Below are 113,465 nucleotides of genomic sequence, written 5' to 3' on the forward strand. Positions count from 1 at the left end.
AAGAGTGGCATAAACCATATTAACGTACTCACCACTTCCCATCAAAAGTTTAGATTCACTTGAAACAGTTCACTATATGTTCAGGGTATATTTATGGCTACAACAAAGACTGATTTCTCCATTTACTTTACTTTACAAACACTGACGAAATGCCCGACGATCATGCAACAAATGGCTGAAACGCATATGCAAATATCTTTGGTGGAAAGTTTTCGCCAATTTTCACTGATTATTATCATTTATTGAACTCATGACAATACTTTTTGCAACATAACAGAAATATGATTGCGGGGGACACCAAAAGTAGGCTTCAAATGTGAGGAATCGAACCCATTTCTTCGAACGGTTTAACCAGTACCCAAAGCGCATTAAGAAATTAGAGTGAGTGAGTATAGTTTTACGCCGCACTTAGCAATATTCCAGCTATTTGGCGGAGGTCTGTAAATAATGGAGTCTGGACCAGACAATCCAGTGATCAACAACGTGATCATCGATCTGCGCAATGGGAACCAATGACATGTGTCAACCAAGTCTGACCACCCGATCCCGTTAGTCGCCTTTTACAAGCACAGTCACCTTTTACGGCAAGCATGGGTTGCTGAAGGCCTATTCTACCCCAGACCTTCATGGGTCTAAGAAATTAGAAAGTATCGGTATATATTATATGCTGTTCACTGGTCACGAGGGGAACATAAACAAACATCGAGGGTACATCGGTACACGGGTCCCGAGGGATCAGTGAACAACGTATTTATCTTATCTCAATGTTACTTTCGAATTGTCTGAAGCATGGGTGCAAAACGTTTTGTAGCGACCGCTAAATTTTGCACATAGCAGGCAATACAGATTTAGAGTTATCTCCCCTTCATTGATTGGCATTTTCAAAACATCGGTAATGATACGTGATTCAGAGTTATTCGAGACTATGAATGACTACTACGAAGTGTCAAATGAGTTCGGCATTCCCAACAGGATACATGGACTGTAAGCAGGGTACATTGAACATAATGGGAGAACGCTCAGCCAATCAGAAAGCGACATTTATGAGCAGGCTGAGTGGACAAGGAAAACGTCACCACCCCACCGTGTAGTCAGTCAAGCGTTGTAGCTAATTTTCGACTTAACTGACTGTGCACCAATAATACCAACATTACCGTTCGAGATTGGCCGATTTCGCTCAATAAATAAACTCCATATATACCACAATACATATTGGGTAGCGAATGACACACCTTGAGGACAGAAAACTACATGAAATATGCAAGGTAATGACTTTAAAAATATAACGCATCCACGTCGTGGAACAATCAGTCTGTTTTATTTGCTGAAGCTGTTTCCACAGGGCGAGAACTGGAAATATAAGTGGTAAATATAACACAAAGGAATCTCGGAAAAAGTTCAAAAGAAACAAATAACGTGTCCTGGCTTATCCGGGAGATGATGCAACCCATCCAACAGAGAGGTGTTTCAGGTGTCGCCCCGCTGCAGAACTCCCACCAAACAGCATTGGTAACAATCAGGTTCGTTGAAGTACACAACTTTCAAGAAATGCGATAATGTTCATTATCTGAGGTTATCTCCACAAACTCTCAATTAAACCCAGTGTTATTTAAAAAATGCTTATAAATACACATGCATCCGTATTTCCAAATATAGTTAGGACCAGTTTGTCATAATTTAGGATATTTGCATTTGATTGAAAGACAACTTTGCGCAATATGTGACGAGAAATGACATCCTACAAATTCTTACCATGCTTAGATGATTGGTGAATACTTGATTTGGCTTTTTATATAATAAATATGTTATTTTATAAAATACTTATAGATAACACATGCATCCGTATTTGCAAATAAAGTTTATGACCAGTTTCTAATAATTTAGAATATTTGCATTTGGTTGGAAGACAATGATGGGTAATATCTGAATAGAAACGACGCCTACTAATTCTTACTAATGCCCCTATTCCATACCGACCACGGTTCCCACCGATCGCCACGAATTGACGAATCTGAGGATTCGTCGTTGAATCGTAGTCAGTTATTCGAGTTCGTAATAAATTCGTAATATAGTCGTAGTTAGTTCTTGCAATTCTTGAGCAATCGGGAATTCTTGGCAAAAATTGGCAAACATTTCAAAAGCAACGGTATTTAACCATTATATGAGGTTTTGAAACGTGTACTTCAAAACCTAGGGTTAGAAATCCCTAGTGCAAAATCACAGCAGGGGTCTACCTGATGCTGGAAGGAACCATATTTACTACAGACAAAATCGGAGGTTTATAGAGGGGTCTATTTGCGTGCTGATGTTTCGATGACGTTCTGCACATTGACGGTGGAGGCTCAGGGACGGGTGAGGTATGGCACTGTCGTCCATGAATGTCGGATGGGATGGTTATCAAATGGAGGCACAACGACGGTATCCTGTTCTGGAATATTGCTGATCGGGGTACTACAATGAGATCCTACTTGCAGTCATACGAAACGCAACCCTTCACCATCACGGAGCCACCACCAAAGGGTACATCTACATGGATCATCTTGTGGTGAGAGGGTGGAGGGGTAGCCTCGTGGTTAAAGCGTTCGCATGTCCCGCCGAAGACCGGGTTCAGTTCCCTACATGGATACAATGTTCGAAGCCCATTTGTGATGTCGTTCGTCGAGATATTGCTGGAATATTGCTAAAAGCGGCGAAAAACTGAGCTCAGTCACTCTTCTGGTGACATGTCTGTTTAACTCTCCATATGCAACAGCAGCCGTTGGTAACATGCAGAATATAGCACTCTCCATTCGTTCAGTTAACCCATGTCCTCAAGAAGCAGTTATTGCATGTCAATCTGTGCTCATCTGTGAGGATGGGACGCCTGATTGGACGGCGTTTTCCTCCTTGCAGAGAAATGTTGCACTTGTATGAGATTTGACCATGACTGCAGTGCATCTACACCAAATGTGCAACGTCATTTTCTACAGTGCTGGTTGTATTAGCTATACGGATAACGTGAAACTATACACACAGTGGAAACTGTATAAACCGGCACTCATTGGGGCTGAAGGATCAATCCGATGTAGACAATATGCTGGATTGTAGAGCCGATTATAAATGTACAAGACACGGATGAAAGTGCACTGTAAGTTTATTAAACATATTGTTTAGTCTAATGTAAAAAGTGTTGTAGACGATCAAGCATTTCGGAGACATTTCGGTTGCGCGTGCGGATCATGGTATCTATGGCCTGAATATGTTTTACGTACGTTTCATTGACAATGAGACCCATGAAAAATCTTGAAATAGTGTACATCCTCCTGGAGTTGATGATTACCAGCATTAGCTCACGACACAAGTCAACTCCCATCAGACCGTGAACAATAAGATGCCCACCCACGAGGGAAAAAAGACTCCTCAGGTCCATAGCGCCACAATCAAGTCAAAGCAGCGGAGCAGAATACGCCTGAAGGCGAACCCTCCGTCGCAAGAGATACACACAAGAAGTCCATCTCTGTTTTCAGCAGATCGTTATACACACAAAAAACAAACTCGCTTCAAAGATGAAATAAAGACATGAAAGACGCTTTAACTGAAATGGCTCAGGACAAAATTACATCTGTTGCACCAGAGACCATATATGGTCTCTGGTTGCACACACGTAAATTTTGCTTGATTATATAGTTTGTTCAGCTTTACCAAACTATACTAAACTCAGTCAGAAGAAACAATTAATGCTCTGTTATGATCTTTAAAACATTACATGTCATCCATTAAGGTTTATAAATCGGGAGTAGTTGATTATACTTGATGAACATATTCTGCCGATTTTTCCATTGCAAAACAGGTCGACCTTAACCTCTGCTTCTCCAATATTATCTACTGAGTTCTCAGACTATGGTCATACTGTTAATCACTGGTTTGTTATTGGTGTGTTTCTGTGAGCTTCACTGTAGGGAGTTTATGCTAAATAACCTTTAACACGACCCCCTGTGCAAGGACGACGTCTAGCACGCCAGGTTTGACATGACGTTACTCCCGGGATTGTACATGGACAAAACAATGTCACATTATTCGCTTATATGTTATCTGTAAACTGGCCCTTATATAAAACATGGTTTGATTTACAAACATGCCAACAAAATATCAAGATCGGTACACATATTATCAATCATACAAGGTTGTGTATGTAAAATAATGTTCTTCGACATTCGAAATTTCAATATTGAAACGTTCAAAGATCTAGTATGGTATGTTGTTGGTCAGATAAGCGTCTCACAATGTTGTGCCAGGAGACTGGTATTGGTTTCACCGACGATCCAATAAAGTGTATCAATCAGATCGGGTGTCATTTGTCTCGGATATTATGCTCTTGTTGGCGTGTTCCTGTGAGCTTCACTACCAAATCTATGTGGGAGGTTCAGGTATGGTTCGTAGACTATGAAGACACAAGGCGTTAGGTATTGAATATGGGCATTACAACACAAGCATGGTGTCGGATTAATGTAACCCTACTGGTAGATGCGTGTGAGGTCGATCATTGTTGCACCTTTAAACCCGCGGGTTCGAGGAGACGTTCAATGTAGTCTGTATACAAGTCAGATTTGAATGTTGACGCTGTTGTAATTTTAACTCACGTTTTCCGAAGTTTTGGATTGATAAAGATCTTCTCTGCAGTGACTGCTTTTTCCATACATGCATACTTACATACATAATACATTCACAGAGAGAGAGAGAGAGAGTACATACATACACACACAGTACATACATACATACACGCACGCACGCACACACACACGTATGTATGTATGTATGTATGTATAAATTACATATAAATTATTATTATTAATAATAATAATACATATGTACATACTGCATCACTGAATATTGTAACTGGAGCATATATGTATGTATGTGTATATACACAAAATGATAACATAACACGATACCGTCAGAGTGATGGGAATATATTTTAATATCTGTACCTTATACAGTGATGTATCAGTTGATGTATCATATTTACACAGGTAGGATGAGACGGACATGTGACGGTAAACAACTGAGGGGTCTCATGTACACCTTGCGTGTATGATAATCAGGAAGCTAGCGATATGTGAACACACACAAATCAAAGTAGTGAGAATATAGTACATCGATGAGATTTGTTTGGTAAATCAATCTGCCTTCCAACTGTTGTTTACTTTGGTTGCTAACGTCTTTAATTGCCTCCACGCACTGTAGAGAATATTGGATGTAAAGGAAAACCGTTCCAAAAACAGAACATTATACATTTATATTCAATATGCTCTCCAATGTGTGATGCCCAGTTCTGGTGTCCCCACTTTGATAGTACTGGAATATTGCTAATAGCGACATAAAACCATACTCATTCACTCAATATGCTCTTAACAATGCCGAATTGACGCACAACACAACCACTTTTCCCTTTCATAATAAATGACGGATTAAGTAAGGAACATTGTGTGACAAACCATGATGTATACTTGTATAAACGAACAGACTCTAAGCACAAATGACAGACAGACATCACCTGTGTCTACGCTTACAGAGGTAATACGTTTATACTTACGGTTCTTATATTCTTGAGCATGCAACGACTTAGCGACCTAACCCACCTAAATACACCATGACTAATTCAACACTGCATAACACAGTCATGTGTAATCCACAATGTTTTCATTCACTTTCCAATTTACATAACCACGCGTACATTTGCAATCGTGAATTCGGTCATTGTCAGTGTGCGTCCAGGTATGTGTTTCCTAGTGTCTATATACCTACGTTTAACTGTTTAACGCCCAGCTTATGAATTACCACACGTCAACATGACTCGGCGAGTTAAAACATAAATCCGAATGTTAACCGTGGTCGTGAGAAATAAGTCTAACATGATACCCATTCACACTTGACTACGTCGGAAGTGCTCTCGGACTGACATGTCCTATCTCTTCCAGTCAACTAATCTGAACCCCCGGCATGCACGCACAAAGCTCCCTGGGGGACGGAATACTGATATGTGATTGTCAGAATGAGGGGTAGAGACCATGGGCGTTCACTTAGGAAAGGCTAGTCCCATCGACCTAACAACCAGACACTGTTAAAGTACAAAGGCAGACTTCGATTATCTGTTGTGTTGGTGGTATGGATTACGGGTTAGCCTCAACGCTAAAGGAACAGGTTCCGGAGTGATTGTGGATAGCCTTTCTATACATTGTGCAGGGGTTGTAGTGGCTTGAGGAGAGGACACTAGGAACATTACAAGTAATGTGTATAGGACAGGTATTGGATTCGGGACACTTCGACACTGGCTCTACTACAAGGTTGTGACCTGAGACCTCTTTGATTCATGGTGTCGTGCATTTTAAGGCGTATGAACGGGTGTATACATACATTGCACGTGGCTGTAGCCTCAACGTCACAGCGGTGGCTCGGTGTTTGTGAAGCCCGAGATAACACACATGAACGTGTTTAGCTTACGTTTTCATGCTCCGTGTCCTATGAAGATCAAACTGGAGACATTCTGACAAGAGAATATGCGGCATACCTTCCACAATGACAGCACACAATGGGAACAATGACAGCAGAACATAGGCATTGTGATTCCAGGAGGTCTATTACAGTGGTATAACACACGGCGATCGAGATCATGACAGTTAACAGCATATCAGTGGACGTTTCTCAGTGTGTCATGAATTGCAATATGGACATACGTTGTAAATCCCGCGGATCTAACTAACCACAATATTCACAAGAATATTAATCCAATCATTCAGCTCAGTAAATATGGTTTCACGGAATCAACAAAAGCGCCCAGTTCTTATCGTAATCCTGAATGTGTGTTGACATTCTTATATTGGATTTCATGAAAACCAGGACCGGAGGAAATGCGCTAGAGTATATACCAACTGTGTAATATTGAAAGTGGAAGGAAAGGCGACGTTTCTTTTCGGTAAACCTTGTTCGTTCAAGAAATCGCGAGGAACATCAACGTAAACACGATGATTATGGCATTTATACTGCAACAAATTCACTGTTTGCATTAATGGACTCTAGCATGACTTGATTTATGTCTGATAGCCGGAAGATATGTCAAATGATGTTCAAATCGGGTAGTGTGGCTAATACCTGAGTCATATCTACAATCAAACCAAAGGACTACCTCCGATCTTTATTTATTGATCTTCCCTCTTTACTGCCCAATTCTAGCGTAAAATAGGCTCACGCGAAGTTTCAATAAAACAAATCAAGCTCTATACTGAGGTCTAGGCTTGTGGTTGTGGCCCGTGACATTACCTGTGGGGCACTGAGAGATTATAGGATTACGGCGTAAATCCCGGATATGACATGCCGCCGAAAGTCGGAGACAAGCTGGTGGGTCTGAGGAGGGAACGCACCCAAAATGGCACAAACGTTACAAGGTAATAATACGCAAGAAATAGTTCACATAGGATTAGCAGTACTTGTTTCTAATATTCACTAAAGTTCTTATCGAAAATGCGTCCCAGGTGCGCTATCTGTCGGTGGGGTATAAAATGTGGTTAAATGGTAGGCTTGTCGTGTCGAAGACTGGTTCGATTCCCGATATGGTTTAATGCTCAAAGTGGCGAACAATCATACATTTATTAACCACTCACACAATAACTGTGTATTAAAAGACTATCAACGCTGTCATTCTTGACCCTGCCGTTGGTCGGTCCTCGTGTCTCCAAGGGGCGGGGCGGTGGTCTAGTGGTTAAAGCATGTGGACCCGGGTTCGATTCCCCACATGAATACAACGTTTGAAACCCATTTCTGGTGCCCCCGTCGTGATACTGGTTGAATATTGCCAAGAGCGGCGTGATGCCATACTCACGAAGCGTTCGCCGCCTTATAACTGGAATATTGCTGGGTGCGGCGTAAAGTAAAACTCCCTCACTCCTCACTCCTCACTCAGCGTGCCCCCAAACAACGGATTGTCTACTTTGGAGTTGGTTAAAGTTTTATCGATGTTTAACTTTTCATGCAATTCCAAAAATACCTGACACTAATTCCCACATAACAAATAGGAGGTGAAGTGCGATGAACTTGGGTGTAGCGTCGCATATAGCGTGCGAGTATGGGTGCGTTAGTGATTTCACTTTCCAAACCACTACTGATTTTCAACCACTTGCCCCATGAGGTAATTTGCTTCAGTATAACCTAGATTGTCTATTGTTTAACGCCGCACACTGCAATATTGGAGCTATATGACATCGGTCTGTAAATACCAGACTGTCCCGTGATCAACAGCATGAGCATCAAACTACGCAGTTGGGATACGATGACATGTTTCAACCAAGCCAGCGAGCCTGACCACCCGATCCAGGTAGTCGTTTCTTACTACATGCATGGGTTGCTAATGACCAATTTTAACCCGGATCTTCACGGGCCGCTTCAGTTTAACATGGATGCCCAACTCAAGCGAATTATGAAGACTATGAGTCGACCAGTACTTGTTGTATCCTCTCAATGCCAAGTTCAAGGCGGGGAAACAACAAGTGCCATTATTAACGTCTTCTAAACAAGCAGCCGGGTATATGCAGGGTCGGTTTCTGTGCCAGAATGAACAGTGTGGGTGAAATATTTTCCCATATTGATTGTCATCGAAAACGAGTATATTGTAGTTCTATTAAATACAATGTTAGGCACTTAATGCACGAAACTATGACACAATCTTGTTTTTTCCTAATTTGTCTCATATCAGACAGCGTTACCTTCTTAATGGACGCTGTCATGTGACACATGAGAGACTTCATCCAATATATGTCTTTGTCAACGATGTATAGACAGTGCCTATGTAACTGATAGCCCTGATGTCTAAACTATGCCTTTGTATACAGTTGGTGTCTCATATTACAACGTCAATATTGATGAAACGTTGCAGCGATTTGTCATTAACGATGTATTAAATGTCAGCTATACCCACCATACACATGACATATTGTGTTACATCTACCTGCACACACAGCATGCCACTCCGAAAACCCTGGTATCCACAGAAAGGCTGATCTGTCGCCCACAGCAGAGGAATAGATAAAATAATGATAATAATAACCCCAGTGTAGAATAATTAAGTCTAGACTGTCTCATTTCTATGACCCGAAATTAGGAAATGTTTTGGACTCCTTTAAGATTTAGAAAAAATTATTTTTTTTAAAGTATGGAAACTTTATTTCTTTGATTTTCTGCAGAAAATTTAACAGGCTGTAGTGCTTGGTATGCTAAGGTAAGTCCGATCCAGAAAGACCTCACGCAGCTGGGGTTAAACTGTAGATTGGTTTTAATACCCTAACATGCAGGGTGAGTCAAATGCATGGGAACATTCAATCCTGCTTGACAAAGTAAGGTTAGAATATTCTCGTCGTATTGACAATATGACATGGGCTTGTAACTGGCAAATCGATAGAGTGAGGGAGAAATCACCAAGGCCCTTATCTCGTTTCACATTACATTTTGTTTCACTGTCGTAAATGAAAATAGTATTGATCTCCAAACAATACGAAACATTTTATGCGCCGTTTGATGATTATTTGAACAGTTAGACGTTACATGAGGGCGTTTTAATCTCGTTTGGTACCAGTTCAGCGTTATTACCAAAGGAACAGAAGCAAAATAGATATGATAGTCTGTGCAATATTTTATATCATAACAGATGTGTAATTGCAGTATTTAATGCATTGTATGCGAACATAATTGTTCATGTTCTCAATGTTATTACCCGTTTAGGAAGAACGTTATTATCCGTTCAGAAAGAACGTTATCACTTGATTAGAAGAAATTCTACACTATTAACTGAAAATGTAAGGGCAATAACACTGGTATTTTATGTTGTACTAGTTGTGTTTAGTTTCAATTCTTTAACTTTGTTCCCTTACAAATGGTGTTGGTCCTTAGTCTTCGATCTGCAAATGAAATTTAAAACATATTTCTAATATTTTTGTTTGCTCAAAACAAAGGCATTTTTGAACATGACAATGTAATATAATGTATTATATAACGTTACGCCCTTTCATTCGCGACCTTTTATATTTCTTGTGCGTGATGGAGTAGCTTAACGGTTCAAGCGTTCGCTTGTTGAGTTAAATGTCTGGGTTCTATTACCCACATGGTTACTGTATATGAAACCCGTGATATTACTAAAAGCTGAGTAGTGATGTTACTAAAACTGGACTAAACCAATACTCACTCACTCACTCACTCACTCATATGCCCTTCCTGTTCATACCTCCACAAGCCCATTTTATCATTCGCAAGCCATGTGACTGCTCCTTGGTGTTTGTGAATCAGATACTTAGTCGCCATTGTGTCAGGTATTTAAATGGCCCGTCTCGAGTGTGGCATGTCCGATCTTTGACCCCTTAGTGTCTAGAGTCAACACTGAATGCCTGTACTCCGCAGATATCACTAATGCGTCTCATACAACCGTTCTTGTTAGATAAACCATTGATCGTTAACTGTTCAAACAGACACATCACTGTACTGACGAGAGAAAAGAAAACAACATTATAGGTTATCTAGTTATCAATTTAACATCAGTTTAATAGTTCCATCGTCATTTCGTATTTCAAATGCATAGCAAAATAACACAATATATATAATTAAAAACTTAATAATAGTCTTTCTGAAATGAAGACTTCCCTGTTTGAATTGAGCATAAAATGTCAATGATAATGTTCGATATAGTGAAATGTGTCAACACCGGATTTCTTTAAAAACAAACCATTATTACCACAGGTACAGTCCCGATTATTCTCCAGTATTCATCAAGTAAAATCCATCTAAACAGAATTTCAAAGGATTTCCGGAATTATCAGTGAAATGCAATGATACTCATTTCAAGTAAAGTTGTTTGTGTGTCTGTAGTTTTATGCCAGATAAGGCAATATTCCAGCCTTGTGCCTGTAACCAAATGAGTCTGGAACACACAGTATAGTGATCAATATTCTGGTAGCAACCCAGACCATCGGGGTATGTTGACAGAAATCGAGGTATGTCATTCAAGGTCCACATTATTACTGCAAGGTTAAAAATACATTGAAAAACTCTTTAACGAAAGTACCCGTGAAGATCTGTGTTAGAGATGATCTTCAGCAACCCATACTTGTCGCCAGAGGCGAGTAACGGCATTAAATAGATCAATGCCCATGATGTCTGGACAATATTTACGGTGACGTTAAATATTAACTCACTCACTCACTCGCTCTATTTATGGACCATAGACTTATGAGTTGAATACTGGTTAAAAACAAAGTTTAAATACTTCGTTTAACAGTCTTACTTATGAAGATAAATATATCCAGGTTTGATTTATATTTTTGTAACTTTAACAGACCTCTGAATATATTACCTTTTATGAAAAACTGAACAATCCTTCTATTTCGCTATTGGTGTCGCTAGTTTGAGTTAAGCAAGAAATATGTCATGTTTCTTCGGGAGTACCACATAGATTACTTCCAAACCATTTCTTGATAAAGTTGCACGCAAAACATTAACACCTTGATGTGCGTAGTCAATCGAACTGTTTCACTACAGCAATCCATTAGTATTGATTTCACGGCTCACGACACACCCCAGTACTGCTAGAAACAACATGTAGCTACTCATAGGGCGATAAACACAGCTTGATATCGACCAGGGAGTACAACATAGCACGTTGTTCATGTATTACATGTGTACATAGCCGTGATATTAGCAGTGTTTCTGGTGGAGTTACCTTTGGAACAAAACATGTGTTGTGAAAATATTGACCGCTTCCTGTTAGTAGTTGGTCTTTCTTCAGATGCGTAAAGCAGAATTTGAAAAGTAAATTGTCTGACAAAACGGCTCATCCTAACAGACTTGCCATATTTCAGTGCTGCCGTGGTCAATGCCGACATACTTATGTCAATAATCCGTCGTGTGTGTGAGCGGCCGTCACTTGTGAGTGTGTGCGTGCGTGCGTGCGTCCGCGTATGTGTGCCTGTGTTATGTCTAGTTTCAGATGTTGATAGACATATTAAGTCAATCCAATTTTATTTATGACCTGTTATTTAGTCCCGACAGTGTCGTCCTGACCTTTAGATACTGATAGAAATATTACCTGAATCCAGGTGTGACTCTAGGTAAATCTCGACAGTGTCGTCCGCACATTCAGATACTGATAGACATATTAAGTCAATCCAGTGTTATTTATGACGTTAATGTCTTTCCCAGTTTATTCTACCCTTTTAAAAAGTCGCAATGTCGATTAATTTTATGTAAAAAGTGGCGTTTTCGATAACATAGTCTGTCGTACAGACCCTGAAGTATATATATCCAAGAAAGCCCACGCAAGTCTAGAAAATGTGGCAAGTCTAGATTTCCTTAGCTTCTGAAAATGAGGAAAGTCTCGTGGCTCCATTTCATTACATTATATTTTTTTCACTATGAACGTTTTTTCAGTAAAATATGTTCATTTCTGAGAGTAGCTGTTAGTCTATCGATAATAATGCTTGTCTGGAATATGAGGACACACAGGGTAAACGTCTTCGAGCAGTGTTTGTTTCGACTCTGGTTTGCGTATTGAACTGTATATTATGTGCGAACATAGCTCAGAGTTGAGTTTGGTGGATTTTACATCAAAGGAAATTATTACAATTATTGAACGTTTATAGGTTTCACAGCCTAAAGTATTGTATAAGGGGTTCGCTGTTCAAGTAATATAGGAACAATCTACCTTTGTAGTGAACAAATAATCGCGACCTATGTTGACTGGAGGCTTACGGAAACAAAACTTTCATTCAGACTCATGAAATGAAATGTAATTGAAGTGATTTCAAGTTTGTAGTTTACAATTCAATCATTTGTGAATGTAGCTAAACTTGGTTACATTTTCAGTCAGTCCATACACATCACTCATCCGACATATTTACAGACGGATCTTATACACTTATGCCATTCTTTCCGACTGATATATAATAACAGAATGACGCCTTTATAACAGTTGATAACATATGTGTTCAAACGAGTTTGGACGCCATAAACAAAATCAGACTCACAACTGACCGTATCGACACTTATGTCGATTATTAATGGAATTCTTGTTTTCCTTTGAATACCTCATAAAAGCGAAGTTTAAACTTTCATCACTGCCAAGGGCACATGTTACAACCTGTATTATTGGTTATACACCTATCTGGTTATAAATCCTTCTGGTTATATATCAACTGTGCACGGTGGCGGAGCACAAAGTATTTAGAGTATGTGTCAGTGAGTGATTTGCCTTGAGGTTTTGTTGAAATGTTGTTTAGGGAAGCGTAAGGGTGTAATTCACCTACAGAAACCGCAGCAGTGGCCATTTATAGCCAGTCTAAACACCACAATGCGATATTACCATTTGCTTTTATAACCTTAACATTTTACCTTCTGTGCTATGACAGGACACAGAATGAATTATCGATTGGTTGTTATGAGTGTTTTCTTTTCAGTCAATGCAATGTCAATATGGAGATATGTTGTCTTTTGAATGCCGGATGACAGTTTTATTGCTATTAAGGCTTTTTGTATACAGGGGTGCCCCTCGTAACAATTGGCTGATTGTTTGCAGATGTGCTTAGATGGTGGACTCGGTATGTTTTGTGGCCATGGCCTTTAGAAAGGAGGACTGAATCAGCACATAAACGTTAAGGGCATCTACTCCAAAAATTTCCTTTCATGCCGTCTTCCACGAATCAGACACGTTTATGAATATTTGCCACAATGCACTGCCCTAAAACACTTGTTTGTTCGTTTGTTTGTTTAAAGCTGCATTCAGTAATAGTACAGCCGAGTGACATTTGTATGTAAATAAGTAAATAATTGTAAAGTTTTTGGCGTATCGTCAGGTTTTAGAATTAAATATTAAATATTATTATTAAATATTAAATATTAGTATTCATATGAATGGTGGTTTTACCTACTTTACACGTGTACCAAAATGGAATAAAACATCAAAACCTTTTCAGTCCCATAAAAAGTATGTCAACAAGAAATCTATTCTCAGTGCTTCTGATAAGGCATCCTAAAACGACAAAAAGTATGTCCACAAAACATCTATTGTCGGTGCTTCTGATTAAGGCAGTGTATGATATATACCAGTCATTGGTCTTTAAAAACAAAAGTAGACCACACCAGGGGATACTGAGAGTTCCTTTGTTACCTGCATGGGCCCCAGCAAGATATATATATGATGTGACATAGTCTTTCTTCCTGAAGTTTCATAACACGATTGAAATGTAGGCTGAATTCGAAATGCATTTTTAAGGAAAAAAATGCTAAAAAAACCCCGACAGACATAAACTGTCAAAAATTCAAAAATTGTGTCAGAAATACCTGCCAGGCAGACCAGTCTTCAAGAGAATGATTGTTTTGATAAAGGCTGCGTGGAACAGTCTGTCAACTTGATGTGGGAGGAATGCCCGCCAGTGTTTACTAATTGGTGAAACCCACGGGTACGGTTCTTGTGTACCTTTGAAGGATATGAACATACAAGATTTAAGCCTCATGAAATGACAAGCCATCAGTGATTAATGATATACACTGGATGTAATAGTGGTATTATACGCGCCGACTTAATCCTATTGGACAATGGTAAAATACTTTGTCTACGCTTCATTAGGTTAGATTAGGGAAAGCTAGCAAGTAGCAGAGTCCAATGAAAGTAAACTAGTTTATAACATTGTTGTTGGCCCTCGGTACGGATCAAACGCCTTCACTTCATTATGACCATGTAAAAATGGAGGTTCTCTATGGTGAGCATGTGAAAGTTGGAGATATTTCTGTTTCATGAAGACATGCCTACCAGTGATCGAGTATATAAGATACTACTGTTCATCGCACCGAATGCTGCTCTAAACATTTGGGAATATATGCCTGTGATTTATTATTCGCCCGTGTGATCTTTGTTCGTTGAGGAATCTCTGCTGCAGTTCATGGATTTATTAACGTTTTGACAGCATTCGGATATCGGTTTCTGGATATCAACTGTTTGACACTGGCTTGGATGCAAAATTATTATCACCAGATTCCATTAACACCACTCTTGGATAAGTATTTGACTTAACGATGTTCGATATCTACCTTCCTGGAGTATATATTGTGCCCAATAGTAGACGATGCCCTCTATTATGATGCTGCTATAATTGGATGGAGACAGGTTTTAGGTTGTTGATATTGTTCTATCTGTACAATATGCTGATCGGAGACTTAGATCTCAAGACTCCTCACATATGGTTTATTACAAACTTGTCGTCAGAATTACCAATTTCGAGGAAGAAGCCCAAACAACTAAAACCAATTAAAATAAGGAGGAAGAAGCGACGTGTGATTCGAAATGACAGGTTGGTATTGCAGTCATATCAGCTGACGCTGACTGACGACGTATATAAGTGAGAACATTTATAATGATAGGTAACTGGGGCATCATGCGGAAAGGGTGAGGAAAGTACACTACAGTACCTTTATATGAGATTGACAGCCCGCCATTTGAATCATTACAGATTATTCTCTCACTCATTAAGGGCAGTGTATATCTTGGGTGGCCGCTAACAGATTCTTTTAAAAATGAATTCATTACTCATTGCTTAATAGATATCCTGATAATAATGTTCATACATTTTCAAGAACAACAACAACAACAACAGCAGCATCAACAACCCACACGTACACACTCAAAAACCAAACCAAACCAAAACAAAACAAAAAGACACATTTAGTTCTGTTTAAGTAGCCTTTTGAAAATTCTTTACAAACTGACACGTAACCGTACTCTCTGTCTCTATGGATATGTGCGTGCGTGCGTGCGTGCGTGCGTGCGTGCGTGCGTGCATGATGTATGTATGTATGTATGTATGTATGTATGTATGTACGTATGTACGTATGTACGTATGTACGTATGTACGTATGTATGTATGTATGTATGTATGTATGTATGTATCCTCATCAGCGTATATCATGGATCAAATAATTAATTATCACATATAGCCGTTACCGTCTATGTTTACTGGTGAGGGTCAATAAACCAAGTACGTGGCAGCCCGTCAGAATACATGTGCATGCACAGCGGGAACATCTTACTTAAGTATGGTCATGCAGTATGTGCTACAGCAATATCTGTCATATTCATTCCTATTGCCATTGTCAATATCAGTCCAAACACCCTGAAGTGCCGTTGTCAGGTAGTCAAAACAGTGTCAACTGCATTGTGCGATATGTCAATCTCCCTTATTAGGATCGAAATCCGATTGCCCCACATACACGGCTCGTTGACTATAATCGATATCAGAGATAATGCTAATAAAGCTGTCTACGCAAGAATACGACCTACTCGGATTATATTTCACCCTTCAGGGCTTGGCATTTACATTTAATAACGTCTGAGTGTGTCTATAAGCCACACCGGGGTTACACACTCATTTACATGTAATCGTTGACAGTGCATTTGATAACTTATATAACCAACATGAGAATGTAAAATTAATGTGGAATTCTGTTACAATGTATTTGTGTTGAAAACTGATTTCTTGTAAAATTAATCACTTAAAATAGTCAGTAACCAGCACTGTAAACTGTTGGAAATCAATCCTGCAAACAGTACAATCAAATGTATGGAAATATTGAGCTGTTACAAATCCCTATGAAACCTAGTTCCTATCCATGTGTACACAATACATTCCACAGGTCAAAGGTGAGTGGTACCAAGTGCCTTCTGGCTAGCTATTCTCGAAGCATGTGTAGCCGTACGAACTTCTTAAGCCCATTCTTAACACATTGGCTACGATCAAAGTTAAGAATTGGGCTACGAACGTTTCGAGAATACGGGCCCTGAATCGTAATGTCAGAATCGTGAACTCATGTTTGCCATCGATTTGGTATTGTAACTGTCTGGGCAAAGAAAACACCAAGTTCATTCAGAATGATACAGACAAAGGCGTTTCCTAATCTACACACACAGTACACAGAACGCTCCTGTTGATTACGCTAAACAATGATCATTCTTATTCATTCCAGGAAACCAGAGAAATATAACTTTAGTGCCTGGGAGGCCCCAGTCCCTGATGATGACATGGGTAGGTGTACACGTTTACTACCATCTCTTCTGTAGCAAGGAAACGAACTGACACTCGTGGAAAATATGAACTGGCCACAATTCTGTAATATACACGGCTTGTATATGTATTGTGTAATTTTACGGGCGTTTCAAATCAAGTTTTGCGCAATATTTCCTTTTCATAAGTAGTCCAGCCTGAACTAGACAATCAGATGACCTTCGCAATTACGATACGATGACATGTATTAAGTTCCTGATCACGTTACTCTTACGGCAAGCATGGGTTGATGAAGATCATTTCTAACCCGGATCTTCGTATCTTAAATGACGAGGAAGACTTATTCGCATTTAAATCTCTCCATACAATTGCAGAACGAATTGTGTCCCCTATAATAGCATAATCAGAGATAATACATGACACGTTTTTTGTAGAACAACTTCCTTTTTTCTCCATATATTATCAGGGATAATTCTTGCTCCTCATCAGATGATGCTGACTTGTTGCATATGAAGGAAAAAGAGAAAATATTTAAATGCCTTTCAAGAACTTCATTGTAAAGTTTAGTTTCGTTACTTTTCAGGAATTGCATCCTGGATGAAATTCAGGGACTGCCATGGCGGGAAGACTGGTAAAGGTAACAAGAACCTCCTGAACATATCTTAGTCTATCTCGTTTGGAAATATTTTCTCTTGAACGTTTGATTCACATAAAGAGAGTATTCATATTAAACATCGTCTTGTGTTTTGCGTACCGGAAATATTTCATCCAGTGAGCATTCGTTGGCCTTAGGTGTAGTCCTCCGCCGATCCGTCATGGAAAGCTGTTTGCAATATTGGGTGAGTGAGTGAGTTTAATTTAGCAATATTCCAGCCATGTCACGGCTGGAATTCACACATTGTACCCATGTGGGAAATCGAACCCGAATCTTCTAAAGCGAACGCTTTAATCGCAAGACACCCACCTCCCCGATCTTTGAATTAACCTCCGTCATAACGTAATGTTCATTTGGTTTTCTACTTCAGGTAGTGTCGATGATGAGGATGACCTTTCTAGGATACGACAAAATGGATTTTCCAAGTGTCCATCAATTGATGATTCTAGAGTATTTGAACTACAAAGTCTCCATGATAGATTTAAGAAATCATCATGTCAGTTCACCATAAACGACAATCACGAACAAAAAGCCCCAAGGCCGCCCCAACCGCAAATCCCAGTTCCCCCAAAGACCACAGAGAATATCGCCGAGGTTTCGAAGCAGAAGCCTCACGTTGAAGGTGTCAGACGTGTCTGTAAGAGTGCCATACCTACACACCAATCACCTGTTCTGACGTCAGAGGAAAAGGAGGAGCTTGCTGCAGCTGACAATATGTCACTTCCGGCTCAAGGTTACAGTTCTGACTGCCAGTCCCAGTCAACATCAAACGCCGCTGATCTTGCAGAGAGTAAAACTAAAGTGAAAAAGCTGATGGGACTGGCTCAGAAATACATGAACAAAGATGATAAGGTTCGTGATGAAGGAGAGGACTTCAATGATGAAGGATATGACTCTAAAATATCAAACGAAGCGGAAGGAGTAGAGGAATGGAAGAATGAGGAAGGTGTGTTACTTGCGCAGGAAAAGTCTTTAGTAGATACGTGTGGGGAAGAGGAAGGTCCTAATCAGATGAACACATTTCAGTGGGTCAGGGATCCAGGCGGTATGTCCCCTGGAAGGATAGTTAAACTGTCTTACGCCCAAAGAGAAAAAACGTTCTATAGCTTAAATGGTGATAAATTTGAGTCTTTATGTAGAACTTTAAGCAAACACAATACTGGGAACAATTTCAGGGGCATTATGGCTGCAAGTCTTAGTAACCTGTCTCCAAGCTCACTGAACATGCGCCATTTTAGAGAGGCGGGCAATTTGCATCTTCTAAATTATGGCGTGCCAGGAACACCCAGATGGGGTTACGAAAATAACAGTCGGGGTAACTTTTTACCAACTCAAGGTGATGGTGATTCTAAACCCATGATTCTCAGGAAAGTGACAATACAGGATGCTAATGTTGAGGGTGCTGGAGGTGGCGATACCAGCTTATCACCAGAAGCACGAACGGCGGAAACACCCGAGTTGAAGCGAACAGACACGACGCTGCATAGGGAGAGATCTAAAGTTCAAGTTAATCACACGTCGCCTCAGCTGACAATAGACTCTACCAAAATCAACAGAAATGTGTCTATACCATCACCCCAGCAATATAGGCACATCAGCAGTAGAGTTTCTGCAAGAAGGGGCGATTTACGGACTCCAAAATATGACCCTCGGGATTACATGCTTACCGATAACGCCTCTAGTTCTCATATTCCTATCGGAGATTTGTTACCAGCGGTGGAAAGGAGCATCCAGCAGACTCAGTATCAGAGGGGTAGACGATGTCCTGCAGATGAAGCCTCACAAGCTTACCCTTCACTCTCGGAGGAGGAGAGAGCCATCCTCATCAAACGTGATGTTGATGCACTGGCTGCCTCATGTGATCCGGTATAATCGAGCAGAATTTTCACGTTAGAGGGATTTGTCGCTTTTGTTTAATATGAGTGTATTGTTGGGATATTGAACTGATTTGATTGATCAACTGAAGGAAAATTAATATCTCGATCTTTTCCCAAAAGGATATCTTAGTAAGATTCAGCATATTGTTGATTTCCCAATTAAAAGAGTAAACTCCCTTTCCAAAGATCTTCAAAGTTCTTCTGTAACCACAGATGACAGTACGATTCCGGTTTTGTTCGATACATGTCATAAATCATTATGTACGCTATGGTATGATCTCAATACCAGGCCAGACTGCCAGACTCATGAAATGCTGACACAATTTCGGAAAGGAAGCAGGAGAGAAAATATCAAAAGAACGTTGAACAGTTACCCGATTATTTCCTTTTGTACTTGTGTGTGTGTTAAACACACTCGAATACTTAGAGGCGTTGTAATAATATAATATCGCAAAAACCCGTATTTTGTTTTACCTTTTAGCCTCATGGTCCACCGGCGTTTCGACCCCTCCATACCAGATCTCCCCTACAACGTGCCAAAGAAATATCAAATAAGAGACTTCATGGACATGTTACACAGAACCCGGTAGGTAGAGGGCTTGGTTGACGCTGGAATATAAAAGATTTCTTAAATACTAGTGTACATATTCGTGATTAGCTGGGTACCTGACACAACTGCATTGTATGAAGTTTGGTCCCAACATTGCTGAAATCATGCTAAAGTCTCTCTCAGTAAGGCCTTTCTATCTAACTAAGTGACATTGTACTGTGATTAAGGCGTTCACTCGCCGATGACATGGGCTCGATTACCCACTCGGATACAATTTGTGGAGCCAATTTTTCCATCTTCGTGATATTGCTGGAATATTGCTGGCAGTGGTGTAAAACCATACTCAATCACTCTGTATTTCAGGATGGTACAGAAACAGTTCGTGTCGCCTCTCCTCGGTATCAAGCAAGACTGCCTCACAGACGAATAGGGTCTTCTACAGGGTAAGTGTCTACCTCCATTTTCATTTATACATATCTTACAATGCATTTAATAATCTTAATCTGAATCTTAATGTCCTTATGATCACCTCAGAAGTAATGTTTGCATCAGTAAACAAAGTTGTACCTCGTTTGGAAATCGAGAAAATTTTAAAGATAACGATACCAGAAATATATACTGAAAGGCAAAAGAAACGTGGTAATATTGATAATGACATTTAAGCACCAGTGGAGTATTTGAATCATATGTAAACCGAAATTCAGATTTGAGAAAATATGAATCTTGGTCGTACAGCCTATTTTGCCCAATAATTGTACTGTTTGAGATAGAGGATAGAAAGATGTTTATTTGTTATAAGTGAAGAGTTCGCACTCACACACAGCATAGGAGTCGAGATACATGTGCATCATGCATGCAATCGTTCACTTGTTTTCTGAACACAGCAATTAACACTACGTTAACGAGAGATCAACGACAACAAATCATTGGACATCTACACAACTTCCAGCGACGTTTCTTTTGTCTTTCAGGATATTTTAGTTTTGGTTTTGATAGCACACGTGGTTTTGTTGTATTTTCCTGAATGCCGACTGATGTGTAATAGCGTTTTGTTGAATGTCGTCAGGAAACTAAGAGTAAAACTGGCCCTATTTGGATCAGTAACAAAACTGCAGGACAGGATGTCCACCCGAAGCTCAGTGAGATTCTATACATATCTTTGTGGTTTTACTGTAGTCGCTTTTGGGAAGCATAAATTGCAAGTCTGTGCTGTGAAAATAGATAGTTGTATCAGTGAATATCTTGAATACAGACTGAGATTTTAGATGATGTCCTATTCTAGGCCTAAGAAATGAAATTTAAGCAAACTTTTAGAGGTATTGGCTTAGAGTATTTTTATCTTTAGCTTAATTTTTCTTCAGTTAAAGGAGTGTAGATTGTAGACTTTGCACTTCACTTATTGTAATGTAGAAATTGTAGACAATAATTTAGATTTTTATCTTATCTTTGGTATGGGTATACTGATATTCTATTTCCTCTGGTTTGCCATTTCTCAGGGTGGTCGGGTAACATAGTGGCTAAGGAGTTCGCCCGTCACGCCGAAGAAACGGGTTCGATTCCCAAAACGGATACAAAGTGTGAAACCCAGTTTTGACTCCCTTGCTGTGATATTGCTGGAGTATTAGCTAAAGTCACACTCAGTCACTGCTATTTTGTCAACTGCGAACGTAATTCTGAAAGCCAAATGTGGCCCCGTTGTCTAAGGCATTACGCGTAGATTATCTCCCTTTCCATACCACAATCCGCTAGTCGGGAATCCAAATCAGGTATCACCGTATTTTGTTCCTTTGTCATCAGCATAAGAACCATGTTTGGAGGATCAGAAGTTAGTGACAGGGGTTGTCCATTTTGTCAGCTTGGCGCAAATGTTATGCTTTTTTCTTTCAACAAGCTTGCGTCATGATTTTCGTTACAGCTTCATTCACTATATAGTCTGTGTCGCTGTCATCAATCCTTTCCCAGTGCCCTTTATGTGAACATGACAAACATTCCACAAATGCATGCTTGATGACCATTTCCATTGTAATGAATGCCAAGGCCTGTAAAACTTAAACAACTACAGTAACATCAAGTCGGGTTAAAACCGGTCTTCAGTAACCCATGCTTGTCGTAAGAGACAAATGGGATCGGGTGGTCAGGCTTTCTGACTTGGTCGACACATGTCATCGTATCCCAGTTGTACAGACTGATGGTCATGTTGTTGATCGCTGGACTGTCTGGTCCAGTCTCGACCATTTACAGAGAATGAGAAGGTATTAAGTATTAAGTCTTACATTTTGACACGACAAGGTAGCCTGGAATAGTAAAATAAGTGTCAGTCAAAACGTATACTCTGATAAAAAGCGCTTTTCCTTTACACGTTCTCGCCCGTCGCCCCATAGGGTATGAGTGATATTGCAAGATCCATTGTGCTATTCGTTTCTCTCGCCCTACTGCTTTGTTTGACAGCTCAGTGTGATGATATATCTTTATTACGCAGGTTCGAATAGAATGTATTTCTCAATCTACAATCCATTTAATCTTGACTGTTAAACACCCAGTATTCCATAGCTACAGAGTCGATAGTTATCCGTTATACGTATGACATGATGTTTGGATATCTATTGTTAATGGGACGTCTAGTTTGTTATTCTTCGTTTTATCACAGACACATTACTATCTTACCATATATGGAGTTATATGTGACTTGCCGTTTTTACTGTTCATTGATACAAAAGTTCATTTCTGAATTAAAACAGGCGTGGAAAGGAAGCCGTTGTTACTCCTCGTTCACCTAAACAGGATAGAGTTCCTAGACTCCTATTGTCAAAATCGAAAAATGTTCAAGGGGGTTAGTATCACTACGGGTTTTGTTGGTTTGTAGCGCACCTTGCATCAGTTTTTGCACATTCCTTGTAGTGGCCCTCGAGCTCCAGTCAATCAGCGTGTACGCCAGAACAAGCAAGATTACCTTCAAGAACATATGTCTGTCTATTATATATGAGATATTTGGGTTTGTTCGCTCAAACAGACATCAAAAAGGAAGTTGAGGTGTCACGTCCACAAACATCAAAGGAACTATTTATTTCCATAATTCCATTAATTTTGAAATGGGATACATGTTATTGACCGGAGTTTGAGATACGTGTTTGCATGTAGTAGCTAACTCGGGCTGAAGTCCTTTATAATCGGACAAAAGCGTTATAAAAATGAAGAAATCATTAAGTTGTTTCATGAAGTTACCGTACACTCATTTATGTTGTTTATGTGTAGAAACTGTACATGTTACATCACTATTGCACATTTTGTGAATTAATTGACTAATATTTTAACGTTCTCTTCGTATTCTATTGGAAGCACGAATGGTCCTTCGTAAAGGCGCTACAGTTACCACCCCTACCAGTATCAGGAAACTACGATTGGATTTGAATCCGAGTCGCGCGGAATGGTTTTCGTTTCTTTAGCACCATACCCTTGTGGCACTTTGGTTTTGTCCCATACTGATACTGTCGTGCCGTGAAATAACTGAATATCGGCTTCAGGCGGTGTTGGGTTTCAAAACGCTCACACATGTCCTTGAGAAAAGACTTTCACTTTCCGAAATGGAGTTAGTGAAAATACATATTTCTGTTATTTTTGCCATCTTTGTACCCATGCACCAATTCTATTTTGTCGTGAATTTGAAATTATGTGGAATAATAACCCAGTGCATGTATACATGTGAAGATAATTACTTCATCATCCCAGCATGCTTAGTTAGTCACATGTGGCTGAACTAGTAAACAATGCATGTATACATGTGAAGATAATCACTTGATCACCCCAGCATGCTTAGTTAGTCACGTGTGGCTGAACTAGTAAACATCATGAATAAGATATTAATTGGATATGTGCTTTATGAAACTGACATGTTCTTCATCGGTTACTGTTCTGTAATGTTAACTTGACCGTATTGATCTAGATGTAGCTGTACAAACAGGTCTTAGTGCAAAGGTAGCTCCCATACGTCACACAGACGTACGACAGTCGTAACATGCATGTTCCTTTGTACAACGACACCCAGATCGTATCATCCATGCACATGGTGTTCAAGATAACAATATATATATTGTTTCATTTTTCAACATTTTTATACCAACAGTTAACGATGATGATCCAGTATAAATGATGGACAACCCAATGGTTTTAGCAGATTAGATCATGGCATGACGACCGGAACCTGTTGACAGCATCAGTATTATAACTAACTGAAGAACACTTTGTTAGCATATACATGTAGTATGTTGTTAAACATGTTTTGAAAAACCAGTTCCTTGAAGAGAATCAAACTAATATTTATTGGATCGTTGTTTTTATTTGGATAGCCAAGCATTACACGTTTCTTTTCAATTTTGAGTTTTATTTGTTCTGTAACTTGTAGCCAGTTCTCATTTTTTCCACATAAGATTTACTTTACAGCAAGACCTGAATAGATGGGCAGTTGTTTCTGTATCTTCGGAGTTAAAACTACAATTACTAGTGTCTTTATGTCCTATTTTGTCTTAAGATAAGACGCCTTAATCAATGTACATGTATTCCTAAATATCCCATACGATTTATATATTTTTTTCATTAATTTTCAGCTTTCTAAACAGAATTATCAGCGGTCCTTTCAAGCGGAAGTTTTAGATGACTGAATCCCGGAACTAATTTAACAAGCCCCTATTCGACAGACGGGACATACAGTCATATGTACAGGATGTTTCGGTGAAATTTGGTAATTTGATGATCAGTATTATGATGTCATGATACCAAAAAATTTCGATCCCAAAAGGACGAGTGATCTGGACTACCTCTTAAAGATAAACTACACTTCGTTGTCTAAAATCAAGACGATTTTGCATTATATATCTGAGATACGCATTCACATTTTCCAGTCAGTGTTTCAAAGTTCCTCAAACAGGTTAATGTGAGTTATTTATTGGATATAGATAGATATGTTTATTTTTATAGATGGAGCTCATTGTTAAGTAAGGGCCATTACAATAAAAATACTTCAAGTGATTTAAATACTTTTGTTTATTTTGATATTTGATATTACCTTTATATTCAAATAAACATCTTATATTGTTGAAACATATGTACAATGTTGTTTTTTCCCTTTGTTCAAATATAATATCAAGTAATTAAGGCAATGAACATTGAGCTATATATATATAGTCAGTATCAGGATTTCCATGGAGACAGTGTGTATATATTGCGAACTTAATACAATGCAACGTTCCACGACCTCAATGGCAGAACTGAAGACACTCTGAAAAAAGAAAACGTCAAGAGAGCGGAAGGAAATCCAATCAACACTCCTGAGTATGCGAATAAGCTTGATGAGACAAAGGTAATAAAACTGTGAAGGATCATGAAGACACATCAACTATCCAAGTGTTTATCAATATCGCCGGCAGATTCAAGTGACACACTTCAACGATGATTACAGAATCAGAAGACATGCTTACATTCATTTTACACTGGTACACACATTTAAAAGCATTATCATGGATCTCTTTAGCATTCCCCCTATTTCCTGTAAGTAAATTATACCTTCTCTGTCTCCTCTGCTTAATACACACTGTCTCTCTCTTCAAGTCGATTCAAATGAAGAGGGATCTGCACTTGTGACAGTAGAACTGTCCGGTTCATCTACATGATTTTCAAAGTTTGTCTGTTTAGGATAAGCGGTTGCTAGTCTTAGCCTGTTTCGTGGCGTTCTGCCTTGTTTATCACATGTGTTCTGACCTGCACCTGTTTCCACCAGAATATCAAACAGATCATGGGATGCCCCTTTGGACTGCATAGTGAAGTGGAGTTCATCCCTGTTGATCGACAGAACTCAGATTAGCATCTTTTTTCCAAGAACAGCTTCACACAGCCGATTCCCCCATTTCCAGCTGCGATGTGAATAGAAGCCCTGCCCTGCAGATCCACAACACAAGGATCGGCTCCTTTCTCTAGAAACAGCTTAGCAGTTCCCGATGTCTTTCTTTCCCCAGCCACATGCAGCACAGTTCTGCCTTTGTCATATTGTATGTTCAACTCCGCACCATATTCCAAGAGTCGTGATATACACTCTCCATTGAAATCTGAAACTAAATCTGGATGTGCCTTCTTTTCATACATGGCCGATGTGGATACAGATGCGCTGAGGACTGACTCTCAGAATTAATTCCGTCTTCAGTCGTGGCATATATGTGAAGGGGCGTCATTCCTGCTGCATCCCGTGAACAAGGATTTGCCGCATTCTCTAGGAATAATTGCATTGTATAGCTTTGTCTGAATTCAGTTGCATAGTACAGTGGCGTCCTGCCATATTCATCCATCGCATTTACGTCAACACCACCTTTCAGGATAAACTTCACAAGTGTCTTACTGTAGCAATGTGACGGACTTTCCTCTTAATCTCCATGTCCCCACAAGCTGTAACCATCCTTTTGCTTTCCAAATCTTGGAGTCGTGGTTTGCAACTTGCGTGCAATAGAGTAGTACCTTGTTCATTGTGCTCCTGTAAGTCAAACCCCTATCAACACATCAGTTCCACAATATCAAAGTCACCAAATTCAACTGCAGGAAACAAAGCTGTCCTTCCTCTGTTGTCCAAACCACCACATTGAACATTCTGAAGTTGTAGGAGGTACAAAAACTTTTCAGCAGCATCGATTTCGGTCGAGACGGCTATATGAAACGCCGTCTCGCCAGTATTGTCTTCTTATGTCAAGTAATGCCCCCATCTCACACAACAGCTTCAGTATCTCTGGGGCGGTGGGGTAGCCTAGTGGTTAAAGCGTTCGGTCGTCACGCCGAAGACCCGGGTTTGATTCCCCACATGGGTACAATGTGTGAGGCCGAGTTTCATCAGCGTGATCAGTGATCTAACCCACTCAGCTACCGCGGCTTACACTGGTATTATTACAAGTACCATTTTCTAAATAGTATTGCGTGATCAGATGGTGTTTTCTTCCAAAAGCAATGAGTCAGATGTCATGTTTGTAACGCCGCTTCCCGCAGTATTCCACTCACATCTGACGTTTCTTGTGGTAAAGTGTTTGAAATTAAAAGGGGACAAGGGTCTCTAACCAGGTTAAATACAGCAACAAACGAAATCTATACATATTACTTTAATATCAATATTATCTGTATGACACAACCGGTGTCATAAGATCATATGTGCACATATGCAAATATTACTTTTGCCGTATATGACGTCATTAAATAATTGAACGTGACGCCAGTGAGTGCCAGTTTAGTTTTACGCCGCACTCAGCAATATGGTCTGTAAATAATCGAGTCTGAACAAGACAATCCAGTTATCAACGGCATGAGCATCGATCTGTGCAATTGAGAACCAATGACATGTGTCAATCGAGCCTGACCGTTAGTCGACTCTTACGAAAGCACAGTCGCCTTTTGTGGCATGCATAGGTTGCTGAAGACCTATTCTACTCCGGATCTTCACGGGTCGGTACGTCAATGAAGAGAGCCGCAATGCTTGCTTACCGCACTACACAAATGTTACATGGATAAAATGGGTAATAAAGAAATTATTACACCACAGGCATATACTCTCGCTCGAGCAAAACAAAATTTCTCGTTTCGTAAACGTCGGATGACACACTTGTTCGTATGATTTTCTCTACATATTGCTCTCCGAAAAATATTGCGCTTTGTCCAGCAAACAAACAGTTTGTGCAGTGTAATGGATGGTATGCTTTTGTTGAGTTATGCTGTTAAATGCAGCCAGTACTTTCTTCCTATGCATCGTCTAATATATAATGTATAAGTTATATCCGCATTCTATAGCACGAATAAAAACTAAGAACAAATGTACTCGACGCCGTGACTAAGATATTATAAGCCATAGGCCTCTGAACATTCTCTTTCCACAGAGGTTACTTGCCATATCTTCCTACGAACCTCTGTTCTAATACGGCCATATTTGCTGGTTCTCATAAAATCCCCTAGCGCCAAATAATCACAACTCGAAGTGTCTCCCTTCTTTTTATCCAATCAGAACGCGTGATACATCGACTTTCATGGAGTGCATAAGGAAATTACCGAGGCCTTACGAATGGTTACTTTTGAAAGAACGTCGCTGATTGCACAACTAAATCAGATGACAACCAATCACGAATCTGGAACACTCGCTCCATGAAAGAGCCGTATTAGAACAGAGGTTCGTAGGAAGGTATGAGAAGTAACCTCTGTGGAAAGAGAATGGCCTCTGAAAGGCCTAAACCTACACAATTACGGCCCAGACAGTAGGAAGTCTAGCAATTCACCCGTCTCAACCACGAAACGCTAATAAAACATACGAAAGAAATCATTCAATATGTCATGTACCTGTGAAAGATATAATGAATTACAGTGTAAGATTTGATTTCGTAAAGCTGTAAAGCTGTAAAGCTGTAAAGCTGTGAAAACTTGTAACACCGAAGTCTGCGAAGTCTACAGCTGCGGACAATATTCATGCTAAATTTAAGCTGGACAGTACTTTTTTCAGAAAGTACACATTCCTAGTGTCCCCGGCCCTGATACTGCTGGAATATTGCTAAAAGCGGTGCAAAACTATACTCACTCACTAGGAATGATGTAAACGTTTGTGCGACCTACTAGTCTGAGTCGCCGTATTGAAGGTAGGGTCAAAGGTCACTCGTTATGCACTTGATGACGCAGATCACAGACGCAAATGTCAAACGGTTGCGTTTCAGGAAGAGATTCGTTATACAGCCTGTTTTGGGGGAAATAAAATGCTTTGGTGTGAGTCATTCATTTATGTTAAAAATCGTTCTGAATAATACACACTGAAGAAAGCGTAAACCGCCATGTGTCTTATTTCATGACGGGTGACGTTATGAGAGCGCCCGTATTTCATGTCAAAGATTTGGGTTCCATTCTCAGTACACTTTCGTCGAAAAGCCATACTTTTGAGAAGTGGCACGCAAATCAAAACTCACTCAAGTTGTAACAATGTGCAAATTTGTGTTTTGAAACTCGCTCAGCAATATTCTAGCTATATTGGGGCTGTAGGGTAGCCAAATGGATAGAACGTTCGTTCGTCACGTCAACAACCCGAGTTACAACCGCAGTAAGTGCTGCCGTATTTCCAAGGGATCCGGTGTAAAAACATACTCGCACAACAAATTCTGGAATGGGGACAAGACAATCCAAAGGACTGGTGTTGTGAGCAACGGTCCATGGTGTGTTCCTAAGATGACACGCTCTCCCCGGGTCCATCATTTCTTAACATTGTTTCCTTGCAAACGAAGTACCTCTTCAGTCAATGCAGATACCCGCTGTTGGTGGTAACAAATGCCAGGATTGCCACAGTATGTTTATTGGTGGATCCAGAATTAGGTTTCGTGTTCACATATGCTGATCTAATGAATGGTGTATAGCATATACTGCATAACGAATAGACATAAAGACTTATGTAACACTCTTTGTAAAACTGCAATACGACCATATGATACAGATCACAATATGGAAATCAAATCACAAAAAAGGTCATATAAGTCAACGCCACTAAATAATCAGTCTCCATTTCAGATTCCAAGATACGCTTGAAGCAAAATGGCGATGAAGATAGCGGTGAAAAGAAAAAGAGAAATCTGCTCTATGAATTAATCGAAAACCAACAGATGACAGGATTCGTTGTTCGCTACACACGTGGTCGTATCGTATCCCGTAGGTGGGACCCGTCACACGTGTAGTAAGTGCATAAATATAGTTCATTTGATCAAACAGGAAAAGGATTCAAGTAAAAATTGGGATTGTGACATCGCTTTTGTCATCGAAGGTCAAACATTGATGTCCACCACGACTTTCTTAGAACGCAAGGACCTTTATCACATGTACAATTGTGTAGCAGTAGTTGACGCAGATAATGCACCTTCCGATTGAGCGTTCCTATTTGTTCCCGAACTGACCTGTAATTCGGGATTTGTTACACCTGAAAAATACTAGCATTATTTTATAGGCTTAGTCTGTTAAAAGGAAAACCACCTATTCTATTTATTTAAAAGTTTGAGGAAATTATGTTACACTAAACAGTTATATTATTATTATTATTATTACTATATTATTACACTATTATACATAAAACGATATAAATATACTAGTGTTGCTATAACAAGAGCAGATGAAAATATTTCTGCAAGAATACGTTTTCAATTTTTTCTTATTATCATTGCAAAGGTATTATGTCAAACAGGATTTATTCTGCACAAAAGAGCTCTATGCTAATACTTGCATAATGTTTTGGGGGGTTATTTTATTATTTTTTTGTTCGTTTTTTTTAGCTATTGGAATTAAACAAAAGGTGTTATCACGTTTAGCTTTTACACCAATACTTGTGAATACTTCCACGAGTCGCTATTCGGATTGACCCGAGTAGTATTAATAATACTACTACCTAAAGAACACGGTTTGGGTTACGAATGTGACAAGTGTGAAGGAGTTGCTTCCCTTCCATTGACAAACTGATCCCATAAAAGCGAATGCATGAAAACCAGAACACAAACAGTATGAAAGATAACATAATTAGAATTGAAAATAATACTTTATTACAAACAGTTAGTACATCGCTAACGCTGCTTGATACTTCAGAAAAGAGGGTCTCTACTGATAAAATAACAAAGGTAGTAAATGAAATGAAAAATATCAAAAGTCAAGATGTTGATGAAATTCCAGTATGGTAAACACACTGAGAAAGATAGTGGGATATGGGCGTACAAACATTATCCTGAAACATTTCGGAATGTGTATACCTAAAGACACTTAGGTCAAACAAAAAACTGACACTAATCAACACATCAAATCGCTTTCACAAAAACATGAGAGAAGAAGAAGAAAAACACCCGAACGTTGTTGTTATAATGAATATTTCAACGCGTTATTGATTTACTCGTGGTGTTGATTCATGTACTTTATTATCAGATGATCACTACAGAATATATCCAAGATGTCCTCGAAATATCTGGGACAACCTTGCATCATAAATCATAAATCCACAAACTATATCATAACAGTATGCAAAGAAATATACACATGTATAAACACAAACATATATGTCTCTTGAAATCATGAAGATTTTTACTTGTATACTGGTACTTGACAGTTATATAGAAAGTGGGCAAACTGACAAATGTACTTCTAGGTTGGACCTGTCTCTCTACAACCAGTAACTGCATCATACCTGTGCTGTAACGATACAGATGTTTTATGGAGTGTAACCAAGGGTATGCCGTAGATTGTTCATAGTCATGACAAATATATTAGTATAAAACATGAGATACTTTGATCGTGTCAGTAGACTCGAGTATATGCCAAAAAGACAACATATTGACATAGATTTGAATTATATTCTTATATTTACATTCCGTGCTTTCCTTTAAGAGACAGTACAACGCTATTGTGGCATTTGCTAATACTCGTTTAATACTGGTAACCATTCTTTTATTTCTATGCAATTCTATCCCTAAATAAACATGGCTATCAACGATTTCTACTTTTCATTTTCCATATTTAAATTCTAATCTTGATGTTTTAGCCGGCCCCGAACCGAAAGCGACTTTTGTTTTTGATAAATACGTATAAATTCCAGTTTCCTCAACAATCATTAAATGAGTCTAACGATTTTGAAGAATTTTTTTTGTTTTTACAAAAAGATCAGTATCATCAGTATACAATAGTACTAAAAGTTGTAAGAATTCTTGTAGTTCATTTTCACTGGACATCTCTAAGTTAACTCCAGGTGGTTTTCCAAATCGTTTAAAAAGATTGAAAATAACAGTGGGGACAAATTTTCTCCCAGGGAAAATAACAAGAGGAATCATTCTTGAATTTTACAACTGATTTAATGTTATCGTACATATTTGTAATAAGCGTAAGGAATTTACCGTGAAGTCTAATCTTCTTTATCTTCATCCACTGGTCAATTTCTAAACAGTGTCAAATGCTTTCGTGAACTAATAAACGCGCAACGTTTTTGTTTTTGAGTCGAGATTATGTTAGCAAGTATATGAAAAACAAAAATGTTATCTATTGTTGTAAAGTTCTTTCTGAAAGCCGCTTGTGCGGGGATATCAAGTTGTTCATTTCTAGAAATTTAGAAAGTCAGACATTTCAAATACATGTGAAAACTTTTCCCACACAACTCAAGATTGTTATTGGTCTGTATGAATTGGGGTCATTTTGATCACCTTTATTTCCGTGTTATAATACCGATTAGCCACGATTCGGGAAGTTTCCCAGTTGAAAGTATAAGATTGAAGAAGTCGACGTAAAACCTTGCTAGTACATCCACCGATGAGAGAGAGAGAGAGAGAGAGAGAGAGTGAGAGAGAGAGAGAGAGAGAGTTATCAGTTGATATGGGGCAGTGAACATCTGAGGTCAAAGGTGTATAATCCAAAACGCCAAATGTTGTAAATAGCGGGGAAGTAATAACATAATCTATTAAATTTTGTCATCGCTGGTGACTTTACCTACATTTCTATCTTTACCCATACTTCCGTCCAGTATATACAAATTAAGATTTATACAAATACCTAACAATTTATAAGCAAAGTTATTTACTTTTCCATAAATTATAATCCTGCGATGACCTTTGTAATGGGAGGTTCTTATTTAAATGTATTTCAGAAGAAATATCTTCAGTTTCGTCTAATTTAAACTCCTCAAAGAGGAACTTATCACATAACGTACAGCTGCGCTATGCTTCTTCTAGATTATTATACTTTGAAACGGGATGGGAATCTGAGAGAAGGGTTAAAAAATTATCGTTATTTTATAAGATACATACTGGCCTTTCTCCATGATTTACTCCCCACCCCAAGTCCTCCCCACCCCCTGCATTTCATGTGAAACTTCATGTGAAACATAAATGTGCCCCCGTATCCTTCTCCTATGGGAAAAAGAAGCTTAATGTTCTGATATGAGATTCTGAAAAAGAAGCTTAATGATTTGTATACAAGATTAAGATATATGAGAAGTAAACTTAATTATGATGTATTTAAATGCAGTTCCTAACATATGTTTAATATTTACTTGCTATTCTAAACTGACTGACGCTCACTGCAACCTGTTGTATCTAATATTTCAGTTGTCATACTATATTGTCAAGAGCCTTCAATCACTGCCACTGCCGATACTTTCATCTCTCTGGTACACAATTGTTTGGTCTCCATCTTCTTTGCTTTTCAGTTCGCTCCTATCGCCTCTCTCAGCTTCAGCTTCACGATGTGAAGGTCTGTATGTGGCACTGGAAAATGACTGGCCAAAACCAGATGTGTTTGCAAACGCTCCCAGTGGGTTTGGTTGTGAAAAGGGAAGCGGAAAACCCAAATTACCCATTATGGTAGAGAAGTTTGGAACATATGGTACTTTACTCTTGCGCTCTCTTTTTGTCATGATTTGTAGCGGTGTTCTACCGCTGTGGTCTCGTGCATACTCATCAGCTCCACTATCTACAAGAAGCCGATAAGCTTCAGGCTTTCCGCTCTCAGCAACAAAATGAAGAAGTGATCTCCCATCTGGGTCTGTAGTCGAAATATCACCTCCTGCTTCTAAAAGTATTTTAACTGAGGTTTCTGCACTTTGCTCAGTAGATGCAACGTAGAGAATACTCTTTCCTTCGTTATCAGATACATTGGGATTTGCACCAGCATCTAAAAGCATTTTCATGATGCAATGTCTTAATTGTGTGGTTGATTTCTCCACTGATTCTAATGGTATTCCATAAGGACCAATAAAAGGATACATCATTTTTCTTTTAAGTGCTTCCATAGCGATGTTAACTCCCACACAGATGTGAAGTGGTGTGAGTCCTTTATTATCCATTGCGCAAGGATCCGCACCTTCTTTTAAGAGCTCTTGAACACAATCTTTGTAAAGGTTCTCAGAAGCCAGGTGGATAGATGTTCTGCCATTTTCATTAACAGCATTTGGAGCTGCTCCATGTTTCAAAAGCAGCCTAACAATTTGACAATTTCCACTTTGAGAAGCAATGTGAAGGGGTGTCATGCCTGTTTCATCGGCTACACGTGAGTCTCCATCTCTTTGTAAAAGTAATTCAACAAGTTCAAACTTCTTTTTCTCCACAGCCACATGAAGAACTGTTCTACCATTTGCACTGGCTATGTTTGGGTTGGCACCTCCATCTAAAAGTTGCTTAAAGTCGCAGGAGATGTTACCATGAACCAAAAGGTAAAGGACCGTCTCACCATCATTGTTCTGCTGATTGATGTGTCCAAAGCTGTTTCCAAATAACGTATATATGGTGTCGAAGTCTTCAACACCTGCCTTGCACGCTGCATGCAAGGCATTGTTTCCATCTCGATCACACTTCAGCAAGTCAAACCCCTTGTCACGAATGATTTGTATCACTTCAACGTCCTCTGACTGCACCCCAGGAAACAAAGCTGTCCTCCCAGCATTGTCCTCTGTATCTACTGGGGCCCGTCGGAGCCCAAACAGGTACAACAGCTTCTCTGCGGCATCTATACTAGATATAGCGGCTTTATGCAACACTGTTTCTCCCTTTTCATCCCTTGACTCCAGTGTGGCTCCTTTCTCACATAGCAACTTCATCATGTGTATCTCTCCATGGAGCGCAGCCTTCATCAGCACAGTCACTCCCTCAGTTTCCACAGTATTGACATCAGCTCCGTGATCGCATAGTAGCCTGACTGTGTCTAAATCATCATTTTGTAATGCCAAATGTAGACATGTCCTTCCACTGCAGCCTGAAAAGTTTACGTCAGCGCCAGCATAGACAAGGGCCTTCACTATCTCATAATGAGTTTTGTCTGAACATGTTAGTGGCGTATTATTGTCAGCATCAATGACATTAACTGATGCATTGGCCCGTAGTAGTAACTTCACACATTCCACAGATCCTTTCTCCACCGCTATATGGAGTGATGTTGACTTTTGACTTGTCCGTGCATTGACATCGGCTCCTGCTTGCATTAAAACCCCTAGGCTGCCAGCATTGTCAGCACTACATGCTGAATGAACGGGCATTTTACCCTTGTATTGGGTATTCAGGAAGTACTCCAAAAGAGCATCATTTCCCTGTTCTCCCACATCTTCTTGCATCTCACTTGATTCATCACCTTGAGTGTCTCCATCTTCCTGATCTTGTGTATCTCTTTGATCTTCGTGATCCACCCACTCTCTTTGGTCATCGGGATTTTCTGAATCTCCCACGTCCTCAGGGTCATTTGAATGTTCTTGAGGCGATGTGATATCGCCCTGGAGAGATTCCAAATATGAACAAAGTATGTACGTTTTCTGTTCACTTTGAAAATTAGACTTTGCTGCCAAATGAAGCACTCTATTGTCTTTGGTCTTACTAATGTCAACGCCATGCTCCAAAAGAAGAGCCACATTATGGGCCACACCAAAGCTCAAAGCTTGATACAGAGGCTTACTATTGAAAAACTCCTCATTGACATCAAGATCCATCCTCAGTAGGTGTTTCATGATAACAGATACACGGTGAGTTGCTGCCATCCACAGCAGAAACTCGGGGTCAGGCATGCATGCAGTTTCAATCATTTTCTCTGTGATATCCTCCATTGTTCGATTAGAATGACTCATATCTATGATATTCTCGCCCATGTTGGAAAGCAAAAAACAAAGACGGTCTAACCATTTATTCAGTATGGTCATTTCCCTCTTTTTAAATTTGCTGTCAAAGAGATGTTGGACAACAAGACTGTTATCCTTGAAAACAGCAGCACAAAACATATCCTGTAATTCCATGTTCTCAGTGACAGCTGAAAGAATATGTTTAGCAACTCCATCAGTGCTGTTTGATGTGTATGGCGATCCACATAAAGCACGGAAGCAGCTTTCATCTGGAGTGACGCCCATATTCAAAAGCATGTTGGCTGAAGTAAAATCGTTCATATATACTGCGCATGCCAACAGCTCTGTGAGCATTACGGTCGGAGAATCGTCTTTCAGAACAGTAGTTAGTAAATCAGCAAGGTTTCCTATTTGCTTGAGTAACATACATGGTAGGATGAATTTGCATTCGAACAAGCATCCATCCACTCGTTGGCCAATCTCGATCTCAAGTTCATGAGGCATTACAAATGTCAAAATGTCCATCAGCTTTTTCTCGCCTTTCCACCTTTCAAACATGACATCTGTGAACTCTTCGTCATGCAGAGCAGGGTGGTCGAGGACTACCAAAGTGTCTTCAGATAGGAGCACCTCTGTGATTCTATCAGCAAGAACCCCATAACTGTCCTCAGGAACCATCACAACAACTTCATTTGACTTAGTCCCATGTATCTGAGTCTTTACCATTTCTACTAACAACTTTGCAGGGCATATTCCAAGAAACATGTGTGGGTATACCCTTGACACAAATGCAAACAGCGCATCAAATATTGACTGATGGTGAAACTGGAACTTGTTGTCGATGTTCTCCAAGTAAACATCACAAAGTGACTCTGCCTTGACCTGTATAGCTCTGGAGCTGGGCGGAGAAGTAGGGTTACATAACCCACTTTCAATGAGGGTTTCGATCTGCTGTGTCTTCTTCGGAGATCTCATTGGTGTATTTGGCAAGTGACCACCATTCATCATCACGAGAAGAAGTACCATATATCCAAGTGGATCACTTTCTTGGAGTATTTCAATTTCCTCTGTTATATATTCATATGGTTTGAAGAAAAACTGAATACCTTTAGCCTTCGCTTTACTACTGCTGGCGTAATACTTGCAGCACTGGGGGAAACCAAGAGCCCCGTCCACTTCAACTGCTTTTCTGATTTCCTCATCACTAATAGTTAATTTCCCACAATACATTCTCATCAGTTTCTTCTTTTCTCCGTGTCGGAGAGCATATGGCCCAGAGTCTAGAGTGATACACTTAATGTTGTTTATCAGTTTGTACTTCTTCACTTGACTTTCGCACTGGGCGCTTATTTCTGGTCTGGACGTTACTATGAGATATATGTGTCCAGATTCAACAGCAGGCCACATGATGTCAAACAGTCTGCTCCACTCGTCCACCCTAGTCTGCACAAGGCTGCTGCTTCCAAAGATGTTGTCAAGCATCACCACATACTTTCCCTCAGTTTGTGGGACCAGCTTCCATTCTGTGCATGACGTAAGTATAAGAGGCTGTACGCCTTTCTCCTTGGAGATGTCATCCAGAATCTTCAACCCTATCCTTGATTTACCTGAACCAGATTTCCCCTTAATGAAGACGCTTCCAAATGATTTTAGAATCTTGAGGGCTGATCTCTCAGCAAAAGTAGACACAAATCGTGACGGATCATCGTGATGTATGAGAAGCTGGGTGGATTCTAAAAGCAAAATACATTATATACTGCTTTTTAGTGTCCGGTGTGTTACTCACAGCTAAACACAAATAGAACTAATACGTTGATCTAAAGTATCAGTGACATCATACAGGAGTATTTACAATGTTCAAACTAATCGACGTATTATAGTTGACTCGCAAATTTGACGTATAGTTTACAAAGACAGAGTCCGGTTTAGAAAAGAAAGGTTAGACACGTATTCTTGAACTTTAAATCTGACGAAAACTCATATTCTTGTCAAAATTGAAAAATGGTATAAAAACTTACTGGCTATATTATCAAGCCGTGAACCAGGATTATCTGAAACAGAAACAGATTCCGGTTTCGTTTAACACTGGCCTCATCAAACACATACCCTTACACCTAGAGAGACTTCATAATATAAAGGAGCAGGTCGTTGGCCTTAAACTGTGATACTGTTGGAGCAGGATTCCACCCCTTTGGCAGGATAGAAACCTTTCCTCTCTGTTTGCACGTGAGACATAGGTACCTCCCAACCCTAATTTATTACTTATAGAAACATTAATTCATAGAGATTAGATATTCCATTCCATGTTAAAATGAAACCCCTTGAAAAATCTTATCCTGAAAGCTTTTTTAATTAAGAGATACATTAAGCTTTGAATAATACTTCAAGGTAACAATAAAATACAGTTTACATTAACATTCGGCTTGTTGTCAACTCTACATTCTATCGCTTATTTCATGTTCTCAATTTAAATCAGTGTACAGTGAAAGAATTATTCAAATAAAATCATCTTAGTCTAAAATTATAGTGTTGGCTCGGCAACTCACCTTCTGAGCTGTCTTGTCAAAAATACACATCATATGTATGTAAAAGATCCTAAAATATGGAGACCTTTAAGGCCCTTTTCCTTCAAATTTCAAGATAAGTTGACAGTTGAAGATAATGAAAAGGGAACGCACAAAATACTGTTCACACATAAATAGGAAGATGCTTTCTCTGTCGCTCTCTCTCTGACCCGTGAAGGTCCTGAGGCCTTCAACAACCCGTGCTTGCCATAAAAGGCGACTGTGATTGTCGTAGGAGGAGGCGACTAACGGGATCGAGTGGTCAGGCTCGCTGACTTGGTTGACACACGTCATCGGTCGCCAAATGCGCAGATCGATGCTCATGTTGTTGATCAGTGGATAGTCTGGTCCAGACCCGATTATACACAGACCGCCCCCATATAGCTGGGACATTGCTGAGTACGGCGTAAAAGTAAACTTCCTCACTCACTGTCTCTCTCTCTCTCTCAAAAAAAATATAAATAAATAAAGAAAGAAAGAAAAAGAAAAAGAAAAAAATGATAGAAAAGAATCCGATCCAAAACATTACAACAGTCACACAAATGCTTGTCTACCTGTTTGGGACGCCATGTCGCCTCTTAGATTACGTTTAGAGCACTTGCCAGTCGTTATACAGCTGTACTTGGCTCTACGGATAAACAATATAATATCAACATTACAACGTGTGACATTACAAAAGAGTGAGTGAGTGAGTGAGTGTGTGTGTGTGTGTGAGTGAGAGAGAGAGTGTGTGTGTGTGTGAGAGAGAGAGAGAGAGAGGGGGGGGGGGGCTTTTACAGGGCTCATTGAAGCGGTAAGCTAAATTTGCCACTGAAGACATAGTAGAACATCTTGAGTATAACTTTCTACAACACTACTGACTCTGGAGACAAGTGAAACTAATGTCAGCTTTTGTAACTGAACAAGACCGAAGTAACATTAAACATTATTCAGTGTGTAAGGTGGGTCAGCGCGACATGTTTTCCGGGTAAAGGAGATCGGGCTGACAAAGACTGTGTACATTCATGCCGGTGTTACATTCATATTAAGTGTGACCTATAACACTATTTTGAATGTTTTACTTATTCATACGACATGGGATTGGCACTTGATCAAATTCTTGTCGCCTGTATGTGGCTCTATACCTGTGTCTCGCTTCCAGAACTGCCCGGTTTCAGCCTCTCAGTCTCTTCGGGTCAGCATTGTCTGTAATGCAAACACTCCAAGTGAACCGAGTGTAGATTTCCGTCACGCTGAACCTTCACTTGGGCTCCTCTTCAATTTAGCTGCATTTTTCACGTCAAAGTAACAGATTTTCAAAGTGTAAGGCTAGTGCTGTCTGTTTGCTTTTTGCTAATGGAAACGCGTGTACACATAAATCATTATTCTGTATACGACGACATCAAAGTAGTTGGTGCATAGCATAGCTTTGGCATGTAATCATCATGCTATTAAGTATATAGAGGATACTAAACGACCTTCCGTGTAATAACATTTCTATTAAAACGAGTCAATGATTTGGTATCAAACGAGCGAAAGTGTATGACACTTTATTATGGATGTATGACACTTTATTATTCCCCGGCTACCTGATTGGTGTAGAGGCGGTCACGTGGTCGTAGACAGGAAAGCATAGTAACTCTAACGCAGGTCCGACTAAAACTGATATTGAGTTACAATGACGTCACGCTATGACGTCAATTTATTGTTTACATGTCACTGTACTGTTGACTTAACGTTATTAGTTTGTAGTGAAAATGAACAGAGGATATCATATTCGTGCCCATGTCATACTATGTTTACGACAAGAGTGCCTAAATGTTGGTATTTCCCGAGCGAAAACCAAATGTACTTTCAAATACAGGCTGGCTACCCGCCGTCTCCGCATATGGAGCGAAACGTCACAGAATAAACGTGACGTCATAACATTATTCATGACGTCACGTCACCATGACAAAATGATATTTTGCCCTAGGGCATCGTTTGAAACATATGAACCCTTAAGATGGTTTTGCCCTCGTAGGTAATAAAACATTATTATCCACGTTATTATTATTATATACTTCGTAAAGGTGTTTTATAACAAAGTGTTATGGCACATATGTGTCATAACACCTTCGAGTGATTTGATTGGCTAATACGTGAACTTTGACATTACTGATACTACTTTCATCACTCATTCCATTCATGATTTTCATTCACGTTTTCACACCTGAGAGCATGTAAAACGAAACCACTTCTATGGAATTAGATAAAATGTATTTCATTTATTGTGGTTACTAGCATTATTTTCAATTCTATGATAACTCAAGTTTCTGTAATAAAAACGAAAATAAAACAATCTATAAAAATACGTAAACAAATACATCTAGTAGGCCTCTCACGAGTGTAAACAAATATGGCGTCACCCTTAAAAGTTATTGATTTCGTCCAAATTGACGGACAACTGGTTGGAAGAGTTGTGAATGTTATCAAGAGATTGAATACCTTCTGCGTGTATGTTGTCAGGACTGCACAGCAACACACAACAGCAAAAGCCTCGCTAAAGCTCGTGACAAAACAAAAAGATTTCACTCGGGACATAAACTTGATATGAAAGGGGAAGCTCGTTTAATATCCTATAAGTACTTTTCTTGACTAAATGGACATGGTTTAGTTTTTAGAAGCATTTATGCAATTACATAATAAAACAAGTATGGACTGGTGAATTCGGTCAATGCCTGTTTTCATGGTCCCGCGAAAAGCAACATCGACATCAGACTTCGTCCTCGGTCACTATAACATTTTGCGGGGTCATATAAACAGGTATTGACCTCATCACCAGTCTACAATTGTGGATTGATTATACCATAGATGCTGAAAGGTGCTTAACCAGTTCATCCGCGACCGTGTAAGTTGAAACAAATAAAATTAATTATTCGATAAATACTAAATAATAAATAAGTAAGAAAACCGTTAATTTCGCGTTGGCACATTCTCTATTTCGTGTTGATAATTCATATTTGTAGATTTTGTTTTGCAGATTGCCGTCCTAAGTGGTCGAAGGGGCCTTTTGATAACAAATAATATGCTCATGTCTCGACAAGGATGATAATTGTGAGAATGCCCACAGCTAATAGAAACCACTTACAACAGGGGTCATTCCAAGCATTACGTCAGGGCTCTCTGCATTGACAATAATATAAATTCCTCTACCAGCAATGAGATATACCCAGTTTGTCAACCAGAAAGGAACGTATTTTGAATCGTCATGTACAGAAAGGTTAACCTACCTGCATCGGACGCCATATTGGTCCTGTAGGTCAAGGTGACCTGGCGATTCCTAGTTTCAGTTTGCGTTTATTCTTGGATATACGGAAAAGTCACATCTTAAACGCACGATTACATTTTGTATAAGGCCTTGACACAGGTCCTGTCAAAAAGTACCCTTCACATTAAAGATGAAAAGATAATAGAGTTCGGTACGAGCGGTAGGGTGTGCCAAGTATTCGCTGCGATTCTCTTTGTACAGTTAGTGTTCCCTTATGCTGGCGCGGATTCATTCATTCATTCATTCATTCATTGTGTCTGTCTCAACACATCCGCATCTGACCTCTTCCGGATCATAGTTAAAGGGAGGTCTTGTCTCCAAAGCATCAGATAAATCATTACAGATGGAATTCTCTGTTGCATTTTACCTCAGGAATTACAGGAAGGTAATATTATCACCCGAAAACATCTCAACATGTAAGAGTTTGTAAATTTTGTAGTAACAGCGGAATCGAAGGCGAGAATCACTTTTATTCAAATTGGAGGTACAATTTATGAAAAGAAATTCTCAGACATGGAGTTTTTTCCTCTACTTCTTTTACAATATTTACATGTGATGAATGGTCCTCATTTGAATTATTGGAACACGGAGGCCACTATGAACTTCTTTGTGTTTTCCCCAATCACTAGGCGCCACTCTTAGACGTTTGTGTTCACTCTTCGAAACGCAGCTTGTTTAAAACTTCACGCATACAAATACCATTCACTACTGTGTATACGTTGTGTCAGCGGCTTGCTAGGCCATCTGTCCAGCTTTGCCGGTCGCACCTACGAAACATTCGGAGGTAGGTCATCCAGATTCAGCACATTTTACACAAACTAAAACACCGGTATATCAAACGCCAGTCCCCCAGATGCCAGTCGATATAGGTTCGCTCCTAATTTCATCATTACCACGTGGTCAGTGACGTCATCAGACTCTGGTATCGTCTGATCCAAAACATTAGAGATCACGTGATCCTCAACCTCGTGCTCTTCGGGCAGAAGGGATAGGTCATAATTCAGATGAAACTCCTGAAAGATGCAGCCAATTCTTGAGATAAGGTCAATGTCATCCAGTTTTCGTCTTCTACGAGGTATTTCAGATTTTAAAATATGCCGGACAGATATTGGTTCTAAGTCTGTGGATCCTTGTGCATCATCTGCTTCTCTGGGTGAGCGTTCTTCGGCTAGAAAATGATCGTTTTCTTGACTGACGCTGGATTTGAGACCACCAACACTTCCACAAATAAGGCTGATATTCACTGGACTAATAAAATGTTTCTGTCCAAATGAATCAAAGTTATCTTTTAAAGTTTTGAACACCCTTTCGACGGAATCTTTAAAAAAATTCGCATCCAATGTTTCGCCAACCATGAATTCAGTTTCAAATTTACCCCTTTCTGGTGTATTTACAGTGCGTAACATAATTTTTTGTGGACTTACATCAAAATACCTTTTAAGCCCAACTTTTGAGTTAACAGAGCACTTATTTGGGGTAATGTCTGTGTTGGTATCCGTTTCCACTTTGGTACAGATTTGTGATGTTTCGTCGATGCCAGATTGATTTTGAACAAAAAGCGTATCAGAATCGTCATCAGACAAAATGCTGATGCTTAAAGGAGACATGGTCGTATCCGGTGACGACGTGGTGTCATCAGTGCAAAACAGCTTGCACGCAACACCGGGCATGCGCATAATCTTAACACCACTGGTGACTTCCGGGTCGCCTCTTACTTCAGTTTGATTTTCACTCCGAGGTTCAAACGTAGCTTTGACGTCAGTGGGTGTTTTCCTTGGACTGCACGAATGACGAAGCTTTAAGGACCTTGTTCTATGGCCTCTTATCCTGGGAGGTGTCCAGACGTGAACTGTGCTTTTCATTGGGGACACTAAACTCTCTGTAAGCCTCTCATTTGACGTCCGATCGGCTGTGTAGGGGGTTTGTAGGCAAGCGCGGTATGCAAGCTCGACATTGGCATTTGGTCCATGTGAAGACATCCCGGGGACTTTGGACACTGTGTGTTGGTTTCTTAGATTGCTCGAGGAAGACTGAAGATATATATATAAAGACATCAGTGAGTGAGTGAGTGAATGAGTTTAGTTTTACGCCGCTTTTAGCAATATTCCAGCGATATCACGGCGAGGGACACCAGAAAATGGGCTTCACACATTGTGCCCATGTGGGGAATCGAACCCGGGACTTAAGGGTGACGAGCGAACGCTTTATCCACGAGGCTACCCCACCGCCCCTATAAAGACATCAAATCTGAACATACTCACATGTTCTGACCCAAACAATCATCTCGGACAATAGCAGTATGTATCAATGCCACGTTCATGGTGAACGGGAAGAATACAACCACCGATGGAAATACAGAATTGAGACATCCCAGGACTGACTATAAACAACATGTCACCGCAGCATATAATTTTGGCTTACTCGCATTTCAGAAGACGCCACGCCTCATGGAACATCACACATACCTCGGGCCTAGAAAGATGCATGTTTGAATCTGTGGCAGAATCGCGTGGTTCAATATGTTCCATCTGAGAGGGCGGTACAGCTGCCTTCGGAGTATAGATGGTCCTGGCTCCCGTCGTCATTGGCTTCAACTATTGGTGATAGAATATATCATACAGTCTAAAATCAGCCGGTTTTATCTCATGACTGGATACAACCATAATGTTACATTAGTATCAGTCCTTTCTTATGTCTCAGCGATTGTGCCGTGTGTCCGTGTGTGTGTGTGCCTGTGCGCATGTATGTGTGTGTGTGTGTGTGTGTGAGAGAGAGGGAGAGAGAGAGAGAGGGGGGGGGGGGGGGGGAAGAGAGAGAGACACCACTCAGCCACAAAACGTGATAACTATTATTAATGCAGCTTAAAATAATGGTTTTGGTTACGGAAGCATGTCAAAAGTGCGCCACACTCAGCAGTATTCCAGCTATATGGATTTTCCTGTAAAGCCAGCTAGGGTCAATGCAGGCAGCTAAACCTGATCTGCCTAAGGTGATCTGCCCTCGGCTGCTGGTGATCTACAGCCCGTTTTCAGTTGTACTGTCCAAATTAGAAATCCGGTTTTAGAGATATATTCTAGTTTTATTTTTGTGTCTGTGATTGTCTAGTTGTTTTACTATCACTTGACAACTGATATAGTATGACCAGAAATTATTGAGAAGTTTAGGAATATGTTTACTTGGATTTCTAGTATGAACAACCTTGACCAACTCTCATGTGCTTGGTTTCATTCAAGACAGAGACAACTCCGTTAATCCTTTTTCATTAGTTTGTGAAGAGTTATCCCTCGTTGTTTACTTGCTAGCAGACGACATTTTCATTTTTCCTCGGTATAGGGTATGAGTGAGTGAGTGGGTTTAGTTTTACGCCGCTTTTAGCAATATTCCAGCAATATCACGGCGGGGGACACCAGAAAATGGGCTTCACACATTATACTCATGTGGGGAATCGAACGCGGGTCTTCGGCGTGACGAGCGAACGCTTTAAAAGCTAGGCTAACCCACCGCCCCTAGTGAAAAGGAAGTTGATTCTAGACTATTATAACAAGGACATCGGCTAAAGTGATTTAAAGTAGAACAGGCGCCCATTTGCCCACTGGTTTTCATGTTTTGAAACAAATTGCAAACGGATGTGAAGTTAAGCACCGGGGAGGTGCAGGATGGCCCTGAAAATTGATTGTCGGTGACAGGTGGCGGCTTGGTATTCTTGTTTCTAAACACAAACGATGGAGTTTAGAAACCTCAAGGCTGTATATGACTGATAGAGGAACCGTGGTTGTCTCTAAGCAGCCAATTAGAACTGAGCTGCATGCAGTGGTTTGGCAGTAAAGTCGAGGAATTCGGATTATTCCATCACCGACCATGAAACCTGAACAAAAGGAGCGAAGTCTGAACTAGTTCTTACATCACAGAAAATTTAACTGGGACAAGGTGATTTTCTCAGATGAATGTTCTGTGTGGCTGCTTCCTAATACACTAAAATTCTGGACCAAACAAACTGAAAAACCTTTGTATCAGCACCAAAACTACAGTCCGATAATTGACATGTGGGATGGCAAATCTCCTCGTCACAATATGGTTGAAAAATTGCCGATGTGGCGTTAATCTTAACTCACTCACACACTCCAGTTACATGGCGGCGGTCTGTAAATAATCGTGTCTGGACTAGTCAGTCCAGTGATCAACAGCATGAACATCGGTCTACACAAATGGGATACGATGACGTGTCAAGGAGCATGACCAGCCCATCCTGTTAGTCGCCTTTTGCGATAAGCACAGGTTGTTTAAGACTTGCTGAAACATGTCACTGTTATAACTGACGCTTCGAATACCTTTCTGTGTTGATGTCCAATTGGTTGTGAATATATTTTGAATTCTCGTATCTCGAGATTAAAATCACATTGAGTCATACCGATGAAAGTGGACAGTTATTTACTTTTTTAAATAAGTATCTGCCGCCATAAAACAGCGGCAGTTATTCGCCGGAGTAAACAAAAAATGGCGTTAGCTCGCTTCGATGTAAATATAGCTTCTGTGCATGCCTGTACACTTCCGGGGACCCGTAAAGTGCAGTTTACCCGTATCTAACAAGCATAGCAGTATGAGTGTGAGAAAATGGTTTAGGATTTTGAACAAGTACGGTTATCAGAACCACACAAACAACTAGTGTGAAATCGACGTTTGTCAACCTACCTTAATGAGTGCCCTAGGGAAACAAACAATCTTGATACACTGTTGCTTCACTGAAGTGATTGTGTCCTCTGTGATAACTCCCTGGTTGCCAAAGCATACAATGTTGCTTAGCACGGTGAGACACACAAGTCAAGGGGTGACGTCATAAAACCGGCGTCATAATCACTGGTGACGTCACAATTGGGCATTATTCATTCAGGATTGTTGCATGTTTTCCACTCTCCTAAAACGAGTTCCATCCGGTACGCCAACATAGTTATAGCATTTGTTATACCATAAGTCACAGCAGCGCATGAGTGTGCACTTTTTCGGTTCACGGGGGAATGAATCGAACAACCAACGTGCAAACCGTATGGATCCGCGTACGAAGCGCACGTGTAGCAGGATGAGCGGACATGGAGCTCAGTGTCTCGTTACGACCACGGAGAAGCAATGAGGGTGTCGCAGTGCTGACATGTATCAAAGCAAAATAAAGAAACCCTTGAAACCCTATGCCTCTTCGTTCTTCAAAATATGCTTTATTGTAAAAGGAATTAATAATTGTCATAACATAGATGCTGTAGTAAATATCAAAATACACACATTTTGTTCTTTGAGTGAGCTTAGTTTTACATCGCACTCAGCAATATTCCAGTCTTTAAATGAGCGGGCCTGTACCAGGCAGTCCAGTGATCAACAGCATGAGCATCGATGACTTCGTCATGGCGTCAACCAAGCCAGCGAGCCTGACCACCTAATCCCGTTAGTAGCCTCTTACGACAAGCATGGGTTACTGAAGACAAATTATAAACCGGATCATCACTGGTCGTTTGCTCTTAGACAAATCAACAATATCCCTGTGGTGATAACCTCCATCAAATATCAGTACTCATTCATTACAGATTTTGAAAGATAACAGGTTTGTTCATGAGATCAAATTATTGAAATTATTGAGAATTTGATTTATGATTTAAATTATACTGAGGCATACCGATGAATGGGGACAGATTTCTGCTTTTGTTAATAGTATGTAACAAGCATGGCAGTTTGAGTACGAGAAAATGGTTTGGGATTTTGAACATGTACGGATATCAGAACCAAAGTACAACCAACTAGTGTAAAATCGGCGTTTGTCAACCTACCTTAATAACTCCGTGGTTGTCAAAGCATACAATGTTGCTTGGCATGGTGAGACATAAAAGTGAGGGGGTGACGTCATAATACCGATGGTGATGATAGTCAGTAACCTCCATCAAATATCAGTACTCATTCATTACAGATTTTGAAAGATAACAGGTTTGTTCATGAGTTTATCAAATAACATATATTCATCTTGGATGAAATAGGCAAAAACAACTACATCAATCCTGTATTTAAAAATGACAAATAAGCTAACCTTGAATTATAGTGAAATGGAAGAAGAAAAGAAGAAACGAAACCAATATCTTATCAGAAATCGTATCGGATACATACTTTTCAAAAGATGTGTTACTGGTTTATGATTACAAGTCTGTATAGTGCAGGGCGATTGCAAATAAACGGATAAATCTCGTTTTATTAAGAGTCCCGTTCTATCACTGATAAGAAATTGTAATCATTGTTTCGAATATATTCTTTTCTATTTAGTACCAGATTTATATCACAATATAAATAATAGAGCATTGTAGTCATATACCTACAGTTAATATTTTACCACCTATCGAATGGATATAAAGTTTATCAAAATACAGTCTCGGCAGCGCCCATCACATTTAGGTCCTGTCGGAGTATAGGCCCTTTGAGGAAGAAAAGAACGCGCCACTAACGCATGCGCGCCGAACAAGTCTGTTCCGGTAAAACATCAACAATTTTGTTGCTATGCTTTGAGAACTGAATTTAAAAACACATTTTACAGTTATATCAATGCAGTTTGCCTCCTCGGTAAGATATATGCCTTGTTGATTTATTATTCACGCTTTTACTGATACACCCAAATGTCGATCAATACGATGTAAACATATGGTTTCTGTACTGGCTGACGATGTTAAACATGTCAAAATATTTACTCATTTTCACACAGGGCAGTCTGTATGCCTTTGCTTGGGTGCATCACATTATTTAAAGATGGGTAGTATGATTGAATGAAATCATTAAACATTGCTTAATAGACTGATATCCTGATGATTGCGTTAATTCATTTTCAAGGGAAACAAACAAAAAAACCCACCACCTGCTCTCCACTTGTAGTGCAAAGTGACATGAGGCACCATCTTGTCATCTTTTGGAAAGGAATTCATTATACCTGATTTGAGAATGAATGTTTTGTGGGATGTGCTAATAGTTGCACATTGAAGCCCCAGGGGGGTAGGGGGGTGTCTGCCCACCCACATTAGAAGGTATTTATTATTCCTCAGTAAGAAAAGTCAGCAAGTACTTACTATTACAACACAAAGTCATCCAAACGCATTTACATTTAATGGTGCAGTGACTAGTTAAATATGACAAGCAGCTATCCAGTATAAAGACTCTATGACATGACTCTTTAAGTTGTATATGGGTACAATCTGTGAAGCCCATTTTCTGGTGTTCCATATTGCTGGAATATTGCTAAAAGCGATGTAAAACTAAACTCACTCACTCACTCACTTTAATTTGCCTATGTCATTAGAATTAGGGGGCCACAAATGATAAGTACATTGTCATATTTGTAAGTTCTTGAAGAAAGTTGAGGCTATTATTTACCTCTATAACAGCAGGGTATACTGACTGAAAAAGCTGTTTCAGCTATAAAGTAAAGTAGAGATGTCTCGCCGACTCAGTCGTCCGTCTTCAGCTGCATCACACAGAAGCAGTGGATCAACCACCCATGACTCTGAGTTCAGAACAGAATGTAAAGCAGCCTACCTGTCTATCTATGATGACCTCAAGGATGTCATCTCATCTGAATATGATCTATCTGCAGGTACGTTTGAGGGAAAAACAGTTATTGTACTTGCAGAAATTTCTGCATTCATGGAATTAAGGCAGTTGTAGAATTTTCCCTTATCCTGACTCGTGCATTATTGCTTATTTCCCTATTCTTGCAAGGTGAGGAAGATACCTCTGTCCTATTGATTGCTAGCGAACAGCCTAAAACTTGCTCTCCCCAGGGCCAACTGGGGTGCTTCCTTTCCTGCGCCAACATCCCATGTGACCATAAGCTGCTTGTTACTCTCTCTGTTTCAGTAGAAATAGAGCATCTTGTCTAGTTCATTGAATATGTACTACTTTTGTAAGTCGTTTAGGCAGATAATATGTGTTCGTCTCATGTTCAAACCTGTCTTTGTAATTGTGTTTGTTAGTTGTACTTTTGTTATTTAGTTCTGCAGCAGTCTGGAAGAAATCCCACCAAAAAGACACTAGCGAAGTACTGGACAGATGAAACTGGTGAGTTTGAATTTACATCCATCAAGGGAGTTTTCTGCATCTGTTTACATGTCAGTATTCAGAGAAAAAAGTTGGTAAGATACCCAATGTTGAAGCAAAATGTATTCCGATTCAAGCTGTTATAGTTTAGACTCATTAAAGGGAAGACGTATCTGTGCTATTGAACTAAATATGGATATTAAATTTCAGACTGAATGCTGAATGCAATGCTTTAAAGATGACTATATGGAACATGATAGAATTTCTTAGCATAACATATTCAGTACCTATTATTGGATTTAAGGCATTAGTTTTCAAACTATAAATGAACTCTTTGAATCAGACATGTGTGAGCAATGGGGTTTGTGTAGTTTGTTTCTCTTATCTACATTTATTGATGTTTCCCAGATTATCTCACCTTTGATGATTTTGTCAACATCTGTCGCCGTGAACATGCCACAACTACAGATGAATTGATGAAAGCTTTTCGCAAGATTGACATCAATGGAGATGGTTATATATCCCTGGATGAGTTATTCAGAATGTTGACAACAGTTAGTGTTTTGCTGTCATCTATTATCACATAAAGTTTATCATCCTTATGTAACGACTGTTATACTTACGTCACTACTTGCACACAACAACTGACAAATGCCACTTAAAGATATTTAATTGCTCTCAAGCCAGACTGATTATACAGTTCGTAATACTATTTCTGTAACATCAACAGTGTAGATGTAGTTATTTTTCAGTTGTGGAATTGAATGCCCTGTAGCCTTTGCTTGTTTGCAAAGGTGACTAAATCAACTTTGAGGTTTGAGTCACTGAATTTTTGGGTTGGGGGTGATCAGACCTTCATGGTATCGGACATTGTTGATAATTGAGTGTGGTTTTGTGTTGCTTTTAACAATATTCCAACAATATCACAGAGGGGTACACCAGAAGTGGTCATCACACATTGTACTCATGTGGGAAATCGAACTCATGTCTTCGGCGTGACAAGTGAACACTTTAATCACTAGGCTACCTCACAACACCACGGCCCCACATTGCTGATAGAATTTGGTTTGTTTTTTGCACACTTGATTGTTTCACCCACGGTTTAACAAAGTCTGAAATCAAATTCGGACACCTTGTAATATATATTTGATAGACAGGAGATGATGCTAAGATTGGTCCTGGAACAGGAAGGATGACAATTGCATGACACCTTGTACAACCTGTATGGAATAATTCCGTTTCAGAGAGGTGAAAAGATGACACGAGATGAGGTTCAGCGTATGATTGATGAAGTTGATGAAAACAGAGATGGCAGGCTGGACTATGAAGAGGTGAGACAAACAAAGCTCTGTATCCACAGTTTATGTTTGCTGAATTACAGGGAAATCTTGTTCACTGTAAAGTTCTTTGGACAATATGTATTCATGTTTGAAATCATCTTTTCTTGGCATTAGAGTTCACTTACCTGTATTAAAGTCTAGTTCTACTCTTGCCAGAGATGCAGTGCTATTTATGACCATACAGAGCACAGTAAATTGCCATGATGTGCGTAGTTACCTGACACTATGATACCACAAGCCTCAGTACTTATAAGAGCGAAATATGGCACTACAGAATATCTTTACTGTGGTAGTCTGTCATTTTATTTCTCATTCGGGGATGAATCTTGAATCCTATCATTATCTGATCAAACAGGTGATCTGCTATGGTAGATTGTGAAACAATTCTGAATAAGAACAGTGATCTCATTTGAAATCAAGTTTTTCACACAAGGGCATTACTGATGTTCTGAAAGAGCTGTTGCGCAAAAAAGCGCAAAGAAAAGTAGGCTTAAAATGGCAAGAGTGAAAACAGGCTTTCATATAGATTGGTGGACAGGCTTGCCCTGTGAAGATGGTGTGAAACACAGTGCTGTTCTTTGACATGTACCGTATATTACCATGTATAAGCCAACCTCATAGATAAGCTGTCCCCACAACTTGACCCTTAAAATCAGTGTCAAAATGGTATGTTTCATACATAAGCCGACCCCTGGATTGGTCACACCACAATACATCTGCCTGCAAAACTTAAGTATGTTTGGTGATAATAGTATCTAATAAAGAATATACTGACCATTGTTCTAGAAACCCATGAAATTGTATCTCGTAGAAAAGCTGACCCCCTTCTACAGACTGTTTTTTTTGTCCTCAAAATTCAGCTAATACATGGTAATGTATGGTATATCTAATACATGATATAAATATCAAAACGTGAATTATATTCAGAATATTAGTGGTCACCTCTGCTTACAAAGATCACAGGATAACTTAAAACAGGTCACTCCTGAGCAATCTTTGTCTAGCAGTAGCAAGCATAAAATCTGAAATTAGCAGAAATCAGTAAGTAGATAGAAGCTACAACACTTCCATTTCGGCTGTAATGTAAAGTATGGATGGCAAAGACTTGCCAAAACATGGTGAAAGAGAGTCCAAAAACATGATCATCACATTATCAAATCCTGTGGGAATTAATTTCACATGCAGTTTATTTTTTGTTATTATGAATTTGGCTGGAGTATATGTTTCTATACATAGAATGATATCTGTAGTACATTTCTGAACTGCCCTGTAATACAACCTCTATCAGTATCAAGTTGAACAATGTCTGGGCATATTTGACTATTTAAATCTGTATTGTAAACTAATGTAAATTTGATCTTGAACCTTTAAAGTTCTTGTCATTTCGAATGCTGGAATTCGAAAATTGAGTCTGTAATGTGCCATACTAACTGTGACTCTGACAGTACACTGCACTGTGTATATTGTTCATCCTCTCTCTTCTAGAGAAAACTCTACTATTCGGAGGTATCCTTTTCTGTTGTAGACATTTTCATCCCATCAGTACCTTTTCCATGTCATATTTCACTGTCATGTTACCTGTTCTTTATCATGCATTTAGCTTGCATAGATTCTACAAATACATTTTATATTTCTTATATGTTGTATGGGTCGGAGTGGCTGTATGTGTTTGGTTTTCTTTGTCAAGTGCATTGTGTGTGGCTATGTTATGATGAACATGATAACAGTATGTGGATCGGTTATCCCGAAGCTTATTGTGGATTTTTCGTGTGTTGGTAAATTATGCTCAAATATGTGTCTGATAACATTAATCAGCATTATATTTCAACATGATAACCAGTTGGGAGAATAATATCATGAATGTATAATGAATATGTACTAAAGCTTAAAGCGATGTGATGTATTACTTTAATATAGGATAATCAAACACAAGCAAAGGAAATGATAGCCGATTTATAAAAAATATACAAGTGAAAGATTCTCTATAAAGATTAATTATCACTATAACTATCAGATCAAGTTGACTCAGGTTCATTCAAAGTCAGCCACCTAGCCCGCTCAGCCACATTGTGGAAGTCACGGTGGCTGAGTGGGCTAGGTGGCTGACTTTGTGTGCTGGCGATTAGGTGCCTGACTCTGAAGGTGCGGGTTCGAATCCTGGATGGGACTCAACCCAAAAAAGTACTAGAATTTGTACTTTACTGAGAAAGTGAAATCCCAAATATGACATATGTTCAGACGAAATGTTTGTGTAAAATGAATATCAATGATATGGGAAATATCTGTAAGACATGTCCACACTCATAAAACTGACTGATACATAGATCCATGCTGATTTCGTGGGCTAGTCAAATAATGTGTGCGTATTTGTCATTGTATTTCCTCACTTCAAAGACAGTGTGATAGCTTTCAGTGCACATTGTAGAATAAACATGGTTGTACTAGAAGTGTCATGATTCTAAGATACTGTAAGTATGTTGTGGTACAGAACAAGTAACATGATGCTCTAGCCGTGCCCAGCTGAGTGAGAACAGTACAAAAATCAAGGGAGAATTATCAGTGCATTTTGCATGCAAATGTTAATTGTCAGTGTTTTATATACAATGAGAAATATCAGTACTTATTGAGTACAAAGTGAATTATTAGTCCATATTGAATAAAATAATTAATCATCATTGAGAGTTAAATACAAGATGATGTATTAGTTCATATTGGATAAAAGGGTTAATTGTTAGTGCTTAGGAGGGATGGTTATCACTGATTTTCAATTCAAGGGGAACTATCAGTGAATATTAAATGCCAAAGGCTGTTATAAGTGAGTACTACACACAAAAGCAAATGGTACCAGAATAGGAATAAATAGTGAATTGTAACTGACATGAAAAATGGTATTGTATGACTAACCCATTTGTACCATGTATTCATCCTGTAAGGTTTGATTTGACTGTCATACTGAACCTTCATTATAAATCCCCTAGTTCCTCTACCTCCCACAAAGCCAGGCCTAAAGATTTACTCAACCACTGAGTATTTGACATAGTGATCTTTGGCTGTGTTTGAATGCAGTTGGTCCTCATCGTGTACAGCTCATAGGGACCTGGTAAGATAAGTGTCATATTCCCAGAATTTCTGAAACATTCTAAAGCAATTAAGTAACTGAAGACAACCTGCAGTGGATGAGGGATCAAATAGGCCTGGAAAACCCTGCCCAAAGTATAGGAACCTCCACCGACTTGTGTTTGAATGCATTTGTATTCATTGTTACCATGATTAAGCACAATAGATAATGTTTCTTTGAAGACTTTTTTTTCAAAGCATGAGGCAGTTTTAAAGCCTGCACCAAATCATTGAAAGACCTAAAGCCTGTAATTGCCTGCCTGAGGAATGATAAATGTTATTAGCATGGACTTGGGCTTATGGTTTCAGGTGCTGACTGTAAGAGTTGTCTGATATAGAATGGTTCATGCATGTCACGTCTCAAGGCATGCAGCATATGCATGTGTCTTTATCTAAATATATTTCTGTGACATCTGAAAAGGCATATTTAGTAGTCAAGAAATGGTACATATATCATCTGCCAACAACTGGCTAATGCTGTAGATTCTTTATTAATAATGTTCAATAAAATAATGAATCGAGGTTCTTTGTATGCAACTATTTTGTGGTAATTGTAATCTGCATCACATTGAGAACTTGTTTATATTTATCTGAGGACAACTTAAGCATATTTCAGAACAGTTACTTTAAACAATGACTTTGCTTTGTTGAGAAATACTGGAGTCATTCTGTACGATTAAGTTGGTGTATTCATCTGTATGGCTCTGGAATTCCATGGTTACCCCTATATCAGTGTCTGATATTGGCTCTCAGACCGAGAATATGGCAGGTGTTAAAATAGTTTCAACCTGGGAAACCTGGGAATCTGGGACAGAATACGACAGCTTGTCTACCCTGGGATGAACACATGTCCAGCATCTCATGCTTGTCTCTTCTGGAGGAGATAGATTACCCTGGGAAGAACAAGATCCCAGTATCTCCTGTGTGTTTCCCTGAGAAAGGATATTTTATTGTATTTCTATCTATTCTGCCTGTTTGGCAAGATAGAGACTACAGTGATAGTGTAAAATTGCTGACTACAATTTGATAGCTGACTGCGACATTGCATTCATAAGATTTGATAGCTGACTGCAGTCATTGCATTTATAAGAGAGGAAATTCCACCCAGTGCTACATATCATAAAGTGAGTGAGTGAGTGAGTTTCATTTTACCACGCTTTTAGCAATGTTCCAGCAATATCACAACTGGGGACACCAGATGTGGGCTACACACATTGTACCCACGTGGCAAATCAAACCCAGGTTTTTGGCAAATGCTTTAATCGCTAGGCTACCCCATTGCCCCAATCAAAATGAAGTGATGAAAAGGAGGTACTGACTTGTCGTTACTTGACATATCAGCAGCTTTTTCCTTGCTGAGCCCTTGAATAGAGCTGAAACTGTCACACTCCATCTTAGATGATGTCACAGATCACTCACTCACACAGTAGATGCTGTCAGCTCACATGGGGAAGGAGCCTGTGCCACTTGTCACGTCAGCAGATTCACAATCTTGAACATGCAACATGTAAACTGTGTAGGCTGTGTGTTAGAGTGGTTGTGTGTAGTTTCAACATATTTCATACTTTTATCAAACTTTTAGTGTGTGGTGAATATAGATGTACTGTTCTGTGATTTGACAGCCTAATTCATCCAATACTTGAATGCATGTCCTGTTAGTTGTATCTACATCATTATCCAAGTCAAACAAGGACATAATTTAAAAAAAATGATTTTTTTGGCAAAACCATAAAACCTTAGTATGTGGTTTATTATACTTATACATACTGGTAATAAATAAACATCATTGTAAATTTAATTTTAAATACCCAGGGAATCTAATGATGAAACCTTTGAAAGTTTGATATTACAGATAATTTTCATATTGGTAATGATTAGCTATGTAATGTAAAACCCTTTAAAAGTGGAATTTTAATATCATAAATTTTCTTTTACATAGATCCATGTTTAGTCAGAATAAGTATTTTAGGTTGCCATGGTTACTGATATGCCTGGTGCGATATGATTTCAGTTCTGCAACATGATGATGACCACGGCTGATGAATGCAAGAAGATGTCAATAAAGTTGATGGAAAAGAAAGAGAGAAAGAAGAGGCGGATGAGTAATACTCCAAGGAGAGGTAAATCTTTTCAAGCGGCAAGTTCTTTTTATATGAAAAAATGGCAGTTAGTAAAATGTCCAAAAGCCATTTTAAGAAATCAGAAATAAAATATTGGAAGAATTCAAAATTTGGGGTTCTTTGTCTAGTCATATATATAAAAATTATAGCTTTCTTTAAAAGTTATGACTCCTTTCAATCCTTTCTTTTCTGAAAAAGAATGTAAAAGGGAATTACTTTACAACCACAACAAATTAATTATTTGTTTTTTGGATATATTTTTTTTCTAATCAAGGATACATTTTGTAATGTTTGAATAACAATGGTGACTGCTATCAAAGACTTATCAACACTGAAATATTTTGGGACAAATGGAAAGATTGGAAACTGGTCATTTAAAGGAAATACATAACTAGTCCCATTGGCAGTAATGGCACGTGAATGGTGTTGCCAAGATATTAAGCTTTAGAGCTTTTTCTTTCCTCTGGCTTAGGTTGTTATAAGAGTCTTTCCTTGCCACATATCTTGGGTTGAGGGATTAATTAAATGACTGATGAACTTGTATGTTGAAGGCCTGAATCCTCTCCAGGCTGTCAAAAATAACTGTTGAATAATGGATGTGGAAATTTGAAAAACAAATAATTAATTTGTTGTGACTTATAGAGTGCATGTGATAGATTAGATTGAATTTATGCAATGAATGGCCTCCATGTGCATATTGATCTAGGTGATGACGAAAATATTCTTGGGTCAAGGACATCACTGAGGTCAAACTCATCAGTAAAACGTAAGACTGTGTGTGACACAATGTTGCCGATGTTATATAGCTTGCTTTGTTGGATGAATACTTGGACGATTGTTTGTTGGTAACTGACAACATTGAATTATGCATGCTGTTAGTTACATACTAACCACGCTTGTTGCAGTTATAAGTGCACGATTAGGATTTGAGCACACTGATTATGGTACATGTGAGGTTATATCAGGATGAATGATAAGTTCAGTGTTAGAAGTAATTGGGACACTTCCCTTTCGTATGTTTTATTATTTTGGAAAATTGACAAAATATAGATTGAATTGTGACGTTTCATTCACATAATTATTCCTCAACCATCATCTGGGGTTTGTGATAATGATGTTTCTTTCAGATAAAGCTGTCATCATTCTTTATCCTCATTTGAAGTTTTTGTGTGTTAACACCATGATTTAGTAGGTGTTCACTAAGAAATATTTTGCTTATAAGGAAAATGATTATGTTTTGATGGTTTATTTTAATTGACCATGACTACTTAAAGGAAGAATGTGAGCTAGTTGTGACAAGTGGTCATGATAATCAGTTGGTACCCTATCAAAAGAAATTGAGGCTGCATGGGATTATATTGTCATTATTCATTATCATCATTATTTTGTCAACCTTCATCATGTCAAGAGATTAAACAATGGCCTGTATATGGTGGCACCCTGTTAATCTGGATGTAGTGTTTGGGTTGAAATCACCCTGATTAATGCTCTCTGGAAAAAGGGTTTCCAAATGGTATCCAGGTTATCAAGGTCCAGATTAACAATGTGTCACTGTATTCAGGATCTTTACAATACTGACAGAAGTAAAAACTTTTCCATGCCAGTTTAACGATGAACAAGAAATTCATTACAGGGATATTCAGCATGAAAGTGTTGATTGATTACTAACTGCATGGCATGGACTAACTAGATGTATATTCCAGCACGGTATGTTGACGTGACAATAGCCGTGAGGTTTGTACATTGATAATAGTGCAATGGTCAGAGTGCTCCCGTCAGTGTTTGGTGTATGTAGTCACTTTGTGTCACAACACTGGCGACCACTGACAAGTCTGTAAAATATGACAATAATGTAAACTCACAGTAATAAGGAAGGACATAGATAGTGGGATGAAGTCAGCTTGCTGTGGTTCTAGTCAATGGAATTATTGTGTTTGTTTCTTTTGACCTTTATTACAGTGTGGTTAACTGAAATTTATTGAAGGCAATAAACTTCAGTTAAAAAGAACTGGAACAGACCACTAATTTTAGTTTGTTAGTTCATTACCTTTACACACTTTTTGACTAAAATACATGGCGTTTACCCAAAATATATTTTGATGTATCCGTTGTATTCGTTATGTGCTGGTTGTACCTAAGTATGAAATCAAGTGTGGAAAGTACAAATAGCCAAACACAGCCATAAAGGCTAACAGTGCAATAATATAAAGTGTTCCTAATGCAAAATCCATATTAATATTTTGATTTAAAGATTATTTTCAGTTTGGAAAGGTCACAACAGCTACAGCTACGCTGGTGTTTCCTATTCTCACAGAACTAACATATATCAGCTGAAAAAATAATAGAAACAGTTCTTATTGTATGAGTGCTTGTTTTTAAATGAGACCGAAGTCTCCCCCTCTAACATCTGCCTTTATCAACTTCTTGATCCATCAGGTGTATTACTATTCTTGAGCTCGGTGAAAAACAAGGTCTGCCACTTCTGACTTAATGAGACATCTCCCATTGTCTTTGCATACCGAGGAAGTAATGTTATGAAGTGTAAGAAAGAGGAATCCCGTCGGAAAGGGTGGGGAAAAGTTGGTAAAACTCACCAGTATTCGTTGCATTGCAAAATTTGATCATTTGCAGACTTAGGACACTTCCTAGTTACCGGTCAGTGATGTAAACAACCACTAAGCATTCCACATCAGTGATCTCGGCAGAAAATGTGTTTACCGCGAGAATAGGAGACACACCTATAAATTTCTTCAGGTGTATGAAAGTTACTTAATATTGATTTATGTAGTGCCGCATTCCAACATAAAGAAGGGTAGGGGAAGCGATGAACCAGCATTTGAATTAGTGGGACCTTGAATTTTCAATTTCTAACATTTTGCACATGTCAAAGACCTCTTAACTTTCATGCATAACTTTTGACACTGGCATTGAAAGTTTATCACTGTCACAACTAACAGCATGCTGATATCACAGGGTCGTCAACATCACGGAGGTCAAGCTCCATATCACTTCTGTCACATGAAGCATTTACAGAAGGTATACTTGTACTGATGTATGGAGTGTTTTGTGTGGGACGTTATCTGTCTTCACTCAGGGATATCAAATTGTCTGTAATGTGGATTGCAGTGTTTTGTGTGGAAGATGTTTTGTCTAATTTGCAGTCAACATGTTGACAATATTTAGGAAACTGTTCTCCACTGTTGCTTATGGTTCGGGGATCTTGCTTACTGGGTTGTCGTTTGTCCAAAGGGGAGCTAACTGTGTTTGTGTGAGGTATGCTCTGTCTCGTCTACAGAATCATGGTGTACTGAATGGACATTGTGGTGTCTTTAAGGGTGTCTTTTTCTAACAGAAAGTAGCAAGGAATGAATACATGTAGGGTAGTGGAGGGGAACCAAGCCATATAACTTCAACATTATGGTCAACTTTGGTAGGAGATCTTCTTTTAGAAATTGGGTAGGATGATTTTTTATTTTGCACCATTTGATACAGGATGACATATGTACAACTTTTGGCATCATGACACATTTTTACCATTTGATGCAAGATAATGTATTATGTACAACTTCAGGTATTATGACACTAGATGTACAATTTGAAGCAATATGCCACATTGTGTATCATTTGAGGCAGAAGATACATGATATACAATCTGTGGCAGGATGACACAGTTTGTTTGAAGCATGATGTATCGCTATGAGAAGTGTTGTGAGGAAGTCTCATGAACGGGGCAGTGGGGTACTGTTCGCTTGTCACACCAAAGATGCATGTTTGATGCCTCACGTGGTTCCAATTTGTGAAGCCCATTTCTGGTGCTCTCACCATAATAGTGCTAAAAATGGAGTAAAACCAGACTCACTCACTCATGCTCATGTGGAACTTTCTTTCGGAACCTCTTTGCATGCAGAAGCACACAGCTCATGGCACCATTTTGTGTTAAGTAATACACCACATTATGTGGATATGTAGTTGGAATTTTTTTGGAATTCATAGTTTAATCTGGGACACCAATTGTTCCAATGGGTGTTTTCTTTGCACTACTAAGGAGCAGGGAAGCCAATCCTGTATGTGCTTTTCTTGGCTAACATCCATCTGGAGTCCATATATAGTCTGGCAGAAAATGTTTCAGGACTGTGTTTGGTAACTTTACTTTAAAAGCTTTAAAAGATACTTTAATGCTATCTGTTTCCAATTTGGTATGAGGCTTTATAATTCTTCTACCATTAAGGATTTTAATTTTCATATTTTATCACTCGATAATAAGAAAGTTGTCTATAAGAGCTGTCATTATTTTAAGTAACAACAACACCTCACATGTCAAGGGTGTTGAGCTACTTACCGGAACAGCGACCCAGTCATGTAAATAGGCAGGTCACAGGTCACATCCTTACATTATGCTTAGCAGGTGTACCAAATTGGAAATATATAGCTCTTATAGTTTTAAAGTAAAGTTACCAAACACAGTCCTGAAACATTTTCTGCCAGACTATAGTTTCTTTGTATTCAGACAAGCTAGAAAGATATCGAATTAACTACAAGTGCTTTTTTGTTTTAATTGCCCGTCTGTGTACAACCTGTTGTAATTATGTTTTACCAGCCTTGATGTTTGCATACTTAATACAACAATATGTAATAATCACTCTTCTTTTCTGTCAGTATTTTACTTTGAGCTTGTTCAATTTTTGTATTGAATTGCCCCCCTATATGAAATAGTACAGTGTTCTCAGGTTTTGTACGAGTGCATGCAGAAATAAAATTATAAATATGCAGTCCAAATCTTTTGTGCATGAATTTCATTACAATCCTTAATCATGTTAAAATGTATTGTTTGTCTATATGTTGCAGTTTTAGGTACTTTTTTTTTTAAGTTTTTGTGTGAAAAATGCAGTTTTCTGCATTAACACGAACACTGTAGTTAAGTTAAGATCCAATTTGGTATTGGCTGAAGTGAATTCTGTGTATTATCTGCTGAATGTAGACATCATTGGCTTAATAGTCCTCCATGAAAATATACTAGGCAACTAAACACTTGTACACTTTATTTCTTTAATACTATTATAATTTATCAATGTGAAATTTATTAAAATTGCTTTGACCCTTTATCCCCAGCTGATATATTTGGCTTTTTCCCATTTGCTGCCTGTCTTTGTGTAACAATATAAATGTGTGACATCAATCACTTCTCTACATCAGCCCCTACATCAAAAACTGACTCGCAGTTGTCTGTGAGGTCCAACAGAACAGGCAGAAGTAAAGATGGTAACAAAGTCTGCTGTGAGCTAACTCTGTATTTGTGTGTGTTATGGTCTGTGCATTACCGTGAACTGACTCTCTCACTTTGTGTGAGGTAGTGATAAATATAAGGGGAAATTTCTATCCTGTCAGATATTTCCTCCTAATGAAAAGATCTGTTTTCTTCAAATGGTGATTGGCATCCAATTAGAAATGCATGTTATGATATGGGGAGAACAACTGATCGCTAAGACAAGAATACAAAATAGGTTTTAATTTTTTTTGAGAACATTTTTAATAAAAATTCAATACAAAAATTGATGTGAACTAAATATTGCAAAGGATTGTTTTAGAGCCCATTGTCATTTTACATGGTGATGGTTTTTGATAGAAATTTCCCTTTGGTATGTGTGAGAAAATACATGTATGCAGAACAAGGTGAGACTTTGGGGTGCAGTGTCCTTGTGTTTATCAGTGTTTATCATTCCGTTACCTTGACTACTTTAAGATGGCCAGATACTGAGTTTATCAAATCTCTGAATCAGCATGGTTAAAAGTTTCCTGTTTGTAATAGACACATTTTCTGTAGAGAATCAGCAAGATCAGTTTGAAGAGTCGTAGGACAAATTCTGATACATTAAAGTGCCAGCTGCTTTGATTTGTACATACTGTTGGTTACCAGATTCTAGATTGGACAAAATAAGCTAGAGATATTGGTATTTTTAGGATCGATATTTTATTATTGTGTCAATGAACAAATAGATGTTTTTTCAGAATTTCAAAATTTCCATATATCCTTAACTATTTTTGTCCAGTAAATGTGTTTCATCGTATACTTAGTATTATTCACAGTACTTCATGACATCTCTTAACAGACTCTGTAAGAAATGATTTCACTCATGAAGCATGTGTGGATGGGTATCTCTTGCTTACCTATGTGTATCAGTTACTTTCTTTTATAAAATGTACATGGGAGTTTAGTAACATGAAATATGCAAAGTAATCAGTTTACAGTTCAATTGTATGATAGATTTGGAGGTTGGTTTGTAGATGTTAATCAACATTGTTTGTGTAATATTGATCACGTAGTTCCTAAACTAAAAGTGAGTAGTTTACTAAGCCAACACAATTTTGTACACCTGTATATGCTGAACTGGCATGTTTTCATCATCTCAGATGAAATTGAGGAGGATATACAGGACGACCTTGACATTAAAGAAGACATGCTCAGTTCAAGGTCATCTGTGACTAGGTCACCTCGTAAACTGCGTAAGACAATCACGATTTAATTCTTAATACATGTCAGCATAAAAGATTGAACAACAAGAATTACCTGTTTCTGTATCAAAGCTTTAATGTTATGAATGAATGTCAAATTAATTAACTTCTTAACTACACTGAATTTTCTTGGTAAATCGATTGTGTACAGCATCAACCGTGTAACTGCAATGAGCATCCTGTTAATGCACAGCTGATGTAGCCTTTCAAATTCAAGTATTTTTAGTGAAATAGTAATTTTCTTATAAGTATTATGGGTGATATAAATGACCCTTCATTTCAGAAACTGGCTCTAGTTTTTGAAATTACTTCCTTAAAACTACAGTAAACTTTGATCATAATGAACTCATTGGGACAACTGTTTTGGTTGCTTATAAATACCAAGCTGTGGGGAATAAAAAGTTTGTTAAATCCGATACTTTGTTATAAGCATGCTTATTATAAACATCTATTTCTGTCCTCTTTTAGTGAGGAGGAGTGGTGCTCAGTCAAATATGTGGTGCTGTAAACAACTTTTCCCAATGTACTTGTAATCATCTACAAGTCTGTAAACCATGTATGGACTTCGGCCATCTGTTGGAGATTATTCACATGTATTTTGGTTATCCCAGAACCGCAAGAGAAACCTGGATCTCTTCTGTCGTTAAGATCCAATCGTAATCCACACCCAGAGGAAGGTAACCACGTGTTTTGCTCCTAGCTTGTCGCTTCCTGTAGCCTGTGCGATGTTACAGCAGGGGGTCTCAATTCCTGTAGGAGAATGTACTGTCTGAATTGAGCATCGGAAATACATGTATCACTGCAGGCAGTTCATTATTGAATAGGCTTCTGTTAATACTTCTTTTTAGTCATCAAGACTTGAGAAGGATGTGTATGGGACACTCAATGTACATGGAAATACTGCATTCTGTAAACTTTGAGGATTCATGAGACAAGACCTGGAGACAGAGTAACCTCCCTTGAGGTGTCAAACATCCTGGTTTGGATTAAAATATGCTGCTAAAACAATGGGTATGTTTTTGGAATTGTCACTGAGGAAGCTTTGAAAGTTTGCATATATGCCAGATACATTTTTGTTAAATTGTGGAAATTTATTCGCATCGCAAATGATAAAATATGTTGATGAAGGCTTATCTTGACAATGATAAAGATCTTGCTGAAACACTGCATTAGGTGAAGTGGGGAATCAGAGGTACATTGTGTTCAGCCTTAGGTTTTGTAGATCTTGTGCTATTGGAGAACATCACTGAAAATAATCTATGTTAAATCAGTTCATCTGTTTTACCTTTATGTTCTTTTGTGCAAAGTAAAATGAAATTGTCATACTGTTTGTAACCAAAAGCTAAAAAAGTTCATTTCCTTCAGAAACTAAGATGTCATTTTAATCCATGTGAAGCTGGAAGTAAGAAACCAAAATGCTTTAAAATAATATTATCAGATAATGAAGATGAGATAGATGAAGATATACAACCAGAGGAAGAAGAAGATATCCGCCATATATTTTCTCGCTCTCCTTATGGTTCTCCTAAAAAGCATTGTAAGATCCCTGTTTTGTGTCTCAGCGGTGTCATGTCATGTTGTGTATTGGCTTTGTATATGTGACATCCCTCAGCTTTCTATAGACCAGAATGCTGGACAATAGCTGCAAGCTTCTAAGTGGCTTGTTGCATGTCCTATGAGTGAAAATATACCTAATATATGTGTCAAATGAAAGAATACTTACAAAAATGAACTTCAGTAAATTCATAACATAAATTCAAAACAAGAAACAAATTAATTGCATTAATACTTCCCTGTGATATTTGAAACTTGTTTTTTTTTCAGTTTTTGTTGTTGTTTTTTATGTGTTTCCTGTTGTTATGTATATAGTACTTCTGTATTTTGAATAATTTGTGCTGTGATAGTTTTCATTTTCAATAATTGATTCTTGTAATGCTATTTGTGAAAATAATTTTTAAATGTTTTACTCTTAGTTCATTACAGTACATTACATTTCTTCCATTTTGTGTTTTTGATGTTTGTTTTTAATTAGTTTTACTTTCTATTGTATCATTTTTATGCTTATTTCCGTATTTGTTGCTCTTTTGTTTGCAGTCTTCAGTTGTAGCTATTACTGTAATTTTTAATTGATTGTGTTTCATGCATTTTTTCTTTTCTGAACTACAATAACTAGTAATGAAAGTCATAGTTTTCTGATATATCACATTTATTTTCCCATAAAGATAAAAAAATGTAGCATTATTTTATGATGTCCATAGAAAGAAACCAAGAAACAGGAAAGGTTAAAAAAGTTTCTTATTTTAGGACAAATGTATTATCGTATTCAGTAACATATTTACAATCAAGATTTTCAGATAGTCAGATTTTTAGATATGCCCTCAAGGTTCAATGGGGATATTCCTTAATATTCCACATATGGTGTATAAATATATGTAAATTGTTTGAAATATCTGTTTCCTAATGATTATGATTTGTGGTAATCATGCTTGTAAATAAATATCCTGTATTTGGATAAACGTAGAAAACCTAAATAAATATTGTTGTTTTGTGATAGATATTTGCCAAGTATTGTATAAATGTCATTTTAAAATACTCTGCTGTTGAAAAACTTCACTCAGTCGCAGTGCCTAAACTTTGCAGGTATTCTGAATTTGAATATGTTAATTACAAGGTCAGTGATTAGTCAGAGACTAATAATTCAAACTGACTGTTGTGTTTCCAAAAATAATTTAACTGCCATTTAAGCAAATGGACAATTGCAGACTAGTCTTTTCAAGGTAACCATTTAATGCCAACAAATGTGTTTAGTGGCCTTCATCAGTGATTCCTGCTTTAGTAGTTGCCCTTTAGTAAAGGGAAGCTACTCTCATGGATGCAGCATCATATGTGTTTCCACTGGTTTATCATACAGTCGTGGCATTAAGAAACACCCCATAGAGCAACAAAATGAAAGTATTATTCTGGACATATTTTCAACTGTTTGATGGCAGTGGTATTAACTGCCGTATCTCTACATGCTGGTGGGTTGATTTTATAGTTTGAGCAGCATTTCTTTTGTTCAAAATTTTTGATTTGATATAAATACATGGGTCTGCAGTCTCACCTTTAACATTACTAGATCTGAGTGATCAGAGAAAATGCTTCTTTATTAGTGTTAGCGAATTCAGAAGGTCATGAAAATGCATTGATCTTAAAATGTTGTATGTCCATCAGTTTCACAGTCATATCATCTGCCTCTTATCCCAAGAGAAATGCTGTATATAGTGTAAACTTCATATGGACAAAATATTACCCTGGGAAACCTTAGAATGGGAAGTTTTCTGTGAGATCATGTTACAGGCAGGCGTGGCCCTTAGCTTGCATAGAGTGGGATAGTGTTTTCCCTGGTTTGGCTGCTTCTGGCCAATGCATCATCAGTATTGGATATTTATCCTGCAACTTTAGTAGCCTTTGCAAAACCTTACTGGATATTATGCCAGCCAATCATATGTTTTTAAGAACTGTAATGAGAGCAGACGTAATGGTTACTAGACAAGACCACCGAATTTGTGTACCATGATTAGGTGCCTGACTCTGGGAGTTTAAATCCTGGATGGAACCTGAGGTGTAACCTTTGGAAAGTTTAACCCCAAATTTAACATCTATTATTATATTGACATAGTTGCTTTCATTATGCCTATTATTTGCTCTTATGGAGGTTGTGGTTGTCTTCATGTGTACCTTGAATTACACTGTCCATAGAATCTGTGACTATTGGTAGACGGTGTGTATGACCATGGTTTGTATACACTGAGGCTTCATTGTATAGTTTGTATGTATAGTTTGAAACTGATGGCTCTGTGCTGTGTATATTTGTATATTCGAGGTTGTAGCCTGTACCGCTGACATTTGAAGAGGGTTTTTTTGCACCTAATTGATGGCAAATGTAAATCTATTTCTGTGATATTTAAGAGTGCTCTTTGCTGTTTCTATGGAGGTTTAATGTTTCTTGCTTTGCCGTGAGGAATATATTGTTTTACAGTAATACCACTGGACATTTGCCACATTTGAAGAACACAGCAATAATTTCTCACATTTTCTGTGCTGTTTGAACATATTTATGCAGCACTCCAAATTCACCTGAATCCTATCTCAAGAGCTAGTTTCACTGACTCATGCCATTCCATGTGAGTGGTTCTGAATGCTTTGACATTCTTAATTAGGGCTTTGCTTTGACTTATCCTGTTGCTGTCCATTTTAAGAGCTCTTTATTTTACCAGTAACATTAGACATAGTAGACTGCTCGGGACCTTTTGGTATCTGAAGGATGATTTACCTCACCTTTTGGAGGTTACATGTAGTTGAGTGATTTGTCCCGCCAAAGAGCAATGCAGATGGAAGAGTTATGTAACTGCAGTAGGTGAATGTAGCAATGACTGCTCCCTTACCTGCAGTATTTGGAAAGCCATTTGGCAAACCTATTGGATTTTATATACTACTAAAAAGAAGTTAAAGAACACAGAATATCAGTTGGGTACTGCAGTACACAACTTTGCAATTGTGAGTGATCTTTACTACTAGATTTTTGTAGTAAACATCTACAGGCTGAGCAACCTTTGCTACACCTGATATATATCCAGGCAGTACTTCAGATGTTCCAAGAGTATCCACTATTTAAATGTTTGTGAACTACTTTTACGAACATTCGTTTCACCTTGTTCAGAGGGTAAATTAACATAACATAAGTTTTTGATGATGTTTTATCCATTTCTCACATGCTGTGGTCCTGCAAGGATTCTGGGTCCAAAAGGGCTATCAGCAACCTATCAGAAGGGATGACTGTTTGGACCTGAAGGTCGTGCCATGATATCACAGTGTTGTAGATCAAATCTCATGATATCAATCACTGGATAGTCTTGTGCGGATTGGATTTAGAATGCTGTCATATAACTGGAATATTGCTGTGTGTGGTATCAAACAGTCTTTTTCTGTTATTTGTAAGAATGTTATGTGAAATTTCACTTCTGTCAGATATTTTATCATTGCTTTTGAAGTGACTGTTTAAATAATGACTTCTAAACACTACAAAGTTTATGCTCTCGGTCACACAACTCTGCCACTACATTTCAGCTGAAGGTCAAGGCCTGTCACATTCACTGCGTTCAGGTATGACAGTTCTCCTTTTTGTGTTGTTTGGTTGTCCTGTGTCTTGGCAATGATGTTAATCAAATCTTTACTCTTTTTGTGTTGTTGAAACAATTTGATTCTTGTATACTCACAAATGATCACCTTTGGGCAGCTGCTCTCTGACTGCGCCACTGCAGGAAAACTCCCCTCCTCACTAAGAAACCATTAAATCTCTCATGCAGGATCTCTAGAAACTTTGTTTTCAGCATTAAAGGCACACTGACAAGCCACGCGTCTCTAAAAATCAATTTTACATTTCTCTCATTGATATTAACTGTCACCATAAAATTTATTCAAAAACAAATTTACATATTGAGATTACAATATAAAATTACGAAGTTTGAATGAATTAATGCTAGATTGTATTAAACCGACACTTGTGCCCTCTCATGCCAAAATTTATTTCAAGTTATGCCCTTTGGAACACTCTTTACCAGTATCCTATTATGCAGCTTGTGATTGAGGCCAGTTTGCAACAGATTTCAATGTATCTGTTTGGAAGCTGTTCACCTCGAAATTACAATTATCGATTTCAGCAAATTGTAAGGAATTATAAGTCTTTTACTGTATCAATAAAGTGAGTGCATAAGCCTCAATGTACATATTACAAACCAAAATGCTGTCGAAGAAACATGACATTGGAAGAAGAAACAAGATTATAATTCATATGATAAGGTTATGGTAGATATTTGCCTAGTGTTAAATCATCAGGGGGAGTTTTCCTGGGTGCTGGTGTCATTGGCGTCCAAATATAGCATGTTGATATCACTTGTTAGAGGTGCAGTAATGATGAATGTGTTGGAATTTAAATGTCATGGGCAAATCAGACATCCATGTATAAGCCATCATTCATATATCCGGTGCATGATTCTTTCTGCTAATAGTAATAGATGCACAATAAGAACTGTGAACCCCAAAGACGCAGTTCGTAAGCCTAGGTTGGAACATGACATCCTTTCACAAGTCACTGAGTGCAGTGTTAAAGTATGGGAGCTAAGGTTAACCAAAGTAAAAGCTGCTTTTTCAAAAGAGCCCCATGTCTCCAGGTGCTGTTAGGTAGTCTTAGTGCTAAGGTTGTGTGTACAACAGCGCACAGGTCTCCAGGAATGTGTGCTTGGTGTGAAAATGGGTCTAAGTAAATTGATGGATCATTGTTCATTAAATCAATCAGTGGATTATGTGATTCAGGCTCAGTTATTTACAGACTTTCATCATATAGCTAAAATATTGATGGGTGTGTTCTTAAACAATAAACAATCTTACAAGTGATAATGCTGCTAACAAGGTCTATACAGATACTTGCATGGAGTTTTTTAATGTAATATAGTGTTCTGCTCCTCAGGCCAAAGACCCAGGTTTCATTCCCCTCATGGGTACAATGTATAATTCTCAGTTCTGACGTTCCCCGCTGTGGTATGGCAGGGATATTGCTAAAAGCAGCATAAAAACACACTCACTCACACATTCTGTATATAAATTTGATCTTGTCTGCCTTGAATGATTGGGCACTGTTTGTCCTCATACGAAATGAAAACAGTGCCTCTACTAACTTCATTAATATATTTTCTGTAATATAGCTACAAGATCCTGTCTGTATTTATCAAGTTTGCTGCTACTTCAATAACAGACTCTTCTGAAACATGTTCATTTTCACAAATACCTCTTTACAACTCTTCACAAATACTATACTTGCATGTTCACTATTCTGTCAATTTTCAGTTGGCCGAACTGGATCAAGGTCATCATTAATTAGCATTGGTACATGAAAGTTTCACTTTGCTTTGTTTGCTTTGAGCTTGCACCTTGTTGTCCACCTTGGTTCTCACAAGCACCTGTTGGGATGGCGTAGCATTCTCTTGAAAACTGATTGTTTGTTGAAATGCTGCTTGGTCCTGCTTTCCCCTTTTTGTACCATGATTTTCCTAGTAGTGTTGAAAAAATTATCACTTTTGTCATAGGTTTATGGATTGTAAGTAAATGTGTGTATTAACCCATGGTGACATTGACTTGTAAAGAACTGATGTTTAAACCATGAATGTTTATAGTTTGATACAGTTTCAGTCCATCAATCAAACATCCATAGATCCCACAGACACTGAGAATAGCTCACAAAAGTATTAACTTTCATATAACATCATCACTTGATACTAAGATAAAACCACTTTGAAGGACCAGTTCATGTGCTCATCATTTTGGTTTACACTTTGAAGCAAAGACAATGAAGTTTCTTTGTGTAAGTCATCATGTTCTTTATGTGGCCGCCGTCTTAAATCAGTTTTTCACCTCACATCTTTCATGTCCACAGTTGGAGATGTGTTGTTGTTTTTTCTGGAAGGGATTTAACCACTGCTTCATGAAAATCATGCAAAATGGAGAATATTGGATAAGTCGAAATCACCAATCTGTTTGAAATTTTCAGAATTTTATTACAACTTCATATTAAACAGACTCTGTGAATTTTTAAAAAAAAAGAAGTTTTTATGATACACCCATATTCTTTCAAGAGTAATGGGCGGTAAATGAGCGATGACCTCCATTAGTTTGCATAGTAAAGTACTGTTACTCTGAAATCAGATTTTGAAGAGCAGCAAAGGTGCAGCATATAATGAAGTATATGTACACATAAAAGAATCTGTAATCTGACATTTTCCTTCATAAAAGTACATAAATTTTCTTGAGAAAAGAATGTTTAAAAATTCTGTTGTTGTTGACATTAATATGAGTCATTGATATTCATATACTGAACAAGAATGAATGTATAAAATTCAAACTGAAATAATGCCTTTTAATTGGTACGCTGAAGTTTCTTTGTTAGTAAAAATCCTTCTTACACTGTTCCAACAGGTAGTATGTCCATTTGAATGTTAGTGTAAGAAAATACCATAGTCTTATTCCTTTCATTGAATTGTAAATTCACAGTAATTCATGATAACATGATCCATGTATCATTAGAAGGTTTTATGAGCAATTCTGATGTAATCAGTTAAAGACAAGTCCTGCAGTAACATTACCAAAGGTATGAAGCAAAAACGAAACCTCTCCCAGTAATAATTGATAAAAACTCATGTTGTTTGAGTCTAGATGTTTCATGTTTGGTATAGTACATCAACTTTATGTAGTCATGATTCCACCAGAAGTTTGGTAAAGTAGAATTGTTTATTTCAGAATTTTGTTATATTTCAAGATTCATAATTGGTATGTTGGAATCACATGTTAAATGTCTGGGGATCACTCAAGTGTACAATTTGATGGAATAGATTGAATAGGGTGGTTTGGTTTATCAAAAAATGGGAATGGGAAGTTCCATAACTGTTTTGCAATTCTGGTTTAAATCACAATTTCAACAAATACTTCTGCGTGAAGAATTTGTTGATGACTGAAAAACTTCCAGTGTGCCAAAATCAGCTGTTTGTATATAGGAAGTTCTTAACAGTGTTATAAGACACCTTATAGAAATGTCCTAAGAATGATTTTCTCCCTTTAACATGTTTAGTTTGTGTGTGTTGTTTCTAACATTTTACTAAATGGCTGCATTGATCCTCTAATTCCCGGAATCAAGGGAATCAGAGTGTTTTAAAATAAACAAAGCTCTGTTCATGTTCACTGTATGATAGGACGTATTGGATGGCCTGGTGGTTAAAGCATTGCCTTGTCAAACTGAAGGCCCAGGTTTGATTCCCTAGGAATTCCATTTTTGGTGTTCCTTGCTCACTTTCTCATAAACCCGGTGCACTAGTTGATGGTGCTTCACTGATGTAAATATCTCTTGTTAGGCCTTATTCTTCTGAAAATACTCATAGAATTGGTTGAAGTATTTCAAATATGACATTTATCATATTAACAAAAGGAATTTCAGTTAGGTCATCAAAATATGTTTATCTATTATGATCTACAAGGAGCATGTAATTTCTGGACATTTCTAGATCTGTACCATTGAAATATGGGCTTAGTTAGGCTATTATACATCAGTAATATTTATCAGACAATGCATTAACAATGTGCATGTCACACTCAAAGTCAGTGTTAACATTTAACTTTTTTGTAAGGAATGGTATTTAATTTGATTTGACGATTCAATTTTGAAATGTAGATTTGTAGCAACTTTGGTAAGTTTATAGGTGAGCCACAGTGCCTCTGTGTTGTAAAAAGGCCCTTCAGGTGTAGATTAATGTTCACTTTTGTTACCATTTTGATACATTCAAATGTGGTCAGTTTGATAAAGATTCCATGAGTTTGCTTCTTTGTTGCTGGCCATGTTTCAGTAAAAGCACCGTTTGCTTTATGCTCCCAGATGGGACATCCCAAAGCTTTTTTTCAAAGGTTTAACTGCAGCATTTTTGGATCTCTTTTTGTTTGCTTTACGAGTATGGGTATTTGCTATTCCCATGAAAATTGTGAAAACAAATCTATTTTTGTTTCAAATTATTAGGTCACCATGTGTGAAAAAGAGTCCATGTCATGATGAGGTGTTTGTTAATTTTGATTCATAAATAAAGATTATCTTTATCAAGACTAATGTTAGCTGATTGATTTACTAATTGATTGGAATAGTGTATGGAGCTGCACAAGGTAAGCTGTAGACATGAGCACTTTCTGCTAAGTGTACATGTTTAAAAGTCAGGATATATTGTGTTTCAGATGACATGCCCAAGCCGTCTCCTAGGGTGAAGAAAGACAAGGTCCGAACTCCAGTTGGGTCCAGGAGTGCCAAGGTGTCTGAACCCTCCAACCTCAGGGTAGGTACCAGTTTCTCTAGTTCACTCGTGATGGATATCCCAAACCCTAGGTTAGTGCCTGTGGTATGGACTATGATGGGTACCAGGGTATCTGAGCCCACTAGACTTCAGGGTAGGTGCCATGTCCTGAAGTATTGGTTGAAATATCATGGGTACAATGGTAGCTAATCCCACAGACGTCATGGTCTGTCCCATTTTGTCTAAACAGGCTTGCAGTTGGTAGGTTTAGTGCAACAGGACTGTGGCAGTATTGCAGTCACTACAGTGACTTTGAAGTCTTATTTTATACGTATTAGGATCTCCATAACAATGGCCTATCAACTAGGCCAACCAACTCAGTCATGCATGATATGAAATTCAACGCTTTCATGCTCTTCCAGGATTGGACTCATATCAGTTCCAAGGGCTGCTTCTTTATTGATGCTGATGAAGGAGGTCAAATAATCAGTCACCAGTACACACTACATCTAGCAGATGACACCAATGTCTTCATCACCATGCAACCAAACAAGATTGGAGATAGTGGTAGGTCAAGGTCAATCTATCCACTATTTCATGGCATCTTACAGGGGTGATAGAATACTTTCACATGTTCTGATGTCTGTTGTTGTATATTGGCACCATCCAGAAATGTTTGAGTTTCAAGATAGCAAGGTCAAGGTGATCCTGTCTGATTTTGAAGAGAGATAATGTTACAATGGACAATTATCTGTCATTGATCTCCAAAAATTGAAAGCCAATGCACTTGTTCTTTTAAGTGTTTGGGCAAGTACGGACCTTAAAGAGATTAACAGTTGTCTTTTAGTTTCTTTCATCATTGCCAAACACCAGCAGCTCTATAAAACCTAACAGTATTATGAGATGTCAATCAGTGGTTTGTCTGTTCAAGACTGGGTTACTTAGGCATGACGAAGATATAGCTTGAATATTGCTGACAGCAGTGTAAAGGATCAAATAAACAATACCGATGACCATGTCTCCCCCAGGTTTCACGGATGATGGCCCCGTGGACACTGCCGTCTATGTCCTGCGTGAAGGGAGCAGCAGCCACAAAGTTGTCACCTTTACAGAGCAGCGAGACAGCAAGGGGGTGAGTTCATGAATGTGTTTCACTGGTGCATAGGAGACAGGACTCTGCTAGCGTGGTCTAGTAGATAGATTGTCTGCCTGGAGAGTGGAACGTTGGCAGTAAAAAGAATTTTAAGATGGTACTTGTTATTCCCCTGCCATAAGGGATTAGAACAAGGACTGAGTGGCTCAAAGTTAGTGATGTGGATGCACATGGTAAACTGTTGTATGGTATCGTATTGGGGTCTATAGGTGTTAGTGTGGACTTGTACAAGCAACCATTTACACTTTCACCATGCAGTTATAATATGCACTATTCTTGTTACCAGTGTTTGTCAAATATCTTGTGATCCATGAAGCTCTCAACAAAGACAACAATGCATGTCTGATAGTTGTATGTAAGCTTTATTCTCTCATGCCAGAAGATGGTGCTGTATTGGAAGTAATATGAGGCACTGATGAAACATCACACTTAGCAATGTTCCAGCTATATGGTGGTGAAATACTAATGATTTCACATATCATTAGTAAGTGAGGACACTTCAGCTTTTTTATCCAGAATATAGAAACTGGATACTATCCTCTTGTTTTATCTTGATACCAAACCATGGACAATGTTTACTAAAATGTTGTGTCATCAAAACATTCTGGATATTACGTTAAATGGTGAGACATTGTCTGTCATACAAACCACCTGTATTATCCAGAGATACTGTGTGCGGTGTGACCTACCTGCGGGGAAGTACAAACTGGTTCCCTTCACAACTGGCTGCCGACTTTATGAGCGCAGCGCTGGCAGGGAGACAAAGGATGTGAAGCTCATCAAACAGGACAAGGACGAGAAGATTGTCCTCTCTAAGCAGTTCAAGTAAGAAAATCCTTTTGATGATGCTGACAAAAATGTTATGAATATCATTTGAGATTTGAAAAATAATTATAATTTATATTATAAGTACATGTAACTAAGTAAATTTTTTATTGCGTTTGTAGCAGAAGTGAATAAATATACATATTACTGTAAAAGCATGAAGCATTTTGACATAATGTACAGAATAAACACTTAACTGGAACATTTTGTCACATAAATTGGTCGTTTCAAGCAAACTTTCATATGAGCCATAACTGTAGGAAAGCCCTGGAGGATATCTTTGACATGGCCGACTTGGATGGCAATGGACTGTTGAGCCGAGAGGACTTCAACTGGTACAACATCCGCACCAGCGGAGAAGAAGTCGCTGATGATGAGTGGGATGTGGTTGAGGGTGAGGAGATGCATTACAAAAGTAGCAGTGTAAGCAGTGTGCGAAATAGTCACAGTCACTGGTCCGACGTGCTTGAGAATATTCATGGGGTCGTGTATATATAAATATGTCACTATTCCTTTCTTTAACTTCTTAAGTTATAATACACTTTAAAATCATGCCAGATTATGGCCTGATAAAAGTGTTAATTATGAAACCCTGCATGTGTCAACATTCAAACTTGTGAATTATTTTAGGGGCTAGTAACTCTGCATGTGTCAACATTCAAACTTGTGAATTATTTTAGGGGCTAGTAACTCTGCATGTGTCAACATTCAAACTTGTGAATTATTTTAGGGCTAGTAACTCTGCATGTGTCAACATTCAAACTTGTGAATTATTTTAGGGGCTAGTAACTCTGCATGTGTCAACATTCAAACTTGTGAATTATTTTAGGGGCTAGTAACTCTCAGGCATAGCTAGCCCGACTTGCCAGCAAAATTTGGAAAGCATTTCACACACTAGTCGGTTGTGGGTGAGTGAGTGGTCATGTTGATGTGTGGATGGAGCGGAGGGTGGGTGTCTGAATGGCTGCATGTTTGGCTGTCTGTGTGAGTGAAAGAGCTGGTGAAATATGGGAGTAAGGGTGTGTTATGTTGTGGCTGGCAGGGGCTGTGGGTCTGAATGACTATACACTTCTACTTGATATTGAGAGTGAGCAGATAACTATTATTGATTGATTGTTCTTTTATGCTGACTAAGCAATATTCCAACTTGAAATAATCAAATCTGGACCAGAAAATCCAGTGATCCACAGCATGAGCATCATTCTACACTTTGAGGATATGATGGCATGTGTCAAACAAGTCATCAAATCTATCCTCTCAATCTTGGTAGATGCTTCTCACATCAAGCATTGGTAGACCAAGCTATAGACCAATTCTAACCCACATTTTTAAGAATCATGAACCATACAACCACTTCACAACACGTCATGTATTTCATAATCTTGAAATGAAAACACCTGTTGATTATACATTCCAGGCAACATAGAACTGGAGAATGGTGAGATCACGAAGACTGGATTCCTCCACCTTAACCAGATGGAAGCTGAAGACAATGATGGAGACACAGATGACCTCTGGGTCACTCTGACCAGCATGGGCTTCAATAAGAACCTTGTGTTAAATCAGGTGCAGTTCACAGGCATTAAAATAACCAAAAGCATCTAGTATTTCTAGATTTTGAAATTGCTTACTTTGGAGTCATAAAGGCACACTAACAACCAGAGTAAGTCTGTCAAAGTATGTTCCCAATGCCTGAAAGCTTGCTTAGAAATTACCTTTTCAACAGATCTACTTCCTGAAGATGTGAAAAATCTGTGAAAAGTGTACTTCTGCTCTAGAAAGCTGAACAAACACAACAGGATGGAATATGAAATTATTTTAGACATAAAACACAACGTAGGATTCATGAAAGAAACCCATGGAATCAGAAATGTAAAACAGTGCAATCACCTTGATGACTAAGAAGCTAACTCTAAATTCTTGCTGCATTATATGAAAGTAAAGGGCAGATGATGTTTAATGAGTTTGAAAATATACTCATGGAAACAAATAAGAGAAAATAAAAGTACCAGTGTTTCTTTATTTCCAGAATTTCACCCACAGTGCAATACATACCTTGTGAAGAAACCTGGAGAGGCATAAAGGAACACTTGTATTTTCATGTGTTCCCTTATTTGTTTCCATGAGTATGGATGTAATGTATGTCTCCTCATTGGAACATCAAGTAAATTAAAATGATGAGTGTCCTTTGGCACTTGTGCAAGACATTTTTACCTGTGGTGTAGAGATAAGGTTGTTCATATTGTATGATACATGTAATCCTGTTCACAGGCTTGTCCCTTCAAGCTTGACGTCTACGCTGAGGACTGTCGAAAAACCAAGCTGGAGGTGGCGGGACTAGAGCCCCAGGCTGTGTTAGAGGATGCAATCTGTGATACTGTCATAGCCAAGGTAAAACATCTAGCGTTTTTTACACATGTCAATCTCATCCAACACAAATTATGGTAGCCAAACTCAGCTTCAGACTGCTTTTGTATAAGCTGTAACAAAGTTTACCATGGTTACAGGAAAGAAATGAGTACTTCTCAGTAATTTCATACCTGTATGAAAACAAAACTGTTTAAAGCCAAAAGAATTTATTGATAATGAATCTTGCATGTTTAAACCTACTGGGTGATGAAATTAGATGTAGTTGTGTGATGTTGCTTCTATAACACTTGCTAACCTGTGGAGGTCCGGGGTAGGATAGGCCTTCAGCAATCCATGCTTGCTATAAAAGGCGACTTTGCTTGTCGTAAGAGGCTACTGGGATCGGATGGTAAGGTTCGCTGACTTGGTTGGCACATGTCATCGGTTCCCAATTACGCAGATCGATGCTCATACTGTTGATCACTGGATTGTCTGGACTCGATTATTTACAGACCACCGCCATATAGCTGGAATATTGCTGAGAGCGAGGTAAAACTAAACTCATTCTCTGTAACATGTGCTTTTATGGTTCTAGGGTGAAGCATTCAAAGTGAAAGGCATGAAAGACCTCAGCATCTACACTTACATAGGGGATGCCAGAGCAACAGTCCTTGTGGAGAACCAGGTAAGTCTTACCATCTTCTACCTTTAAAGGGTCCAAATGAAACTAGCATTTAAACTTCAGTGTTCATGTTCATATTCATTTGTTACATTATTGCAATCAGTGGTACCTGAATTATATCCAAGTTATTTACCTTTTAAGTTTGCTGATTATTTATTTTATGAATATTAATGATGATATAACCATTACCATGACAACAAGTGCAGGTTAAAAAATCCAGTGCCATACTTTGGGTTTTATGAGAATAGTTAATGGTCCCTTTAATTAGAACGTAGGAAACGTTTTCAGTGAAGTATTATACAACAGCTGTTTGATGAATTTTCTTATAAAATGATTTATGATGTAAATTGATGCAAATTGCAATGCAAACAGAATGTTTTGGGAAATGTTTTCTAATATGTAGTTTAGATTTGGTCTTCAGCAATCCATGCTTGTTGTAAGAGATGACCGTGAGGATCGGGTGGTCAGGCTCGTTGGCTTGGTTAACACGTCACTGCATCCCATCAATGCTCTTGAAGTTCATTACTGGATTGTCTGGTCCAGAATGGATTTTTTACAGACCACAGCCATATAGCTGGAATATCACTGAGTGTGGCATAAAGCAACAATCAAATTAAGATTATGTTATTCAGCGTGATGTTATCAGTCTCAACAAAGGAAGAGGCAGACTTTCTGAATTACTAGTCCTAATCATGAAATGACATAAACAAGATTGAAGAGGAATACCGATAATAACAGTTCTTCTTATTAGCATACTTAAATTTAAAGGGCACATATTTGAAACTGACACACTTGTAGTAAGGTACAGATCTATACCTGATATGGTTTTCTGTGTTTATCACCAGTCTTACAGCAAGGTAAGGATCCAGCTGGACTGTAGTAGAAGTAAGAATGTTGTCAGCAACCAGCGAGATCTAAACTACACTCTGACTGTGCCATCCAACACGACTGTGGTAAGTGACTGTCTGGCTTTAAGTGTCCTTGCTAATGGAAATTTGATGTTGAAAGTTTAACTGTTTCTCCAAAATTTGAATGTTACAACCTTCCTAAGGATTGCATAGTTGTTTTTTTATCTTTTATTTTATCATTTTCCAAGTAGACCTGGTCCTAATTTATTTCTTTTTTACCAACAGTACCATTTCTATTAAATTCTTACCTACAGGACTGCTGTTTGTAGGATATGTCTCATTAGTTTCTTGAATTCAGTACTCAAATATCTGGAGAAAACAATGTGGTGTAAATTAAGTTTTTAAATTAAACATCCAGTATGAATGCTAGATCTTGCAATGGTATGTTTATAACAATGATTTGGACACTTATGTTTATATGCCTCTTTTCTGTGTTGCCAGATTGGTCATCACTTGATACCACGCGACGAGAAGGCAGAATGGATTGTCCGCTGTCAGGAGACCATTGTCAGATAATGTAACACTTCCCACAAATGAAGCATATGTATGACAGTGCTCAAAATTAAGGGTTGGAGTCAAGGGGCCCTTTTCTTAACACTGATATCATAATACAAGTAAGGAGATGACAAGATGCTGACTCAGCAGCAGCAAACATCAAAGACCCTTGACAACTATTCGTTGATACGAACATCAAAGGCCCTCAACCCCTATTTTTGACAACTGTTTGTTGATACAGCATTCACACCACGTACCACATTGTGTTTTTGTGACTCCAAATATCATAAATGAGGTCACATTTAACCATTCATTAGAACTTTATCCACTTTTTCTATAAATCCTTAGGAGACTTTTCATTGTTTGTGTATATTTGTCTGGGACAAACAAGGCATCTGTGTTCATTTACTGTGGACACATCTTAGTAGATGAAACTTGAATGTTGTCTCCACATATTGTGTGTTTCATGAACTAAAGAAATGAAGGAACACACAGTAATTTTCTTTGTGATTACTCAGAACAAATAAAAGAATGTGGGTGGGGTGTTTGATGGTGGGGCAAAAGAAGAGGATGTAAATTAATTGACCAATTTTTTTTTAAACAATAAAAGAATGTGGGTTGGGTGTTTGGCGATAGGGCACATGAAAACAAGAATTCAATAATTTATCATTTTATGGTGTTTTAAGTCTCATTGTGTGGGACAGACAGAGACACATTTACTTTTCATCTGTAATGATACAATCCAGGATGTGAGGTAACCTCTCTAAATCATGGTCTTTGTGAGACACAAAATCATAATCTGGATCTAGTACTTAATTAGGCAGTTCAGAGAATAGTAGTAACTTATTGTTTGAATATCTACACAGTAGAGTATGTTCAAGTGAGCAGCCAGATAGAAATCACACGTTATTTCACCCTCATTTCAGTGGACTTCTCCTATGTAAGAATGTACATACCAGTACATTTTTGTGTGAATTAGGAATTAATGTGCCTTCATAGCGGCATTGGGGTAGATGGTAGGACATATTCCGCAATATGTTGAAATTGAAACATTACATTGTTATCAGCAATGTCTTGTGGTAAATCAGATCTTAAAAGAAACGAGTCTGAAAATTGCATTATATCTTAGTTGTCATGCTTATCCGTTTTGTTGTCTTGTGTTATTTTCCGTCCAGAATAATATATTTATATTTAGCAAACTTGCACCAACTGCGTAAATAAATTGTACATAAGATTCTACAGCGTGATGTCAATAAACTCCGAGGAACATGGTGTAACAAATGGTTCACCGATTCGGTTAGTGTGTTGTCATACATCAGAGACTCTCTTGGCCTCACTTTTGATATCTTGTGAACTGGTGCATAATCAAAACCATGTGGCATATTTCACTTGTTCGGAAACAGTGTGATAGGGGCAAAAATATATTCCTTTGCCTTTCCTTTTCCCAGAATTTTATTTCTTGTTTTACAGATCCATTTTATGCCCGATACACACTTCATAAATTGCGAAAAGTAAAATACTTTTACTATTTAAAAGGAATATCACTTTGATAGATGACTTTTTTTACATTTTTCTCCAATGTTCCTTTTGGATTTATGAGGTAAAAAATCCATAAAATAAAAAATAATTGTCTGACCTTACGAGAAATTATTTCAGTTTATCATTATATTTACATTAAATCTAGTAATGTATTTGAAATGTGAAAGTTATTTCTAACCCTCTACAATTTTCAAGGTTACCTTTGATATTTATGACTTATGAAAAGCAAAACCAGTTTTGTCCAAGGTCACAACTTTTTGAAGAATATTTTATGATTTTACTTCTACAACGTCCATTCCATTTGCGTCATGTCTGTGATAGTTTGCAACAAGAATAATTAAAATTACAGGCACAAGATCTACTGCATAAATTGTTTCACTTCTGTGTCCACAGTATGTTCTAGTTGTTCTTGTTGCTGGATAATATAAATAATAAAATTGTCATGAAAGGTTGTGTTTGTGTTATTTTATGTGTGAATATGAAGTCATTTGATTCCGATACGAAGATACAGGGCAGCATATAAATGTGCTCTAAAGTTCTGCGATAATGTTCTAACTGGTTTGTCTAATAAGGTTTGGACCCATGAAGATCCGTGTTAGAATTGATCGTCAGTAACCCATGCTTGTGGATTGGGCTGTCAGACATGCTGACTTAGTCGACATGTCATTGGCTCCCATTTGTGGATATCTGTGCTCATGCTGTTGATCAATGGATTGTGTGGTCCAGACTAAATTAGTTACACCACACCCACTCTATATTAAGGTCTGACAGCATCGCATCATTCTGTAAGTTCTTGAGACACATAAAGCAGACATGCCATGATCCTAAAGGCTCCTGATTAGAACAAGGAAATGTTCCCTGCATAACTTTCTTGTCAGACTGTATCCTTTGTACCTTAGGCATATCCAACAGGAGGAGGTCCATGCCAAATGCTGTAAGAGCTAGGTTATTTGCTTGCTTCTGTTTATAGTTGGTAGGATTGTTACAATTCACTTGCGTTGATGGGGAGTTGAACCTTATCCCTTCATGAATTATGTTCATTATTCTGATCATTAGAATCAAATATTCATGACTTTGTTTAAAAGGAGTGCATTTACCCAAGTTATAAGGGGTAGGGTATTATTTGTCAAAACATGATTTGCAAAAATGGAAAGATTGGATAATATGCAGACTTACTTTGAAAGTAATGTGGTCTATGGTCATTGTGATAAATTAACTGTCAACATGGTAAAAAATAAAAACAATGTCAAATAATCTAGGTGTGTGGCTGCTTGTACCAATCTTGACCAATGAAGGGTTTTATAGTGACAGCCGCCGTAGTCCAAGACACAATGATGCAGTTGACTGAACTCAACTGCCCAGGCATCGTTTCATCATCTTAATTGTCCATAACATCTTTCAACATCCTTTGATATGATGGACCTTCCTCCATCTTGGCAGACCACTCAGGGTTTCCAGGGTAGTACCAAAGGCACTGACTGGAGTTGTATTTTAAGATGCTGACACCATGTGGATTTTTTCAGGTGGGGATGATACATCACCAGTCATCAGTACAGAAAGACTGTCATAAGGAAGAATACATATCAGTTTCCTAGACACAGGTCACATTTAGTTTTCAAGACATCAAATTGGGATCAGTAGTATGTATGATGGCAGTGATGACAAGTAGTGTCTGACCCTCTGACAAATCTGGCAGATTTGCCAACAGTCAGACAGAAGTCCTTAACCTGCTGGCCCCAGTGACTGAATACATCACAATGACTTTGTCTGAAGTTGTTATTTGTGGCTCATGACACTTGTTTACTGTTTATAAATCTATGTTTATAATGTTTGTCATCATATAATATTACTAATTTCAATGCCAGTTATGAGAAATGCTAAATCTGAAATGTGTGTTTAATTTTATTCTATGGGTCCTGTGAACTTTCAGTGGGTCGGACAGACATCTGAAACTTACAGGGCACAATGTCCTGTTACTTTGAAACACTATTCGTGAAGACTGTGATGGCGGTACGATATCAAGTTCACCCTCAGCTGCTGTAAAGCCTTATTTATGAAATAAAGCTTTACAGCTGCTAAGGGCAAACTTGATATTATACCCCTATCATATATACTACTGAATTGGATTCTGGTAAGGATTCTAAATTGTATGTTTTTCTTCAAGACTGCACCATGTTTGAGTGCTCAAGCCATCTGACAATTCCACAAGTGTATAAACACAAAGTATTTGTTCAATCAAGGACACTTTAATTTTCATTATCAGTACATCTGATTTCAATGCATTATTGGTGACAACTGATTATAACTATAAAACTACACATTAATCATACTTTATTGCACAGATTGAAAAATACAATGTTTCATGTAATGGCACATTGCTACAGACTTGACCCAATGTTCGATCAATCTCATTAAAGTTGATATTGTATACCTGTATCCTATACATCCCTTCACTGTTGCAATTAAATTCCATGAAAGAATAACTATAGATGTCCAGAACAATAAATAAAAATATGAAGCGTAGTAATTATTCCATTCTGTCAACTGGAAGGTTCACATTCAGTCAATACAAATAATTACCTCATTCACACACATTCAAGGATTTCACACCACCTACAATGAATACATTACAAACAAGGAAAGCTTCAAGGAAAGTATCACTGGCACATAAAAAGTTCATGCTTGGTCTCAACATCTTCCATCCAACACTTGATATCAAAGGAAGAAATGAATTATAAATATAATTTTGTAATTTCCTTACCTGAAAATGATGTAAAGATAAAAACAAGAACACTGACAAATTGTTCAAAACTGTCCTCGTACCCTTAACCATCCCCTTGACGTTAGCTTAAAACTGCCTTCTTGCTTCTTGTTCTTAACATGAAACTGACAATAATAAGACTTAAGTTATTTCAGACAGACTGATGATGGTAACTATAAGTATGAGTGAGTGAGTGGGTACGGTTTTAAGCCACTTTTAGCAATGTTCCAGCAATATCACCCGAGACACCAGAATTGGGCTTCACAAATTGTACCCATGTGCAGAATCAAACCCAGACAAGCAAACGCTTCGACTACTAGGTTAATCCACCGTCCCCTGCAGAGAGCAGCATTGCAAAGGCCATAATATTTCACAAACAACTAGAAAAATGGTGAACTGTCACCATTTAATAGACAATTTCAATTGATTTCATGGTATCACTGGAAACATTCCACAAGAAAATAACAGGTCCATGAGATGAGGTCAAAGGATGAGGTTGTCTCTTACGACAAGCATAATCGCCTTTTGTGACAGGTGAAGGATGACTTCCATAATGCTGTTTGACCATGTTCAATGTCAAGGATGACTCGCAGATGATCCACCAGATGATCCACTGTGTGCTTGTAAAATCAGGATGGTGGGATTGGAAACATCAATATGTATGCAAATCTCATCTTTCAGGTCCTTCCTAAATTACTGATGTCTGCTTCTTTAAACAGACAAGCTAACATACAGCACTGAGGTCATAGATGCCTCTGCGTGACGAACATAAATGCATCAAGGTTGAAGATGTCTTCAAGCATCTCCATCAAGGAATTTTCTATGTATGGGTAGACACTTCTACCTCTGGTTTCATCAACTGTATTCTGACTTCTCTCTCAGGGCATACAACACATCATCCTGACTGACATTCAGTCTGACTCTCATGTGAAGGTCATTGCGACCATGCTCAACCAGGAGCAAACGTGAGCTGCCCAGACGGGAACACATGGCAGCTAGCTCAGTTGTTGATGGTGGTTCCAGACCTATAGAGAGTACAGCTTATATCAAAACTCATAACCAAGATCCATCACAATTTTCTGGATATGCTTGAATATTATTTCTGATGAACATAATGAGTTCAATAAACCCCAAAGCATATATTCTTTGAGACATAAGCATTGGTTGCACCGAGATTTAAAACTCTTTTATTGAAATATGGACTATGTTAAGATATCCATTAATGCAGAGATACAGGTTGAATGGGCTTCACAATCTGTACCCATGTGGAGATTCAAACCTGGTCTCATGTGACAAATATAACAAAACTATTGTCTTACCTGAACTAACACAAATATCAAGACATTACTAACAGCTGTACTGATCAGAGTTAAATGCTTGACTACACCCACCTTCAAACCTGCACAGAGACATATGCTGTGTGTACAGCTTGGAGAACTGGGCTTCCTCTATCCCAGCCCTTTGAAACTCTGCAACCACTGCCTGCAGGAACAGCTTCTCCTGCTTGGACAGGTTCCTGGAAAAATGTGCCAATATCATGAAGTCAAATGGGTGGCGAGTGGTCCTGTGTGTAGTGCTCAGGTCACAAAATCAGTTGAAGTTAAGCACCGTTGAGCTCGGACAGTCCTTGGATGGGTGGCCCTGTTTGGCAGTTTGACTCCGGAGAGTTTCTAGGACGTCGGTCCTGCCCCACAACGAAGCACTTGTGAAACATGTGGTCTCACCTTAGGCGAGTGAGTTTGTTCAAGAATTGCCTCTGTCAAACCAGCAGAAAATGGGTACCCGGTGAGATAAAGTCATGTGACTATAACCTTCTAGCGCCTAACAGGCAGCTTGGGTTATCTGGGGTAATAATAATGATGTTCAGTGTATGCGCTTAGAGCATGTCCCTTAGTGATGTGGATGAGGTGCCATATAAGTACTCTTATTATTATTTATTATTATTAAAAGCACGTTACAAGCTTGATGGAAGAATGTTTTATGCTGACCCACAGTCCCAGGCATCAACCCAACAATTACCACAATAATAAAGATTAGGTATACCGAGTTTTATGCTGATCAAAGCCAGGTAAAGTAAAACCAATCCCAATGAGGTGAAATGTGATTTTTCACGTAGAAGCATGAATGAGAATGGTTTTACACTTCTTTTAGCAATATTCCATCAACATTACAGCAGGGACACCAGCAGGCTGAGTGGAGAATCAGCAGGCTGAGTGGACACTTTCACTATTAGGCTACCTCAACCTCCAATATAAGCATGAAGAGAAAGGGTAAATTGATCCTGACATCTTAATATTCAACAATATTCCAGGGATAGCAAGTCTGTCCATATTTGGACACTCATAAATAATCAGTTCTGGACTTAACAATGCAATGATAAATATCATAAGTATTGATCTATGCAATTTGGATACAATGACATGCAATAAGTCTGACAACCTGAACACCAATTTGCCAAGGACAAATTCTAATCTCGATCTTGATGAGCCCAAGCCAAAGTGCCTCCTTACCTAATGGCCACAACTTTTGGTGAAGTAAACATCTCTTGAAGAGCAGCGTCAACATGTCTCATCCCGATCATAATGACTGTCTGCTTCGTTTTGGCCTCCGTCTCTGCGATCTCAGTCGCTCTGCGGCAGATGTCCAGCGCCCTTCTGGCATCTCCGGACAGGGCAGCAACCTTCCTAGCAGCCAACTGTACTGCATCTTCTTCAAACACTCTCAGTCCTTTCATCCGGGACTCCACAATCTCCTCCAGTTGACGGAAAGTGTATGGTTGAAATGTCATCCTTGTCAGACCCTAAAAAGGGGAAACTGTTTCGTCAAAAGCTACATATATCAGGTTTACTAGCTGATGGTCCCAGGAACTTCCATTTATGTTTTACATTTAAGCCTATTTTCCATTAGAATGATCAACTGATCAAAAGGTGTTGATGTTGTAATACAATTTATCATGACATCTTGACAGGAAAATGTGATCGAAAACTATTCCATCCATTAAACAGCTGAATTGGTGTTTGAGTTGGTGACCAGGACCATTGTGAATTATTGATTTAATTAACAAAACTAGCACTAGCTACACCATAAATCTGTCTGGCCCTTAACTATCTGTTTTCAAAATTCCGCATCTGAAATTCCATCCTGTGCTTCAAAACATTGTTTTAATACTTAAGAGGACAATCACAAGATCCAGATGGCTAGCCATCTCTGGAAAATAAAATTGTCTTAATAAATAAGAGGACATTCACAAGATCCATATAGCTAGCCGTTCTGGAAAAATAAAATTGTTTTAATAATTAAGAGGACATTCACAAGATCCAGATGGTTAGCTGTCTCTGGAAAATAACATAACCAAAGTCACATCAGGGCCCTCACCAGTCTACTGGATACCCTCTTCATCATGATCCTCTCTGGGAGATCCATGGTGTTCGCCACAGCCAAGACAACCAGTTTTGCCTGCTGCTTTGTAGGCCAGTCGAAGATGTTGTACATGACATCCTGTTTCCGTGTCCATAACAGGTCCAGCTGAAACATGAATATTATCTTGTTTAACTTTCCATCACCAGTGTTACTACTCCACAGGTGGACATGAAAAAAAGATGGGTAGGTGTCACACAAACAGCCATCAGTTAAAATTTATAGGTCATTCATACGGTCACCCATTGTATTCTTAGAAATAATTTCTTTCCAAAAGTAGAATCAAACGTTCTGACACAAGTTTCATAATTCTCAAATATATCCAAGAAAAGCTGTTTCAGGCGTTTTTGATGATCTTAAGTTATGTTGCTGAAGTGACAAAATCTGTGACACTATTGCTTCATTTTGGACACTTCCATATAATTGTGGGTGCAGCTAGCAAGGTATTTTCCCTCTTCTTGCTCCTGAAAGCACCAATTGCCTACCTCATCCACAAGCAGGACAACGGTCTCCCGTCTGGGACCTGGGGTGCTGAATTTCTTATTCAGTAGTTCCATGGCATGTTCTGGTGTAGCTCTCTGACCCGTCAGATCCTGCAATGACACAACTTTTGGGTAAAAAGGAAACTATCTTCAGAAAAACACTGACGAGGGAGCAATTATAAAACAAAAGAAATCAGATCCCTGTTTCCTTAAGTGGTCATACACACACTGGTACCAATAACAATCATTCTTCAGCATTTGGCTGCTTCTCTTACCTTTAGCAGATGAACATAGGCTTGTCTGGGGTCTGTAAGCTTCATGCCATTGAGCTCCAGGAACTTGAACTGAGGGACATCACCGTCATCACAGCCCTGCACCAGTGATCTCATCACCTCTCTCACCGTGGCTGTTTTTCCCGTGCCTGGCACACCCGATATGTACATACATCTGTCACAGAAAATATACAGGATGTAATGGACATCCAACAGTATGTTCCAGTCTTTATACAACAATACTGAATGAATAAATGAATCATTAGGCCATGGCTGAATTCAAATGCAATAATGAGACACTTAATATTCATAAAGCTTACTATTGCTCATACAAGTTGAATGTTTTAAAATTCTGTTTAATATCAAAATGGCCCCTGAGCTCATAAACATTTGGATACATCATGTCAGGGGAAGTTAATCTACCATGTTTACACAGTACTATGACAACACCTATAGGGCAGTTCATACAGAAGTTTCTACAGTGTATGCAGTATTCAATGATTCTTCCCAAATGCTTCTTACCCTCCAGTCCCATCCATCAGCTTACTCTCTACAAAGGTGTAGATATCGGAGAACTCATTATCTCGGCAGGGCAGGCTGTCAGGGACTGCTGACACATGTAGTCTAAAATAAAGGCAGTTAACATTTGAAAAATTAATACAATCATTCTTGCAAATCCATTAGAGTGACTTGCTATCAGCATCTAACAGGTTGTGCAGTCAGATCTTGAAAAAATATGACCGACCAATTGTGGCTTAAGGCCACAATACTTCAGCTATATGGTTGAAAGACAATAAGTGAAGGGAATGAACAATGATAACATGATTCACAAGTCCTCAAAGATACAGTTCATTTTGCCCGATGGCTCTCAGGATGGACTGTGAAAGAATTTATTGTGCTTATGTCATATTAGAGGTAGGGCTGCAATGATTAACTTTGATTCACTGAAAATCGAATTTGTCACCATAGTTTTCCAATTCCAATAACACTACTTTGATTCAATGTTTGATTATCTATTTAAACCATTTCCACACAGTAAGAACGTAATTTTGAGCAGTTTTAAGACTGAAATAAGGTAATCGTTGACACTGGGTAGTGGACACTGCCAAGGTGATGGATTTCATAATAAAAAAGCAGACACAGAAATCTGATGTTTTTACTTGTATGAAGAATCAAATAAAAAATTATTGAATTGAGGGTCCAATATCAAAAATTGAATCATTTGTCTGGGTGATTCATTGCAGCCCTAGGTAAAGGCCCTTTCATCATGTTCACAGAGAGTGGTTTTAAACTTGTATCAGGAATCCTACGAACACATGGCAGGAGACACCAAGATCAATTTCACTCAATGAAACCATAAAGTGAATCAAACTGAGAAGCAACTCATGAACCGCTATCCTACTGCAAAGATTCATGTGGGCACAATATGTACTGATACTAATTTTATTCAGAATCATGTCATGCTTTCAGACATATGTAAGAAACATGTCCACCACCTTGCTCTGGCCTCTTCAAGGGCACTTGTCGGTGACATGAATGTTTTCTTGCGATTCGGAATTGAAGGTGTTACTGTATCTATGAAAGATTTCTTGCCCTGAAAATCAAAGAAACTCATGATTGTATAGATATAATATCTATCCTATCTCATTATACTATACTATACTATACTATACTATACTATACTATACTATACTATACTATACTATACTATACTATACTATACTATACTATACTATACTTGTGTCTACTCTACTCTACCAGCATGACTAGCTCCCTGATCAGATGGAGTTAGACCATTTATTGACAGTGCCATGGCATTGAATTGGGAATCGACAGGTCATAAATATGATAAACAATGAATTTCAAGTCACAACACTTGCTTCCTCTTATCAAGCATTCCCATAAAGGAATGTCATCCAACGCCATACTGAATGAATGCTGCACAGAACACATATGGTTAAAGTATAGCTCATCTCTTTGAGGGTTTGACAAAAAAAAGAAATGTTTTGATGCATGTGATCTGCATACTATAACCAAGCACTTCAAACACCTGATCATCGGCATTAGGACCTATTGTACTTGGGCACTACTCAGTCAAAGAAACCCCATGGCAACCAGTGATTGTACCACTGGAACTGCATTCTCACAACCAATGGACCCAAACTAACCCGTGGTGTCTTGCCTTGTCTAGGAGTCTTCACAGAACTTGCTGACTTTAATGGCTTCCTTGAGCTCTTGGGAGTTCTGGATGACTTCTTTTTCTCAAACACTTCATCATCATCATCATAATCATCATCTTCCTCATCATCTGACTCAGTTTCGGGGCAGTCTGTATAGGTGGGATCAAAGAGACTGTCATCCAGTTCCTTCATGTTCCTGAACAAGGGAAAACATGTATTTTTGATACTTTGCAAGGTGCGAACAGATTTGCCATATGTCTAATGGTTTAACTGTGCAATGTTTCAAATGTGTAAGGATGTCTCTAAAATGACTGTCATAAACATTGATCCACACATCTCGGCAATGATGTCTCAAAGGTTCATCAACTGTCGATTTAGACCACCGGATTCCCTGGGAAAAGAGTGAGTGAGTTAAATATTGCACCGTTGTTTGCAATATTCCAGGAATATCACTGCAGGGGACACCAGAAATGGGCTTTACACATTGTGCAAATGGGAGGATTCGAACCTGGGGCTTCGGCATGACAAGCAAATGCTTTATCCACTAGGCTACCCACCCCGACCCCACCCACCTCACCTGACCTGGGGCGAAAGATGAATATTAGTCAGATATACCTCCCTTTAGTTGTTGAAATAAACAGTGTCTTCCAAAACATGCTCAAATTCAAATCAATAAAATCACCAAACTGTTTCAGTGCAAATGACAACGGTGAACATTTCAAAACTGCAGTATGAAAAATTGAGGGAAAATACAGCTGAAAAATGAAGAATGACTGCATGCATTTGTATGATTTGTATGCAATCTAGTGATTTAAGATTTTAAAGGACCCTAATGGAATTCACCTACCTGATAACAGTTTTTGACCGTCTGCTGGGCTGTGACCTTGCTGCACTCTGTTTGGCTGCCTCAATGTCAGTTTGTAATCTCCGACGAACTGGACGCACAGAAGTTTCTGGTGTGTTGTTCCGTATTGATGTGTAATTATTTTCCGACACTCTTTTCACTACAACTGTAGGTACACGTTTGACTTTGTCGGTCATACTCAATGCTCGATTTACACTATTCCTACCCTGGTTTACAGATGGTGTTTTCACTCCTGACCTCTTTGATTTTTTGGGTTCCGTTCTACTTCGTTTATGTTTGGATACTCCAGATCCCTGGTCACTGTCCAATGACCCACGTTTAGACCGGGCAGGTGTCTTATGAGATCCTGTATCCTTTTTCACAGATTTTCTTGTACTACGCGCACTTTTTCTCTCCCCTGGTTTTGGTGTGGCATTGTTATTTAAGTCAATGGCCTGTTTGTCGTCCATTTTGGATTTTGTTCGAGATTTTCTTGCTGACCTTGAGCTTTTATCTTCAAGGTCAGGATTCTTCTCTCTGGTTTTTGTATCAGATATTCTAGAACTAGCCTCAGAAATGACTGACACACTACCACTTTCACTTGCATCCTCATCCTGCATAAGAAAATCGGTCACATCTGCACCTGTGTACCAGTGGTATTTGGAGTTTCCTTGTTTCGGGCTGGCTAGATCTAAATAACGCAAAGGAAAAAAAGAAAATTATCTCATTTTTCACTCCAAATAAATATCATTAATCTTTTCATATTCTTCAAATATTCTATGCTTTCGGAACACATGCTAGACACTCAAAAAAAAAAAAGACTTCACAACTGAAATACATTTGATGCAAACTGTAGTGCAAATAGAGTTGTAGAACAGAGACAAATGACAAGTCTTCCTATAAGCAAGCGAAGCCAGAAAAGTTTGGCATCTTACATCTCTCAGCTTGGTTCGAAACATATTATTAACGTCAAAATGAAATGTCACCACCAGTGCCAGACAAAGTTCTTCACAGGGTTTTGCTCGCCCGTTTCAAATCTCATCTGTAATATACTCAAATATATGAAATATAATAAATATGTTTCTTTCAACATTCAAAGCGCATATCAAATCGTTTTTTTCATCTCAATTCCCCCTGCCAGCTTCCTGTTTCAACGGTTCCGATGCCGATACTAAATAAACAATCTCACATAAAAATGACAACATGTTTATGAACCTGGTTGCTGAGGTTAAGGTAATCATGGTTTCATAACATAAACACATCAATGACTACAAAAAAATGGGGAAATTTGGCAAGACTTACCAATGGCTGGAGACCTTTTCTCCCCATTGAATACTTGTCCTTGCAAAGGAATAATTGGTGACTGACTTCCTAAACGTTTGACATTTACATCAGGTGATTTGTTTGCATTCTTCATCACTCTGTTAATAGGCTGACACCGTACTTCATTGGAAACATGTCCATTCTGTCCCAGTTTGGCACCGTTCATTTTGGCTGAAGTTCCTGTGTGAGAGTTTTCCTTTGATTCCTCATCGACTGCAGACAAATCTGTGAATTTTCCCCTTCGGTAGGATTTTCTAACGAAAAAATGTGGCAATGTTTCTCTTGTTTTCTTTCCAACTAGTGCAGACTTTCGTTCCTCAACCTGAAGGTGTAAAACTGAAGTCTTATCAACGGATAAACACATAGCATTTTAATTCATTTTTATCTAGAGACAGATGAGTCAGTAACAAACAAAATACAAATCAAGAGAAGACTATTTTACAGATGTCAATTTCTTTATCATGATGGACACAATGCTTAAAAGTATACATTCTTACTCCTTCAACATTTGAATGAAGGCAAACTGAAATTTACCAGTCCTATCATGCCCAAAACAGATCTAAGAATTTCTAAAGAACCAGTATCGAGAGTATTGGTATTTATATTGTAAAATTTGACGGTATGCTGAACAAAATGAATAAAAATATGCAGGTCCTGTCTTTCAGTGATTCTTTTTAGCTCAACGTATACCTTTTTTCAAGACAAGGCTGGAACAATACTAAGGCCTTTAAGTATGGACATAATCCTTAAAAAAAACTGTTCAATATTTATGGCAAATGGGTGTGTGATTACTTTTATGGAGAAGCATGTACAATCTTACTGACCCCTCCTAAAATTTAGGTACAAAGTAAGTTGCCCACTACCCTACATATCATGTATGAAACTGCTTCCCACCACCTAGTACATGTCATAACCCCGCATCTCCCGGGAACAAAATGACCCCCACCTAAAATATCTCTCTCATAGACACACGCATAGAAGAGAGAGAGAAAAAAGTGTTCAGCCGGCACTGAATGACTACAAAGTAGCACCTTTGGTTGCATCTACCAACAGAGTGCAGTATTACCCTCAGATTGGCGTAATATTGCAATCTGAGCACTTTATTTGGCATGGGAAAAAGCACTATACAAATTGACCTACACTATTGATTAATCACAATACTTCAAAGGCCATACCCGTGACTTGGGTTGAAGTACCATGAAACTATTGTCAGTTTCACAGCCCACATCATTCACACAATATTCATTCACGACACTATTTTTAATCGTAGGATAATTGTAAATAACAGATTATCAGGTAAAGTTGGATACAATCACTGTTGGGTGGAAGCATGGTATTACAGTAACTATTACTACTGTGATGATGAATTTTAAGATTTTAACATAACTGGTACGAAAACTGTAACAGCAAAAACTCACCACACATTTGCCAATGATGGTGTCTATACTGACTTCATGGGCCACTAGCTTGTCTGTGTTGAGGAAAACCTCATGATCATCAATTGCATCCGAGAGTTTACACAGGTCTTGTTTAGGGAGCTCACTGAGGCGCCAGTACCAAATTAAACTGGCCGTCTTCTTCACATCCTTCTTTATACCTGAGAAATATATACATTGTCAATACATAATTCAAAAAGCTCTACCTCTATCTAAATACTGCCAATTTAACCAATTCCATCATAGAAGGCAGAGTGATAGCATTTGCCAAAATCAAAATGTCAATGCATGGTCTGGTTACACTGTTTTCAATATGCATACAGACTACTTAGTCTCAACAACAGACATGTTACATTCACAAAATCTTCTGTTGTGATTGCACTTGGATTACACCACTATCCCATATATTCAATTCTTAACAAGCTGGCATCCTGTTTGTTGATGACGCAAGTAAGCCTTGTCAAATCACATCCAGTACACAGTCTACATTTACACCTAATTAACCTGTCAAAACAGTGTAAATAGCAACAGGTGTTGATGTCGTTACTTCAGCTGACTAGTAACAATTAACCGACTCCTACAATCAATATTTTAGATACCAATATGGCTGAAGAATGAGAGGCTGCAGACAGACAGACAGACGGAGAGAGTTGAGGACATTTTAGAAGTTTAGAAGCACTATACTAACATACTTCTTTAATAACATCTAGAATATATTAACATACTTCTTTAATAACATCTTTAATGTTATTTCACTTCGATACAGATTCTTGTTCCGTATTCAAGCAGGAATGAAACTGCTGAAGCTGAAGACCTCAAACACTAAAAACAACAAAAACTTGTTCAGCATCAGATCCTCCACCCAACATGAATTTAAAAATGGTACTGAACACATGAAATTTTCTTGAGATCATTTTCTGGAGACTAAACCTCTCATGTTTGTAGTTTGTCTTTGTTGTGGTGCATGGTACCCTATATATTTGTGATTTTGGTCACAAATTATGTGAAGTTTAGCAGCACTGCTCCTGGAGGGGAGCAGGACAAACGCCACCCGGACAATTACCACCAAAGGCTATTCCCACCCTGTTATTTTCACTACAATCCCCACCATACCACATGAAATGTTTACAATGTACAATATTCACTTTGATAAAATATAGACTTGATGAAATTTTAAGATCAAATGTTTATAAAACCAGTTTATTTGAGCTTGGGTGCTACTGTTGTACAATATACACATTCTGAGATGGTGCCAAAAGAAGACCTATTTATTAAAATAACATTGAGAAATGTGTATTGTGAGCAAGTGCTTGGCAGATCAAGTGTTTTTAAAACCAATTTATTTGAGCTTGGGTGCTACTGTTTTAAGTATACATATTTTGAGATTATTCCCTAGTGTGAATGTTCTTATAAAGTGAGCATACATACTTTACTAGAAAAAACAGTAGAACTCTACAGGTTTTATCCTTTAGTTTTTCAGCAACTAACTTTGCAGTGTTTGTTGTAAATTAGAGAGTTGTACATAAAATGGTCTGTATTCCACATGCACCTCACTTCCACCATGGATAACCAAGTACAGTATGTTATGTTGCAGAGAGGTGTCAAGAATTTTCATTTCAGGGGGTATCGGTATGTCAGACACAAGGATCTGAAGAATGGAGTTGTCAGCTACCATGTGTCCATCAAGGTTCTTGACGACCAGTACGTTGGTGTCCTGCATGAACATACAGACACACACCTGACCAGATCTTATAGAATACTACAATGTAGAGAACTTGAGTTCAAGCTACATGCAAACACAGCAATATCATGCAAACATAATTTCAGTAAAAGTTACAATAACCTTATGTATGTCACAAAATAGTGCTTCCTTACTTTTAAAAATGCTATTATTTATGTATTAAGTAGGATCAGTAAAACTGATACTAAAGCATGTCAAGAAGAAGGTAATAGTTTATGTTTGTTTTATATGGAATATTGTTATATGGTGCATATGTTAAAATGAATAAATGTTGAAACTGAACTATGTTCTTCATGTTACTTTTATTTTGGGGAGGGAATTGTCTGGGTGGGAATTGTCCTTGGTAGGAATGGCCCTAGACAGTTCAGCAGCTTTACACTCGAGCGTTTCAAGGAACTGGGTCCTGCCCCATCACAAAAGCACATGCAAGGGGGAAAATATGGCAATTTAAGAAATGTATATGGAGAAAAAAACAACCTAACAGAAATGTTCTTGTAAGTATACATTTTTTACCAATAAAAACATTAGGGTTTATTTTTTGAGTGGGCAAAGTAATTTTTCCTTTTAGTCTTGAAAATATATGACTGGTGGATTCATAAAACAAAAAATAAAACTGGTCTGGCCCTAGAATATTATTTGTTCATGATATGCATTGTTCATGATACCCATTAGGGTAGCTGGGATGAGATGATGATGTGTCTGTTGACCTTCTAGTGCCTAACAGGCAGATTAGGTTCTATACTTCAAGCGTTTAACGCCACATTCAGTAATATTCCAGTTATGTAGTGGCAGTCTGCAAATAATCAAGTCTTTATCAGACAATCCAGTGATCAACACCTTGAGCATCGATCTACATTATTGGTATACGATGATGTGTCAACCAAGTCAGCAAGCCTAACCACCTAAGCTCATTAGCCATCCCTTCCAACAAGCACAGGTTGCTGACAACTGCACACTGAACAGAGAATGAACCCCAAGTGCACAAACACCCGTTTACCAGCTGACCAAGAGTATGGATGATTTCACAATGTAAGTCCACACATTATTATCAAGTATTAAGAGCACTAATCATTAACTGACAAAATCAGAAAAAGTAACTCACTTTTCTCGTATAAAGCTTTGATTCTTCCAATGTAAGCGGTAGTTGCATCTGCATCATTATCTTCTGATGACACAAGCACGCAGTCATTTTCCCAATATTCTTCTCCGTTCAGAATGAAGCCTCTAAAACAAAAGATCATTATTTACAGAAATCTGACTATTATAAGTGGAAAACTGTTCAAACTGGCATAGACCCAACTCACTCTTATTCAAATCCTCATTGACAAATGAGAGTATGATTTACACCGCTATAAGCAATATTGTAGCAATATAGCGATCAAGGACACCAGAAATGGGCTTAACATATTGTACCCATGTGGAGAATCGGACCCCCAATGATTTAAACAGTAGGCTACCCCAGCATCCTCTCAGGTATGAGAGTGTATCTATATACACATAGCCATGGGTCTGGGGACTATATTTAGGAAATAACAGTTTGATTTATTCCCATATATAGTGTAATAAAGTACACTTACACTATTAACTATCATGATTACAGTACAAGGCGATGACAACTTGCATGCATTGTGATGTGGGTTACCATTGCAATACCAAGGTTGTGTTCAAAACTTTACAAGGGGGCAGACAAAAATGGCCTAGTGACCTCAGTAGGTGTCATCACGTCAATTGATACAGTGTCACATAATCTTAAAAGAGCATTAAAAAGTGATGTTGGCGTCATTTCATGCATATATGGTAGACGAAATAAGCTATCACATTTCTGAATAAAAATCTCTGTAACTGAATGGCAAACCAATGAGCACAATGGACAACTCCAGTATGTTTCTGTTCTTTTCAAGTATTTTCAAAACTGTGGAATAATATGCAGTGTCATTTATCTTTTCTGAGCAATCCATGCTCTGGACTTGCTCATAAAGTTGTATTCTTTTAAAATCTGGTTATAGTTTGAGTTGATGTGTAAAAAGAGCAGGACCATGCCATCAGCGTATTAAATACTTCTCAGTCAATATTTATTTTATGTATTTCTGACGCTTATGATATTATTATTAATGAATCATGAGATATGTATTCAAGAACTATAGTGGCAACATGTTTATTCTAGTATTCTGCGAACATTCTGCGCTTGAAACACATGTGAAAGTCGGGGGTACAATAAGCCTTTAGCAACCCATGCTTGCAATAAAAGGCGACTATGCTTGTCGTAAGAGGTGACTAACAGGATCAGGTGGGCAGGCTTGCCAACTTGGTTGACACATATCATTGGTTCCCAAGTGCACAGATCAATGCTCATGCCGTTGATCACTGGATTGTCTGGTCCAGACTCAATTGTTTACAGGACGCCGGAATATTGCTGAGTGCGGCGTAAAACTCAACTCACTCGTTCACTGAGCTTGAACAGAATACGTTGACTTAAAACATGTCAAATTGGAGTACATGTAAATGATAATAAATGGTGGATTTATTTGTGACAATAGAGGGGCGAATACAGCTCTTAAATTAAGAAACAGGGGAACACAGTTAATGAACACCCGTTTTCAAGAGTAATTGAATTAACTTTGCGGACAAAAAGGTGAGGGGGGAGGGGTTGGCGTGTGATCGACCGTGCACCCCAACCCCTACATCGTGAATTTGCACTCAGCTCATAATTATTAATTAATTTGACATAATGGTAAATATTCCTTGTGCGTATACTGTTTTTAATTAAAAATCGCACATTCAAGATTGTCGGAAGTATAAAGTGTTAATGTTGTGTTATCAACCTGTATCGCTGATTGCGTTTATCATCAGTCCCTGAGTCTCTCTCGATCCAAGATGCCTCATCAAGTTTTGATCCACGTAAATACCTCCGTTCGGACGGCATCTTGAAACCAACAAGTTTTCTGTGTGACACGCTGCATTGTTGTCATACTCACAGCGCCCTCTAGTTTCGCGCCAAACTGAAGGCGCTATAGCCTGTTTCAAAATGATCACCAACTAGGGCAGATCGATGTTAACCTTTTTAGTCATCAGATTATGGTATGGATAAAACATTATACCCTTAATGCGAACGAATTTGTTACATTCGATTAACATCGAAATTCGATGTGTGTGGGGCTTTGTGTTTTATACATAATTTAGATCTCTATTCTGTTTGAAAATTTGGTCCGAACATTCTGTCACGTCCTCCAGAGACCATATACCGGTCGGTATATGGTCTCTGCGTCCTAGCATACTGAAATACACATGTTAAGCCGGCGCTTCTCATAACATCTCAAAAGTTCTTGGTCGCATATGTTCTCGCTGCGAAGGCGACAAGCACATTTGAAATGAGTTTCATATGTATGGTCATTACAGTTTTCTGAACTGATGTAAAAGACGACAGTACAAAACATTCAATTTTCTGAACATTTCATGTCTTTGGCATTCAAAAAGCACACGATGGCTAGTTATTGGCATGCATGGTGTCTTTTTGCAACAACAGTGCTAACTTGGACCACTCGGTGTTATTAACGGACTACAGGAAACTCCCGACCATCGTTTAAGTAAGTCAATGAAAGTGAGTGGCTTTAGTTTTATACTGCACTCAGCAATATTCCAGCTGTATGGCAGCAGACTGTAATAATCGAGTCTGGACCAGACACCCAGTGGTCAACAGCATGAACACCGATCTGCGCAACTGGGAACCGATCGATGACGTGTCAAGCAAATCAGCGAGCCTGACCACCCGATCCCATTAGTCACCTCATGTACGACAAGTAGAGTCCCCTCTTATGGCAAGTATGGGTTGCTGATTCTACCCCGTATCTTCACGTACTGGTCTCGGTGAAGTAAAGAGCCGTTAGGTTCTGATGGTCAGGTGAAACTCCTCATCTACTACATGTGACTGGAACAGTCGGAGGCCAACAGGAAGTATCGGATACGACCGTCGTGCCACATTTTTAATAACCATTCCTTACTGTCCGTCCAATATTCATGGATGCCGACGCTAGACCCCACGCACCATTCTCGAGCCATCATCGACCGTTTTCAGAACGACTCCATTGAAACAAACTATGATCCGCAAAGATCCCTGATAACAACTCCCATCAAACAACTTTGAGGGTATCTTGTTCAAACATTTTTAGGTCAACCACAACAATCACTATATATGATAACTGTGACAGTGTGATTGGTGGTGGAGCCATAGTGACCACACTTTCCGGCAATGTTGATATTCACATTTTAGTTACCAAATTTCAGTTTCAATTACCAATATATTTTTTGTTTCAATAAAAGTGAAAGATTTTGCAGTAACTATTTTAATACGTGAAATTACGTTTTCAAAGCATACAGAACAAAATGTAGTGAATTTCCCGAGACTATTCATCAACATATGAACTCTTGAAGGTCCGGTTTAGAATATTGACCTTCAGTAACCCATGCTCGCCGTAAGAGGCGACTAACGGGATCTGGTGGCCAGACTCGCTGACTTTGTTGGCCCACGTCATCGGTTCCCAGTTGCTCAGATCGATGCCCATGCTGTTGATCACGGGATTGTCCAGACTCGAGAATTTACAGGTCGACGCCATATAGCTGGAATATTGCTGAGTGCGACGTAAAACTAAACAAACTCACTCACACTCAGCATGTGAAAAGATGTTTTCTAATATTAGCATCTATGTTATTCTTGCTCATTGATCGACTCATTCATTTCGTCCTCTGGTTACATCAAACGTGCAGTCATAGCAGATATAACGAACGCCGCCATACAGCCTGAACATTGGTCAGTGCGGTGTAAAACTAAACTCATTCATTTATATAGTCAATCTGGATCTAAATACGCGATGAAGCGCCAGCATATTATACTCAGGGAACCAGATTGAGATCAAGAGACAAGTCCCAGTCTAATAAACGGGAACCGGAAGTGTGCTGAATTTCGTTCTTTCAAACAACATGGCGAATCGCACAGTGAAAGATGCTCATTCTATTAAAGGAACGAATCCTCAGTATTTGGTTGAGAAAATTATACGAACACGTATCTACGAATGTAGATATTGGAAAGAAGAATGTTTCGCTCTCACAGGTACTCTAAATGCTATTCACGTTCGGGCATGTGTTTAAACTATACATGCATTCATTCTCGTCACCTGTTTTCGTGTCAACACTATTTCATATCACGCTTTAGAAACATTATAGAGCAATCGTGTTATAAATGGCTTTGCAAAGTCCTCATATAGTTTAAGTGATCATTAGTAAGCATGTTGAACCCTCGAAGTGAAAATGTTATACCCTTTCAGAATCTACAATGCAATAACAAACAGGATCCGATAAATTTTGATTTCTGAATCTGTCTAGCGATGAATGTGAGCTTCAACCAAGACCAGCTGCAAGCATTAAATTTATGAAATCTTTACTCTAAATCTGATGTTAATCACTAGCTCAAGCACAAGCACAAGCACAAATTATGGAAGTGTTAGTTTCCATTTATTTGGCAACTGCCGTCTCAGAAATGGGAAGCAGGTAAGAGTTCTCATCCCAAATAAGATTTATGTATTGATACATACAAGAATTATTAACCAGATGACTCACAAAATAACTAAAAGCCTCCAGATTAACCACAATATATAGGGTTGAACCACTAAGTATTGCCTCTGTATATCTGTGGAAGAAAGAATATGGGGGAATGGAAGGAACTCTTTCTGGGAAGCATGATTGTTTTCTGTTTTCAAATTGATCATTGTTGTTTTTTCCAGATACATGATAGTGATGAGTATGTCCATTTCACATCTAAAATGAACTAAAACTTCAAAAAATTGGGGAGTTAATCAAAAGTAATTTTGCATTTTCAGCTGCCTTAATGGTGGACAAAGCCATGGAGCTGAGGTACGTGGGAGGCATTTATGGGGGCAATATCAAGCCGACTCCTTTCCTATGTCTGGTGCTGAAGATGCTGCAGATACAACCTGAAAAGGATATTGTCGTGGAATTTATCAGAAACGAAGACTTCAAGTAAGCCACCTGATTATGAATCATGTACTCACAGCACTGGCCCAAATGAAATCATTCAAATAATATTTGGCCAGTAGTGAACCATTACAAGAATAGAGAATAATTTCTGTTCATATTTTTATATACCACCATTATAAATACTCATCCTAACAGTTATCATTGTATTATCATCCATAAGATAGGATATCACACCACTTCTATTATCAGTGCTATTGATGCATGTGGGGACAGTCACCATCACACGTCTTTTATTTATTTCTATTGGTAAAATGAATCCAATATTTGTTGAGTGATGATTCCGACATTGAGCCAAAACCAGCTGCAAATGTACCATGATGATATCTTCACTCTCCAATTTCTTCGATATACATTTATCATTATTCAGCATATGTATCATATATACTATAGATGTATTTCACTGACAATTTATTACACCAACAATTTTAGGTCCAGGTTTGAATACTGGTCTTCAGTAACCCATCATGTGTAGTAAGAGATCGGGAAGGAATGGGATCAGGAAGTTTTGCTGGCTGTCTTGGTTGACACACGTCATTGGTTCCCAACTGTGCAGATCAGTGCTTATGAGATTGTTCATTCATTGTTGTTTTATGTTTGCTAAGCATGTCATGCGTGACATAGGTTATAAGTAGTTAATTGTTTACATGTAAAAGACTGAAAATGCAGTTATCCACCTTAAATAGAGTCTGAACAGAGGAATTGCCTGGTGTTCATATAGCTTATTCAGTATCATTCAGCTATCAGGTTCAACAGAATTATGCAATCAATATAACTGGATTGAAAAAGAAACTTAGCCATTTTGCATGGATAGTGTTGCCTTGCTTGTGACTGATGGCCGTTGTAATGGTGTACGCGAAATAAATGACCTGGTGACTTTTGATGTATTTCTTGGTGTGATTGGTTAGCAGGAAAATTTGCATACCTCACTGACCTGACATCCAATCACTTTGAGTTACTTGACATGTTAAATGTCACAAACAGGCTTGAAACAGTTATCAGTATCCCCCACAATGGTATGTCTGTGTCATATGAAATATGGTTGTTCACACTGATCTAACAAAACACATGTACACTATTCATATACTTGCATCAGCTACAGACTGCTTGAGTGCTTCCATGTTTTGATGTACATGACTGCATGTGTTGATATTTGAAAGAGAGAGTGGTACCAGTACTATTGGTTTATGTCATTAAGTGTATGAATACCCACAAACTGGAAGTAGAGTATTGAAAGGTTTGAAAGTTCTGCTCCAGAGAGGAATACTACCACCAATTTCAGTCAAAGTAAAACTGGTTGCCTTTGAAATTATAAAACGTTTTTGAATCCAAACCTACCAAAACGAACAGTTCATAGCTAGAACTATCTATTTGCCAAGTTTGGTGAGGAAACATTGAACGGTTTTAAAGTTGTCCTCCGGAAAAGGCTAATTTGCATGGACAGACAGACGCACGGACAGGGTCCAAATAATCCTCCCTGCAAAACATGTTTAGGTGGATGGCAATACTGCAATTGGTCACTGTTAAATTCAGTCTGCTATTGTCTTAGAAAGTGTTTTTCTTTGAAAATTTTGATGATAGCAATGTCAGTGTCAATTCCTGATGATATGTATGCAATATGAATATATATAAACAGACAATGAATTATTCGATAAATGGGATTGTGAATCTGATGTCAACATTGCTTTCTTTTTTTAATCCATTATCCTTTTCAAAGAGTAAGATATATAGAGGATACTCAACAACCTTCCGTGCATACCAGTTTTATTAAACGAGTTAATGATTTGGTATCAAACAAGCGAAAGCGAGTTTAATGAAAATGGTATTTCAGGGAAACCAGTTTACTATTCTCTTTATTACATGTTAACATAAATGACAGAAACTGCTGCGAAATGCCTACAGTGTGAGGACTCTCCTCTCTCAGCGAGTCAAGCAAGGTCTATTAAAATTGTGACGGTGACATTAGCATTGTGACGTCACAAATTTGAGCCATTTTGACGTCATACGTCAAGCAGTATTACACCAGTGTAATATTGCAGTGAAAACATTACACTGCAGTATCTTCCACCACAGGCGAGTAAAAAGACAGGGTATCATTATTATGATGGTGTTTACATTACTTTGTTACTTATAATGCCAATGGTGTACACTATTAATTTATACCTTCATCTGTATTTTGCGTGTAGGTTGTTGAACGGTAGTTGAACGGTAGTTTGTAGCTCGTTGTTTCTTACTGAGGGATGTTTGTTTTGTTCAGACTTTTCCACATCAAGGACATGCCCCATCCTTTGAGATTTAGCTGCACTGAGCACAATATGTATTTTGGCTTTATGCCTGATTCAGAGTACAACTGTATATCCAGACAGCTCACTTAATATCGGCTGTGCCTGGTTTATTGAAAGGGAATAACTCACAATTAGTTTTATAACGGGTACCTGGGTCAGGTCAGGTAACTGGGGATAGGGTACCCGGGTTGGAAATTTGGACCTGTCCCAGCTGTGATTAGTACAAATGCTTTGTGTTAAGAACCTGCTATCATGCATGACAACACATCTCCACATCTTGTTCAGGTATGTTCGAGCTCTTGGAGCCACCTACATGAGACTTGTGGGGACATCATTAGACTGCTACAAATATCTGGAACCACTGTACTATGACTATCGGAAACTACGTCATATGAACAGATCTGGAGGTGGGTATGCACTGACATGTTTTATTCTTTGACTGGTCCAGTTAGAGTAGTCATGTGTTCTGATCCTGGTTATTGAAACTTAAAGAAATAGACAAATTGGTAAGAACATATGATTTTTGGCTCACTCTTAATGTTGGTTAAGATTCAAATGTGGAAAGTTGACTTGTCTTTACTTACGTAACAGATATGTATTAGTTGTAGTTTGCTATTCATATATTCAAACATTTCATATGTTCAAACTTCAAGATAACACCAGTGTATGATCATCTCCTTTTCATAATGAAGAACAGAGGAAATATGGCTGTTTGATCTTGAAGGGAAATATGAAGGCATATTTGTGTGCCTTTTTTCAGAATTTGAAGTGCTGCACATGGATGAATTCATTGATGAATTATTGAGAGAAGAAAGACTCTTTGACATCATCCTTCCTAGAATACAGGTAACATTTCACATACAAGTGCGCCTACAGTGTGAACGCTACAGCTGTTTCATTTTCAATGTAATCTTCTATAGACATTTGCCATTACAGTAGATACTTTGTCATGCCTTTGTGATTTGTTCTGAATACATACCAGCTCCTTTTCAATAGACATCTGCCATCTAAATAGATATTTTTGACATCTTTGTGTGATTCGTTCTGAATATATACCAGGCCCTTCTATAGACACAATTTAGTACATAGAGCATTATTAATACAATTAAAACTTTCGGCTTGCTTTATCAACTGTTTCACTGATAGAAACTGGTTACCATGGTTACAGAAGCGGGCTGTGTTGGAGGAGACAAACCAACTGGAGCCTCGAGTGAGTGCAGTGGAGGAAGACCTCGAGGACATGGAAACAGATGAGGAGGAGGAGCTGGTTATGGTGAGTCCACATGCCTCACATAACATACATACAAACACAGTGAAAGTACCGGAGCATTCCTGTATTGTTTACCTAAAATTGAAAGCAAGACTCTCAGTTCAAACATTTTGTCCTTCAGCACTAAGGTGCATGGATGCCTAGTTGTCTATTGCACCACCGTTTGAAGTTCTTTTGCATCCCTCAGGTGTACTAGACGCCTTGTTGGTTCAAATCCCAGATTCACCCTGTTTATGATTCATGGTTTGTCAGCGCGTGCCTGTGTTTCACCAAAGCGGTAAATGACTAAGATCTGTGTCACTTTGGCTTTTCTCACATATAAGACTGACGTTCTTTAGAATTAAATTATTTAATAGGTTTTAGTATTGAAGACATTTTACTGAGTACTACCATGAAATGCAGGGACAGTGTGTTGAGTACTTTAGTCTGTTTAATGTCAGTACCTCATCTCAGATATTTTATTAAGGTGCAACATGACCAGAATTTGGGGTATAGTACAGAATTTGGTACCAATTAAAGATAAAAGTATGTCCTGTGGTTTTGTCAGGAATCGAAGAGAAGTCCATCACCAGAGAAGTCCAAGAGTCACCGAGATCAGGATAAAGCAAGAAGTCCATCACCCCGGTTCCGTCGCAGTAGGTCAAGGTCACCACATAGGAGGTTAGTTATTATTCACATAAGACAACTGTAAAAATTAAATAACTTTTACCACCAGACAGAATGGATCAGAGATTGAATGTGTAATGGTTTGTATCAGTGTCAGACACAGGGGGCCATTTAGGCCACATCTCCTGCACCAGCTAATGAATTTGTTTTTGTGTTGGCTTGTTATTCATCCATTCTTTTCCAGAGACAGAGACAAGAGTCCATCTCGACGAAAGAGGTCAAGGTCACGAGACCGAGACAGAAGACATGGTCACAGGTCACATAAAGATGATGATGATGATCGGTGAGAAGACAAGAATTGTTACTTAAAAAAACGTATAAACCTGCTGAACAATTGAGTAATTGCAAGTTCGTACTCAACTTGCTTCTGATACTTACTGTGAAACTGATGTAAATCCAAACAGCTGCACACATAACAAACGGTACAGGTCAGATAACAGCAATCATGACATATATGAACTTGATATGAGTATACGTTATATGAATTCCAGTTGATCTTGTGATATTTAAAGCTGAAATGTACAGGTTATGAATATGCCAAACAGTATTTGGTGTTTTGATTTTGGCAATTGTTAATGAAGTAGTGACAACCTAATATATTCCCTGTAGTCTGTAAATCATAATAAACAGTGATTGAAATTTATATTCTTTATAATCCTATCAACAAGTTACAATCAGTTAAGATACATCGATATGTCAATATCTTGCCCACTTGCAACCAAGCCTCAATGCATTGTTGCAGGAGGAGGAGATCAAAGAAGAGCAAGAAAGACAAGAAGGATGATGATCGACATCGTGACCGAGATAGAGATCGGGACCGTGACAAGGACAGGTCAAGACATCAGGACCACGATCGAGACCGACGTGATCGTGGAGACAGATCACGAGGAGGGGGCCTTAAACAAGAGATTAAAGAAGCCAATGAACTAAGAGCAAGACTAGGCTTGGCACCATTGAGGCAATGATTGAACGTTGGTTATAATTAAATGAAGTATAGGGATAACATACTGTGTGACATCATTCAGAAAGTGCAGCTGAGGATCTTTGAAATGCAAATAATCCATGTGGTCTGTTGATGCCCAACAGGACAGGCACCTGTTTGCAATGTAGTGAAATCATAAAAGCTATCTACAGCTTAGCAGGTTTCAGTCATTAGTCATGAACTGTTGACTTGCAAATAAATGTCTGGTATTTGAAAATAATATGAGGCTGGCATGAAAGAGTAATTTCACTGTGTATAACGCTTTTCCCTTCCTTCATAAAGCTTGTGTACATATGCATTTTAACATGAGACAACCGTTGACAATGTGTGTCATCTGTATTAAGTTTCATGATCATTGTGTAAATAAAGTCATTTTCAATGATTCTTCAGCTTTTGGTATACATTTGGGTAATAACTCCAAATGTGAAGATACTATGGTGAACACACCTAAAGATTGTCATAGCAGTACACACCCTCTATGCTTCTGGCTAAACTATCAGTAATATTGAACTGGACAATGCTACCGGCATGCTTCAACAGGAAACATTCTGGGAAATGCTTACCCCAGTTGAAGAGAACCACACAGATGTTGTATAGCAGGGTTGTGTATTCCTTGAGTTCAATAACCTATTCCATACTAGGTCATATACAAAGACAGTGGGGCATGAGGTCTGTTTGTTGTTTAATGCTGAGCTCAGCTATGTTTCTGCAGAAGCTGGCAGTCTGTAAATGCTACACTCGGGACCAGACATTCTAATGATCAACATCAGCATCAATCTATTCAGTTGGGATACGATGACTATCTGATCCTGTTTTGTTGCCTCTTATGACAAGCATTTGTTGCTAAAGATTCATTCATCTTCACATGCGGAGCACGAGTGAATGCATTCACAAGATGGGTGATTTTTCATGTTGTTGGGGTACTTAGACAAGCAGTTTGCAATTTCCAACATTACATTCATCAGATCCACATTAGATGGCCAAAATGAAATCATAACTTCCAAGGAATCTCAGAGTGACTTAGAGAATTGATTGGCAAACATGAGCTGATCATCTGAACATTCAAAAACATAATTTTGTTTGCAGACATAAGAACATTAACATGTTATTAATGCATGAATGGAATTTCAATTTCAAAGGAATTTCCCAGTGATCTCATGACATTTACAACGTTTTCAAACTTAAATAAATATTAACCTTGTTGCCACGAGTGTTGAAATGCTGAAAGATGAAGTAACACATTCTGGTGGAGACATGAAAATTAGGAAGCCAACCAAATCTCTTGACAACTCCCCCTTTAAGCCATCTTGACCTCATGACATACCTAAATACTGCAAATACTGGTCTAGCTTTACCTATAAATTCAGCCTTCCTGGAAGCATAGAGAGATTTGAGATCCACTCCAAAGATAATCATTAACGAATGTGGTAAAACCCAAGAATACAGTGATTTTTGCGGGGTCATATAGTCGACGCCTTGTCTGTCCGTCCATCCATCCATCCGTAATAATTTTGTTTCTGGAGCATAACTCTGAAACCGTTCAATATTTTTAGACCAAACTTCATAGATATAATGATCTCAACCTATAGTTGTGCCTTTTGCTATTTACAGAGTTTTGGCATTTTTATTTTTTTTTGTTTTTCCATGGAACATTTTGGTGTTAGTCTAATGGTGGGGTGAGCTTCGTTTCCGGAGAAGAACTCAAAAACCGTTCAATATTTTTCTGCAGAACTTTATAGATATGTGTGGCAGACGCCAAAGTGGTGCCTTTTGCTATTTACAGGTTTTTGTGATTTATTATTTTCTCAGTTTCCATGGAAATGTTTCGGACTTAGTCTCAAATTGGAGGAATGGGCTTCTTTTCCGGAGAACTCAAACTTTCAATATTTTTCTGCAAAACTTGGCAGACGTGGCAGACCCAAAAAGTGGTGCCTTTTGGTATTTACAGCTTTTTGTGATTTATTATTTTCTGGGTTTCCATGGAAATGTTTCGGACTTAGTCTCAAAATGAAGGGATGTGCTTTGTTTCTGGAGCAGAACTCAAAAACCGTTCAATATTTTTCTGCAAAACTTGGTAGATATACCAATCAGAAGCTGCAATGGTGCCTTTTGCTAGTTACAGGTTTTCGTGATTTCTTAGTTTCTCAGTTTCCATGGAAACAATTCAGACTTTGTCTCAAAAGTGAGAGGTGTGTTCCATTTCCTGAGCAGAACTCAAAAACTTCTTAATATATGTCAGTAAAACTTGGTAGATATGTGTGGCAGACCCCAAAGTGGTGTCTTTTCCTATTTACAGGGTTTTATGGCAGATATATACGAGACAGATCTTGAAATGGTGACTTTTTCTGATTACAGATATATGGCATTTATATTTTTTATGAATTCCATGGAAGCAATTCAGACTTGGTCTAAAAAAAACTGTCGCATGATTTGTCCTTTCAAATATGTGGGGGCCAGGAGGGGTATGTCATCTTCTGATGACTCTTGTTTTAACATTGGAAAAATGCCAATGACCAGTGTTTCAAAAACAACCATGACACATCTCGAGCAAATATCATTTTATTGTACACATGAAAAGCAGCAACATAAATATCATCCATGCATACATCACCCTATCACAATTCTTACATCAGAAACAATAACAACTCTTTTAAAAAAATATACAATATTATTTAAATAGTATCACTATTTTAAGGAGTAATAATTTTATCCTTACATATGAATCCATCATCAAGTGCACTTTATGCACCGGTTTCTCTTTCACAGGGACATTCTTCTCACTGCTGAACTACAAAACCATAATCTGCACACGCAGTAACCATGAAACATCACGGAACTCAAACACAACTGGCACAAAATAATACTTCACAGAAATGGAAAATCATGCATTTTATGCTAACAAAAGTTTCTTGAATAGATAGGTACATTTATCAAGCATATTTACACAAACCTTGAGAATGGTACTTAACACATATATACAAACAAAATGGTGGATATATTATTTCTGTCTGGTAAGAAAATACCCCAATCTTAAAATTGGAATAGCACCTCAGAACATAGGCAGTGGTTTCTGTTGCATGAAGACTTAAAGTAAATATGATGAAAACACAGACAACTTGTTCTCTGGCAAGATGTTTCAGATGAATGAAATATTGCATTCAGCAAAAACCGAGTTGCATGATGGAGGTATGGAATAATCAAGACCGTACCATGCTGATATGGGTAACCAGGATCAATTTAGCGGCAGTCATGTCAATCAGTTAAGTGGGGGCCTTACCTTTCCTGGAATTACACTGGGGATGTCTTTAGAAAGGGGACAGTTACTCCTTGTTTCAGGGAATAAATTGTCTGAAGCTGTCAGTTCTATTACCGACACGGGTTTGGATGAGAACAGATTGTTTCCGAAACTTTTGGGCAGTTTATAAAACTGGAAATAATCATGAACACAGAAGAACACTGATGAACAGAATAGGTAATATAAAAGATTGGTCAGTCCTGTTGTCCCTGTATGACCACAACACAGGTTTGGGAAAATTCTCTACAGATTCAATACATGCTGTTAAATGTTCAGGGAGTGTGATGACAGTCACATCTTCTGAGACAGTAGAATGTTACTATGTTTGTCTAGGATGTTTTATATTATGACAAGCAGTCATGGATTTGGTACATTCTACATACAAAACCACTCCTTGAACCTTTATCTTGGAATGTTTCCTACTCATTTTGACTGTGAAGACACACCTTTGTATTCATACATGCATACATCAGCCGACATATTTGGAAACAAATTTACATAAAATGACAATATTACAGCACATGGATTGCACGTGTAAAAAAGAATAATATCAAACAATACAAAAGCTACACAGTTTGTCAAACAAGAATATTTTCAGGAATGATTTCTTTGAACATCATCACTGCCAAGTTTGGCAAACAAGAGAAAATTTTCAGGAATGATTTCTTTCAAAATCATCACTGTTTGACTAAAAGGAATACACTTGAATGACTTCTTGGGTGTATTTTCTCAAAACATTTTGGCAAATAAAAACATATTTTCAGAATGATTTCTGTTAATACTTTCTCTTAAAGGTTTGGCAATCATAAGGACATCTTAGGAACAATATCTTATAATACTAAAACATAGCAAATTAACATACTAAATTATCATTTATCAATATGTCAATATAGACACAACTGAAAAGAAAACACTTTCAAGCATTAGGCAATTCCCTTCAGACATCTATAATGTAAGATACTCGCTGGTATGTGCATGAGTTTATGTAACACTGATAAACAGGCACACACTACTTTAAATTATGTTGAGTTCTATTGAAAAATTGTCCTTCTTAATATTGCCCTGTTGTAAGTCATCAGTTGACCCACAAAAGTCACACAGAAAAAGAGGAATATATCTCTAAATACTGCTCCATTAGGAACCATGAGGCAAGTCAGTAATCAAAGTGTATTGCAATGCATTTTTGATTATCAAATGTTGAAAAGTATCAAAGATATCTTATCTATGTAACATGCATCATTAACAACAATCAAATATTGTCATGGAAAAACTAGGTTGACACGAAAAGTCAAGGGCAAGATACTCTGGGAGTCCACAACAGATCTTTCACTAGACTCAGAGTAATCATCAGATCATGGCTCACTGTTTTCAGCACCGCAAACACATTTATCCATGCTTGTTTTGCACAGATATTAATCAATTCCAGAAGCTAGCACCATCAACTCTTGAGGGTTTGTTATGAGGCAAATCAGACCAAACATATGCTGATTTGAGACCAGCTAAGATAAAGTGACCATGTATTCAAAGAAAAAAGGAAATGCACCTCTTCTTAGTCTTCACTTGCCATGCAGACATCCTCACCACTGAGAATTTGGAGACGGAACGCCTTCTCGTCATCAGATAAACTCTCCATTGTGGCTGTGCTTTCTTGTGACTGAGGAAGATCTTCCTCTGTATCTCCATGGCCTTCTTCCTGTACACCTTCAAGGGTTAGTTGAGGGGGATCAACACAACCACACACTGTATGAGTTGCCTGATTAACAACAATATACTTGTCCACATCACATTTAAGGTCATCTCTCCCAATCCTTTGCATTAATTCTCTTAGCAGAGATGTGTTGCTTCTTGATATTTTTTTCAGTCCATGCAAATGTCCAAGAAGATCAGCAGTGTTTCTTATTTGACAACATTTTTTGGTCTTAATTACTTCGTCAACTGACAAGACCAGTTTCATCTGGGAATATTCCTCATCACTGACTTGAGTTGAAATATGCAACATTAGTTTTGCATAATCAGAAAAATGGCCACCTGCTCTATTTTCTACTAAAACTTTTGTTAGTCCTTTTGAGGCTTGTGTTTGACAATTTTCTTTCTCAAAACCATCACTTCTCTCAAAAACTGGTCTAATGGCGGTGAAGCGCTTGCCATGAACTGCTGCCATGACTGAAAGAATACAAACAATTATTCAAAGCATATAGATCCACAATAAAGGTAAGTACGTTCAAAGAAAGTTTGAACACATTTGAATATTCAAGATCTTGGAATATTCGATTTCATACATGTATGCACTGAATCAGACAAAGTATGTATCACAAACATACTCTTGTATCCGGAATTTCATATGTTCATTACGAAGATTGAGCAACAAAAGTGCCATGAAAGCATACAAAATCTCTTTTTTTAAAAAAAATGCAATAGAATACGCTTTGATAACGGTTCAATAGCACAAAAGTTCCATACTTGTAAGAAAACATACATATTTATATAAATATTAGTATGATATTAAGGTCTCGAGATCTACAGATATGTGATATACCTCAAGACGCTCTTCTCATGTATTGTATTGTCACTGCTGATCCTACAGCCAAACGGACACTCTAAATTCATGCAGAACAAGAACTGATTGCCCTCTAGGTATTCCTCAGAAAAAGTGGCTGAACGAGCATGCATGTCATGGTTACACACGTGTCGCAGCTTGACCTTATTCTCTCCTGTACCTTCGGGAATTTCCCTCTCAGTGGAGTGATGCAAGTTCCCGCGGTTTCATCTGCGGGACATTTGAAAATAGGGAATCATTTTCAAACGAACTTTAGAATATGTTTTGGCAAAACAGGATAATGCGCAAAAATGGGAAAAAAAACAGGTCGCCTCAGAAACCTTGTACAAGGAACACAACAGTTTTGAAGTGTATTCTTACTTCCTCTGTGTTTCTCACTCCTCGCAGAGACCGATACCGATAAATGTTTCTCACGTTAAATGAATTGTTGAAAATCCATTTCCATGCCCAATGTATTAGAATTTGTGTCCGAAATAATAAAGATTATTCGACTTATGGACATACGTATTACATACTACCAGGCAAACAGACGTGTCATTTTGTCCTTTTCAAGAAGCTTGGTCCAAGGAAGTGTACTTTTGGTAGAGGGGTTAATACAAGTAGAGACCACATAATAGGGTCCACTGATGTGAATATGTGTTTCATATGAATATGTGTTTATGTGAATGTACCGAGTGTGTGTGACACTGGGGTTCATGTATTGTGCGCAGACAGTCCTGAGTGCAGATCTATGTTGCATCATACTTTTTGGGTGATAAGTGGAAATCGAGGTGATTGAGCGGGTTTGGCGGCTGACTTTGTGTCGTGGCGATTAGGTGCCTGACTCTGAGGGTGCGGTTCGAATCCCGGATGGGACTCAATCAAAAAAGTACTGGAATTGGTACTTTACTAAGAAAGTGAAATCCCAAATATGACATATGTTGCAAATATTATGTATAGGCCCCAGGACAGAAATACCTGAGTGGGCAAGAAAAAGGTCCTTGATGAAAAGATGTAATAGAATACCAACAAATCATTTTGCAGCACATGTATTTATTCTCATATATCACTTGAAGTATAACATGAAGTGTTAGAAACATGATGATTCATATATAATAGTCGGTGTTAGATTTGGGTGAAATTTTGAGTGGGTCCAAATTGATGAAAATAATGTTTTTGGACCCCCTCCAATGTTAAATAGATGGGCAGATGTAAAATAGAAGGGGTCCTCACTGAATTTGATGAGTCAAAACACTCCAAAACCCTCTATTGAGCCAACACCAAATAGTACACAATTCACAAATTTAGACCAGCTAAATTTTCCGATTATAGTCACGTCGAAAAACCCGGATTCCCAAAGAAAGCACAACGTGTTTCCAGA

The 113,465-nt window shown here is 38.3% G+C and overlaps 6 protein-coding genes across 17 annotated transcripts; 3 read left to right on the forward strand and 3 right to left on the reverse strand.

Annotated features, from left to right (window-relative positions):
• The first annotated feature begins 6,014 nt into the window (after positions 1-6,014).
• LOC137291506 (uncharacterized) lies at positions 6,015-25,239 on the forward strand. The gene is made up of 8 exons (XM_067822866.1): positions 6,015-7,421; positions 17,026-17,084; positions 17,647-17,700; positions 18,089-19,584; positions 20,077-20,181; positions 20,509-20,588; positions 21,212-21,284; positions 24,747-25,239. The coding sequence occupies exons 1-8, from the start codon at positions 7,348-7,350 to the stop codon at positions 24,798-24,800; spliced, it is 1,995 nt and encodes a 664-aa protein (XP_067678967.1). The 5' UTR covers positions 6,015-7,347; the 3' UTR covers positions 24,801-25,239.
• A 5,460-nt stretch (positions 25,240-30,699) lies between these two features.
• Positions 30,700-41,593, reverse strand: LOC137291806 (uncharacterized). The gene is made up of 5 exons (XM_067823338.1): positions 41,562-41,593; positions 39,435-39,495; positions 38,865-38,938; positions 37,765-37,797; positions 30,700-37,479 (listed from the first exon to the last, which is right to left on the reverse strand). Exons 3-5 carry the CDS (start codon positions 38,878-38,880, stop codon positions 33,281-33,283), a joined length of 4,248 nt encoding a protein of 1,415 aa, XP_067679439.1. The 5' UTR covers positions 38,881-38,938; positions 39,435-39,495; positions 41,562-41,593; the 3' UTR covers positions 30,700-33,280.
• A 6,468-nt stretch (positions 41,594-48,061) lies between these two features.
• LOC137291391 (EF-hand calcium-binding domain-containing protein 7-like) lies at positions 48,062-80,997 on the forward strand. 11 transcript variants are annotated; one of them, XM_067822722.1, is made up of 24 exons: positions 48,102-48,187; positions 49,031-49,208; positions 49,607-49,672; positions 50,060-50,205; positions 50,896-50,982; positions 52,477-52,497; positions 56,120-56,228; positions 56,935-56,994; positions 59,202-59,264; positions 61,422-61,478; positions 62,637-62,729; positions 63,350-63,415; positions 67,848-67,883; positions 69,624-69,662; positions 72,543-72,640; positions 73,021-73,165; positions 73,627-73,730; positions 74,416-74,576; positions 74,837-74,970; positions 75,994-76,142; positions 76,848-76,967; positions 77,521-77,610; positions 78,453-78,560; positions 78,957-80,997. In XM_067822722.1, exons 2-24 carry the CDS (start codon positions 49,049-49,051, stop codon positions 79,029-79,031), a joined length of 2,187 nt encoding a protein of 728 aa, XP_067678823.1. In that variant the 5' UTR covers positions 48,102-48,187; positions 49,031-49,048; the 3' UTR covers positions 79,032-80,997. The 11 variants fall into 11 exon arrangements, with proteins under 11 accessions (XP_067678812.1, XP_067678816.1, XP_067678819.1 ...); XM_067822710.1 differs by lacking the exons at positions 59,202-59,264; positions 61,422-61,478; positions 62,637-62,729; positions 63,350-63,415; XM_067822711.1 differs by lacking the exons at positions 52,477-52,497; positions 59,202-59,264; positions 61,422-61,478; positions 62,637-62,729; positions 63,350-63,415 and having other exon boundaries at positions 48,062-48,187.
• Positions 80,998-82,775: 1,778 nt separating this feature from the next.
• LOC137290625 (origin recognition complex subunit 1-like) lies at positions 82,776-97,990 on the reverse strand. Its single transcript, XM_067821689.1, has 14 exons — positions 97,828-97,990; positions 96,108-96,229; positions 93,247-93,425; positions 91,808-92,150; positions 90,509-91,196; positions 89,650-89,857; positions 88,978-89,075; positions 88,004-88,105; positions 87,485-87,656; positions 87,213-87,320; positions 86,686-86,835; positions 85,821-86,110; positions 84,702-84,826; positions 82,776-84,335 (listed from the first exon to the last, which is right to left on the reverse strand). The coding sequence occupies exons 1-14, from the start codon at positions 97,926-97,928 to the stop codon at positions 84,166-84,168; spliced, it is 2,856 nt and encodes a 951-aa protein (XP_067677790.1). The 5' UTR covers positions 97,929-97,990; the 3' UTR covers positions 82,776-84,165.
• A 1,917-nt stretch (positions 97,991-99,907) lies between these two features.
• Positions 99,908-106,637, forward strand: LOC137290442 (pre-mRNA-splicing factor 38A-like). The gene is made up of 8 exons (XM_067821374.1): positions 99,908-100,109; positions 100,876-101,035; positions 103,621-103,742; positions 104,096-104,181; positions 104,504-104,608; positions 105,153-105,265; positions 105,456-105,554; positions 106,014-106,637. The coding sequence occupies exons 1-8, from the start codon at positions 99,980-99,982 to the stop codon at positions 106,234-106,236; spliced, it is 1,038 nt and encodes a 345-aa protein (XP_067677475.1). The 5' UTR covers positions 99,908-99,979; the 3' UTR covers positions 106,237-106,637.
• Positions 106,638-108,804: 2,167 nt separating this feature from the next.
• On the reverse strand, positions 108,805-112,275 carry LOC137290944 (uncharacterized). Of its 2 annotated transcripts, none has more exons than XM_067822163.1 (2): positions 112,232-112,275; positions 108,805-111,711 (listed from the first exon to the last, which is right to left on the reverse strand). In XM_067822163.1, exon 2 carries the CDS (start codon positions 111,707-111,709, stop codon positions 111,098-111,100), a length of 612 nt encoding a protein of 203 aa, XP_067678264.1. In that variant the 5' UTR covers positions 111,710-111,711; positions 112,232-112,275; the 3' UTR covers positions 108,805-111,097. The 2 variants fall into 2 exon arrangements, with proteins under 2 accessions (XP_067678264.1, XP_067678265.1); XM_067822164.1 differs by having other exon boundaries at positions 112,085-112,233.
• Between the last annotated feature and the right edge of the window lie 1,190 nt (positions 112,276-113,465).

Source organism: Haliotis asinina, chromosome 7 (genome assembly GCF_037392515.1).
Source record: "Haliotis asinina isolate JCU_RB_2024 chromosome 7, JCU_Hal_asi_v2, whole genome shotgun sequence".
In the NCBI taxonomy this organism is placed as follows: Eukaryota; Metazoa; Mollusca; class Gastropoda; order Lepetellida; family Haliotidae; genus Haliotis; species Haliotis asinina.

Coding starts and splice junctions, on each gene's coding strand:
- LOC137291806 (XM_067823338.1), bottom strand. Junction 37,480..37,764: donor ACGGCTTGATAATATAGCCA/GTAAGTTTTTAT, acceptor TTTTGCTTTTAG/AATCCACCCAGCTTCTCATA.
- LOC137290442 (XM_067821374.1), top strand. CDS start 99,980: ATGGCGAATCGCACAGTGAAAGATGCTCATTCTATTAAAGGAACGAAT. Junction 101,036..103,620: donor ATCAGAAACGAAGACTTCAA/GTAAGCCACCTG, acceptor CATCTTGTTCAG/GTATGTTCGAGCTCTTGGAG. Junction 105,555..106,013: donor AAAGATGATGATGATGATCG/GTGAGAAGACAA, acceptor GCATTGTTGCAG/GAGGAGGAGATCAAAGAAGA.
- LOC137291506 (XM_067822866.1), top strand. CDS start 7,348: ATGCCGCCGAAAGTCGGAGACAAGCTGGTGGGTCTGAGGAGGGAACGC. Junction 17,085..17,646: donor AGTCCCTGATGATGACATGG/GTAGGTGTACAC, acceptor GTTACTTTTCAG/GAATTGCATCCTGGATGAAA. Junction 17,701..18,088: donor TGGCGGGAAGACTGGTAAAG/GTAACAAGAACC, acceptor TTTCTACTTCAG/GTAGTGTCGATGATGAGGAT.
- LOC137290625 (XM_067821689.1), bottom strand. CDS start 97,928: ATGCCGTCCGAACGGAGGTATTTACGTGGATCAAAACTTGATGAGGCA. Junction 89,858..90,508: donor CGGTCAAAAACTGTTATCAG/GTAGGTGAATTC, acceptor TCCCTTGTTCAG/GAACATGAAGGAACTGGATG. Junction 87,321..87,484: donor CCTATGTTCATCTGCTAAAG/GTAAGAGAAGCA, acceptor GTGTCATTGCAG/GATCTGACGGGTCAGAGAGC.
- LOC137290944 (XM_067822163.1), bottom strand. CDS start 111,709: ATGGCAGCAGTTCATGGCAAGCGCTTCACCGCCATTAGACCAGTTTTT.
- LOC137291391 (XM_067822722.1), top strand. CDS start 49,049: ATGTCTCGCCGACTCAGTCGTCCGTCTTCAGCTGCATCACACAGAAGC. Junction 50,206..50,895: donor TATTCAGAATGTTGACAACA/GTTAGTGTTTTG, acceptor ATTCCGTTTCAG/AGAGGTGAAAAGATGACACG. Junction 56,229..56,934: donor GAGTAATACTCCAAGGAGAG/GTAAATCTTTTC, acceptor ATATTGATCTAG/GTGATGACGAAAATATTCTT.